General features: G+C 31.3%; 12 protein-coding genes, 2 long non-coding RNA genes and 2 pseudogenes across 15 annotated transcripts; 6 read left to right on the top strand and 10 right to left on the bottom strand.

Annotated features, from left to right (window-relative positions):
- Positions 1-1,567: 1,567 nt before the first annotated feature.
- LOC112776542 (protein LPA3) lies at positions 1,568-5,369 on the top strand. Its single transcript, XM_025820741.2, has 12 exons — positions 1,568-1,998; positions 2,417-2,447; positions 2,917-3,009; positions 3,129-3,191; positions 3,299-3,410; positions 3,557-3,642; positions 4,030-4,088; positions 4,182-4,284; positions 4,368-4,428; positions 4,503-4,585; positions 4,661-4,741; positions 5,059-5,369. The coding sequence occupies exons 1-12, from the start codon at positions 1,640-1,642 to the stop codon at positions 5,116-5,118; spliced, it is 1,191 nt and encodes a 396-aa protein (XP_025676526.1). The 5' UTR covers positions 1,568-1,639; the 3' UTR covers positions 5,119-5,369.
- On the bottom strand, positions 5,157-13,165 carry LOC112776543 (putative cyclic nucleotide-gated ion channel 7). Its single transcript, XM_025820742.2, has 8 exons — positions 11,233-13,165; positions 10,698-10,852; positions 9,299-9,878; positions 8,968-9,180; positions 8,242-8,543; positions 7,716-7,827; positions 6,734-6,970; positions 5,157-6,611 (listed from the first exon to the last, which is right to left on the bottom strand). The coding sequence occupies exons 2-8, from the start codon at positions 10,754-10,756 to the stop codon at positions 5,895-5,897; spliced, it is 2,220 nt and encodes a 739-aa protein (XP_025676527.1). The 5' UTR covers positions 10,757-10,852; positions 11,233-13,165; the 3' UTR covers positions 5,157-5,894.
- LOC112779649 (probable fucosyltransferase 8) lies at positions 12,977-17,310 on the top strand. The gene is made up of 5 exons (XM_025823985.2): positions 12,977-13,294; positions 13,891-14,214; positions 14,764-14,824; positions 15,520-16,427; positions 16,532-17,310. Exons 2-5 carry the CDS (start codon positions 13,912-13,914, stop codon positions 17,144-17,146), a joined length of 1,887 nt encoding a protein of 628 aa, XP_025679770.1. The 5' UTR covers positions 12,977-13,294; positions 13,891-13,911; the 3' UTR covers positions 17,147-17,310.
- A 1,511-nt stretch (positions 17,311-18,821) lies between these two features.
- LOC112777110 (uncharacterized) lies at positions 18,822-19,930 on the top strand (annotated as a pseudogene).
- A 7,514-nt stretch (positions 19,931-27,444) lies between these two features.
- LOC112776624 (uncharacterized) lies at positions 27,445-32,133 on the bottom strand. The gene is made up of 9 exons (XM_025820838.3): positions 31,899-32,133; positions 31,091-31,306; positions 30,695-30,794; positions 30,245-30,315; positions 29,757-29,855; positions 29,411-29,467; positions 28,987-29,055; positions 28,683-28,745; positions 27,445-28,554 (listed from the first exon to the last, which is right to left on the bottom strand). Exons 2-9 carry the CDS (start codon positions 31,301-31,303, stop codon positions 27,841-27,843), a joined length of 1,386 nt encoding a protein of 461 aa, XP_025676623.1. The 5' UTR covers positions 31,304-31,306; positions 31,899-32,133; the 3' UTR covers positions 27,445-27,840.
- Positions 32,134-33,298: 1,165 nt separating this feature from the next.
- On the bottom strand, positions 33,299-34,917 carry LOC112779907 (early nodulin-like protein 19). Its single transcript, XM_025824264.3, has 2 exons — positions 34,580-34,917; positions 33,299-33,821 (listed from the first exon to the last, which is right to left on the bottom strand). The coding sequence occupies exons 1-2, from the start codon at positions 34,758-34,760 to the stop codon at positions 33,469-33,471; spliced, it is 534 nt and encodes a 177-aa protein (XP_025680049.1). The 5' UTR covers positions 34,761-34,917; the 3' UTR covers positions 33,299-33,468.
- A 2,219-nt stretch (positions 34,918-37,136) lies between these two features.
- Positions 37,137-39,084, top strand: LOC112779206 (uncharacterized). The gene is made up of 2 exons (XM_025823451.2): positions 37,137-37,371; positions 38,728-39,084. Exons 1-2 carry the CDS (start codon positions 37,221-37,223, stop codon positions 38,817-38,819), a joined length of 243 nt encoding a protein of 80 aa, XP_025679236.1. The 5' UTR covers positions 37,137-37,220; the 3' UTR covers positions 38,820-39,084.
- Positions 39,085-39,679: 595 nt separating this feature from the next.
- LOC112779112 (magnesium transporter MRS2-1) lies at positions 39,680-42,941 on the bottom strand. Its single transcript, XM_025823365.3, has 6 exons — positions 42,762-42,941; positions 41,352-41,980; positions 40,954-41,082; positions 40,521-40,847; positions 40,396-40,443; positions 39,680-40,137 (listed from the first exon to the last, which is right to left on the bottom strand). The coding sequence occupies exons 2-6, from the start codon at positions 41,952-41,954 to the stop codon at positions 39,907-39,909; spliced, it is 1,338 nt and encodes a 445-aa protein (XP_025679150.1). The 5' UTR covers positions 41,955-41,980; positions 42,762-42,941; the 3' UTR covers positions 39,680-39,906.
- A 4,419-nt stretch (positions 42,942-47,360) lies between these two features.
- Positions 47,361-49,424, bottom strand: LOC112776379 (chaperone protein dnaJ 8, chloroplastic). The gene is made up of 3 exons (XM_025820530.3): positions 48,832-49,424; positions 48,513-48,581; positions 47,361-47,782 (listed from the first exon to the last, which is right to left on the bottom strand). Exons 1-3 carry the CDS (start codon positions 49,045-49,047, stop codon positions 47,594-47,596), a joined length of 474 nt encoding a protein of 157 aa, XP_025676315.1. The 5' UTR covers positions 49,048-49,424; the 3' UTR covers positions 47,361-47,593.
- A 3,013-nt stretch (positions 49,425-52,437) lies between these two features.
- On the bottom strand, positions 52,438-58,639 carry LOC112775742 (probable protein phosphatase 2C 60). 2 transcript variants are annotated; one of them, XM_025819569.3, is made up of 11 exons: positions 58,500-58,639; positions 57,924-58,046; positions 57,066-57,129; positions 55,537-55,645; positions 54,683-54,836; positions 54,277-54,402; positions 53,865-53,988; positions 53,646-53,722; positions 53,370-53,422; positions 53,178-53,232; positions 52,438-53,059 (listed from the first exon to the last, which is right to left on the bottom strand). In XM_025819569.3, exons 2-11 carry the CDS (start codon positions 58,038-58,040, stop codon positions 52,853-52,855), a joined length of 1,086 nt encoding a protein of 361 aa, XP_025675354.1. In that variant the 5' UTR covers positions 58,041-58,046; positions 58,500-58,639; the 3' UTR covers positions 52,438-52,852. The 2 variants fall into 2 exon arrangements, with proteins under 2 accessions (XP_025675354.1, XP_072083174.1); XM_072227073.1 differs by having other exon boundaries at positions 58,193-58,564.
- A 1,820-nt stretch (positions 58,640-60,459) lies between these two features.
- LOC112776578 (protein DELETION OF SUV3 SUPPRESSOR 1(I)) lies at positions 60,460-62,789 on the bottom strand. Its single transcript, XM_025820782.3, has 3 exons — positions 62,615-62,789; positions 62,341-62,468; positions 60,460-60,824 (listed from the first exon to the last, which is right to left on the bottom strand). Exons 2-3 carry the CDS (start codon positions 62,429-62,431, stop codon positions 60,694-60,696), a joined length of 222 nt encoding a protein of 73 aa, XP_025676567.1. The 5' UTR covers positions 62,432-62,468; positions 62,615-62,789; the 3' UTR covers positions 60,460-60,693.
- A 1,708-nt stretch (positions 62,790-64,497) lies between these two features.
- On the bottom strand, positions 64,498-68,487 carry LOC112776491 (ubiquitin-like modifier-activating enzyme 5). The gene is made up of 14 exons (XM_025820679.3): positions 68,138-68,487; positions 67,952-68,020; positions 67,703-67,816; positions 67,234-67,362; positions 66,956-67,024; positions 66,702-66,854; positions 66,579-66,615; positions 66,402-66,484; positions 66,089-66,163; positions 65,776-65,850; positions 65,513-65,599; positions 65,325-65,440; positions 65,160-65,206; positions 64,498-64,775 (listed from the first exon to the last, which is right to left on the bottom strand). The coding sequence occupies exons 1-14, from the start codon at positions 68,225-68,227 to the stop codon at positions 64,636-64,638; spliced, it is 1,284 nt and encodes a 427-aa protein (XP_025676464.1). The 5' UTR covers positions 68,228-68,487; the 3' UTR covers positions 64,498-64,635.
- Positions 68,488-83,011: 14,524 nt separating this feature from the next.
- LOC112780096 (shikimate O-hydroxycinnamoyltransferase-like) lies at positions 83,012-87,311 on the top strand (annotated as a pseudogene).
- Positions 87,312-87,412: 101 nt separating this feature from the next.
- On the bottom strand, positions 87,413-88,500 carry LOC112780097 (uncharacterized). Its single transcript, XR_011878003.1, has 2 exons — positions 87,965-88,500; positions 87,413-87,827 (listed from the first exon to the last, which is right to left on the bottom strand). It is a non-coding gene; the product is annotated as an uncharacterized lncRNA (long non-coding RNA).
- A 3,462-nt stretch (positions 88,501-91,962) lies between these two features.
- Positions 91,963-93,066, bottom strand: LOC112777475 (uncharacterized). Its single transcript, XR_011877611.1, has 2 exons — positions 92,732-93,066; positions 91,963-92,371 (listed from the first exon to the last, which is right to left on the bottom strand). It is a non-coding gene; the product is annotated as an uncharacterized lncRNA (long non-coding RNA).
- Positions 93,067-99,797: 6,731 nt separating this feature from the next.
- LOC112775863 (uncharacterized) lies at positions 99,798-101,129 on the top strand. Its single transcript, XM_025819762.1, has 3 exons — positions 99,798-99,929; positions 100,083-100,603; positions 100,676-101,129. Exons 1-3 carry the CDS (start codon positions 99,798-99,800, stop codon positions 101,127-101,129), a joined length of 1,107 nt encoding a protein of 368 aa, XP_025675547.1.
- The last annotated feature ends 12,685 nt before the right edge of the window (positions 101,130-113,814 follow it).

Below are 113,814 nucleotides of genomic sequence, written 5' to 3'. Positions count from 1 at the left end.
GAGTGAAGAAACACAAAAAATCAAAAGTTTAAGTAAGAAGATATAGATGGTATGTTCATAATTTTTTTTAATTATAATGCATATAATAGTATGATATTATATACAAAATATTTTTAAAACACATTCAAAATCATAAAATTATAGAATTTAAATATAAATGTTAATAATATAATTAATCTTTTGATTTTTGATTCGATAAAATGTAACTAATATTTATTATTTAATTATTAGTTGAAAATATTAACGTTTTTAAATAAAGTAAGTTATACTTAATTAATTTGATTAAAGATGCACAAAAAATTAAAAATTTAAGTAAAAACATGTAAATAGTATATTCATAATTTTTTTTTAATTATAATACATCTAAAAATATGATGTTATATATAAATTATTTTTAAAATATATTTAAAATTTAAAAGTTTAAGTAAGAATACGTAGATGTTATGTTCATAATTTTTTTTTTTCTAAATCTTATATGAGAAGAAGGGGCAAGAGAGAGTTTTTAAATTTACAATCACATTTGGCTTACATTTTATATAAATTTCTAAACCAAATTTTCCTACTAATAAATGGTGGGGAAAAATTGATCCATGTTTGGGACCCTTAACCCTGTGCATGTTTGCCAAGACAAGGACTCAAGGCACCTCAATAGTTAAACTTGATTCCCCTAATAAATTATTTTTTTTTTCTTTTTGGACATACGTAATAAATTATTCCAAACATTGATATTAACGTTTTTTTTTTATAAATTAAGTGAGGGCACAAGGCCCAACAAAAATAGAAACAAGACTAATAAAGGCTCGATCAGGGTTGTGGACATTGGAGATCATAATAGTTTCAAAATAAGCGATTTACCATTAACAGCCATCAGAGTGGCGCAGCGGAAGCGTGGTGGGCCCATAACCCACAGGTCCCTGGATCGAAACCAGGCTCTGATATTGAAAAGAGAAGTTTCTCCTACTTAGCAGAGTTTTTGGGCTCAGGTCCCATTTTTACACCAAATAAAAAGGAGGCAACATATATGGCCCAACAATTTTTATATGACTTTTTAAAAAAACATATTGCGCCATGACAAAAAACATTTAAGATATTACGGAAATAAAATAAAAAATTACAGTATTCCAAAAAAATAATAAAATAATTACAAAATTAAGTCTCTTAAGGAAAACTATGCATACTTATTTAAATAATTATTTTTTAACCTAATAATTTACACATCTAAGTATAGTTATAATTGCATATTCTTACAACTTCAATAATTATGTATAATATAAAGTAATTATATACTATTAATCAACAAAAAATAGAAAATATGAATAAATAAATAAAGTAAACAATTATTATAATGAAGAACTATTTAGCATTAAAAATAAATTTAAATTAATAGAATAATTTATTTATTTAAATAAATATTAAAATTTTAAATCATATATAATAATTTATTAACCAATAATAAATTCTTCAATATAGCTGACAAATTAATCTTTGTTTGACCAAATTGGAAAAACAGTAGAAGAAGGAAAAAAAAAAAAAAACTATTTAGCATAATGGATATTTTTTTTGGCTTGTATTTTTTAATATTTAACATTTAATATTGGTATCCATAATAATCCATACGTAATTGGGGTGTTGTGTGACAATGCTTCTTCTCTGCGCTTCTTCCATCTCTTCTCCACCTCACAAACTCTTCACTCCTCTCTTCTCTTCTTCTTCTTCTTCTTCTTCTTCTTCATCTTCATCTTCTTCTTCTTCTTCAACCTCACATTCTCTCAGAAACCCCTTATTCCCATTCAAGCTCACTACTTCCACCACCACCAGAATCCAAAGCCTTGCTAAGGAAGAAGCTTCATCTTCATCTTCATCAGAATTAGGTTATGATCCAAAGGCAGGTGTTTCCGTTTACAAGCCCAAATCATACGAAGTTCTCGTCACTGATGCAGCCAATTCCCTCGCTTTTGCTCTCCAAGACGCCAAAATTCGCCTCGAGATCGATTTCCCGTACATCTCTTTTTGCATTTCTTTTTTCACAATTTCTAAAAAGCTTCAACTTTGAATAAAAGCTAGAAACTTTGTTGTAATTTGTAACTTATAATAGTCTTCGTCCATGCATAGTGATACTTTGTCTTTAAGATAGTCGTTTTTATTTATTGTTCAAGTAAAGCTTATTATTGATTTTTCAATGGTTAATGCAATGCTTTACATGGTTTCTATGTTCCTGTGTGACAGTTAGCATCATATTGCTATTTTGGAAATGGTTTAGTTTCTTGTTTGGACACTAGATACTATTATTATCTTCTTTTCCTATGTTGTTAACCTATAACTCTTCAGGATTCCAATTAACAATTGAGCTTTTAGGTGTGGCTTTTATTGCTGTAATTCTCTTCCTGACTTTTGTTCCCTTGGGTTGTGTATGCAGGCCCTTGCCCAGCAACATAAGTTCTTATAAGGTACTATTCTTTGCTATCATGAAACAAATGTTATGAAGTGACTAATGTTTGTCAGTTTTGGCCCTTCATTATATGTAGCTGCAACTTTTCCATTGTAGTGCTATTAATGATAGTTGAGAGTGCCTTAACTTGTCAACTTTTACTTCTTCTTCATTAGTACTTAGCTTCAGATTCTTAGATGCACTTGCGGATATTGTCACAATCAATAACATAACATTTTAAGATATGGCGCACGGCTAACTTGAATTCTGATCTAAAATGACATTTATTTCTTATTGGTTGTGAGCACAGTTCATGTGTGTCGACATATAAGTCCGTTTAGTTGATTTTCATGTCTATGCTTTATGTTAGGCTAACATCAATTTCATGCTTCAAGAGACATTGTTCTAATTCACGGTTACTTGACCTTTGTGAGGCATGCGTCTCAAAACATTGCACATAATTGTCTCAAATTCCTAAATATTTCAAGGGATCTTCAGATGAGTTCATTGATGCCAACATTCAACTCGCATTGGCTGTTGTGAAAAAGCTCCAGGAGAAACAGGAGACCCGAGCTTGCTTAGTAAGAAGACGCATTATTTTCGTCCCATCCTTACTTAGAAGAAATATTTATTCTCGTGAATAAATTTTTACCTTCTGTTTTTCTGGAGAAGATCTTATGATATATGTTCCCGATTGTAGGTCTTCCCTGATAAGCCAGAAAAGCGCAGAGCCTCCGAGTTGTTCAAATCAGCTCTGGATTCGGTAATGAAAATACACTTATTATGATTTTTTCCCCATCTTTCTAATGGATTTATCTTATTTTCCTGCATCTTTCTTATTTTGAAGTGTCATTTTTGTTGTGAATTCAGATTGATGGCATTACCATTGGTTCCTTAGATGATGTCCCTGCTGGACCTATGACTTCATTTTTCCGGTCCGTTAGGAACACCCTTGATTTTGATTTTGAAGATGAAAATGAAGGTTTGTTCTTTGGGGAAAATGGCACTAGGATATTGTACTAAGTTAATAACTTTTTCCAAATTATCATGTTCGAAACTTAGGGATGAGAATATATCAAAAATTCAAAATTAATAATAATGCACGATGACTTGATACTTGAATTGCAGATAGATGGAAGTCTAATGAGCCTCCATCACTCTACATATTCCTTAACTGCAGTACGCGTGAACTTGCAAATATAGAGAAGTATGTGGTATGGTGTCTCTGCCATTTGGAATGTTTCTTGAACCTCTTTTCACTTTTAATATTTGATGTGCTTATGAAATTTCGCTATTCTTTATTTGCATTGGGTTGTTGTTGGCTTATCCATTCAGAAAATATTTAGTTTTTTTCTTTGGTGATAATATGCAATGGAATATAAAGCTTGAATCCTTTCATTTGATTTTGGGACAGCATGTATCACTCTTTTTTGTATACTATTTTCTTCCAAATCTAGATTTTGATGGCCTTTGTTGGCTGTATAAGCAATTCTTAAATTCTTAATTATTAGCTATTGATCAGGTTATATTTCTGACTCGTTTCATGTAGGTGGTAGTTACTTTAATGTATTTTATATATTGTTACCTCTTGAATTTTGCAGGAAAAATTTGCCGTGTCTACACCAACACTTCTATTTAATCTTGAACTAGACACACTACGGTATATTCTCTTTATATATACATACATGTTGCTGTGCCTAAATCCATAGTTTTAATATAATTATTTTTGACAGAGTTAGTATTGAATTTACAGTGCCGATTTAGGCCTTTTGGGCTTCCCTCCCAAAGATTTGCATTACCGTTTCCTTTCACAATTTACTCCGGTATTCTACATTAGAATCAGAGAGTATTCAAAGGTGCCTCTTCTTTATTGAATTGTTTTTACCTGATCATTTTCTCAAATAATTGGTATTGATTGTTTTCTTTTTATGTTTTTAAGACAGTTGCAATAGCACCTTATATTGTCAATTACAGTGGAGCAGTGTTCCGCCAGTATCCAGGTATGGCTATATGGTATTTTGATCTTAGTATATAACCAGTGCACTAAATTGTTACTTAATAGTTTGTTGTTCAGGTCCTTGGCAGGTGATGCTTAAGCAAGCAGATGGTTCTTACGCTTGCATAGCAGAAAGCGCAATCCGCTTCACCCTTGGTGAAGTAAATACACCATCTTTAACTCTTTTCACTTTTTAAACTGTAAACACTTTGATATTAACTTTTAAACTGATGTAGGCCAAAGAAGAGTTGTTGAGAGTCTTGGGACTTCAAGAAGAGGAGGGAAGCTCTCTAGAATTTCTTCGAAGAGGCTACAAGGTGTTCTATTTTGTTAGTTTATCAGTCTATGTTTTTGTTTATGCTTGTTGCTTGTTTGTTGGCGCGTCTCTTATTCACATATAAGGGTGCTTTTATTCAACTTATTTTGCCAAAATACTGTATAAGAAAGCCAGGTTTCACATATTTGGATAAATTTTAGAAATAATCAGGATTTTGCGAGTTTTAAGCTTTTTTTTTTTTTGTTGGAGCTGAAGATAGTAGCATATAAGAAAAATCAACTTTTAGTTTTTTCAATTATAAAGAAACTTTTGTCAAACATGCCTGAAATCTTTTACCTGCCTCATTTGATATTGCAGGCAAGCACATGGTGGGAAGAAGATTTTGATTTGGAAGCATCTTCTGCATGGAGGAGCTGATCACTACACTGTAAAACTACTATAAGAGATTCTCTCTGTTTTTTTTTTTTTTTTTTAATTTTAATGTAAGTTTTATGTAATATTCCCAATTTTCTGTTCAGTTTGAAACCAATGTGACCCATTTGTGGCATTTATAGTTGAATTGTTGCAAACAAATATCAGATGGAATTTCCAAACCCAATTGTAACAAATCAAATTGTGGGAATCCACCAAAGTATACCAGCAATTAGATTGATAAAAGGTTAAAGAAACCCATCATATCCCTGAAAAGACCATTAATCTCTCTATCTTGCGGAATTGATTTGGATCCTCTCATACTTAGAATAAAAAAATTTGCTCTAACCAGATATGTTTGCTTCAAACATGAGAGGATTTAACTTCATGGAATCTTGTTGCATTTATTGTCTGTGTAATCCCATAGTTTGATTTGCTAACATGCATAACAAATAGATGACGATTAGAAATGTACTTGTATTTATTCAATCTGCACAAGCAACACTATAGTCTTCATTTCTTGTGACTATTACCATTTAAAGTTTTTATCTTTTGTTTATAATTATGACAAGAGTTTGATATTGCCATATTGGTTGTAAGGTTTCTCCTCTGATATACTAGGAAGCCTAATCATATATTGGTGCAGATTTTTTGCCAAAATTTCACATGCCAGACTTTGTTAAACTAACATGTTTACAGCACTTTACAAATGCAAGAAGTCTTGCACTGAGAGACTGCAATTGGTCCCCATTTTCTACAAACAGAAAAGAAAAAGATAGAGGTCACTTTGGACCATAATGACTGAAGTCAGGTTCAGACGGTTTTTGAATTCTTCCTAGACTAGTGGAACTACCTGCTTCACGAAGCCTATGACCGTGAAGTACATTCGCGGCAAAGCGTGAAGCATACATGGTTGTGGCAAAGCTAGATGAACTTGAGGAACGTTTAACCAAGGCCTTTGCAGAATCACCACCACTGTCATCAGAATCATAATAATACTCTTCCTCCTGCCTTCTTTGCATGGTGTGTTTCCTCCTCATATACCTCCTCCACGCGGCTTGAATGTAGATAGCGGCCCATGTCCTCCATTGCTGTGAGTAGAATCTGAAGGTATGCTGAACCTGCCTACTATGAATGTATCTAAACTGCGAAGCGACAAACTTAAGCTCCTCAGCTTCCAATGCGAATGCCTCGACCTCATTTATGGCCTTCACTGTCCTAGTAGATGATGGCAAGTTTGCTGCAGCTTTTGGATCTAGTGCCCATGTTAGTAGCTCCTCACCACAGAAGTCTCCTTCTTTGAGAAGCCCTCTGTTAAAGAATCCACTCCTTCCACCATCTGTGGTGACACTCTCTAGGCGTCCACGGATGATGAAGAGCATCTCGTTGACAGGGTCTCCTTCCCTAACTATGTCAGTGCCCTCTGTATACAGAGTAGGTTTCAGTCGCTCGCATATAGCATCGAGCAGGCGTTCCTCCATGTTAGCAAAGAGAGGAACCTGAATATACATATTTCCCATGCATAGGAAGACCAATGAGAAAATGAAGATAAATTCTTAGATTCTGAATTATTTATAACATAACATCTCAGAAAGCACAAGTTAGTATTCTTAAGACTCACCCTTTTAACCAGATTCAAACAAAGATGCCGTTTGATGTCTCTCCTTAAATCTTTTGGAAGGCTCTTCATCAAGCTCTCTTCGTCCACGCCTCGGGTATTCAGCCACTTGTATTGATCATAGCGTCTGACTCTTTCCCTTAGTTCTGGAGGAAGCGAGCGATGATGCATCCATAGCTCGGAGTCACGTCTTTGGATCCTCATTTCGTCAAGATGAACCGACATTGAGTCAAGGTATGTCTGTTCATTTCCACGATGACACAAAGATTAGAACTTGGCATGCAAATTTTTTAAAGTACGTTTGGTTTTATGAGATGAACATGAAGTGTTTTAGTGTCCTAAAGCATAAAGATGTTTTGATTCATCTATTGAACATTTCAAAAGATCATCTGCTAACAGTTTAAGTTAAGCAAATAAACACGAACTGCTGCTCCAGTCATTTCACATGGAAGAGAAACATAGAATGATAGAATGAGGTTTGTGGTTATTGTGAGTGATATGGATGAACTAAGATGAAGTACCTGAGTCCAAGGGTGGTTATGATGAAAACCATAGTGAACTATTTTCTAGGGAACAAAAAAAGTGCATGGAATTGAAACTCCTCCAATTTGAATTAGACACCAAGTATATATAGAATCTTAAATCATATAAAAAACTTGAAACTAATACCGAAGTTTGTAGAGACCATGTAACAGTTACTAAACCCAACTCTGCCTATGTTATATAGTCGGTCCCAATCCCAAGCTTGGATAAAAGAGGAGGATTGTGCTAGGCCTTTGACAGCTAACATAAAACTTTGTCGAATTTTCATGACATAATACAAATGTCTTGACATATCAAGTCAAACAAAGGAGTAAAAACAAGAGTAGATCAAACTTAAGCCATGTATCATTTCCAAGGAAAACTAGTTTTATGTCTCACAAATTTGCAGATCAATAAGCATCCTCAATAAATTGAATATCAATAGTGCTTGCTGTTTGTTCACCTGCATGTTTCCAATCAGAAGTGCGAAAAGGATGAGACCCATAACAGCTATTGCTATGGAAAACCACACCTCTTTACTGTAGGTGCTGGTTGAAAGCCCTTGGCCAATTGTACTGTCAAACACAAAACAGAAGGAAGCTCAAGCTTGTTAAAAATTTGCCAATGCATATTTAAATTGCAATGATTTTCTCCAATGTTAAATTATATTACATATGACATTCCCTTGATTTGTTATGCCTATATGGATATCCCTTAGGTTACTTATTTTAACTTTACAGGGGAGTCCCTACTGAGATTTGGAAAATCTTTAAGATAATACAATTGTAAGTGCATATTTATCCACCATTATTTATTACATTTGACCTTACACTAAGATAACAAGATCATAGGTTCAAACCACAGAGTTAGCCACTAATGCAGGACAATTTGTGCCAAGATGGCGCATATATATACTATCTAAATTTTCTGAATTCGTCATTGCCTACTGCTTTTGCTAGTTATATAGTGTAGGCAGTGCAACAATTTACCTCAGATTTTGAAGGCCCCACCATAAACAGTAACAGAACTTAGGAAAGACTTCAACAGAAGCAACAATACCACTCTTGATTGCTTGAGCAAAGATTCCATAATTGAACTCACCATCAACAAAGCACTTCTTTACAAGAACTTCCTCACTGACATTTTTCCAAGCATCAAACCCTGGGATGTGCTTATTGGTACTTCCACAGTACAAGAAATGACTGTTACATCTATTATCTTCAAGACAAACATTGTTCCAACATGTGTCATTGCGTTCTATGGCAAGTAAGTACCAAACGGAGCCAGTTATCTGGAACAAAGTAGAAGAATGTTCTTAGTAAAACTTTTTACACTGTCAGTTTACGACGTATCAGTCATTATGCCTCTGTTTTTAGTTTATAAAATCCTAAACCTTTTTTTTTCTCATAAACAGTTGAAATGTTGCACTTTTGAGTTGAATCCTTGGATTTATGGATGGATTTAGTATGAAAGGACTAATTCGTCACCATTTTTTGAATGGTGAGAGATGAATTCATCATTTTCAAATATTGGACGACTTTGTCCTCTATATGGTGACAAATTCTTGATTTAGTAGGCTAGTAGAGATTAGTGGTGATACTTTTGGTGATTCTTGCTATAAACAAGACATCTCTAATTAATTAAAAGTACATATGATGATTAAATGAGGACCCTAAAGAATAATAAGAAGGTTCAATCATGCAACATGCACTTACATGACTAGCTAGCATAAACCAAATCAAATAGTAAATGGCTCCAAGCAGTGCATTTTCTGCAAAAACACCAGCTGTCTTTTTAACTTCCGATGCTAATGGAAGAAACCTTAGAAATCTTGGAAAATATTGCAGGATCACAGTTCTCAACAGTGCTGTTTTTGTACTCAATACCTCTGAATGTCTTGTTTTGTATAGATATTTCCACACTATAATCTGCATTAGAAACATGTAGAAAATGAACCATATCTAACTAAAATCATCATCAACTTGTATTGAAGTTAGAAGTTTTGTTCAGTAGCCCTTGACAATTCAAAAGGCATGGTTTTCAAACCTGTGGCACAGGAAACACAGACATGAAGTCGATAACGAAATATCGCTGTAAATATCTACTGGCAATCTTTGCAGGATCTATGACAAGTTCACCTCTTCCAAACACACGAGATGAAGGCGCGATATAAGCAGTTCGGAACTGAAAGCTTATGCGCAGGAGATAGATAAAATCCAACACAGTCCTCAGTGCTGCTGTAAAATTCGCCAGCGTGCTATCTATGGCGAGGCAGAATGACTTGACGTTGAAGTAAGGGAGATAGAAGAAGAAAGGGTCAACAGCTACTGAAAAAATGCAGAGGATCTCAAAGAACTTGTTCCAATGGAGAAGGTGCTTGTCTTGAGGATCAAACACTTTCTTCTCTGAAACTTTGAGATCTTCAGGGAACACTGCCCAAGTAGTTACACCAGTTTTCAGTGACCTTCCAAATGTTCTGAGTCCTGCTGATCCTTTCTTCACTCCTAGCCTAAAGGATTGCGACGGATTCTTCCTTGCGCGGCCACCAACATGGAAGATCGATCTTAGCCTATCCATCAAACTCGGTCTGCCTGAGAATGACATGTTAGAATCAAGATCATCCAACCTGCATTATACACTCTATGTTAGCTTCATTATTGGCCTTTGAGTGAATTCGTCACAATGACATAGAGATACTAACAAGAGACACAATTTATTTTTTATTTTTTCTTTCATTATTTCTATCAAATTTTCATAATTATAGGAAAAAATAAAGTAAATTAAACTTTCATAAATTTATTCTAGTTTATCACTAAACAAAATATAAGAACACTAATTTTTGTGTCTTGTTCTTAATGTTCTGTTTTCAAAATCAAACGCATTCTAAGAGACTATTTTGTATCACCTTTTTTAGGACCAAAATGGTAGCCTACTCTTAATATTTACCTTGTTTCATAACCATGATAATCATGAAACTTTTATGTATGTAAGTAATAAGTAACACTTGTGATAGGAATGACTCAGAGATACTAACAAGAGAAACAACATATTTTTTTTTCTTTCATTATTTCTATCAAATTTTCATAATTATAGTTTTCTTCCAAAATTTTTTGTACGGAAAAAATAAAGTAAATTAAACTTTCATAATTTATTTTATTTTATCACCAAATAAGATATAACACTAATTTTTGTATTTTTATCTTTTGTGTCTTGTTCTTAATGTCTTGTTCTCAGAATCAAATGCAGTCTAAGAGACTATTTTGTATCACTTTTTTTAGGACCAAAATGGTAGTCTGTTCTCAATATTTACCTTGTTTCATAACCATGATAATCATGAAACTTTTATGTATGTAAGTTCATGAAACTTTTATGTATGTAAGTAATAAGTAACACTTGTGAACATTTGAAGCAATTGTGTCTTTATTTTGTATAAGAATTTGTGTACCTTACAAACTTCTCCCTCTGGCCTCCAATATACTGTGACTTGTAACCAGTGTCAAACATTTTGAGGAAATTACATAGATACCCCGCCAGGAATTGGTGATCTTCCTAGCAGTTTCCTGTCTTGTTATTATACCAGGAAGTTTAGTATCCCATTTCCTGCAATGGAGAGAGAAAGAGAAAAAAAAAAAAAAGCCAAACCTGTTGGAAAAACTTTTTTATTTAATTCAAAGAAAAATTAATTATGAAAAAAAAAAGGGTGACAAATGATCCTTAGGAAACAATGTAATTGCTTATTCATCCAAGGCTTGAAACCTATCTAATGTTCATTGGTTTGTGTTCTTATTGATTTGATCATCATAATGCTAATTTCTAAGAATGATTGTTTAATTTTATTTTATTTTTTCCCTTCAAAGATCCCTAATTTCTATGTTCATATTAAAGGAGAGGTATATACATAATCATGTAAATGCAATGTTGAAATGCACAATTGAAACAACATTAAATTAGGAAGGTTAAAAAAATAGAGGAAGACTTACTGATGAGAATTTTTAAGGCTTTGATTTGAAGAATAAAGAGAGCAATAACATAAGATGCAGATTGATGAATAAAGAGAGAATGTTTTTGTTTGTGCTGATAAAGAAATTGGAATTAAGGTGGTCTGGTTTGGTTTTTGGAGTAGATCTAGGTAGTTTAGACCGTTATGGTAGTTAGGATTATTGTCCCTGCAATGTATGCATGCCATCACAACCTTCACACGTGCTATACTGTTTATTTATTTTTCAGATATCACTCAAGTCTTCTTGCTATTTTTCTCATGATATCACAATTGTCTTTCTTTAGTTCGCAAACTTTATAAACATGACTCATGTTAGTTCTTGGGACAATTTCCGGCACAAAAACGTTAACAAAACCCTGACATGGACAACCAAATGTCATACTGAAACTTGTAAAACGATATCGCTTTGGTTTTAACGCTTAAATAGTCCAAAAACGGCGTCAGAACACGTATTTTAGGAAAAAAGTTTCAATAAATACTACTTAAGATATTTTTTTTAGACTATTAAAATGTCAAAACAAAAATGACGTCATTTTACAGAATCAACGTGATATTTGGTTGTCCACATCAGCGTTTCGTTAACGTTTTTGTATCGAAAATTAGCTTATAGATTAATGTGAGTCACATTCGCAAAGTTTAAAGACTAAATAGAGGCAATTGAAACTTTAAAGACTAAATTAAGACTCGCATATAAGTTGATGGATTAAATTGAATATTATCTCCTCAATTAATCTATGTGTGTGTAAACCTGTTTGTGCAACTTTATTCGGAATTATAAAAATCTACACATATTATTATTTAAAGAAAATATGTATATAATCATACAGAAATTAAAACCATATCCGATCCTGACTTTTATATAATAAATTACTAGTAAAAAAGATCTCCTTAGATCTAGAGACTTCAAAATGTATAGTATATTGCTCATAATTTTATATAAAAAGGTATATTTTTCATAATCAGTTACTATTATTTGTTTGTTATCAATGTATCACATATATTCATGTTGAAATTAAAAATATATTATGAAATTAAAAAGAATGTATAATATCAAGGATCTCGCAAATTAGGAAAGATACTATCACCACCAAAAATTTTCGATGAGACCAAAAAACACGTTGAAAAATTTATAGCCACTAGAGCCTTATCATTTCTGAATGTAATGTTTTTGTTATTTTCTTATCATTGAAATCTCCTTTTTTTTTTAATTGTGTTGATTGATGGTCGGATCTTTTGTATTCATTCTCACATAATCCTATTATATTTTTCTTGAGTAAAATAACAATTATATTTTAAAAAATTTTAATTTTGGACTAATTAAGTAATTAATTTTTTTTAAATCTTAATTAAATTTTTTCCGATAATAAATTATGGACATGTATGTCTTTCTGTCAATAGATGATACGAAACGAAATAAAATTGCTCATTCATTTTGTTATTTACAGTGATGTGTATTCCTTTACTGTCACATGAATATAGAAACAATGTAATTTTGAACAATGATTAATGAAACCTTCTATATTTTTTTAGTTTTCATATAACTTTTATCAACGACTCCTTATTTATCATAAATCCTACCAAAACAGGTAGAGTTTTACTCCAAAAATGGTTGATTATTTTTGTGACGATTTTTCATAAATAGATATGTTATTTTTTTTAAAGACATTATTAGTCCTCTGTTTATTATAAAATAAATATCAATATATTTGTACTCCTTTCACACTATAGATATCAATTAGATTATTTGTATTGATAATATGATATACTTAATAGTCTTGGCATTTTTAGTGAGGATATGATTCTCAATGAACATTTCAAGAAAGTAATTGATACCTTCTTAAAACACACAATCTGAATTGCTTAGCCTCAAATTATGCTAAGCCTATTCAAAGGGGGAAAAAACAAAGAGAAAAAAGTTGAATCTAGAAACTTATGTATTTTAACAAGGTTGTCTCTTATTATACCCCCCCCCCCCCCCCAAAAAAAAAATACTGTCTTTGTGGAGCCTCTGTACAGAACCCCTGAATATTTTCTCCCACAAGGTATTTTTCTTTTCTTTTTCTTTTTTTTTTTTAATTACGATTACTAGGACTAATCTGGTTTGAGGAGTTGACTTTTTTCCCATCTCTTTATTGTTTATTCTTCTGTTCTGTAAATGTTTTTTTGATGGATAATCTTATTGAGAAGCACACTTATGAGCTAGAATCATATAACATATGTGTTTCACTTAGCTTTATAAATATCCTGTAGATAAATTCCTAAGTTTTGAATAATCATAATCATGTTGATATAGCATAATTCATGATATACCCTTTGTTTATTTTTTGAATAAATTCCTTACATAATTCAGAATTGAAATGATACACTCAGATTAAAGCTTCAAGAGTCTAGATTAATTCTATGATGTTCTGTTTATTGGATGATGATGATGATAATAATAATAATAATAAAAATGGTAAGATTATTTTATTTATTAATGAATAATGACATAATTATGATCATATATCTAAAAAAAATGAACCATGCTAAATGTAGTGATTTTATATGATTTTTTTAATTACAAATAGAATAATAATGCTAAATAAAATATATATATTCTTATTGTTCTCACATCTTGATTGATTATTATTTTTGGCAGTAAATATCTAATTTAAGGGCCATGGAAATACTTGATGATGCAATTGACAACATGGGGTTGAGTAACAAAAAAGTTTCAAAGCTTCTACTTGTGCTTTTCATAGTCATCCCTTTGGTTTTCATCACTACTACCTCAATGTGCAAAATCTCAAACAATTTTCTTCCTTTTGAGGGGTTTCAAAAAGTATTATTAGAAGGAAGATATCAGAATGATAATGATAATAATAATAATCATAGCATGGAATTGGAAGGAAGAGGAATAGTCCAAAATATGACACATGAGAACTCAGGAGGAGGAGAAGAAGAAAAGAATAATACTATTGAGGTAAGCAACATTGTAAAGTTGTAATGTCCTTCTTGTTATTTTTTATATATGATTTTAGTTAAAATAAGTTTTAAATTTCTAGCAAATTTATATATTTTTTTGTTTAGTTCTTTGGAATTTTTGTCATATTATTTTAAAATTTAAGATATTTTATTTTGGTCTCTATTATTTCCTAAATATTTATGTATTTCGTTTTATCTTTTATGGGTTAATATTTGCCGGAACAAGTTAATAGTAGGTCTAAAATAAATTAGACAATAAACTAAAAAAAAAAGGAGTTTTAACTAATAAAAAACCTTAATTTTAACCCAATAATTTCAACCCATATTTCTGATATTGCTTTTATTTTTTGATAAAATTTTAGATAAAAAAAATTACTATTGACAAAAATAATCATCTAAAAAACGAAATTGGTTGAATAAATTGTGTGTGAATCAAAATCAAATTCTCTAAAATTACTAAATTAGGAATTTTGATGATATTTTTTTTATTTTTAACATGTAATTCATTCTAAAGTCTAATCTAAACTTAATTAATGACTAAATTAAGGTATCTCAAGGGAAAGTTCAGAATAATTGCACTGCTTCACAAGGAACAGTAACAGATGGAGGTTAGTTATATGTTTCTTTTTTTTTTTTCTTTTTTTTTTTTAATTTAAGTTTTTTCATTTTTATTAACCTTTAAGTTTTCATTCATTATTATATATTGTTTTCTTATGAGGTATGATTATGAAGTACATAAAATTTTGTTAAAACTATACTACAGATTAGATAAGGCACAAATTTAAAAATTGAGAAATAATTTATGATTTAAGATTTATAATAAGTGTTCTTATTTGATATTCACAGTAAATAAATGGAATAGTAATAACTTAATTATAAAAATTAAAGTACCAAACTAAGTTGTACATGAATTTTAGAATAAACTCTTTTTTTTTTTTTAACTCTAATTTATAGACTTGTAATGGCATTTTATCTCTAAGACAAAACAAATAGATAAAGAAAAAGACAAAAATATTAAAATTTTCTATCTCTATTTATATTTTAACAATTAAATAATTTTTATTTTGCTATATTTATATTTTTGTCTAAAAATTAAGACTCATTCTTAATTTTTTTTATTAAATAAAAAATATTACACTCGTTATTAATTAAACAAATTTTAATTCTTTATTTTAAATTAAAACTCATAATTTATTATTTTATTCATTACTTCTAATAATAAATCATTTTTAAGAAGTGTTACAAATAATGTCTAAATACTTCTTATACTTATACATGATACTATTGTTCTCTAATTTTTCAGGGCCAAAAAATAACACACAAAAACTTTCAACAAATGATTCAAAAAATTCAACCACACATGACAAATTTCTTGATGGACTTTTACCTTCTGGATTTGATGAATCAACATGCCTAAGCAGGTATCAATCCCATTTATACCGCAAACCTTCTAATCACAAGCCATCTCCATATTTGATATCTAAACTCAGAAACTATGAAGAATTTCACAAAAGATGTGGACCAAACTCTAGAGCTTATAAAATAGCCATGCAAAAAATAACAACCCCAAGTTCTAAAACACATCATCATTATCATCATCACAATGATAATGTTGATGCTGCAAAGTGCAAATATCTTGTATGGACACCTGTAAATGGACTGGGAAATCGAATGATTAGCATCGCCGCCGCCTTCCTCTTCGCCGTCCTCACAGACAGAGTTCTGTTAGTAAGATTTGAAGCAGACATGCATGGCCTATTCTGTGAACCATTTCATGGGTCAACTTGGATTTTGCCTATGAATTCACCCTTTTGGAACCATGAGAATGTTGAGACATATCAAAGTATAGTGTTAGCTAAGGTGGACAAAGCTAGAAACTTGACATTGGATCAATTGTTATTGCCTTCTGTTCTGTTTATTAATCTACAACATACAAAAGAAGATCCTGAAATGTTTTTTCATTGTGATCATAATCAAGAAGCTCTCAAGAAAGTTAATGTCTTGATTGTTCAATCAGATCAGTACTTTGTGCCTTCTCTGTTCATGACTCCATCTTTTAGTCATGATATGAACAAGATGTTCCCGGAAAAGGATGCCGTTTTCCACCACGTCGGCCGGTACCTTTTCCACCCTTCGAATGAAGCGTGGGGACAAATTAGTAAATTCTATGATACATACTTGGCGAAAGCAGACGAGAGGATTGGACTGCAGGTAAGCAGTGACGGATTTAAAAAATTTTGTTATTAAAAGTATAAAAAAAAAAAACTTTTTAAGACTATAAAAATATTTACGTGTTGTTGATAAAATATTTGTAGATAAGAGTGTTTAGACCCACTTTCACTCCTCAACAAGCAGTTATGGACTTGCTTTTAAGCTGTGCTACAAGTAATAAGATACTTCCAGAAGTCGATACGCAAAATCCGGCCGGCACGACGGCTTCAAAAGTGGGGAGAAACAACCATACTCTAAAGGCTGTTGTTGTGGCATCTTTGTATCCAGAATATGGTGAAAATTTGAGAAGTATGTACCTTAAAGGACCAACTATTACCGGAGAAGTAATAAGAGTTTATCAACCAAGTCATGAAGAAAAGCAAAAGTTTAAAGATAATGTGCATAACATAAAGGCATTGGTGGATATGTATCTACTAAGTTTATGTGATGTGTTGGTGACTTCTTCATTGTCTACTTTTGGGTATGTGGCTCAAGGTTTTGGGGGTTTGAAGCCTTGGTTACTTTATGGGCTGGTAAGTAATGAAACACATTTTCCACCTTGTCTTAGGGACTTGTCACCTGAGCCTTGTTACCATTTTCCACCTCAACATCAGTGTAATGGGAACTCCAAAGAACATTTTGCTGCTTCTTTCCCACATATGTTTGAATGCAAGGATTATTACCGTGGAGTGAAGTTGGGTGATGGTGTAGTTCATTAATTTTTAATTTCTTATCTAGGTTTTAGTTTCATTTTGTTTTCTTCTTTTGTACTATTGTAGGTGTATATTCATTTACTTTTTTTTTGTTCAATTGAGAATTGTACATTTTATATATTTTAATTTTTAAGTTTGGTTTAAGAATTATAAACCAATAATCTTATGCTGTGTTTGTTTCTGAGAAATGGACAAGACAAGACATTGAAAACAAGACACAAAAGATAGAAATACAAAATTTTGTGTTCTTGTATTTTATTTGGTGATAAACTAGAACAAATTATAAAAATACAATTTATTTTTATTTTTTGTTTCATTTAATAAATTTGAGAAGAAAAATATAATAATAAAAAAATATAATTATAAAAAATTAACAAGAATAATGAAAGAAAAAAAAAAGTTGTGTTCTTTGTTAGTATTTTTGTGTCCTTCCTATCAGAATGGACACAAAATACACTACTTCAGTGTCCTCAGACATAATGTCTCTATCCATGTCTTATCTGTCAAACACAATTTTGTATTTTAATGTTCTGTCCCTAAAAACAAACGCACTCTTAAGTTAAAAGTTAAGTTACGATGTCTAGTTAATTTTGTGATTATTATTTAATCGGTTGACAATTAGAATTTTCTAAAGAGCTCAGGTATTCATTGGCATAGAATAATTAAAGGTGGAAACTTATATATAGAAAATTTTAGTAAAGTTAATAACTAACAGTTTGAAAATTTAGTTAAATCAATCAAATTATTTAGGGAGTCACTCAGATAATAATGTTTAAAATGTATTTTTTTAAAATATTTTTTAATGATTAAAATTTAATACATATAATCAATTAAATCGTATTATTTTTATTAAAATTAGGCCAGTCAAATTAATTTGACCGAAAAATAGTGAATCAAGTCTTGAACTGGTCTAAATTAATATTATTTTTTATAGAAAATGACTAAAATACTCTTATTATTATTATTATTATTATTATTATTATTATTATTATTATTATATATTAAAAATCTTAAATTCTAGTCCTTTACTTCTCTACCGTCATAGGGTTAAGATTTAGAGATTTCAAAATTAATATATATATATATATATATATATATATATATATATATATATATATATATATATTAGTTATTTTTTATAATAAGAGTATTGTAGTAATTTTTATAAAAAATAATATTAATTTTGACCGGTTAAAGATTTGATTTATTATTTTTTCGGTCAAATTAATTTGTCTGGCCTAATTTTGACAAAAATAACATGATTTAATCGATTATATATGTTAAATTTTAATTATTAGAAAACATCTTTAAAAAAAAGACGTTTTAGACGTCTTTATCGACTCTTAATTATTTAATGACTTTTAACTATCAAAAAGTTGATTGCACTTGGATTTTTACTATAATAAAATAAGTCGCAATATGAACCACTAATCATAAAATATATTGTATTTCCATAATTAAAGATATAATTCATAAAAAAACAAATAAATAAATAAAAGAAAAAGTGATCTTGACGCTGATGGAGTATGGATGGTCAAGCAGAAAGAAGGTATTATAATGCACCCCTGATAAGTTGGCACACCATGAACCAAACTTGGTCACGTGCGCCGCAAGCAAAAATAGTTTTGACCTTTGACTGTTACACGATTCAAATGGTGCGTTTCGAAACAAGTTGAAAATCAAATCAGAGATTCACTCACAGATTCACAGGGCGGTGCATAAGTTTTCCGTCACTGTCTTTCTTCCCTTCATCGCGTTTAGGGTTTCGGAATTTCGCCCAAGTTTTCAAATTCAACTCAATATCCTCAGCTATGGTACGGTTTTTTCTTTGTTCCTTGTTTTGTTTTTTCAGTCATTGTATAGTATAATTTTTCTTATTTTTGGGATTGAGTGAAAGTTGAAAAGAAAAAGATGTTCTAGTACAGTCGAATTTCATACTTTTCATGCTTGATAAATCATTTCAATTTATGCAAATGGAAGGGTTATTTGGGAAGATAGGGATTCAAAGAGCATCTCTTCTGTATTCTGTTTTACACAGGGTTAAGATTCTGGACATTATATTTGTGATTTGGTGTATATAGTATAGACATTGCCTAAATACATTTTATTTTTAAAAAAAATAAATATTATTACCTTGGTTTGAAAAGATGATCATGAAATTTTGGGGTAATAGGTGATTATAAGGTGAAAATCTCACCAAGCAACTTCAGGATTTGAACCTTAGGTAAAATTCAGATGGTGTCATGAGTTGCAATCGACGGCTTTATTTTTTTTGTAAAGATTTTGGGATTCTTTTCTGAATTAAATTGTATGCTTTATTAGTGTAAATGTACTTTGGAAAAACAAAAATGAGTCTATTTTGGACATTGTATCTGATATGGCGATGTCTGGCAGTGATTCTTGCAGATATTGGATATTTAAACAGTAGGAAATCGCTCGAGCCGGTACTGATGGGTATAATAAGGAGTTGCTTCTCATTCATAGCAGGGACAGTCTGTGGCATTTATGTGGCTCAAAATTATCAAGTTTCTAACATTACCAAGCTAATTGACACTACCTTGCACAAGGCAAAGTAAATTGAGGAAACATATCGCAAGCCTAAGAAGAAGGGTTCTGATGATGATAACTACGATTAGTTCCCCTATATGGCGCTACTCCAGAATCAGGTTCATATTGCTGTGATGATAATCTCTTCTTTGTTTTGTTTTCCTCAATGATATATAGGGTCAAATAAATTTGTTAACAAAAGTATATGGTATATCGAAATGAATGGAAGAGTGTTAGAGGAAATTTCTTAGCATTTATAAGATCTTTTTTCACCTTTTTAATGGGAAATGTTATCTTTCTTTTGTCTTCCTTGTTTGGAATCTTACATTGAAATTACAAATTAAAGAAATGTATAATATAATCATTCATTAATCTTGAATATATTTTGGGATTGGGCAAGAAATCTGTTTTTAAGGTCGTCAGAATTATGTAATATACCTGGAGTTTTATGCCTATAAATTTTAATGGTACTTTACCTACTCTTGATAATAGTCATCATCTTATTGTGGCTTGTTAATTATACAGTTCCATTGTTGGTGCACAATTTTGACACCAAGATAAAACACTTTTGCGAATAATATTAAACTATATATTTAGTTCTGTTGATGTACCTATAGTTGTAATAATTCACATTATCTCATGGTGTGTCTATCTATGTGATGTTAATAAACATTCTCATTAGATGTGTCGCCTGCCTGTTTCATCTAACAAATGAGCTTAGGTATATATATTTTTTTAAAGCAACTTGGAATTTCCTCTGAAATCATCCCCATGAACTTACAAGACTGCAAGAATTAAGGAAACATGGTGGCTGAATATTTAAGTTACAAACATCTCTCAGTTCATTGATTGATGTGCATTCTTAGTTAAGCTTTAGAGTGTTATTAGGATATTTCCTTTTTACCTGTGGTGGCATGTAAAAATACCTCAAGCATTTAGAGGCTCTATTCTAAGGACAGAACATAAAGTAATATCAGAATTTAATATGTCATTTTTCTTTTCATTTTGAACTTAATTTTGATGAGTTCAGTGTACGAGTCTTACATTGCCATTCAACCACATATTTCTATTGGTAAGATTTTTAAGGTATTGGGTGATTCACTCAAAACACTTCAAATGATTTGGCAAGACAAACTTGAACACCTGTTCAAACTTTTTATTTTTGATAGTGCATCAAAATTAAACTATACGAGTGTGTGTGATAATTTTGGCCAAAATCTGTTGGCGAACACTAGTTAGGTTGCAGGTTTAAATAGGTTGCAGGTTTAATCTTATGTTACGGGTTACGGAATTTCCTTCGAGATTGCCGGCATGACGTCTCAAGACGGCGTGAACTCGATTGTGGGGATCACTTGCATGAAGTTTCAAGAAGGCACGAATTAAGGAAACTTGAGAACAAAAATTGTCTAGTTTCATAACCATCTCTCAACATTTACCAGCCTCTCTATTGTATAATTTTAGATGGTTCTTGAATGCCATTCATATGCTGCTTGTCATTCGTGGTGACGTGTGAAGATATTTCTCTAAAGTGCCAAGGACAAAAATATCTTAAATATGTCTTCATTTGTATCTAGTAGTTTTTAGCCTTTATCTTTCTGCAAGTACTAATCTCATGCCGCAGTATTCCCCGAGATCACTCGCATAAAGTTACAAGGTGATGAAAGTCAAGGAAATGAAGGGGTGAAGCATTTATGCCTCATAGTCATAGGGTCATAGTTTAAGCTTTCAAAGTGTCTTTTGGTATACTATGTATTTTAAAATAAGAATAACTCAATTTTTGTCTCTAGTATTTTCTGCTGTCTATCCCATGTTTACCCCTTTGTGGAAACATGATAGTTCAAGGTAAATCTGGAATCACAAGTTGGATGAAATAGAGCACATGGGACCTTGGACATGGGCCAAAACCTGGAACTGAAATTACCATGAAACGTAGCACTTGCAATTTTTTTTTTGTCAGATGAATTGAACAACCCTCTATCCTAAGTACCACACAACAAACTCACACACTCTTCACATTTAATCTCACGGTACGGGTTTTCTTTCGATATCACTCTCATAAAGTTAAGGCGGCGACTGGTGATACTTCCGAGATTACTCGCATAAAGTTAAGGTGGCGACGACCGATAATCAACTTGTCCAATAGGAAAAAAGGTTTAGAGCCTCAGAATCATTCCGAGATCACTCGCATAAAGTTAAGGTGGCGACGGTCGATAATCAATTTGTCCAATAGAAAAAAAGGTGACATATGGGCACAAAAACATTAGAGCCTCGGAATTATTCCTCAACTGTTAGTGACTTGCCTCACTCTTCACTTGGACTAGGGGTCTGGAATACCTTCCCTTTGGTATTTTGGTTTCTAGAAGACCACATTTAAGAGACCTCATCTTATTATCTCCGAAATAAATATCGATGACAAAATCAAGTTTTCTTTTTAATGTATGATTCCAAAAGCACTTATTAAAAAAAATCACTTGTGATCTATTCCTTCAATTTCTTTTCATTTTTAGTTTTGTTACAAATAAAGTATCATTTTCTAACTTCAAGAAGTCATCAATTAATCTTTATATATTATATCTTCTATTATTAAATAGAAAGGAAAATTTAGAAGATAGAATTTAGGATAATTTTGTCTTTCTCTTTTGATTGTTTATATTTTCAATTAAATACAATGATTGTCTTGATACTTGTGTAAAATTAAAATGAGACACTTAATATGAAATGGAAATATCTAATAATTATTTATCATTTGTCCCTCAATAAATCTTAATTAAGTAGTCACCTAATCTTATGTTTAATGTACTCTTCTCTACAAAAAAAAAATAAGTAGACCGAATACAACTCAATAAGATTTGGTCCTTTCTCATCATTTGTTTACTCCATTGTATCATATAATAATACATATAAATCTACAGTAAAATACAATCAAATTATTCAAGACATAAAATCTACCAAGTAACAAACTATGACTAAAAGAGAACTACTGATGCTGATCTGGGTCTGATAGACCTAGTATATGTTCTATTTCTTTGATGGAAGGTCTAAATCAATTCCATAGTAGAGTCGTATGCAATCCGCAAAAGATGCCTGTACGGTTGTTCGATTCTATCTTTTTCCTCTCTCTCGCCTTATCGTGCGGCAGAGAGGAAACCAGTATTTTGTTATATCATTAGGGTAATGATCCATCAACCCGCTAGTTCTTTTTATGAAGCAGGAAGAATTTATCCTGGAAGCAGAAGAACTACTAAAACTGCGCGAAACTATCACAAGATATAAATCTACAGTAAAGTACAATCAAATTATTCAAGACATAAAATCTACCAAGTAACAAACTATGACTAAAAGAAAAAGTTCTGAAATCTGAATCACTCCTCCGGTGATGATGACCACAATGGCAACTCCAAATGAAATGGACTCAAATCACATTTCTGATATCCAGGGATATAGGTAAATTTCTTTGTCTGAAGATTTGCAACATAAATCCCTTCATTAAAAGAATACAAGTACACAGTCTCCCATTCATGTGGGTGAAAACCCCCCACACGCTTATAGTAATCAGCACAAAACTCATTTGGCAAATGTCCTGAGAAATCAACATGGTGTACTAATTCCCAATCATTCGAAACCAACTCCCAAACCTTAATATCATTGTGTCCAATATCAGCAATCCTCAAGTCTCCACAAGAAGATCCAAGAAAACCAAAGCTCATAATGTTCATTGGGTCAGAATCAATAGGGTAATCAAGTGTCTCACCACTGAGATGATAAGGATCGTAAACAAATATACTAGTCCTACCCATGAAATACAATCCTCCTTCATATGCAAAACTCATTGACCAATGAGGAGCAAAAGCAAAACCATCGTCTAATATCACAGTCTTTTGTCTCCAGTTTCCTGTCTCTGAGGACCAAACATCAACCTCGAATTCATAGTGTCTTACAATGAAGGACTTGATTCTTACCACCCTGAAACACTTCTTAGGATCAAGATAGTTTCTCCTTGAATCCTCGTTGCAATAAAATGGATCACATGTAAAGCCAATAGCATGAAGACACTCCTTCTTCACCTCGAGCGAAGGGAGCTTGAATGATTCCTTGTTAATGGGGTCATGGAGGAAATAACCATAGCCACTTGTGTACCTGTTGTCACTACACAAGAAAACATTCATGGAACAACCACACACTGTCCCTTTGATGAAAACCTCAGGGGAAATTACAATCCTTTTGTTCTGATGATCATGTTCTAAATCATCATCATCGTAAGGGTCTGGAGGGAAAGTTAGCATGAGTTGATGTGGTGATAGAAAAACCAAGCTAGCACCATAGAACTTATGTTGTGTCCCCATGAACTGGCAAATGAAGTGAGAAGTTGAAATCAATTCGAGCCAGCTCTTTGAGACGCATTTGCATATCGTTGTTGATCGAAAAGGGAGCCTTGTGAAGATCTCTGAGAGCAAATCGTTGCATAAATAGGAGATGCTGCTGCTGCTAACAAGTGTTGTTGTGAAACAACTCTTCTTATTAGTATGATTGTTGTTGTTGTTGTTGCTGACAAAAAATGATAATGATGATGATGATGATGATGATGATGATGATGATGTTGTGATCTGAGACATATTGGTGATAGTGTTCTACATAGAGATAACAACGATGTTTTACCTGTTCAAATTCAACAGTGGGTTTCCTTAAAGAACGCAGAACCATGGAGTTTGATGGAGCAACACTGAAAACAAGGAGTATGTGAATTCTTTGGATCCTCTCAAACCGACAATTATATATATGAATCATTTTATTATGATTATGTTACGGTCATTATGGTAACAATGATGTTTTTATAAAGTATAGTTTTTTAAGGTACCATATAAGTTAAATAACTCTAAATTTTAATTCGTATATTATTTTGGAGGACTATATTTTATAATAATTTTTTTAACATTAAAAATTTTGATAATGATTTTTTAAATGCTAATGAATTAAAGAAAGATTTTTAATAAATTTTTAGAAATAATTTTTTGTTTCATTTTAAATTTATAAGTTTGTAAAAATATAAAATTTTTAAAATTTGAACTAAAATACAAAAGTTAGATTTTATGTAATAATAAATTTAGAATTAGTTTAAAAAGTAGTAAAAGCTATTTTCTTATATTATTCGTGTTTAGTACCATTTTTGAGAAATACTTTTAGTTTTATGAGAAATTAATTTAGAGCTTTTAAAGTAGTAAAAAAAATATGACTTCTCTTCTTCTCAAAAGTTATTTTATCACTCCCATTCAAAAAATTTTGACTTCAAAATAAAAAAGACCATTGTACTATTTTCACGCAATATTTCATCTGGTAGAAGTACTGACTTCTACTATCATTTTCGGTTTTATCCGCAGTAAGTAATGGTCTTCCATCACTATTTTTATGCAATGTTTCATCTACTGGAAGTACTAACCCTCCATCATAATTTTTACACAATATTTTATCTGATCCATATGTTGCATATGTCACTTCCATGCATTTTTTTATTATTCTACCACTATATTTTTATTATTAAATTTGTATTTAACATTTCAGTTTTAATTTTTTTTACGTGTGATTTTATTTTTATATAACTTGCTATTTTTTTTTATAATTGTTATAAAAAACATACATGAGACATATTTCACATTTATTTTTTATTTTTACCTACCGTATCATACTTAATAAAACATCAAACACTAACTACACAATAATTTTGTTGGCATTGCCATCAAGATTACTATGAATTAGAATGCTGAAAGTGTTAGAAAAATAGAACTAATAAAAGAGTAAATAAAAGAACCAATTGTCTAATCGATAGTAATCTTAGTGATTAGATTATATAAAATCAACATCCAATATTAAAAAGTATTTGTTATCATTGTTATTTTAATACTCATTCTTTTGTGTAAAAAAATTATATTTTTTGAGTCATTTATCCCAATGCTATAACTTTAAAATAAGTATTTCTAGAACTAAAAATTCAAACAGTAAAATAATTTATTTATAAGATGTTATTAATAAAAGTTCTTATATTTTAAACTCTTTTTAAAAAAAATTTATTTAAATTATTTATTCAAACTGGGTCTTATTATCAATATGTGTTGTACAATAATAAATCCAATCAAGTTAATTCAATTTACTACTCTTATAACATATATACATTACTTGATTCGATTTAATATTTTTATAACATATATATGTTGATTCAATTTACATTGAAAAAGTGTAAATTAAATTTATTTGATTCGATTTATATGAAATGTCAAATAAGATATGCACGTAATTAAATTCAATTTAAAATATTTGTATAATTTTTTATTTAATTTATTTATGTAAATTACTTTAATAATTAATACCAAGGAATTAATATTTTATGATTTAATATAAAGGGAAGAATGAGTAGGACATGAAAAAGGGCAGGAAGGACCGAAGGAGAGGAACAGAATTGACTATTGATAGTTATTATTACCATTTGTTTCCTTCTATTGATTTTGTTTTAATTATTTGTCTATTTAAACTATATTTTTTTAATTAATTATTATTTAGATATTGTAACAAGTATTGGCACTTTTGGAAACTTTGTAATAAGCAGACGGTGTAAAATTTAATATAGTCTTCTAATCACATTTAATATTTTTGCGGTTAATATAAAATATAATTATCTTTATTAATATAACATTATATACGTATATATAAAATTATTTTTTATTAATAATATATTAAAATTATTTTTTAATTATTGTTTATCTTAATTTATATTTTTAAATTATAAATATTAAATTAAACAATATCATTTTAGATTATTGGTTTACTAACATCAGGAGGAGCATAAAAGGTTGAAAATTTTCCTTCAATCTAATTAATATTATAGCAATCAATGATAATTATCCGTTGGCTTAATCTAAGTATGATTGTAAAAATATTATTTTACTAGGAAATAAATCTTTGCAATCTATTCAGAATTTCAAAATCAACCATTATTTAGTTTGCTTTTAAATTACATTATTAAATTTAATAGGTAGGATCTCTTTTTAAGCAACATTCATTGAATATATATGTTATTTATTAAAACTAATTTGTGGTTAACATAATAATAAAAGTAAAACAGATTCTTCTGATATGCCTTTTGTCCATAATAGTCAAATTATCTGAATTGAAATTAATAAATATACGTAAATAAAAAAAAAAGGAAAAGGCCGCTGGAAAAAAAAAAGGTTTTGGTAATGAGAATAACTAAATTCGGTCCAAAAGAATAAAAGTGAAATGGATTGTGGTGATGTGATACGTGTTTTTCTCATGAATCATAATAGTTAAAATATTTGTATTCAAATTAAGAAAGAATATAATTAAAAAAAGAAAAAGGTCACGGTAATTAATAAAAGAGGATTTTCTTCTTTCTTTCATTTTATAATTACGTTAAAAAACTACATTTTTTATTTAGTAGAATATTATCTATCTAAATCAAGGCATGATTTAGTACACTTATTCTTGATTTGAATTCTTTTATAATTTAAGCTACTTGTATTAGTCACTTTAGGAGCAACCTTTCTCCAAACCTTACATTAACAGAAAATGCTTATGCACTGGAATCTGGATTATCCTTCTTTAAGTTTTATCTCCATAATAAATTCTCCTACCCAATTCAATGCTTTGCTTACACTCACTCAAAAGTCAAAACTCTGCCTCATCCTTCATACAAAAGGTAATAAATTTAGGAGTTACTCTTTAAGAGATTAACCCAATCAAAGCATCCATTAAACTAAAGAACTGAGATGACATTATTAGTATATAGTATCTCAAAGTTGAACTTATTGGTAGGCTCTGAAATGAAAAATGACAAAGCCACATCAAACAATAGCCTGTTCTTAGTGGGTGAAAAACAGGATACATGTATCAAAATTTCCACTGGGGTAGTAGTAACACCCCATCTCTATAGTTAAGCATAAATTAAAAAATGTGCTCCTCCAAGCAAAAATTACTAATCTAGATGTTGTAAAAGCCTCAGCTTAATTCAGCTGAGTATGGGGAAGGACACCCATTGCTTCATTCTTGTTTCTAAATAGGTGAGTGACATTGGGTTTGGAACACATTTGCCCATAACTTTGATACAACACTCCTCTGTTTGACGCATAAGATGAGATGCCAACACCTTACCAGGAGTCACGACCGAACGAATTCTGAGTAGAATCCTGAGGGTTCCCTTCTATGTTTCTACGCATCCCTGCTTGTCCACCTTGTTCTCCAGGGCCTCTTTGAGCATTAGAAAAGCCAAAACCGGGTCTTTGATTGGTGTTAGGAGGCCTTGAGTATCTTGATCCTGCAGGAGGAATATATTGATTGTTTGGCCTTGCTGCATCCCTTGTTCCAGGACCTCTATTGTTGAAACCTGTATTATTCGACGATGTTTGTTGGTATCGGTTTCTTGGCTCGGCTCTTTGGTATCTATTCTCAGTTGCAGCAGGAGGTGCTTGTGCATGAGATTGAACCTTGTTACGGTCAGCTCTCTTATACCTATTTTCTGGCTCAGGCGGAGACACTGAATCACTTGTGGTAATGTTTTGGTAATCAGAAGGACAAGCATTATTCCGGTCTCTGCTATTTTTCTCTGATCCTCCTACCTCCTCTGCAGCTTCAAACCCATATTTAGTAGAACTGTGCTTCCCATGTTCGATAGAATCACTAGAACTAGTTGTTAATGATTCCGCATTATCTTCCTGAGCCTTAAGAGCCATCTCCAAAGCATCTTGAAATTTTCGTGGAGCACCACCACCTTTTTTAGGCCCATATTTGGCATGTCTAACAATCATAAATACATCTTTTTTTGCCACACTTGGTCCACTTTCCACAACAGTGACATCTTCTATCTGCAAAGATCGTTATGATTTATGAATATAGAATGGAAGGACAAAAAAATAGGAGAGAAATATACATAGTATCTTGTAAAAAAATAATTCAGATTGGAAGTCCCAGAATAAAGCCTGCACCATCATACCAGAGCATTTAGACGGGATAACGCTCCTGTTGTTTCCTGCGTATCACTGCCTGTTGCCCTGCACTGTTTTAAATGGACAAATAAAAAGGTATCATAAATTTATTTTGTCACATCATCTTTAACTAGCAATACATAATGCAACTGACTAATGTGATATTTGATGTGATAAAGAGCAAGATCTTATTAGATTATCTCTTTTTTGTTCTTTTATTATTTCTCAAACCTAGAACCTAAACATAAGCCTTAAGCAGTAACCTAATCCAAAACCAGAGTGCATATTCCATATATGAAAAAAAGAGAGTACCTTCACACGATATCCCTTTTCCATCAACTTTTTAACCATATCTGCTTTCATCTTCAGGTCTTTCATTTCCTGAAAATGTCAACAGAAAATTCAATATCAAACTTCTTTAATCCTTTTCAAGGCTCTGTACTTCCGGATACAACAAGAACACAGTCAGAATACAAAAAGCTTACACCCAATAATTGAAACCCCCTCCCCCCCCCCCCCCCCCCCAAAAAAAAAAAAAACTATATGTATCCATCTAGATTATTTGCATGCCTTAAAGCCGATTGCAGCAAGCCTATAAGAACATAAGCAAAATACATGTTTAACAGATTTGACCTACAGCAAATAATTTTGATTTGAAAGAAATAAGCTTGCTTAAATATGTAAAGGATAAATAAAAAATAAAAGGAAGGATGAAGTGGAGAAAAAAAACACTTACAGTTTTTCCAGAAAACCGCACTTCCTTACATTCTCCTTTTCGCAATGTCAGTTCAGACTGCATTTGTTAGAAAACTGATTAACAATAGTGCATATCATAAAGATTTGTCTTTGGCAACTCATTAAGCACGCCTTAAAAGCAGAATGAGCATATTGCTGACATTTTCACGGTACAGTGTAGCTCAAGCACCAGTAATTTGCTAATTAAAGATTCATATGTTTTAGTGTATGACTGAAAATTCAAAAGACCAAAAGAAAATAAAAAATCTCATATCCAATTTCAACCAAAAGCAATTTACAGAAACTACACAAGCAAATTGAAAACATAAATCCATTGCATAATGCACCTTGCTTTTAGCACGCTCCTTTTCCTTTTCTTGTTTCTTGTATGTTTCCTTGTGGTAGTCCATTATTTTTACAACAGGTGGATTACCATTCCTCTGAACCTGTAATACATGCACTCATATAATAAATGTCATACCTCATGTAATTCATGTAACTTTCTTAATTCATATTTCTATAAAAATGTTAGTGCGTCAAAGTTGACAGATATGACACATGGGTATATAAATTATTACTGGTCACAACATGCCCCAAATATCAAGGATATGCTGTTGGTGGGGGGTGAAAATGATCACACTCTACCAAAATCCAGATTATGACATAATCACTGGAAAGACCCCAGGATAGCAGAAAAACAATAAATCCTTCAGTAAACATTTTCATTCAAATTATGTAACCTACTTCAACTCAACACCTATACTATGCAAGTATATCGAAATATCAGTTAAATGGAAAAGACTCTAAAAGAAAATAATAAACTAAAAATAATCACCTCAACCAAATCAAGTTTGAGCTTCCTGGCACGATCAAGTGCTTCAAACCTTGATATTATTGAATGATTCCCTGTGAATTTCATATTGTCATAAATAGAAAATAAAGATGATCTTTCAAGCAGACATATATCTAATTGGTATGTTTCCATCCACAGCAGATCCATGGATATCTATCATCTAAGCATGGGTGCATGACTCCAAAACATATACCATTCATAAAAGATAAAACAAAACGGCTAAACTGCAAGCCCCATAGTAATGAGCTAGTGCAGCATAACCATTATGAAAAATAAATCAACATTCCTCAATTTAAGCAATTAAGAATAAGAAAAGATGAATGATGGCAAGACTTGAAAGTCAACATACATATGCAATGCTGTCCAATATGATAATAACAAAGCAAAATAAAACAACCAAATCCCCATTCATTAGCATGAGAAAATTTGTACCATCGTCAAATACAAGCCTAACATATTGAGCTTTGATTTGGTCATTCAATCGTCGCCCTTCAATGGAGTCCTCTTCTTCCTTCTTCCACTTACTCTGAAACTGAAATCCCAAAATGTATCAACTGACATCATCAAATCCAAGACCACTACCATTTAACCATTAATGCCCACTCCACCGGCTATGCTACCAAAATTCAAAACCCTCCACAAGTACAACGCAGAAAAATGACATCCCCCCACATTGATCAGCCATGAAACAAGTCAATAATCAACCTAAAAACGCCCCACCATGGATAGCAAAACTAATAAAAGCAACCCAATTCCAATCACAGTTAAGATTCAAGACAAACAGCTTCGACAATAACCTCCAGCATAGACAAATGCTTGAAAATTTACCTGAATGGGAGCAGCAAAAAACCTCACGCTACTAGAAACGAGAGGAGGTGTGTCATGGAATGCCCAATAGGGCTGCGGAATCCGAAGAGTGCCTGGTTTTGGAATGGAATTGATGGATGAAGAATGAGGAAGCCGCATGTAACATCTATGGTTCTTTAATTGGGTGAAAGCTGTTTTGAGCTTGTTGTTTCGGATTCGTTGCAAAAACGCCATTACCTTAACAAAATCAGAAGTGTTAGAGTAACTGTAGCTGTAACTGAGGTCACTTTATTGTTCAGTAATGGCAGAAATAGAAAATAGAGTTTGAGCTTCTAATAGATATGGTGACAAACAAAGATATGCTGACACTTAACCAGAAAGAGTTTTGTTGAAAACCTACTTTTCTGTATATTTAGGAGAAGATTTACCAACAACAGCACATTCGATCATCAATAAAAATTACCAGCAACAACAAATTAGATAAAATTAAGTAACAATTACAGAGCAAGCAAGCAACACCACAATGCAAAACGAGGGAATTGCACATCAGCCAACAATACTACTCATCTTATAGCAATAACAACAACATCACCGCATTCAGCATCAATAAAAACTAAAAAGTCATGAACTTTTTCGAATAATTTGTTTTTTCAGCTTGCGTCAACATATAAACACCAAAATATGAAGTAAAAAGAAAGAACTACATGAACGAATTCGAAAACTGCAGAAATTAGAAACATTAAAACATAAATAAATTCAATGTAAAAAAGAATGAAAAATATAGCTATGAATCTCGGAAAAGAGAGAGATTGGAAGAGTAATATAATACCTAGCGAGAGGGAAGAAGAAGAAGAAGAAGCTGAAGACGAATCTGTGACGCTGAAGAGAGAAGCAGTTATAAGTAGGATTTTGTGTTTTCAGGGGTTTAAGGGCACTTTCGTAATTGTGCTTCTCTCCGGCTGGTTTCTTCTGCTTCAGTTTTGAAGATCCATGGTGGTTACTGGTTAGTGTTGCCTTTGCTTTTTAAAAATTTTTTAAAATTTTCTTTTTGTTTTTCTAAAATTATTTTTTAAAATTATAACACTTAAATTTTAAAACTAAAATGAAATTTATTTTTATAAATATATAATAGTATACAATGTAATTGTTTTCAAATTTTGAAATAATAGTATTTAATTTGAAACAATAGAATATAAATAAAAAATAAGTATTTTATGGTTGTTATTCTAAAATGGTTTAATTATTCTGTTGATCCCTATAGTTTCGTAAAATTTTCAATTAGGTCCCTATACTTTTTTTTTTTAATTGGGTCCCTGTATTAAATTTTTTTTTTCATTAAGTCTCTCTTAGTAGTAATTGACTTAATTTTATAACGACCCAACTAAAAAAAAAGATAATTGGTACATGGACCTAAATAAAAGGAAAAAAAGTATAGGGACCAAATTTAAAAAAAATTGGTGCAAGGACTCAATTAAAAGAAAAAAAAAAGTATAGAGACCTAATTGAAAATTTTAAAAAATTATAGGGACCAACAGAATAATTAAACCTTCTAAAATCGAATAAATAATAGCTCATTATATTGATATATAAAATCAAATTTAGTTGATTGAGTAATTAGTTTATTTATTCGTTAAAACAAATATTGAATATTCAGATATTGTCTTATAAGTATTTATTAAATTGTATTTTTAATTAATTATTTTTTATATAAAACAAATAAATATAAAAATTTATTATAATTAAGTGATTAAAAATTTTGTAAAGAGTGTATCTCCAATTTCTTCATATATAAACATTAATAATAATTAGCTTGGCTTCTGATGTACTGAGTCAACTATATATATTTTTTTTTTACCAAATATATATATTGATAAAATGGGTCATTTTTATCACAATATATATTCTACACCAAATTAGAAATATTTTGAATTTCTACACTAGTTCAATTGAATTGAATTGACCTATATAACTAAGCAATAGTCATTAGTCAAGACAAACAGTTATATAGCATTGGAAAAGTTAAAAAGGTTAACCAATTGAAATCAAAGGTTTAAGTAGAACAAAAAAAATTAAAAAAAAAATTGTATTATATGAGCTCACAATTGCAAGATTAAATGGAGTTTAGATTTGCGAGAGATTAGTCTTTCGTCCGAATTAAGAAATACTGTAAAAAAGAAACTAAATGAAATTAAAAAGTATATATAATTAATGTCTTAAAATCCTAAAAACTAATCAACTCTTACTTCATATAAATGGAGAATAAATAATTTCTCAAACTAACAAAAGTCATGATATCCATTGAGTGAATATCATTGTAATTACAACATCATAAAGTTCTGATTTGATAGGAAATTAAGGACAAACCGAACTAACAATAATGTTTATGCTTGACAAATTAATTAACTAAATCCAATCCAATCTAAACCGAAATAAAAGTGTAAAACAATAGACACTATTAAAGAGTAGAGTCCCCAATCCAAGAGCACAGGAGGAGGAGAAGCTGACTTTGTCGAATGTTCGGCGGCCACAGCGGCCGAAGGAGGAGGCGGAAGAGGATGAACAAGAACAGAGACCTTCATCCCATTGAAACATTGTCCATTGCCACAAATAAAGTAGTATCTCTTGGCCTTATTTAAGGGTATGAAATCCTTGCCACTGCTCCAATTCCCAACAGCACTATCTGTAGTGCAGTTATCATAGCCAGTTTGGTTCACTTCAAACACATTGTACTGTGTCTTCTGGTACCTAAATGCTGTTAACAACACAATCCAAATTATGAAACTCAAAAGTCTAATTCATTAAAAAAATGAAAAAATAAACTAATGGTGGATAATACTATTCTAATAAAAGTAAGAAGAAAATGTAAAATTTGATTGAGAATTATCTATTAAACCATAAACACTAAAACTAGTAATGTAGATAAAAAAAACATGTCATGTGTAACTTAAAATAAGCTACTATGTATTTGTCTATAAATATATGTATTTGTCCCTATATTTTCAGTAAAATTGTAAATTAGTCCCTACACTTTAAAAGTTTGTAATTAGATTCCTAAAGAGAATTAAAATTTGCAATTTAGTCCCCGTTGGTCAAAAAATGTTGATTTAACATAATATTCTCAGAATATGCTGAAAATATTCTGTTAAAATAGAGAATACACTGAGAATATTCTGTTAAATCAAACAATTTTTGAACGACGGGAACTAAATTACAAATTTTAATTATTTTTAGGGATCCAATTACAAACTTTTAAAGTATAGGGACCAATTTGCAATTTCACTGAAAGTGTAGGACCAACTGCGTAATTTAACCTATTTTAATGTGTAATTTAATACATCATTTTCATTCCTTGAACAAAACAAAACAAACCATAGACCAAAATAGAATGTTTTAGATCTATGATATATAGATCTATGGCAATAACAATAGTCACATTTACAAGAAAGATAGAATTCAGAAATGGGAAAGAGAAGGGTAACTAAGAAGGAGGAGAGAAATGAGTATACTAACAAATGAGGTCACCAACATAGAAAGTGTGGTTATTGGCCCAAAGAGTGTAGTTCATGCCAGGGTTCCAGCCACGGTTTGCACCAACAATGTGGTCTGTGGCTGTAACCACAGTGGTGCCTGAAATCACAAGAAGCAACATTGCACACAATGAGTAGTAATAATGGGGCATCTTCATCTTCATAATCACTGGAAGAAGAGAAGAAGGAGTTGAAGAAGATTGAAGATGAATAGTCACTAGATAGATAGAAATATGGAGTAATAATTGTGGTAGGGTCCAAGAAAGTTGGACACTTATTATGTAGACAGTGGTGCATTTGCTGTATCATAATTCATAATGTGCTTGACACTGACCCACCTTCTAAGTTTAAACATAACTTTTTCCCTCTCCCCTTAATTCTTTGTTTTTGTGGAGTAAAATTAATTTTGCCATCAATTTTTTTTTTCTTGCAGTATCTTCTAGCTCAAAAGTTTAAGAGCTGATTCGCCGTGAATTTGAGCTTTATTTAAGAGTTTATAACTAATTAATGAATTGATGCATATACAAGACGAAATATAGTTACGGAGGATAAAAATATTAATTTTTTGAATCAATTATATAAAGTTATGAACATTTAAAGGTATTTTTGTTCATTAGTCATAAAAAGTTTTCATATTTGTTCACTTTGGAGTTTTTGGACAATTCAATTTTTTTTTATTAACATTTTATTTAGTGAATCAATAGTTATAGTAATTTTTTTCTGTTGTGGTCAAATAGTAAGAGGCCCAAGGCATCTCAAGTCATCACTAGATGTCTACACTATCTTTTGAGAGAGCCCTGATGAAGGGTGGTCCAATGAGAGCACAAAAAGTGCCAAATCAGATTGAGGCCCAAATTAAACAAAAAACATTTAAGCCCAAATTTGGACAAAATCTCACATACTATACGAAAAAGTTAGAAAAAGACAAATAGGTCCCTGATCTTTTATCCCGCGGATATTTTTGTCCCTGACCATTGAAAAATATTTTTAAGTCCCTGACCTTCACAAAACTTGGACGGATCAGTCCCTGACGGAAGCATTTGGACGGATTAGTCCCTGACGGAGGCATTTAGACGGAGGGACTGATACGTCCAAATTTTGTGAAGGTGAGGGACTTAAAAGTATTTTTCAATGGTTAGAGACAAAAATGTCCGCGAGACAAAAGGTCAGGAACCTATTTGTCCTTTTCTCAAAGTTCATTTAGCATTCGTTTTTTGGTGATTTCTTCAAATATCATATTTTAAAAAATAAAAATGCTATTATCAAATAGGAGTAACATTATTATTTTCTTAAAAAATTACCTCCAAAACTCATATTTTAGCATATCACAAAATTGTCTACCAAATAAAACTTTTTTAGCGAGTCATCATAACTATTTTTTTATTATTAATAAAGCTAATTAAGAATAGCAGGAGGCGAACTTTATACCAATGGGAGTTGGAATTAGTGGATATGTTGCATGAGACCTTAAGGCCCATAAAGCTAACACATGATAAGTCGGACAGAATTTTTTGAAAGTTTTACAAGGAAGGTATATTTTCAACTAACTCTTTTGTGCAGGTAGTACAGTCAGAATCCCTTCCAGAGGATATAACCAGCTACAGTTTCACAAGAACACTATGGAAAGGTTTGGTGCCGCCACGAGTAGAGTTATTTACTTGGTTTACTCTGATAGGAAGAGTAAATACTAAAGAAAGACTCCTTAGATTGGGAATTATTAGCCAAGGTGATAACATATGCGTCCTATGTAACAAAGAAGTTGAACATATTCACCATTTATTCTTGGGGTGTGAGTTTACTTGGCAAGTGTGGTGTCAATGGCTAACTGAATTTGGGAGATCGTGGACTGTCCCGGGCTCACTGAAAGAACATTTTGAGGGTTTGACAGGTGCTGCTAACAGGAAGGTAGAGCGCAACAAGTTGCTCATTTGCTTTTTCTCGGTTATTTGGAACGTTTTGCTCGAGAGAAACGGACAAATCTTTAATAACAAGGAGGCAACTGCAGAGGTGGTATTTCAGAAATCTTTAAACAGTTATAGAGAATGAAGTAGTCTAGATCCTTTCTGTTGTTGATGGCAATGCCGGAGATGACATTAAGGAGATTTTTATCTTTATTTTCTTATTCTTGTTGAATTGTTGGCCTATTTGTTGCTCCACTTTATTGTGTTGTGCTCTCTTATTAAAAAAAAAAGCATAGCTTGCTAATATAAATCTGTTGCATATATTTTTGAAGGTGGCAGCTAACTTTTTTAGTTTCTACGATATTTTTAGGTTTATTATTAATTTATCGCGAAATTGAGCATTATTTAAAAATTTATTATTGGCCAATAAATTAATGCATACATAAAATAAAATTCGAATTTTTAACACTTATTTAAGCGGACTAATGACCTAACTACTAATTTAATTAGTCTATGTTTTACTCACTTAGAAAGTAGTGAAATTTTTTGCAATTAAACAAAAAACTTTATAATACTTCTTTAGTTTTTTAATATTTTTAATTAATACGTTAAAACGAAAATGAATTTATTGAATTACACTAAAAAAAGATGACATGCTGAAATATTGAACAATCACCCTCTTCCTTTTATTCAAGGCTCTGAAGTGAGAAGAAGAATAAGAAAATGAAGAGCGAAACAAAAGCGAAGGTAGGAAGTGGTGGATTTAGGGCAAAATTGGATCACTATCTATATAGCGGTTCTCCAAAACATGTCTTCGTTGGCATAGTTCTCATCACTGCCGTTTTCTCCGTTCCTTGGTTCCTTAGAAACAGAGGTGACTTCCCTTTATTCTTATTTTATACATAATTCAGATCCTTCAAACCATTGTTGCGTTGTAAAGCTCGAATCTTTTATAAATGTGTTTATTTGATTATTTGTTTGTTTGTGTGATTTAGGGAAAAGATCATTTTGAGGAGCTATTTAGTGTGTGCTTGGTTCTATTTTTGCAAATTTGATTCTTTGTGACTTTAATTTTGTTAAAATTAGGTTAGAACTTAGAAGTAGTTTTAGGGTAATGAAATTTGTCTGAGTAGTGATTTTGACCTAGTTAGTTGTTGTTGAGCTGAAGGATAAATCAATTAGAGAGTTACAATCCTGTTTTAGGGTTTATTTGCAATAAATAGTGAAAGATAGCAATTGTCCCATTTGGATCATGGGTTTTGGAGGTTGCTGGTGAGAGCCTAAGTCTATGAATGATTTTTCATTCTAAAACGAAAAGGGGAGTAAATCTATCTGTCAATGGAGTTTCATTTGATATTTTCCTTTTGCTTATTAGAACTTGCATCTAAGCTCTTAACTTTGAGTTAAGCTATGGCATTGGAAGTAGAAGGCTATAATTTTCATAGGGTTAAACTTGAGTTAAATCTCAATTTGACCCCTGAAATTTGGCCTGATACTCAGAATGACCCCCATAATTTCGTTGGCTCCAATTAGAACCCCCAAATTTACAATTGTGGCTTCAACTTGCCCCTGCGATCATCTCCGTCACCGGAATGCTGATCTAGCGCAATTGCATGACATGGTAGACACTACTTAAACAACGACGCATTGGTTTCGTGTGCAAACCCTTTAGAAACCACGTAGTGTAAGGGTTTTCTTGATGTTTGGCAACTTATAATCGTCGTAGTGGAAAGAAAGAGAGTTTTAACTCAAAAAAACTGAAACGACGTGGTTTCCAAAGGGTTTAGGCGTGAAACCAATGCGCCGTCGTTTAAGTAGTGTCCACTGTGTCATGCAATTGCATCAAATCAGCATTCTAGTGACGGAGATGATCGCAGGGGCAAGTTGGAGCCACAATTGCAAATTTGGGGGTTCTAATTGAGGCCAACAAAATTGTGGGGGTCATTCTGAGCATCGGGCTAAATTTCAGGGGTACAATTGAGATTTAACTCGGTTAAACTTGTTTGATTTTCACATATTTGTTGTATTAGTATTTCATTCCATTGCATGACTTAAAAATTGTTGAAGCCAAAATGCATTTATTCTTTGACATTTAGAATCTGATTTAGACTTATTATTATACGATCACTCGATCGGTTTCTTTTGATCATGATTAGACCTTGAAAACGGATTATATTTACGTAGTTCGCGATTTAATTACTTAATCCTTTGAGCTTCTCTTTCCCTGTAGGAACCACACATCAATCTCATCAAGATTACTTGGAAAGAGCTGATAAAGCAAGGAGCCAAAGACTCTCAGCTAGTTCTGCTGCTACCAAGTGATGTTTTACAGCATTATGTTCAAGAGAATAACTTTCAAGTTACACCAAAATTATAAAGGAGTTAGAAATGTTTGTTGATTACCCTTTTAGTGTCTTTTAGATTTTCCTGTGCAATGGAGGTCCATTTTTTCCCTCATGTCCTGTTTCCATTGTACCGAACTTAAATTTATCATGTTATTAAAATAATGATGTACTATAACTTGATGTAGGCAATTTTCATTGGTAAGATATGATTATGCTGTTTGAAGCATGGCGATTGAGTTTAAGAGATTTATGTGTTGCAACGTTTGTTAATCTCTAATGATCAATTAAAGAACCCACTAGTGAGCACTAACCTAATTTTGATTGATGATTGATTAAGAGGAGGTAATACTCATTTAGTGTTTAAAGATGATGTAATTGAAACGAACTAAAAAGGCTTTCTTAATTTTTTAGTTCTTGTGAAATTAACACGTGATTAAAGACAAAGCTCTACCAACACAAGTTGGCACAGATGGATGAGAGTTTATGCCCCTTAACCATCTCTTCCGGGTTTGATTATTCTTGGAGGATGGGAATGAAGTTTGTTTGTTTGGGAGGATCGCCCACTTTGTGTCTTTACGTGTAAATTTTTGTGTCATAGTGGTTTTAACATACTTTTTTCATCATTGAATGTGGTGTAAACTTTAGATGAAATGAGTTTTGCAACTTATATGATGGTGAATGAATTGTATTGATCTAGAGCATGAAACAAATAGTAACACAAATTAGGGTCACAAAACCCCAACATTTCAAACATGTATAACTTAAACTTGAATAAGAACACAAACACTTGCATACTTTTAAAGTGTATTTCACATTATAAGAAACAAGATTAAAGGATAGATGCAACCAATAACACTGTAAATTTAACTACTTTGTTTTAGTATACAATTTTGTCTAAATCATAAATCATAAAGAAAAGAACCACTTACAATTGATGCATAAATGAATTGAAAGAATTGCTTTTAATATTGTCTAACTTTTCAGTTGAAATTCACAATTGCGTGTACCAAAATACTACCTATCCATCTTAATGGTGTGATAACTAAAGCTAAAATATCTCTATTCTAAAGGGGCATGAGTCTTCTGTACTTGAAGAAGCACACAAATGCACTAAATATGAGGATTCCACAAATTCCTGTGATTATAAGAACCCACTGAAATGCTTTAGGAACCCTAAATAATGAGATATCAAAATTCATCCCAAATACTCCTGCTACAACACTAAAGATGGCAACTACAAATGTTGCTGTTGTGAGCAACAGCTCGAATTGGATGAGCTGATTCCGAACGTTATCCTGCCGGAGGAAAAAAAGAGGTTTCAGTCAGTGTTTCGAAATTCACAAAGTTTGCGAAACCAAATAATCATCAATGACAAATGAGGCCAATGTGCACAACCATTTTGTGCTTTGACATATAGAACTAGAACATGTCAGATGATTAGTAATACAAAAGAGTAAAGACTAAAAAAACATGGACAATGATATGATGCATCCAATAATGAGCATGGACTTTTTGTCGGACTAAACACGAAGAGGAAATGACAGAAAACAAACCAGTTGAATGTTGATGAAATCTTCTGTGTCGTCGATGTACTCTTTCAACTGAAACAAGAAACGATGATCAATAAATTGCTGTGGCCAGACAGAGAGAAGTTTTACAAAGATAAGACTGTGTTTACCGATGTCAACTTGTTTAGAGTGCTATCAATTACTACAAAGTATGCTTCTAGTAACATCTCAAGCTCTTCTATGCTTTCTGTAGCACTATCAGAACTTCTCGTGCTCTCATGTCGGCTCCTAGCGCTGCTCATGCTCTTTTCAAGTTTCCGATAAGCCTGAGGCGACGAAACAGGAGAAACCGGAGCAGATATGGATACGGCATCAATTGATTTAAACAAAGACTGATCTCCACAGAATGATGACTCCATTCGCCTTTTCTTCTCAGTAAGATACATCTCAGCCATATCACCATCATCATCCATAAGCTGCTCTATTTCATCTCTAACCTGAATTCATACTCATTCAATAAGAGGAAAGGTTAAAAAAAAGTGAGAAAAACTATGAACTTCATCAATTGCAGGTAAGAAGAAAAAATATATCCATGAAGACTACCTTCTGAACCCTACGAGTCAGGGCAAGGAGTCTGCTTTTCAGCCGACGAGCACGCTCCAAATTCAGAGTACTGATTTTAGATGTTAGTTCATCCAACAACGGATAAGCCTCAATTTCTAACTCAGACACCTGTTGGAAATGGCCACAACAGATTAGAGTGTTACTAACTAATCTTCCAAAATCAAATGAGTAAGAATTTGAGGAAAGGAAATACAACATGCAACCGTATTGATTAAGGATCCTGCTTAGGGATAAATTAACACAACTTTTGTGCTTTCAAACTGTTTTCTAAGTGCAGAACCAGATAAAATAATTCAAGCCATGTGCATAGTCATCCTAAGAATCAAGCTGTAAATTATTCTGATTATTCACAACCATGAACTCTTCAATGTACAAACCTGAGAGTCAAGAAATGTGCATGCTGACTCTAATGCAACTTCCAGTGCCCTGAACTCAAATGGCAAGTCATCCGGGGACGAGTTATTCCTAAAGTCATTATCGAAATTCCTACTTCCTCTGCTCCGGTTCACATCAAAATTGTCTGACTGCCACACATCTCCTGGCTCGCCAACACTGGTCGATGCTAATCGTCGTTGTAGCTCCATCACATAGTTCCATGAATAACTGTCCAAGGAATGCAGGAGAAAAACCTCCTCGGCCGTAATAATACACCTTATCTGTTCTAAGTTGATAACAATAGCTTTTTCCCTTCCAAGGATTGTTGATGGATAGACAAAAAGTGGATCCAATAGGCGAAGATCGCGCGCTGGAAGATCACAACGCCTCATCATAGTAAACTTGTCTACCTCAATTATCTGTGAGTCTCCTGACATATCAACTCGTATCCACGACCGAAGACTCTGCCCTCTCTTCTTCAGCTCAAGAACATCCACTCCTTGATACAGCTGCCGTCCGGCACCCATAGGCCGATTCACAGCCTCTCTTATGTTGATGGTCGTTGCCAGTTTTGGAGGGAGAAGTGGATCTTTCAGGTCTGCCATTATCAAACTTTCCTAATTGCTAATTGCTGAAAGGTAACAACATCAGACAACTTAATCAATGTTGGTAACATTATCAAACATACAATGAACATTCCTCTTTATCAACACTGATGCATGAATCAATTAATAGAATAATCACCAACTTATCACATTATCAAGGCACAAACAATGATACAAGAATAAATTAGCATTTGTATCCATGAAAGATACAAACGCTAACAAATGTATCCATATAAGAATAAAACGACAATTGTACCCACGGAAGATAGCTTCCGTATGCCAAGAATACCCTGACGGACCAATTGTGTAACCAACGTCTGGGTACTTTTGGCACACGAAAGCCATCTTCCGTAGTTATAATTGTCATTTTATTCTTATATGGATACATTTGTCATATCTTTTATGGGTACAAATGGTAATTTATTCATGATACAAAAAGAACTTTCAAAGAATCAGTTTCAATTTGACTAATCAGTTTAATATACCCTACTATTCAACCAAACCGATGTTGATTCCATACTAATTTATTAATAATTCAATATAGATATGTATGCTTCCAAAACCAGAATTTTGGCAGAAAATTAATGATGTATTGGTGAGCATGGTGAATTCATTAAATATGCAAATAAATAAAGACAAAGACAGAGACATGCACCTGATGAATAATTTATAGTGGGGTTTATGTCGCAAAAAGAAACTAGTGGGGTTATGGTGACATAATTGAAGGTTGAAAAGTGAGAAAAGTGGTGGGAAAAGAACAAGTTACAATTTTGATAGGCATAACTAACCATTAACTAACTAACTAACCTGTAATCTCTGTTATAAGTTATAACTGAACAGGACTCTGGGTGAAGAACTCAACCTGAATCTGAAACTCGATACAGAATCTCATGCCAGAGAGAGAGAGAGAGAGAGAGAGAGAGAGAGATCGGAAAACAGTAACAGAATCCTAATTTAACACATGATAATCACTTCTAACTCTGGTATTTTTTAATTAATTTAAATTAAATTTGATCTTAATAAATTAGATTAGATTTAAATTTTAAATTTTTAAAGATATTATTAAATAAATCAAAATTAAATGAAGTTTTTTGACAAATTCTAATCAAATTTAAATATGAACTATCTTATTTAAAATTTAAATAAAAGATAAGAAATCTAATCCTTAAATAATTTTTAAATTTATACTAAATTCAATCAATTTAGTTATAGACAATTTGGGTTTAGAAAATTTTTCATGATTACTTGCACTTTAAGTAACATAGGAGAATTTATATTTTTTATTTTTTAAATCGATGTAATTGCATTAAAAATAAACTTTTTCTCTTCTTAATCTTTAAGGCTGGTATATTATAATTCTTTCGGTCTTTAGTATGATACGATTATTGTTTTGCCTTTTAATTTTAGAATGACAAAAATATTATTTTAAATTCAAATCACTCTTAATTTTAGAATAATAAAATTATCCTCTTAAATTCGTATTATTTTATTATAAATTATGTATTTTAATTATATAATATCACTTAGAACCAAATTACTATTCAAATTCGATAATAAAAAAATAATACCAAATAAAAATGACAAATGTGAATCAAACAAAATACTTTAGACATTAACCGAATTTCGAACTGAATCTTGATAATGTAAAAAAAAATCCTCTTGGTAGAATCATAATATAAAGTGCAAATTATAGTAATATCTTTTTAGTTTTGATAAAATTGTCACAATTTCTCATGTTTTTAAAAACTACATTGATTTTTCATTTAAGTTTTTTTGGAAGGAAAGAGTCTTAATGTTATTTTATATTAGTATTTAGTGTCACGTTTTAATTATATATATATATATATATTCGTCGATTAATTATATATTCTATATATTATTTTTACATTCAAAAAATAATAAATTGGCATTAAAATTTAATTACTATTATCAAAATTTTTAAATAAATATGCCATGTTGTTAGTTTAAATTATCAAAAATGCTATTAGTACACTAAAATTAGCCACCAATGTATTTGTGTATAAACATATATGTGACTAAATTTATTTTCAATATGTATTCATATTTTAACATGTATTTTATATGATAGTTGATTTTTGTGGCTGATTTTAATATATACATAACATAGTCATTAAATTATAAGAGAATTTTTAAATATACCGATATACCAGTATTTCAGTGATTTATAACTGTTGATCTTAATTATATATATTTTTTATAATTAAAATCAACCGTTAAAAATCACTAATATACTGATACCCTTGAACATTTTCCTAAATTATATATGTCAAAACTGATACAATATCTTTTAAACCCTTCATTCCTTCACGAAATGCACCATTTCAATATTTAGCTTATTCCTTTTCGTACCTCTCAAGAGACATTTCTTTGTGGTTAAGTGTTCTTAGACATCATATCTTTTATTCTTTACTGTCTTGAGAAATTTATCACATCAAATAGATTAGATGAAATGAAATAAATTGTAGTATATGATAGTACATTCTATACATTATTTTTTGCTTTGCTTTCAAGCAAAAGTGGAACTTATACTCTTACTTAGTTAATTAGCTTCCTTGCTTTTTCTTACATTTACCCACCTTTTCCATCTTTCTTTCTTTTCGAAATGATACAAAAATTTAGAAGAGGAATATTAAACTACTCTTCTACTTTAGACCATGACAACAATAAAGAAGTATCGTGGCCCACAAATTCAGCCTAACAGAATACAAAAATTCAATTTTAATTTTAGTCTTTATTATTTTATCTTTATCTTATCTTTAATTGTTATTATCTTATCTTTATTTGCTTTTATCTTTCATAGGACAATGCTCTATATATATTTAGTTTTACCCTCATAGTTTACAACAACACTTCAGTACAATTCAATCAATCAATAATCAATAAAAGTTCGCATTCTTTTCTTTTCTTATTCTTTCACAATTTTATCAAGGAAAAAGAAAAAGAAACTAAAATCCGTGAACACGAACAATTTTAGAAGAGAACAAATAATAATTGAGGAAAGTTAAGTTTGAGGATGGAAAGAGAAAATGACAAACAAAATCATATTGATTATTTCTAAGGAGTAGATGTGTTTCGAGTAAAGAGGACGAAAATGGTGGTAAAAACGTTAAAGGTAGCTTCACATCAGTTTCGAATCAGCAGGTGACAATACTTGCAACAAATTTCAATACTTAAATTAGCAATAAATATATAATAGATTGAAAAATACTTAAAATGTTGAAAGTATTTATAAATTACTGAGCTCTTATCTAAAGTTAATGAGTGATTTTTATTTTTTATTGCATGAAAAATTAGTTCCCATTAAGAGTTTGTTTGGACACTATTTTAAAAAAGATTTTTTTTTAAATGATAATTTTTTAAAAGATTTTTTATAAAAATAAAAATAATTTTATATTTAGATATCATATGTAAAAAGATTTTTTTTATCTATCAATTATATTTAGATAAAATAAAATAAAAATATTTTTTTATTTTTATTATTAACAATTTACCAAAAAAATGGTATTGAGGCCCAAACCAACACTAAGCTAGTTAATCCATTTAGAATAATAATCCAAGTAGTAGGACATGAACTCTTTTTCTTGTTCCCAAGTCGGGTGGAATTTCAGGGCACAGACTATGGTATTTCTAGGGAATAGATTCTCTTAATTATAGGGCTGGACATGGATCGGATAATATCCGCATATCTGTGGTAATTATTCGCATTCGATCCAAATTTTGCAGATATTATCCGATCCGCATAGCTATCGGATCGGATCGGATCCAATCCGCACTATGGTCGAATCGGATTGCGGATTTGACAGTGATATCTGCGGATCCGATCCGCAAATCCACATATCCGCACATCACATATAAATAGCATAGTTTAAAAAAGTAAACCCTAATGTGATATGAATTTTAGTGTGTTATTTTATGAATTTTATGATATTTTATTTTTAATTTTTTATGTTGTACTTCAATTTAGAATAATTAAACTTAAATCTTGTGTTATTATTTTGTTTTTGTTATTCAAGAGAACTATTATTGATAATATTTTAGAAGTAAATAGGCTTAATCAGATAAAAAATGAATTTTTTAGATATTTTTTTGTAAAAACAGCCAAACAAAATCTTAAAATAGTTTTTTTTGAATTATGCGGATATATCTGATATCCGATCCGATGAATGCAGTGCGGATCGGATAGAATTTTAGACTATATCCAATCCGATCCGATCCGTGTGCGGCTACTTAATTGTTAAAAAAAAAATTGAGTGTAATTTTTAACTCTTTATTACTTTCTTTTGTATTTATTTTTTATTTCACTTATAAAATTAATGATAAGAGATCACATTTTATTCTCTCAATTATAAAAAAAAAATGAGAAGATCCATTCCCGTAGTTCTACTGAGTAGGTCGAATAGGATAACTTGTGTATCTTTGAAAGCGCTCTTCTCCAATTTTTGACTGAACTCATTAGATCTCATCCAATAATAATGAGCAGTTCATTTTGAACCTTGGCTTTGATCAATTTAGACTATCTATGAACACCAAAATTGAAATGATCTTATGACTTGATAAAATGTGATAAGACTAAATAGCAAAAAGTTGTCAAACACAAAATTGATTAGTATTAATTCAAATAATTTATCAAAGAAGGAAATAGTTAAATATTATTGTGATGGATGGATTGCATTGTATTGTCTAACTTCAAAATATTTCTCACTCCACCAGAAACAAGTATTACTTGAGAAACCTTATTTATGTGTTTAGTGAAATGTATCCAAAAGATGCAATACAAGAAGTAAATTATTATGCTAATGATTTGTAGCTCAAGTGACATAGTCTCTTCATACTCAATTAAGAGGTTGCGGGTTTAAATCTTCTATCTTTGGTAAAAAAAAAAAAAAAGTAAACTACTATAAACATTAAAAATTGAATCTGAGATAGAAGTCTACTCCAATTTCATACGTAACTCTAGATGCCAAATGAGACCAAGTAAAATCGCTTGAAGAAAACATGACAAAATTTGGAATTTGAATATGAGCAATGCTAGGGACAGCAACTTTTGTAATTGTTAACCATCAACTAGCCATCAATGATAATTTGATGGTGTGAGATTTCATCCAATGACTCACCTTTTTCTGCTGGTTACATGCTGGCCAAAATTCATTAAAATTGCTGACCCCCTAGACTTTTTCTTTGAATATATGACACGTGTCTTAAATAATATTAGCCGCTCTTCGATTTCCCTATGCTTTGAGTTGAGGATAAATATAAAATTAAAAGGATGCTATCATGATTAGCCTTTAATAATGCAGAAGACTTAAATCAAATTGTATATAATCTAATGTTTCATGTTTGTTCCTTAAACAATGTCAAGAGTTAGATAAGATACATAAACATATATTTGAAAAAAAAAAACAATAATTCTCTTCTCAAATTTAATTAATTTTGAAGGGACATTGAAATTGGACTATGTACATTGAACACCAACAATTGTTGGTAGGTACAAGTTGAAGTGGCTCTACGGCGCACTTTAGCTATTACTTATTAATTACATAACATTAACATAGCAATTGATGATAAATTCAAAGACTAGAATTAAAATTAATAATAATTTACATAAATTATTATTATTTTTAAATATAAGGATTAATGTGAGAAGAGTAATCACGGATTCCTGCACCTTCCCAACCCATCCATTCCTCCCACATGTCCCAATCTGGATCGTTCATTCCCCTAAGAGGCTCATCAATGCCCTTATCTTCATAATAAACATTGTACACTTCTGTCTCATTTGATTCTCCTCTCAAATTAGCCATCACAATCTGCATTCAAAACACCCAAACATTAATAATGATATCCAAATTAAGAAAACAAATTATGGACCCCATAATGTTGCTTTTGTTCTCATTTTTTTATTTTTTTGAAGGATATGTGTTAGTAGTTGGGATGATCATATCATTGCAACCACTGCCCTTTGCTAACATACACACCAACATTTACAATTCCTTTTTTTGGTTGCCACCGTATCTCCAACCCGACAGACCAAGAACTAATGTGTCGTAGATCAGAGCTCCATTTAAGAGTCTGCTGCTGGCCAAGGCGAAATTCGAACCCCGACACTTACTTAAGTGGACGAGTGAGCTGACCACTCGACCAACCCAAGTTGGTTAACATTTACAATTCTTTATAGTTGCATTATTTCATAATTATAATATTAAACTAAAAGAAGGTCAATTATGCAAGTATTATACAAACCACCCCAAAATTTTTATATAAAATAATTAAGATTTTTCTTTTGGCATAAAGAATCTGAACTTTTTTAAAATGAAATCAAAGAGACCCCATTCTTATTCTCTTGCATTATTGTTGGTCCACCAAAATATTTCTCACTTTATAGAAATAACAAATGACCAATTGATTGTCCCAAAACCACAAGCAGCATTTGTTCATGCCTCAATTAATAACAATTCAATTTTCAATATTCAATGATGCATTATTTTTATGTAACCAAAATTTAGGAGGAAATTTTGTTTGCATATGATTGTTACATACATCATAAGCCTCATTGATTTGATGAAACTGCACCCCACAATTGTTCCCTCTGCATACATCTGGATGATACTGCAAGAAAAACACAAAACAGATTATCAACTAATCAATATTTTAATTAAAAAAAAGGGGGGGGGGGGAAATGTCTCACTTGAACTTAATCAAATAATAACATGAGAAATTATCATCAGATGACATGTAAAGACTTAATTTGCATCATAACAAAAACACACAAAATATTTCTCTCATTTAGTTAAAAAATTGATGAAAAATGAAAAGAACAAAAGATAAGAATTGAAGGAAGAAAGAGAAGCAAACTAACCTTCAAAGCAAGTTGTCTGAAAGCCTTTCTAACTTCAGATTCAGATGCATCAGGTTGAATCCTTAAGGTCTTATAAGGATCTGCTACAGAAGAAGAAGAGCATGAAATCCTAAACTTGTTCATCTTCTTTCCTTTGTTTCCTTTGAATTGTTTCATCCATGAAGAAGATGATGACCCTTTTCCACCAACAACCCCAGCAACTGAAGCAGCAGCCATTGAAACTCTTAAAAGAAACCTCAACAGATGTCCAAAAACCACAAATATGAAACACCCCAACAGAAAACTATGACGACCCACAAAAACTTTGGGTATAAATAACACAACTTTGGTCTAAAGTTCTTTTTTTTTTAAAAGGGCAAGTAGAGTTGAAATAGTAGCTTCACTCTTGTTGAATTATTTAAGGCTCAATAATTGTGGAATTGATCAAATGGATGCTTTGAAACACTATTAAGTAAGAATAGAAAAATGGAAGGGAGTGGATTTGTTTATATAGTATAGTGTGAAATAAAATAAATAATAAATAATGATGAAGAAAGAAAAGGAATCTGAGGTGGAATTGGGAATGCAAGCACGGTTCTTATCCATTGAGTCTTATTGTGGAGTGACGTGTAACTTCGTATTTTGTGGAGAAGACAGAAATTATAGGCACTTATCTCTTGTGTTATGACTCTGTCTATTTTATTTTTATTTTTATTTTTTCTTCTGAAATTAAGTGAGAGTTAAGTGGCAAAATTTACTATAGATATACGGAGCCACTTAAATAAAAATGTCAAAAAGTCTTTTTTTAAATATATTTTTTAAAAATTAAAATTTAACATATATAATCAATTAAATTGTATTATTTTTATTAAAATTAACCTAAACAAATCAGTTTAACAAAAAAATTAATAAATTAAATTTTTAAATCGATATAAATTAATATTTTTTATAAAAAATTACTACAATATCCCTATTATAAAACACAACTAAAATATCCCTATATATATATATATATTGAAAACTTTAAATTCTAACCCTATAACGATAGAGAAGAAAATGACTAGAATTTAGAATTCTCAAAATTAATATATATAATAAGAGTATTTTAATCATTTTATATAATAGAGATATTGTAATCATTTTTTATAAAAAATAATATTAATTTAGACAGATTCAAAATTTGATTCACTATTTTTAGGTCAAATTAATTTGTCTGACCTAATTTTGACAAAAATAACATAATTTAAGTGATTATATGTGTTAAATTTTAATTATTAAATAAGACGTTTTCTGTGTCTTTATAGGAGCATCCCATAGAAATAAGTACGGTTTTAAGTTATTAAAAAACGGGAAAAACATTATTAACTAAATTTTTATAATTTATAAGGTGAAAAAATTTTAGAATTAGGACTAGGTAAAAAATTTAGATACGAGAAAAATGGGAAAGGATCAAAGGAGAGAGAGAAAAACAGCACATGAAAAAGGCAAAAGAAAAGAACAAAAGATGATAAAAAAAGGTGAGAGATTCTTGGATTATCCTTTATCTTTACTCTCTATTTTTTTGAAGGATATGATGTTATTTACTTGGTCTGAATTGGAAGACTGTTGTTTTGGATTATTTGTTTATTATTCACTGAATGAAGCATATAATATTGGATATCCCTTCCACCTCTATTGCCATTAATTCACTATTTATTATCCCTTTTACTTCTCTCAATTTATCTTTTTGGTGCAACAAATTTATAGTAGTTGGCAATTTGGTCATATTAGGCTATGCCATTTCTTCAAAATATCTAACTAAATGCCATTATTCTTGAAGAGAAATCTAATTAAATGTCAATGAAAATAAAATAACAAAAAAAATGAAGGAGCTGAAAATAAAAAAAAAACAGATACACACACATCCATATATGAGACAAATATGATGATTTAAATTATCTTTTTTTTCAGATAAAATAAACGTTTTATTTATGATCATGACTACTTCGAATGAGTGAAACACATTTTATAACGTGAACGATATTTAATATTTTAGTGAAAATTGCAACTATTTTGTGAAGACTACTAGCCACTCTCATGTTTCGTTAAATAGATATTTCTTATAAGTCCATATCAAATCGCCATTTCAATATCATTGTATATTCAAATTTTCATTTGCGGTGGATTTATGGTTTTGTGAAAATTAGAATCTTAATTTCTTTACAAATCATAAGGCCATTATTATTTTATTATGACAGTCACTATTAAGGTTGTGTTTGTTTACAGAGACAGATAGGAACACATAATCATATTTGACAAAAGAGATGTGAACAAAAATAATGTGTCTAGAGACATTGAATTAGTGTATTTTGTATCAATTCTGATAGGAAAGACACAAAAACATTAACAAAAGACATAACTTATTTTTTATTTTTTATTTTTTTTTATTATTTTTATTAATTTTTCATAATTATATTTTATATTTTATATTTTTTATCTTAAATTTTTTAAATAAAAAAAATAATGCGAATAAGTTGAATTTTCATAATTTATTCTAATTTTTTATCAAACAAAATACAAAAACACAAAAATTTGTGTCTCTATCTTTCAAGATCTTATCTTATCCTATTCTGAATATTTTATCCTGTTCTGAGAAACAAACACGATCTAAAAGCATCGTCTTAGATAAAGGTTAAAAATAAATAAATTAAAAAAAAAAGCCAAAAAGAGAGTTTACAAGCTAAAAATGTTGCGAGAAATGAAAGGTTTCAGAATTGAGATGATTGCAAAAAGAGGGAGGTGGCAGTAGCACTTTACACGTGTTGAATATTAACGCGACAATAGAGAGAGAATCAGTTGTAAGTTAATGCGCGTTCAGAACTAAGAAGATCCGATGCGATACGATAAGACCAGAAACACTAGCGGATAAGGGGTTCCTTCAGATTGGACACGTGGCAACCATGCAACCATCATCGCATCTATATATATCTCCCTTCTCTGCTTATCTCTTCCGTTTTATTCGGCACAGGCTTATCAGTTAATTTGCAACTTCTTTAAATGTAATTCTATCGACTCTGAAAACATTTTTCATTTATTAAATATGGAAATGAATTCTCTCGATTGTTAAAAAATAATTGAGAATGTAAAATATAATTTCTAATTTTTTAACTTTTTATATTTATTTATAGTCTCACTTATAAAATTAATAGTATAAAATTATATTTGCTCCCTTAATTATTAAAAAAAATTGAATAAAATTATATTTACTCTCTCAATTATTAAAATTGTAACGTAACAAATGGTATTCGTTTGATTATAAATTAACACTATACACCAATTATTAAGTTACTAGCCGTGGATAGATTAAAATGTACTCGTGGGGAGATCCTTCGACATTTCATACCTTGCTTCATCCATAATCTTTCACCATTATTTCTTTCTCTTATATTTCATTATGCAATCTCCACATGGTCTAGTAGAAGAGATACAAGCAGAACTTGAAATACACTTGTTTCATAACATTGTAGCTAGGGTATATAAATGATGAGGCTCAAGTAAAACAAAACGAAATATCATCTCTCCCAGAAAGAAAAATTAACAATAGTAACAATACTATATATCAGGGTTACGGGGGTCATTTCATCGCACTGAATCCTTAAAAGGCACAAGCTTGTATAGATGATGGGTATTGAAACATCAAACATGGTTCCATAATTTTAGAGATGTTCTTTCACGTATTGTTCTAGTCATCGATCACTGGTATTGCTAAGAAATAAAATTGACAAAAGAAAATGGCCAGAGGGGTGGTTTTAGCCATCCATTTAGGTGTCTGCCGTGCTTGCTGAGCCATTTGTTTTTTACCTTTCACATGTAGAGACCCGAATTTAATGTACAAAGTCAATAGCCCCCATGAGCAGCAGTAGTATCGAATTTTTTTCCCCCCAACAAATTTACAATCCCCTATTGAGAATCAACATCCTGCAAATATGGATATTAAAATATTACCCATGATCATCTCTGTGCTCGCGCCAATCGCTGTCTAGTCAGGTCTGAAACTCTTCCCTCACTTTTGTTCTGTTTGCTCTGAACTTTTATCAGCTTCGGATGGTTCCGCAGACGACTGAGGCGGGTCTGCATCAGAAGCACTTGGATTCGAAGGAGTTTTGAACTGAATCAAGATCATGGTCATGTTATCACATCCCTCGCCACCAGCTGTTGGTGCTAAGCACCTGTCGAAAACCATCTCGCACACCGCAGATAGTTTATTCTCCTACATATTCATGATTTTATATCGGTGTCATAACAGATTGCAATTATGACAATCCGCATGCTGTGGCCAAATTAATGTTCTCCATAACATAAACAAAAGTAAAAGCCACAGAACTTACCTCCTTTAACTTGGCATGTATGAAGTCCACAAGTTGTTGGCTTGACATGCAATCCCTACACATATAACAGGTTATATAATAGTTTGTTGATGATCAATAAAAATTAAAACAAAAAAAGGGGAAGATTTTCTAGGAACTTGGTAATATCAATGGAGTTCGTACACAGAAAATTTAAATAGCCAAGTAGCGTACCATATCCCATCACAAGCTATTACAAGGAACTCATCATCGTCACAAAGCTCAATCTGTTACAAAGAACACGGAAAAGAAAATTCAAAAGAGCAAACAAAATGGCAAATAACACAATGAGGGGATGTCAGACGAAAAAGAAACTCAAGTCATAGAATTCCTTTTTCAAATAAATATATTTCTTTCACCCATCAAACACGAGGAAACCAGAGAGGCATGCAAGAAAAGGTGCTAATCGTGCCATAAATATTAACATATAATGTGCTGAGCAATACTTACGGAAGTTATGTCAGGCTCAGCACTCACAATCTGTTTCTCAGCAGGCAAACGTTTGTTCTGCTTGAATTCTATGTCTCCTGTAATTGAGGGAATTTTTTATTACAAATTTTTGGGACTAATGAAAGGAAAACATTTGTAGAAAGCAACAAGTAAATTTTACAATAGTAATGAACTCTCACATTTTTCCTTACAAACTTTATAAAAACAAATTCCTATTACCGATCGCTCTAGCCAAGTTTAAACTTCCATTGACACGTCCAACTTGGATGAAACCACCAGCATTTAAAATCCTGTCTCTCTCAGCCTCAAGCTCAGGCTTGTGATCCTTAGACAAATTGTGTGCCTGGAAATACAACTTCATTAAAAAATCAAGAATATAGATCATGCTGAGTAGCAAGCTATGCTGGTTCAACCTCAATCACGAACCCTTCAAAGCAAAAGGAAATAAAATGTGCTACATTATATATGTCCAAGCTTATCCATACTGAAATATCTATCTCAGAATACAAAAGGTGTACTCTGAATTAGCAATCTTTACCACCAGAACTCTCATCAACCATATTCAATACCCTATATTGCATGCCTAGTAAATTCGAGACAATTAAAAAACCACAAAATGAGGTGGAAGTACCTGGCCCTTCCTTGATAATACACATCTAGAATCACCAGCATTGGCGACGACAAGTTTGTTTCCTCGAATGACAGCCACACAAGCTGTACTTCCAGAGTTTGGTCCAGTGAAATCAGAATGTGGTCCCTATTTGCAGCATAACATCCTCAGTTTAAAATAACACATTTTATACAGTAAGGATTCAAAGTTTGTATGCCCAACATCAGACCTAATGATTTTTATATGTAACTTGCAGTCATTTATTGAGAAAGGACCTTCGGTTAAATTCACAAGCTTATATTCCACATATCAAAAGATTCCAACATACATGCAGCATAGCTTTTATTTTATTTATAAAGAAAGGAGCAAAGAAAGAGTAACAAGCAGAGGTGGAACAAGAAAGCAAAATGGGTTCATAATCCATTACCTCCTCAAAAGCCCAATCATCAGAATGGTCATTTGGTTCACCACTCCTGGGAGACCATATAAACCCCTCTAGCATTCCAGACAACTTTTCTATTTTATCTCCCAAGACTGCCAATTCTCTCCACCCTCTTTGTCCACGCATCATCTCATCCATTCTGCCTCAATATGAAGGAAGAAAAAAATGGGCACAACTTTAACAAAACTATTTGTCTCAACTCCATATCCCACTTTTGTTTATTGGGCAGAAAAACCATCACATGTTTAAAAACTTAGATAAGAAAATCATTTTGATCATGAAGAGGAAAAGTATACGTAAGAACTTAACACTCATTCCCAAAAAATGACTGGCGGTTCAGGTGGTCACGGTTCCAATAATTTTACAAGCATAAATGTCTACACAAACATTCACATGCATGGCACTTTAAAACACTTTGTTTTGTTAATGCTTTTAAGATATAAAGTACGTGAGTAAAAATAAGAAACAAATAAATGAAGATTAAAGGGGTTTTGAAACTTCCAATAACTCACAGGAGAAGTAGAAAACAGAGGGAAGTAGAAAAGTGTTTTTAAAATTATTTGTAACTGCACATAACTTCTAGGGATCCAGCTATATTTGTATCTTGAAGAGACCGGGATGCCAAACCTCCCCTGGGCATGTAAATTAGATAAAGTAAATTATCTAGAGCAACAGTTGAACATCAAGTATTGCAAGCTTGAGCATAGTCCTACTTAGTATTTTGTTATCTATACTCCTACCTGACAATCTCATCGCCATGCTTTTATCCGCATGCAGTAAGTATAATGAAAATTCTAAATAAACAAAACAACAAACAAAATAAAGAATAAAAAAAGCACCTAAGGAAAGTTTTCTGTAAGGATGTGCCTATATCTCCAGCTAAGTAAGCTTCATGCTTAAGCATTTGTTGATGTAGATACTTGGCACAGAATTTGGAAACTGCTTTGCCTGCAAATAGGAAAAACCATATGGAAAGATATTAGAACCAGAAGTGAGCTAATTAATATGCTATATATGTTGGTTCCATCACAATAATTTTGAAATCTTTAACACCTAAAGATCTCCAAGTTATTAAGGAAGCTTTACAACAACAACAACAACAAAGCCTTATGATCAACACTAATTTAAACTGGAATGGGTCAATACTGAGAAAGTACACCCAAAAACATGGATAATATGTTCCCTCCTTTTTTTGTTGCCTTTTTTTTAACATGGATATCAAAACAAAATCCTGAAGTTGAAAATAAATGAAATGCATGAAAAAGACATTAGAGTGTGCTTGAATGAGGTAATTAAGGGAGGGAAAGTAATTTTAGAGAGTATTTAAAATTCTCAATGGCAAATTCAAGGGATTTTTTTAATGATGGATTTTAACTATTAAAAGGAAGAATTTTAATTCCCCAACAGAGAAGGAATTTTAATTTCCCCCTCTCTCTACATCACTTCAAAATGCATTCATATGCATTAATTAACACTTATAAATAATATCAACTGCATATTTTATTAATGGAGATAAGCTAATTACCTCAACCAAAAAAAGACCAGAATTGAAGGGAATTTAATTACGGCATTTAGATTCCCTTATATTTGAAATAAACTGAAATTAAAGAATACCCCATCCAACAGACCCTTAAGGTGTTCATAAGTGGATTGGAAAAGCATTTTTTTCAAACACGAGCTCTGGTTATAACAAGCATCTAACAAGAATGTACCAAAAATGTTAAGTATACAGCCTACAGGGATCTTTGTTTGTAGAAAATGGAAATATGTTGGAATTCTGAATCACATATATAACAAGGAAATTATTAAAAGAAAAAAAGAACAAGAAGAAAGAAAGAACAAGAGAGGAAAATCAATCTTAAAGCAATGTTTTACAACCCTGAGAAGTTTACAAGTGTTGTAAACTGTAATTGTAATCAATACCTATATATATGATGATTGGGGGAGAATGAGAGACCGTAACAACTTTTGGTTTCTCTTGGTCTCTTTATAATAACTACTCATTATAATAACTGCCTACTAACACTAAACCAGAAATATATTTTTATTTCTCTTATATTAAATTTAAGTTAACTATAAATAAGTGATATTAGGACAAGGTGGAACATGAAGCATATAAGGTCATGTAAAGTAAATGAAACTTGATCAGTACATGACAGAGAAGACAACAGCTACAGCATGTGTAAATGAAAAGGCCAGCCATGTTTAGGTGGATTCCAATGGAGACATCAAAATGGAGAACCTATATTACAATAATATTGAATGTCTCAGGACCTTCGGTGCACTCAGCGTTCTAATTAATGAGCATGGATCCAAGTTGGCATTAAAAAGATATATGTTACTGAATAACTCAAGAGTTAATACCCACCTCCATGGCCATCATAAACACCAAAGAAAGATGTAGAATCATCCAAATCTGGATAAGCTGCATGCTGGCAAGTAATAATAAGAATTAAATTCTATACTCTTCACATTAAAAAAGATTGTAATACTAACATTACGCTAATTAGGTAAAAAAGAACCAAGGTAAAGTGGTAAACCATCCACACCATATATGCAACTATTACTTCCAAAGAGAGGCAAACTCTCATGAGTCTTCTAGGTATACAGAAGGAGGGCAATTTTATCTCTCTGAATTTTTAGGTAGTATACGGGTTATTTGTTACTTAAATCTGATTCACATCAATAGCTGACTAACAAAACTTTTATAGAAGAACTACAAATAAGTGATACCTTTGCACTCTTCATCATAACAGACCAATGATCAAATAAGGTAATCTGTAAAAAACGTAAGACACTAATCCTTTCACAACCTTCTCACAGTATCAGAAACTTAATATCACTATTTTATCAGTCACTAATATGCCAAACACTTGACATAGTGCATGATTTTGATTTCCTTTACACTTGACTATCTGATATTACGGCTGAAAACCCACCCTACTTTTGTGTACAATGTTTTGAATCGCAGTGATTCTCTGATGTCAAGAGGCTTAAATGTGCAAGGCTGATACATAGACATACACTAATCAAATTATCAACTGAAAACTAACTTTTAACTAACTTCAACTACCTAATTGATGAAAGAAATTCCACCAAATGAAATATTCAAAATAAAAATGGAAATGAGATTCTACGATATAAAATTATTGTATTTACAAATTATCAATTAACAAATAAAATAAAATAAAATAAGAGACTGAAAGAGAAAAGAGTAGTTAGTTACAGCATCTTCCATGGAAGCACGCCAGCCCTGCATGGAAGACAGACCATACCGAAGCTTGTCGTTCTCACCATCTTCAGATGCCTTCTCTGTTTTCGGCGTACTCAGATATATCCCCATCACAAACTGCAACAACCAAAAAAATTATAATTTAGCAATTTTTCTCTTTAAATTTGTGGTTATAAAAAATAAGAAACAATAAATCACAAGAATACGCATCATTTCAGAAGAAAAAAAAAAGAAAAAAAAGTCAAATCTAGTTCTAGCCATACTCTTCTTACAAGATGCGGTTCCGCAGACAACGGCGATATTCTAAAACGTGATTCAAACAGAGAAGAACCAATGCAATTTGCAATGTAATTCAGTAAAAGAAAATCTAAAATAAAATCCAATGCGTAACACGAGCAGTAATTTGAACGAATGAAGAAGCATGGAAGATATGAATCAAAGTTCGAACCAAACGCTAAAGTGGTGTCAAAAATGAGGATCTAAAAAGCACGAGAAAGAATTGAAATCAGAATAGGAGAATAAGCAAAAATAGAAGGGAAATCAGGAGTTAGGGTTCGTTGAAACACTCACTTGCGTTAGAGAGAGAGAGAGATTTGAAAGTGTGTGAGGAATGGAAGAGGAAGAAATAGCAGAACAGAAGAAAATTGAAACGCTTCTTTTCTTAAACCAGCGGCTGCCACGTGTTTCTTTTCATTCTCCCATTTTTCCTCTATTGAAAATATAAAATATAAAATTATCAACATGAGGAATTTTTTTGCATGGACCGATTGAAATTAAAAATTAAAAATAATTACAGCTTTATTCTATCACTATATTGAAACATCTTTTCAAATCTATAAACACATATATTATAATATTTATTAGAATTATACCATGAAAAACTAATTACCTCCTCTCTTTTTTTAAAAAAGACACTCTACTGTGCAGATTGGAATGGTACAGAGAGAGAATATAATTTCTTTTATATTTATTTTTTATTATTTTATTTTTATTCAAAATATGGATCCTACCTTTATTAATCTTTCTTTCATCCTATTAAAAGAAAAATCTATAAACTTACATCTTTACTATATAATTCACCTAAAAAAAATTATCCCTATCTTCGAGTGTATGAACAAAATAATATTTTGGTGTCTTTTATAGGGGCTATTGTACATTGAAATGCTATGATAGAGAAATAAAATTAAGATTACATTTATATTTTAAATTATTTTCATCTTCGTTGTTAAATTTACTATTGTTTTCTTCTATAATTCAAATAGTAGGTACACTTCATTCATCTCAATATCATTATTGATGTTATGATTGTTATCTTCAACGCCTATAAAAAATGATAGGTTCATCATTAAACATAGGTAAAATTATTCGCCACACCGTCAAAAACTCAAAATAACAGAATTGTAGCCAACATATAATTTAGTTTCTCAAGAAAAATTACTCTATTATTCTATTAATAAAATATTGGATAAACTGAATTTTACTATACTGCAACCATAAAATTACCAATTTACTTCTAGTGTTGGTATATGATTAATCAATAATATAAATTTTACTAGAAAATAATCCAGATTTATTTTATTTATTGTTATTACTTATTAGATTAGATTCCCTTGATCCTTATCCCGAGTGAAGTTGTTCTTGGAATCAATAATGGACCTGAGTTTATTATTATAATAAAAGAAACTTTCAAAGGCGCGTTTGGTTTTTGTTTTTCTTTAAAGTTAAGGGTACATAATTATTATGAGCTTGATGTTGTTTAGCAGACAGATCTAAATCATCAAATGGGAGACATCTCATCGCTAAGTATATTTAAAATGTTAGATTAGTGATTATTGGAAGTTGATAATATAAGAATTGGTCCACTCCCAAGTGAATGATAATAACTATCTTGGCTTAGTTGCTCTACCTTTCATTAGTTGTGGCTTTCATTGGTATTCCATCAATTTTGAACGGTGTCTCACCCCACCATATCAACTTGAACGAAATCAAAACTAGCAACCGAATTTTACATTGAGAACATAGGTTTCTACTTATATGATCCAAGTTCAACATGATAAAATGTAAACTCAAAACGTAATAATATAATAATATAGAAGAATTCTTCTATCTTATTCTTTTTTTTTCGCTTTAGCTTTAATGGTGAAGAACTCAAAACTATCATGATCCACAAGACCATAACTCGAGAGATTTATATCCTCTAAATTTTAAATTTTACTTTAAAGAGTAAAATGTAATCTTTCATCCTTAGATAGATTTTCTCTCATACTTTTTCTTGATCCCACCACCTATGAAATAAATAGTGAGAGATCATAAATTTAGAGGATCCAAATTCTAACTCAAGTGTTTCCGAATTCCGATGTAGAAAGTTCTTCCAAAGCATACGAGTATGTAGTCACTTTTTGACTTCTTAGTAAAACTAACTTGGGACATTGGCATTCAAATTCCTAGGGTTGTTGAATTCAGATACCCACAAGCCAGTTTCTGCAGACTCCACTTTCACCAGTTATTAATGGGAAAGCACACCAAGGGATTGTGACCCAGTTTAAAACTTATGAGATAAAATACAATTAAAGTACAAGCAATACTTCTATCTAGATGTTCTTCAGAAATAACAACTTAAGTCCTTATGTTCTGCCTTACTGTCTTACATCTACTAAATGAAAAGGCATATAGCTTTCATTTCTTTTCCACAAAAGGAAACACCAACAGACTCAAGTACCTAACTCATGACACTTTTATCAACCGATCGTAGCAAGCAGAATGTTTAATTCTTTTCAGTATTGCTCTCCAGCTCTCTCCTCAGCTGAAGAGAGAAATCATCACTGACATCATCATCATCCCAATCATCCTCCCACTGTTGGGTCACTTCCTTGCCTTCCTCTATAGCATCCCACTCTGTAAGTAGTATAAAAGACAAAAGTGAAATATAAGCATTAGAATATGAGCATATGGAGCAGAATTGCTGAAGCTCCAAGTCCCCAAACCAATAAGTGGTAAAAGCAGACGTAACTACCAAAGACCTTTGAAATATCATTATTACCGGATGAACGAGAAGTAGCAAAGTTATTAAATGAATACTGATATTTTTAAGAATAACGAGAAAGACGATGAATGAGGAACAAAGTATTTGGCATTGTAATTACAGCAAAATGGTGAGTTTATACACACAAACCTTTGAGTACAGTCAAGGTCGGTTAGTTTAGCAGATTTTAGCCAGATTAGTTTCCCAAGGTAGCTGGTTAGTTATTACAAAACGGCTAGTCTAGGCACACTAACCTTTGAATATAGTCATGGTCAGTTAGCTTAGTAGAATTTAGCTAGATTAGTTTGCCAAGGCATCTGATTAGTTATTACTTGGTTACTTCCATTTATTTTTGGTCTAGGCCGCAGTATACAGACTCTATACATCGAATAATCTAGTTCAAACTAGGTCAATGCACTATGAGGGTATCATTATCCCAAACCTAGATTCTTTTATTCATAACACTCTAACCTTAAAATAAGTGTCAAATCACCTTTACCAATCTGCATTGTTTGAATTTTATTATTCTAAAAGGTTGTATTACTTTATATTACTCATAAAGTCACAGAATTATCTAAGAAGCACACACTACATTGAGTTGTCGTTTCTACATGACGGGCACATTGCTAACGGCAAACCTCAATGATATTCATCCGACACACATGCCCATCCTCTGTACAGCAGTGTTTTGATCAAGACGCAAAAAACCTCATTGAACACACACCAACTAACAGACCATTGCATCTAATAGTATCTTGACCAAATTATCAAAAACCTCTTTAAATCTCCAAACATGCCCTGGCATGCTTGGACACCAGGATAAAACCCAGCCAAGCCTCAGTTATTAGAATAAACCTTTGTTTTTATTAGTAGACTTATCAAGAACATTTCGTCGGAAGCATCCTGTCTTCTTGCTTTCGAATAGCCCACGATAGACGTAAAGGCATGATTAGTTCCACTTCACACGAGGGTCAAGGGGTAGCAACACCTCAAAGCTGTTCATAACTAACCCTACACCTCTCTTAGAAGGACCAAGAGTCATATCACTAAATCTCATTTTAATTCTTTTCATACCTTCAACTCTCTCTATTACTCTAACTTGTGCGGTCGTGCCCTGTTTCTCAAACACTAGGCAAAACCTCGCATGGATTTGCAGCAATATACTAAGAATCATTCCACTGTCATGGTTTAACGCTTATTGGATTAAAGAAAGCCTCTCCACAATTATGGATTATTATCATAATAACAAAATCCTCAAGCCACAACCATAAATTCAAAATAATGCTTCAACGAATTTGATAAAAAGGAAACACTAAAACACAATCATTGGCTAAAATTGAAAAGAGAAACAAACAGATCGAAAGAATGAGGAATATGGATTTCACTAACCTTCATTGATTTCAAACTCTTCGAATTCGTCATCGTCTTCGAAGAGATCGATCTTGACGTCCTCCGTGGCTGCCTTTGTTTCCGTCGCCATGGTAAAATCTCAACGTGCGCTCAATTCGAAGCCGAAACTGCAATTGTTTGATGAACACAAAAAGGGAAAAACAATTTTTTAATAAAAAAAAAAGGACCGAAAGCTCAATTAATAGTAATAAGGTTTTAAATAAAAAGAATTTGCGATTAGAAGTGAGGAATTAAGGTTTGTTGGAACACTCACTTGAGTCGTAAAGAGGAACCAGGAAGTGAGAAAGAGAGGGATTTGAGTATGTTTTGTGTGAGGAATTAGGGTTTGCTGGAACACTTGTTCTTGTGAGGAATTAGTTTTGGAATTGCTTATTTGAAGGGTAGCTTTGCTCGTTGGAGAAAGTATCTAGATGAACTTAGGTTAATGGGTAATTTTTTTTATCTTTAGTTTAAAAAAAGCTTAATTACTCTATTGGTCTGTATAGTTTTGCGAAATTTTTAATTAGGTCTTTATACTTTTTTTTTCTTTTTAATTGAGTCCTTACACCAAATTTTTTTTAATTGGGTTCCTATATTTTTTTTCCTTTTATTTAGGTCCCTATGCCAATTTTTTTTTAGTTGGGTTCCTATAAAATTAAGTCAATTACTACTAAGAAATACTTAATTAAAAAAAAAATTAGTGCAGGACCCAATTAAAAAAAAAGTATAGGGACCTAATTGAAAATTTCACGAAACTATAAGAATCAACAGAGTAATTAAATATTTTGAAAATACTGTATCAAATAAGTATTTCACTATTTTGACTTTTGAGCTTGCTAAACTAAAAATTATTTTGTGTTAGCATGTTGATTTTTAAGAAAGATGTTTTAGAAACACACACAGATATTTCAAAACTACTATCACTCCTAATATTTGAATAAAAATATGATAATTATTATTTAATTATACATTATACATTTATATTATTTTTAATCAACAAAATAATAAACAAAAAGCCAATAAGTAATAGCTCAAATGGCATAGTCTCCACATATTCAATTAAGAGGTTGCGGATTCGAGTTTCATATATTTGGTAAAAAATAATAATAATAATAAACAAAAAGACCTGGGCTAATTGTTGATAAAATACAAATGTCAAAATAGTTATTAAATATAAAACTAATTTAATTATATTATTTATAAAATTTAATTAAAAATGTAAATGAAATTTGATTATATTAATTATAACTTCGATCCTATATCTTTTAAACTAGAAAAATCATTTTAATTGTGAAACATAATTTCGTCATATTCACATTTATTAATTTTGTTTTTAGGTGTCCACCACATTCGTTAATATTGTATAGTATATGTTGACATTGTTTTTTTGGTGTCTATGAATTTTTTTGGTGTCTATGTTTGACATTGTTTGTTTACAAAGAAACCGATTTCTTATTCACTATTTAAATAAACAAAGTGAAATTAGGTGTGAATTTCTAAGTTATTCTCCCGAGACAAATCATCATATGCTCCTTGTTACAATGATCTTTGATTTATGTCGACTATCACTCACTCACTTCTCAAAAGCTATTAAGACCTATGATGCATGAACACTGACACAAGACACAATACGATATGGGACACACCAACACACAAATTTTAAAATCTTACATGATACAAGAACACGCATATATATAAAATATAAAATATCTTTTTAAATAAATTATAATGATATTTTGATATTTTATTGATATTAAAATATAAATTAAAATTTTTTATTATTTTTAATGTCTTATTTTAATTATATCAAGTATTTAAAATATTTTTTGTTTTAATAAATAATAATATATACTATATCTAAATTTATTTTAAGAATATATGTTAAGAATAAGACTGAACACGCGGACACGTTATGATATTTAGGTGTGTCCAGACGTGTTCGGAGAAGAATTTTTTATTTTTTATTAAGACACGGTTGGACACAACAGACACGCGCGTGTCGGACGAGTGTCGATGAGTATCGTGTCCAAAATGTGTCCGACACGGAGACACAATAACTCAGCGAAGTGTCCGTGCTTCATAGATTAAGACCTATTATTGAAACAGCATCCCATTCCCACATGATACCAACATATAAATTTCAAAGAACAAAAAGGATGAACACCAAATTTTATCTTGAAACTGCTTGCCTGAACAATTATACCCCCTCAAAGGGGTTTCTGCTTTCTGTTTCTGTAAGGAAAAAATAAACAAAATCTTTTCCTTCTTTAAAATAAGTCCCTATGAAAACACTGACTACTTAGAATTAATAGCTTCAAGCTGCCTTCGGAGTTCCTCAAGGTCCTCGTTGTCAGTGGTTGGAGCTTCAGAAGTCACTATGTTCCGAAAATCATCCGCGACAGGAAGTTCATGAGTGAGACCTTCAGGCAATATATCTACAGCATATATTGAGGGAAGTTGTTACCAGATTTGATAATAATTGGAATTGAATAGTGGAATTAAAACAAATGTTGAAACCATGGTGAATAGAGAGACACATCGACTAAAAAGATGTATATAACCTTGAAAATTTACTTTTGCAAGATGAAACATATTGCGAGAAAGCGTTTTTATGAAGGATATAGATGATAAGACGAAAGTAAAACTCCTCTAGCCATGAGATTGAAAAGATTTCTCATGTAGCTGATTTAATAAGGAAACCAACATCAACATCTATAAAGCCAGTACCACAAACTAAAAAAACGGTTGCACAGTTTTATCTTTACTTCAATCTTCATTCAGCACATGAATATAAACTTTAGAAAAGTATCAAGTAATACCTGAATTTTTGGCACTAGAAACATCTGGTTCACAATCATCAACAACACTGAAAATTCAACCACAAGAATATGATCACTACATGATAACGCTAACATTTTTCAAGAAGGAATCAGATTAACACATAATAATGTGAAGAAGAGGAACATAAAAAGAGTATTAAGCACCTTATATTCCATTCATTGTCAATGTGAAGCGGACCCTCCTCGGTGAACGGTGCTTCAGCTTCTAGCTTTGCTTTTGCTGCAGCATCTCTTGCGGGCTTTGCAAGAATGTACTCTTTCTGCATTAACATTTATAGTTCAATAATTCGACTATAATATTTGCAACAATGGCCTGACTAAAAACATCTTACCTGTCTTTCTAAGCATGCAAAATTTGAACATTGAGGATTCGGCTTCATTTGCATGGTAGGGAAAAAGTCCTTAAGAGAATTATATCCCTATATATAAGAAAACAATAATGGGGATGTCAAAATAACCAAATTTCTTTTTGAAGACTATAAAGTTTTTTACCCCTCTATACGTTAAGAAGAAAAAAAAAAGGAATAATCAGCTCTATAAGACAACTCAACGAGGAGGAGAATAGAGGGAACATTGTTGTAGGTGTGATACTTACCAAATATGGAGAGACTTGACCAAAACCTAACAAGAATTTGAGTGTGTTTTGCACTAGAAGCCCGGCAACAACCCCCTGGAAAATGAAAACAAAATTTAGAATGCCAAACAAATAAAGTGAAAAACATGTTTTAAACAATACTCTAAGGTTAGTAGAAAATGCCATATAAGTGTTTACTTAGAACAGTTCAGTCTTTTCACGCACGATAAAGGCACCAGATTCAATTATAATAAGATGGATTTCCATAAAAACTTGTTGATGTTTAACTATACACAATAAAAGCAAACATGAGGGCTGGAGGATTATATTATACCATAGTTGTTGGTAAAGATGCAGCACAAACCCCTTCACGCTTGAGTGTACGTTCATCTACTCCAGATGCAACAACCTAAGAGGAAAAACATAAATGTATGCTTTCATATTTTTGGTACATACTGCATAAAAGTTTCACATTTGAAGTAAGCCACATGTAGTTGTATATGATAACAATTTAGTTGCATAGTCCATGATAATTTAAGAAAACATTGTGGTATAATAGACTAAAAATGTTTGAGCTCCTGAAACTTTGCATATTATGAGGTTAATTAAACTTGACCCTGTCAAGGTGAAATAAAGAATAGACATACCAAAGGAGGTGCACATGCAAAACATGCAGTTTCACCAGGAATAAGTAGCTGAATATGACCAGAGACAGCATCCTCAGAAACACCTGTTCAATTTTTATACTTCAATTGAGTTTCCACATGAAAAGTGTAATGATCATACACCTATACAAGCAAACTTTGAAGATAAGAATTGCATACCTGACTCCAACCAGGTCTGGCTCAATTCATTACAAGCCTGCAATTCAAGTAGAAATCTGTTAGACATGACAATTCGCCCACCCAAAAATAAAGGACAGATTTAATCATCTAAGATTATAATACCTGGTTTACAGCCATTCTTGCTTCATAATTATCTACACAACTTAACACAAGATCCACACCACTGTCTTGTTTGGAAGCGCAGAATGACTTATTTTTCAAAGATGACATGAAGGTTTCAAAGCCCTCCACTGTTGTGATATTCAATGTATAGCTCTAAATGACAAGGAAAATAAACTGTCAGCAAGCAACTTGTCTTAGCAACATTGAAACATGGAGTGAACCAAGAAAGGCTATAAACAGTACAAAATACTTACCTCAAGCAGAACATCAGGGTTAATATCTGAAAGAGTTTGTACGGCTGCATCTGTCTTTGTCATACCAACCTGGAAAGCCAGAACGGATTAGTTAATGTATGGGTTATGTAAACTACCAGAAGCCTTTATATGTAAACTACATAAATTTTGCATGTACATATATCTGGCACTCTGGCAGTTATTGCAATCATCAAAATTTATGGTTTGCTCCTAGAAATTAAAACACAGATCAAATACACAATTCTGTAACACAAGAAAATGAGGTCTTATATACTCACCTGATCTGGACGAAAGAATAGCCTATTCATGTTTGCAAGCTCTACTTTGTCATAATCATACAGCAATAGTCGACCTATACCGCATCTAGTTAGCATCTCAGCAGCAACACTTCCTACCCCACCTATTCCCTGTGATTGTATAATAACGAAAAACAATATGAATTCATAAGCTAAACGTAGTAGGAAAACACACCCAAAGAATAAGATAGGGGACTTTTACAGAAGAGTCAGATTCACATCTCTGTCCTATCTTTCAAAATATAATTGTCCATAGAAACTCTTTGCAAATTATCCTACTAATTTAGTGTATCATGGGAAAGTAATGTTTCTTCCTGTTGATGTTCAAAAATCATGTATTTTCAACTTTAATAATGCAAAATATTAGACTATTCTATATTAGATACACCATGCTCAATAAGGGGTATACAAGTGCAAATAAAGTACAGTGAAAGAGGAGATTGATACAGACAACAATGGCAACGGAGAATTCCCGTATCCTCTCATAGTTCTCCACAATACCCATTCTCTGAAGTGCCATAAGCCTACTGTACGGATTGCTGTCTACAACCTCAGCACTCATATCCTGCAACCAACAACACAAACTTTTAAATGCTATTATGGTTTTCTAGCTAATTAACTAACTAAGTAATTAAATTATATGAGATGATAAATTTAATTTATTTAAGCAATATCTGCTGAGATACCACAGAGAAATTACCTTAACTTTGGAGCGCCGAACAGGTTCAGACTTGGCAAGGGTTGCAAGATGCTCAACACGCGATTGAATCTTCGAAAACGGAAAAAAACAAACATGAAAACCAAGCTAATTAGAATGCAGGGCAAAAATAATATTGAATAATTGAAAGAAGAAAAAATGCCGCAGAGATTGGGGATTATATAATACTTTAAGGAGGGAAGCATGGAGAGATGGATCTGGAAGGGATTGGTTGAGAGATTGAAGATCGGCCATCAACTGTTTCAGCTCCACCTCCATTGTTTCTCGTTGTCGTCTTCTTCTTGTTTCTGGATTTCGGATCTGAATTCAAATTGAGATTGAAATGTGAATCCCAAACGCAGAATTGAAATATCTTGAGCTGAACCCCCACGCACCGCTCAGTGCCGCAGCTCCGTTAACTGCAGTGTTGGTGTAACTCGCAAGACCAATGACTCAACGCGACCACGCTCACCGTTTTTGTTATGGGTTGTTATAGGAGCACTTAGATAAAGATATCAAAAATATCTTTTTTTTTTAATATTTTTTAAAAATTAAAATTTAACATATATAATCAATAAAATTGTATTATTTTTATTAAAATTAGATTGAATAAATTAGTTTATTAAAAAAATTAATATTTTTTATAAAAAATTACTATAATATTCTTATTATACAATACAACTAAAATATTTCTATCATATATATATATTTTGAAAATTTTAAATTCTAATCCTATAAAAAAAAGTTAAAATTTATAATTTTTAAAATTAATATATATTATAAGAACATTTTAGTCATTTTATATAAAATAGGAGTATTATAGTTATTTTTTATAAAAAATAATATTAATTTAGACAAATTCAAAATTTGATTCACTATTTTTCGGTCAAATTAATTTGTCTGACTTAATTTTAACAAAAATAACACAATTTAAGTGATTATATGTGTTAAATTTTAATTATTAAAAAATATCTTCAAAAAAAGACGTTCTTTGCGTCTTTATGGGAGCATCCCTTTTTGTTATTAGTTGATCAAAATTTTTGGGATTATAACTTAAGAAAAACAAAAATATTATTTATTTAAGTAAAAGATTGCGAGAAAATTTTTTAGTGAAAAGATTACAAAAGGTTTTGAAGAAAACGATAAATTCGTAGGTCTTTTATAGAAAATTATTATGTTAAAAATTAATTAAGAGATTTAGGTGTGTGTAAAGATGGTAATAAAATAGATAAAGACAAATTTTTGCACTTAATATAACTAATATAAAATTTTTAAAGTGCTAATTTAATTAAAATAATTTGAAAAACAATTTAAAGGATATGTGATTTTTTAGAGATAAATTTGATTATTTATTTATTATTATCTTTTTATAAAATCATATATTAAGTATTATAATTTTTTACAAAATTATATGCAATTGACAAATTTTTTTGGACTCTTTGGAGAGCCGAATGGTTCACTTCTACTATTTTTTTTTCTTGGGCCATGCTTCCTTTGTTCTTTTTTTTGCTATTTTTGTAATAAAACAAACGCAGGCCTATATTTACCAAATAAAAATAATAAGGCAGGCCTACGAAAGAGAGAGAAAAAACTAACTTCACAATTTACTAATCCAAAAATACATGCGACATTTTAATTAAAAAATAACAAACCTATGATGTTACAAAATCCCTAACTCTCGCTCTGACAAAAAAAAAATCAAAAGTAACAAAATAATCCTTGTGAGATTAGTTTCAAATAGTAAATTAGGGTAGTCTGATTTTTCACTTAAGAAAATTTTTATTTTACAACTTGATGTTTTTATATAATTGAAAAGGTTAGACATTAATTCTAATGTAATTATTTTATTGATCATTTCAAAAAATATATATATTTTTAAAAAAATATATTTTATACAATTTATACAAAATCTGAAAAAAAAAATACAAACGCATCATAATATTTGAAAAGTATACACAACTGAAATCACTTTAATCTCTTTGTGCGTTGAAATGAGCTCATCGTTCCATCCAATTCAATTTATATTGCCAGCAAAAAAGGGTTAAAGTGCTATTCCACATTTATTAAAGCTGTAATTAGCGTTGAAACTAACACCTTGTTTGACTTAATCAAATCTAATATAGTTAATTTTGAGCATATTTGTGCCAATTAATTGAAAATGAGTTTTACTCTACTTTCAAACTAACTTATCGGTGGCTAAAACCCATATACATCTAGATGCTGTCGTAGTGGCTAAGACTAGCTTGTTGCAACTTCCAATTGAATGATTTAGAAAATTACCCATTTACCCATTTGTCGGTTCTCAACTTTTATTTCTTTAACTTCAAGTCTGAGTCAACGAAATTGAAATGGCTTCATTGTTTAGGGTAGAGTATTTTTTTTAAGACAATAATGATATTTTATTCAATAAAAAATAAATACAATATTTTGTTGGAATAAATTATTTTATTAATTTAGATCATGCATATTGAATCACCAAAAAATATATCATAATGCAGAAGCGTACCTTTATTCGTAGAAATTAGAAATTGATAGAAGGATTTAGATCTTGTGATTCTTTCAATCTTTCTCAACCAAAGCCTTCTGTATTTTTAGACGGCTGAATTGTGACTCTTTTGATGGGAAAAGAACAACAAAGGCAGCTTTGGTATCTTGGAGACCGAAACCCTAAAGGCACTATTTATATTTGAGCATGACACCCATTAAACCCTTAAGTCCAAATAAAATAGTATTTAAAATCCAAAAGATAATATATCTAAAATCCAAAAGATAATATATGGTTTTATTCTCATTCAATTCCAAATCAAAAGTAATAATGACTTATTCAATTTAGCATTTATAACAATAAATGAGATCACTATTATATAAGTCATTTAATTTGAAATAGCATAATTTGTGATTATAATTAATATATGTATTGTACACAAATAAGTTAGGAAATTAAAATAATTTCCTAACAATCTCCCACTTGAACTATACATATATTCTTTATTGACATAATCACATCTTATAAACTTTATGCGCGCATCTGAATGCTATTTCTCTCATTACTTTAACAATTTGGTCCGTCTCATACATTAGATATGGAACTACCGCAACTTTTATCACATTAATGTCGTGATTAAACCACGACAATCACCATCCTAATATACTTAACGACATAGATCAAATTTGGATGAGTAATATAAAAATTACATGCCAAGTGATCTCATGCATGTCTATTTTCAGTTGGTCCAACTTTAAAACTTTATTGAGATCAAACACAATACAAATATTGCAAAATGAACATTTCACATAACATGAAATAAACCATCAACTTAATTCTGCAGAAAAATAACTCAATATCTGTCATAGGACATATAGCATAAAATAAACTCCCACTAAACCAAGGCATCACAAATATTGACACCCATCCGAGCAGTGTGCTCATGAAAGACTTTAGGGATCAATTCCTTGGTTATTGAGTCTGCTAGCATATACTCTGTTCCTATATATCCTATGAAAATCTGTTTTTCTTAAACTTTTTCCTTGACAACTAAGAACTTGATGTCTGTATGCTTCGATCTTGTCAAGCTCTTATTATTATTGGAGTATAGTACTGCTGACTTATTGTCACAAAATATCTTTAATGACCTTTCAATGTCATCTACTGTACGAAACTCAGTGATAAAATTTCGCAACCATATGCCATGAAATCGGTATCCGAGTACCCAATGATCTCCAAATTTTCTTATATCCGATAAGTAAGCATGTAATCCTTTATTATCCTTAGATAACGCGTTACGCGTTTAACAACTATCCAATGATTCATGCCCAAATTGCTCAAGTATTTACCCAACACTCCCACTAAAAATGATATATCGGGACGTATGTAGACTTGAGCATACATTAAGCTCCCTAATGCTGATGCATAAGGTTTAACTGCTTTGCTTGGCACCCTATTAAGGATGTACACTGCGGTCTTTAAAACTTCTCCTCAGAGTGATTCAGACAAGGAAGAATGACTAATCATACTTCTCACCATATTCTTAAGAGTTCGGTTCCTTTGCTCTGCAACACCATTCATGCTAGGTTTGCCTGGCATGGTGTATTGCGGAACAATACCACACTCCTCTAGAAAAAGAACAAAAGGCCCGGGACGTTGCTCACCTGAACCATCATATCTTCCGTAATATTCACCACCACGATCAGACTCGACAGCTTTAATTTTCTTTCCGAGTTGAAGTTCAACTTCAGTTTTGAAAGACTTTAAAACATCAAAGATTTGGGACCTTTCATGAATTAAATATAGATACCCGTAACGAGAGTAGTCATCTATGAACGTGATAAAGTATCGTTGTCCATTCCAAGAGACAGTAGAAAATGAGCCACATATATCGGTATGTATCAGTTCTAAGATATCTTTAGCTCTATCGACACCCATTTTCCTTTCATTTGTTCTTTTCCCCTTTATGCACTCAATGCAGACTTCAAAGTCCGCCAAATTTAGGGGTCCAAGAATTCCATCCGACACAAGTCTCTGAATTCTTTGTTTAGAGATGTGACCTAGGCGTTTGTGCCATAATGATGCCGAATTCTTATTTAGTTTTTGTTTTGTACCTGTTTGCAGTATTTCATTATTATAGGAATTTAAGTCAAGTCTATATAGATTATCCACCAAATGACCAGAGCAAATATTATTCGAATTATAGAAGAGACTGAGTTTATTGTCTCCGAACGAACAAACATAACCTGATTTGTCCAAACGAAAAATAGAAACCAAATCCCGTCTAAATGACGGTACATAAAATGTCTCTAATAAATCCAAGTAAAATCCACTCGTGGAACATAATCTAAAAGTTCCTATAGCTTCGACTGCAACTATATTGTCGTCTGCCACATAGATGTATCTTTCAGCATCACTTAACGGTCGGCTCCACAGGCAACCCTGCATAGTAACGCTTACATGAGTAGTAGCAGCAGAATCTACCCACCAAGTATCAACAGGTGCATAACTTAAACTAGTCTCAGAACAAACGAAAGTAAGTATTATACCTTTCTTTTCACGTCAGGTGGCATATTTGATACAATCTTTCTTCATGTGTCCCACCTTCTTACAGAAGAAACAGGTTGAAACCTGATCCTGTTTCTTAGCCTTTTTCTGCTGAGAACGCACATCTGCAGTAGTATCACACTTTTTTTTATATACTGAGAAGATGAAGCCATGTGAGCACTTTCAGTCTTATCTTGCTGTAGCTTCTCTTCTTCTTGCACACAGTGAGATATAAGCTCATTTAAGGACCAAGTGTCCTTCAGAGTGTTATAACTCACATTGAATTGCCCAAAGTTTACAGGAAGGGAAATCAAAATGAGATGCACGAGTAAATCTTCAGACAACTCTAACTTTACTGCTTTCAATTTTGAAGCAAGATGAGACATTTCCATAATGTACTCCCTTATGTTCCCTTACCTTTATACCTCATGGAGACAAGTTTGCTCAAACGACTACTTGCCTCCGCTTTTTCATTCTTAGTAAAGAATTTTTTAACATCCTTTAGGAACTGTTTGGCATCTTTATCCTCAGTAATTGAGCCCCGAAACGCCTCAGGAATTGAGCATTTCATGATCATGATACTCATTCGCTTGGATCTCTCCCACTTCTCTATTTTAACCTCATTGAGGTTTTCCGGAGTAGAAGTGGGTTTCTCCTCTCGAAGAGCTATATCTAGATCCATACAACCAAGGACAATCTCCACGGTATCCTTCCAAACTTTAAAGTTTGAAGCATTCAGCATAGGAATACTGCTAATTTGTGCAGAAGCATTGGTAGCTGAAGGCATAGTTTATGGATTAGAACAAAAAGAACATGCAGTAAACATTAGTTAAATAATAGAAAAAAATTCATATTGAGATATCTAGAACAACATTAATTTTCAATCTTTAGATAGAAAATTAACTATAAGTGATACTCTCATTGCAGTAATCAAATATTGTCAAAATTCCTGTCACACATTAAGCTTTTCTTTGGATCGACTTAATACACACATAGAAATTTAAACTTTGCAACCTATTTATTACCGCATATATTTTCTATTAATTGGTCAAACAATAACCTTTCTTTGGGCCGATCATTGACCGCATAATTAATAGAAAATAAACAAAAGTGTGCAATGCTTATTATTTGGCCAAACAATAAACTTCTTTTGGGCCGATTATTGTCCGCATAAATAATAAACATTACTTTATTCTTAATTAGTTACTCAAACATGTATTTACCATCAATATGTGTATATAATTCGGCCAAATATAGATCTTCCTTTAGACTGACCAATATTCGCATGTATTATATATAACCAGATTCCTTCTTATGTTTTAAATAAATCAATTTTCACAAAAGAGAGTACTTTGACAGCATAATGTTCAATCAATTTATTTCAAAACTAAAATTTTATAAAATTGGTGGGTATAATAATCCAAATTGTTACTAGTTTTCTTATGTAACAATAAAAAAAAATCCTTAAATCGCACAAAGAATTAAATCTTAATAGTGTCTTTTCAAACCTTAAAGAAAAACATGGTTATAACTGTGAAATAAATTTATGTGCAAAAAAATTCATGATCAATTAAGATTAAAACCAATCATTATAATTCTATCACTCACATATTATTAATGTGTATACATAACTTGGTCAAATATAAATCTTCTTTTGGATCGATTAATATTCGCATAAGTTACATACACAATAATTTTTATATTCCAAAAGAAATTATTAATTAGTTTTACACCAAATTAATGACACCTATAATTAAATCTGAAACAATCATAATAATACCCTATACTAATGTTTCAGAATAAATCAATTATTATATCAAATTAAAAAAAATGGATACAGTAAAATATATATCTGTCGATCGAAAGAATAATAAAAAAATTGATATTTTTTATGACTAAATTATGGATGACTCTGATACCACTTATTAGAATAAATTATTTCATTAATCCAGATCATCTACATTGAATCACCAAAAAATATATCATAATGCGGAAGCGTACCTTTACTCGTAGAAATCAGAAATTAATGGAATGATTTGGATCTTGTGGTTCTTTCGATCTTCCTCAACCAAAGTCTTCTGTATCCCTAGTCGGCTGAATTGTGACTCTTCTGACGGGGAAAGAACAACAAAGGCGGCTTTGGTATCTTGGAGACCGAAACCCTAAAGACACTATTTATATTTAAGTATGGCACCCATTAAACCCTTGAACCCAAATAAAATAATATCTAAAGTCCAAAAAATAATATATTTAAAATCCAAAAGATAATTAGCTAAATAACAAAAGATAATATATGATTTTATTCTCATTTAATTCCAAATCAAAAGTAATAATGACTTATTCAATTTAGCATTTATAACAATAAATGAGATCACCATTATATAAGTTATTTAATTTGAAATAACATAATTTGTGATTATAATTAATATATGTATTGTCCACAAATAAGTTAGGAAATTAAACATATTTAGAGAAGAGTGATTCTTAATTAATAATATCGTATATTTTTAATTATACATCATTTTTAAATTATTTTTAATGAAAATTTTATGGAAAATAAGATATTGAAGATACAGAGTAATTTAAAAAAATATACAAAAAATATAATATCATTAATTTTAAGAACAAAATCACATACATTTCTTTTTAAAAGTGCCTACTATTATTATGGATAAACCTATACCAACTCATAGTTTTATTAATATAATCTAACATTAGAAACAAAACACGCTTTTTTGACTTAGAAATAATATAAAATATTTAACTTAAAAATAAATTTTAAATTTCTAAAAATATTTATTTTTTCAGACCACATAAAAAAATTGGTTTTAATCTTTTAAAATTTAAAGGACGTGTATTTTAATTTATATTATTAATTTATTCTATCAAGTACTAACATAACATGTTAAATATTAATATGATAAGTTGAAATATGCCATATTACTTTAATATGTTAATCAGTATTTAATAGAACAAACTGGAAAAAATGAAAGGACTAAAATAGATAAATTATAAATTTTATTTGACTAAAATAAAAGAAAAAAAATTATAAAGACCAAAACTAAAAAAAACAAGTATTTTATAGAAGTAAAAAAATTAATTAAGCCTAAAATATTTTTGGAATATTGAATCTACAAGTTAAATGAATGGATTTGGATGATATGTGTGTGTATATATATTATTGAAGCTCACCTAACAAATCAACAAGTACCCCTAATTACATTACTTTACAACATGCACTTCAATAATACATTGATTATGGGATTAAGCATATAAAGCTTATAGTAGCTAAAGTACATGAATTAAACACACTGATTAAGGCATTAAGCATATAAAGCATATAGTAGCTAAAGTACATGAATTAAACACACATGGCTAGTGAATAATAGTCAAAATTTGTCATTGACACATGGAAGTTGAAAGTTGAAACCAACATTATTGAAATATATTTTTTGTTATGCTAAAAAATTTTTGTGCATTTTTAATTAACTTGATTTAAGTATTTAACTCAATTGGAGTCATATAAAGAAAATAAGAGTCTCTGAATAATATACTAATATTTTGGGCTTCAATTTTAGATCATTTTTAATTAAAGTACACACGTAGTTATCATAATAACCAATATCATATTGAGCATTAAATAATGTCTTATTATTTATAATTTTTAGATAAACGAAAAAGATAAAAAGAGATATCTTTTTTTTTCCTTTATTAATAAATTAGAAAAAGTATAATTAAAATAGTATTTAATTTTTATGTATTACTTGTATAAAATATTTTTATGCAAACAACTAATTATATATTAGTATAATAATTAATTTTTAAGTTTATTATTTAAAAATTATCTAAATACATGAATACAATTGAATAATCATATGAATTTTTTTACATTATCAATACGTTAAAAATAAATTTATTCAAATATTTTGTGACATATTTTAAAACATGCACAATTTAAAAATAAAAATAATTATATTATTATTTTGAAAATTCTATTTAATAAAATTGTCCATAAAAAATATGTAGAATATTACTATTTTATTAGAAAGGGATGGGCCATAATACCCACTTAACATGCACCTATCATTCTCACTCTCAAGTCTCACCTAACCACATTCACAATCACCATTCTTTTGGTCACTTCCTAAGGATAAGAGTTGGTCATTACCAAAAAAAAAGATAAGAGTTGGTGAGCCATTATCACCCGGCTATCATGATAAATAATTAGAAAAAATAACATAAAAGTACATCTAAATTATGTTTACAAGGCAAAACTTTCTTTTTTTTTTTTACTTATTTTTTATGATAATTTAATAATATCACCCTGATTTAAGTAGTCATAGTTTTTTCTTGTATTGTAAATCACATATAAAAGCTAAGTCTCATTTACTATTTTGCATGGGTTAGTTGTTGGGCACCTTTCAATTTTTAACATGTGAATATGTGATTGAAAACTGAAAAGATTTATATAGCACTAAATTAGTTTGAATTATTAAAAAGAATAAGTGTTCAATAAAGTTACTTGTAATAAAAATAAGTTAATACTTTTTATATGTGATTTATATAATAGATATTTAAAAAAAATTAGAGAAAAATTCAAAATAGTCCCTGACAATTATTTCGAAAGACAACGAGGCCCTTGACAAAAAAAAAATTCAATCCGACTCCTAACAATTATTTCGAAAGGACAACGAGGCCCCTTGCCAAAAAAAGTTCAATGTTTTTTTTTGTCACAGAGACAAATTAGTCCCAAAAAAAATATCGAGACCTGATCAGGTGTTTTTTTTTGCTTCGTTGTCTTTTTGAGGTAATTATTAGAGGGTCGGGTAGGATATTCACTCTAAAAGTTAATATTTTTAATTTTGCAACATTATTTTTTCATTTAATATCTAACAAGTACTTATTTATTTAAAAATTATAATTATGGTGAGAAAATAAGAAGTCATCCTTAATTTTTTTTATTAAGATACACGCTGGTTAAAGTGGATAAAAAAATGTTAAATGAATTGTAAATAAGTTATTTTTATAACTGTTGGGTAGGTCGGGTATCGGACGGGTCGGATGAGTATCCTGGTCAACGAAAGGGAAGTCGTCTAGTCGTACGTCTCTGGGTTGGGGTAGGCGAGGTCCCGAGTTCTTCAGATGCGGAAGGGGGGTGTCACCTGCAAAGACACTCCGACGCCCTAGTCAGTGAAGTGTGCAGACGAGTAGAGAGTATGTGGTATGTGACGTATCTTGGGAGAATGATAGGTCCTTCCCCATATATACCGTATTAGAGGTGGGCCTTGCAGGTACATGCCCACCTTCTTCGAGGCCTCCCTTGCACAGCTGTGGCAAAGCTGTCAGGAACGCGTGTCCGAGTTGAAATCTGAGCATCTTCTCCCGACCGTTCGAGTCGGGTGCTGCTCGGATCGGGCCGGCCCGTAAACTGCTTGGTCCAAGCCGTAACAATAACTAAATTCAACTGGATTTTTATGCAACTCTTTTTTTAATTAATTTTTTATTATGTTAATATATTATTAGATCAATTTAATTAAATTTAATTATTAAAATAACTTTATCATATAAGTAGAAGAACTATTGGGGAAAAAAAGTGGAAAAGAATCCCTTAAATTGTACTTTCCTTATTTTTATTATTCCTTTTCAATTCCTTCTGCATGTGTGGGGTCTGTCATGGATGAATGTGCTTCATAATCAATGAATATATCAAATGAAACTATGAGGTAGCGTTTGTTTTGAGGTACTGAGACAGAGACTGAGAGACTGAGATTCAGTATCGTGTTTGTTAGTTCAGAGACTGGTACTAAAATTTCTGTCTCTGTCTCTAAAATTTCAGTATTTCAGTACCTCCAAAAAGTAGGGACACAGGGGACTGAAATTTTTAGAGATGGAGACCGAAACTTTAATAATATTTTATACCTAAAATACTTTCATTTCAATTAATTAATTTTAATTTTATCTTTTGTGCAAATTAAATTAGAGTTTCATTCTTGTTTCAATTTCTGTCTCTCATTTTGCACCAAACAGAATACTGAGATTTATTTCAATTCCTGTCTCTTAGTCTCTGTCTCTCAGTCTCAGTCTTTCCGTCTCTGTCTCTCCACCAAACGCTACCTGAAAGCATGAGAATGCAGGTCACCATCTTACCAACTTAAATCTCGATGACGTGGACTACCCCCAACAAAAACAATGGATTACCTTTCCATTAATAGTGTTGATTTTCTTTTTCTTTTAAATAATATTCTTTTCTTCTACTGATCGAATTATATTTTTTTAAATAAGAATGAACCAGCATTTTTTATATTACTAAATAAAAAAAACATTATTGGTTCTTAAAAATTATGAAACTTAAAAAAATTTCATCACTATTAGTTTTAAAAATTAATTTTAATATATTGTCAGTATAAATTAATTTTATATATAATTAATTATATAATCTCATATTAATAAAAATAATTATTTTTTATATTAACGGTATAAATAATCATCGAAAAGAATTAATATAATTAAATAACTATATAAGACACTTTATACTATTAATATATTAAAAATTTTTATTTAGGGGATGGAGCCATGATTCTCCAATTTTTTTTAATTTATAATTAAAAAATTATTATTAAATATGACTTATTTCAGTGTATTTATATATTTTTTAGAGACGATAACAATAGTTGTTATTGTTAAATATAACTTTTTTATTTATAATTAAAAAAATTCTTGAAAAAGTCATGTTTATTGATTGTGCATTTTTGTATATTTCTATATATTGTTTGTGGATATAATATACTATTTTCTAGATAATAATATGAATTAAAAGTGCGTTTTTCAAAAAACTTAAGTGGAGTTCACTGGGGTTAGGCGAACTTGCTAATTTTTATAGAGTTCGTTGGTCCGGCGAACTTACTTAAATACAAAAAAAAAATCGTATTTTAAGAATTAAAGTCCAAAAATCATGTTTAAGAAAATATATTTTTTTATTTTTTTATTAAAAAAATCCAATTTTCATCCTCTAAAAATTATATTCAAGCTCCGCCATTGATCAAAATTAATTACGAAATCAAATTTCTATACATTTTTGTATTTTTGTGATTTGTCTTGTATTAGTTTGTTTTCCAACCAAACACACCGTTACCAAATGAACCTCCACAGCTTAGAGTGAAAAGTAACAAAGTTTGACTTAAACAAATTTGGGCTGTATTACATAAAAATAGCCAAACACTAAGCTTATTAGTATAATAGTATTATCTATTTTAAGTCATGATTTTGATAAGCATTAAAATCTACTTGGCCCACAAACCTAATCTACAAGCCATAACTATAACTAGACGAAAGCTTCAACGTTACATACAAATAACAATCAAGGAAAAGAATCTAGACTTTTCCAAAAAAAAAAAAGAAGGACAAATTTTTCTTACTATTTATATAAAAGAACAATAATATTTTTTATTTTTATTTTTTTTGGTGAACATATTATTTATTTTTTGGTATTGTATAAGAATAATAATATATTATACATATACCTTAAAATGGTATATGTATAATATACCATTTTGGGTAAGAATGATAAGCTTTGGGTAAGAATTATGTTGGCAAAATATTTATCTGGGAGGTCTTGCTTTTCATCCAGTTTTTCTAATAATGTTTCAAGCACTTGGCGAGCGATTTATAAGACAATAGAAAAGCTTCGTGATGGTTTTGATTGGTGTACAGATAGGATGTCTCAATCCTTTTGGTATCATGCTTGGCGACCATGTGGAACACTAGCTCCTTTGGTTCCTTTTGTGCACATCTCTGATTCTCACTTGAAGCTAGAAGATGTCTGGTACCATGGACATTGGCGGTGGGATATTCTTTGCACAATGATTCCGGAAGAAGTTAAACTTGATTTGATGCTCTTTGATCCTATCAAGCAGACAGGAGATAAAACAGGTTGGTTTTGGACAAACTCAAATACTCTCACCTACTCGACTAAAAGCGGGTATGAATGGCTATTGAAGAAGAAATTTGGCTGGAACGATAATGAAAATTGGCTTTGGCTTTGGCGCTTGAGAATACCGGAGAAGATAAAGTGTCTGCTCTGACTTTGTCTCAACAACGGAGTTCCCACAGCTAGTTACCGGTTTCAAAGAGGTCTTGCTACTTCTGATTTTTGTCAGCGATGTTATCTTGCTCTAGAGGATATTAACCACTGCTTTAGGACTTGCCAAAAGGCTCGTCAGATTTGGATTAGCTTAAATTTGGGAATGACCGCTGAGGACTCTAGTTTGGATTTTGTGTCTTGGATTCGTTCTAACCTCAACAAAAATGAGTTTCTCTTTGCAGCGGCCTTTTGGTGGATTTGGAGGGATAGGAACAATGACATCTTCCATCAAGATGATCCATGGAGTAAGGAGAAAATTGTTCACTTAGTTCAACATGCTGCTGGCGATTTCTCTAAGGTTGTTACCAACCAAAAACATATTATTCCTTCCTCTTTGCAATATAACTGGGAACCACCTCCAATGAATGTCTGTAAAGTGAACTGCGATGCAAGCGTTTTTGAAAATGGGCAATTAGCGGGCTTTGGATGTATTATTAGAGACAGCATGGGAATTTGGATGAAAGGTTGTTCTGCCAGTATACCTCTTTCTAGTGTTCTCTCTTGTGAGCTTCATGCTATTTTGGAGAGGGCTTGTTATGGCTTGGGATTGTGAGTGTAAAGAGGTCATATGTGAAACTGATAATCTTGATGCATTTCTTCTTGTTTCGCGAGGCACAACCAGCATGATTACGAATGACTCTGATCTGCTTGGCAAAATCAAAGAGATGCTTCAGCGCAATTGGACAGCTACTTTAGTGCTCATCCAGCGTACAGCAAACAGAGCGGCTGATTTAATGGCTAAGACTGCTGCTTTAAACAAGCAGGTGTACCTAGAGTGGTTACAACCCCCTAATAATTTAGACATTATTATTAGAGAGGAGTGTTACTCTTTCTCTTAGGTATTTTTTCTTTGTGTTATGTTCAGTCAAAAAAAAAATACATATACCTTAAAATGGGTTGCCACATTGGGTTTTACTTTTATAGGCTTTTTTAGTTTTTAGAAAGGCCCGCAGTTCAAGTTATTTTGCTAAATTACCTTTTCAATCTCTATCTAATAATATTTTTCATTTTCACTCAGGTTCACAATGACAAAAAAAAAGTGAAAAACTCAAGTCTACCTCCTATAATAGAAATGTTAAAATTATTTCATCATTTTCCTGTTTAATTTTTTATTCTAATTTATAATTTATTAATTTAATAATATATTTTATCTCATATTTTTAAATATTAATAATTAATTAATTATTAAAAATAATAAATTATAATAATAATCTAACCTTTTTTTTGAATTTAGAAATTTTACAGATAAAAAGGTAATTAATAAAAAAATAAGAGAGTGGTAGTCGTAGTAAGTGAATTCTACTGTAGAGTTAATAGAGTATTTATACAATGTATATAATGAGTTATTTATTTGGTCTAATATGAGTTAAAAAATGAATTTTTAAAATAAAATACTACTAATTTTTCAAACACAATACATTTATACTATTTAGAATAAGTATCTAGATACCAAGAATAATAAACATATAATATTCTACTAAATCAAACATCTCTAAACCCCATTAAATCGAACATCTCTAAATCTCATTTTACACATTATACAGATATTACATTGGCTTCCTATACTTTCTCGTAGTAATAAGTAGAGAAAGTATGAAGAGCCAATGAAATATTTGTAGGGAGTATTAAAGATGTAACTATTAGTGTTATCTTTTTCTATCAACTAAAATTTTTGGGATGAGTGGTATCATAACATAATATTAAAACGTTAGATCTAAAAGGTCAAAAGTTTAATCTCCAAATTAAGTTTAAACTTTTAGAAAGATATATGCAAATAGAGAGAGGTGAATTGGCTAATTGAGTGATGAATGAGGTGGGGTGCGAAATGGGTGGTGGGACCCACGTAGTTGGCGGGGGTTGGTGAGTGCAGGTTTTTCCCTTATAAGTCACCCCATCATCCTCCCCATTTTCTCAGAGTCAGAGACTCTATCACACTCGTCACTAATTCATTCACCTTTTTTGTTTTTTCCACCAAAACACACTCATTCACCAACTCCCAACCACTCAACTCCGATCTTCTCCGGTAATGCTTCTTCCTCTTCTCTCATCTATTCTTCATATTTATCAATTAATATTATTAATAATAATAATAATTCTGGAAATTTCATGCGAGTTTATTACAAAAGTCACTCATGCATGTCAATATATCAATATATATAATAAAAAAGTAATAATAATATTAACTCATCCATGCAAAAATAATATTTAATTAATATTGATATTCTGGTAACTATCCAGTAATTATTAATTATAATGCGCTTGATTTGTTGTTAATTATAGTGATTAACGTTGCGTTGTGTTGTGGTGTGACAGAGTGAGGGTTTGGAAAATTGAAGATGATCATAAAGGTGAGAGAATCGACAATGGTGCGTCCGGCGGAGGAAGGACCGAGAAGGACGCTGTGGAATTCGAACGTGGATTTGGTGGTACCGAACTTCCACACGCCTAGCGTGTACTTCTACCGTCCGAACGGCGCGTCGAACTTCTTCGACGCTAAGATCATGAAGGAAGCGCTGAGCAAGGTTCTGGTGCCGTTTTATCCGATGGCTGGGAGGCTCCGACGCGACGAGGACGGCCGCGTGGAGATCGATTGCGACGGTCAAGGGGTTCTGTTCGTGGAGGCGGAGACCGGCGGCGTCATCGACGATTTTGGGGATTTCGCGCCAACGCTTGAGCTTCGGCAACTAATCCCAGCCGTTGATTACTCACAAGGGATTGAATCCTATCCACTCTTGGTACTCCAGGTGCGTTTCTCTTTTTATTTTTTTCAGTATATACTTTGTTGGTAAAATATAGCTATGATTTAATTCTTTAAATTAAATTTATGAAGAATAATCCACTTTTGATTGAATGATTGATTGAGTAGGTAGATGATTTTTTAATTAAATAGAGAAAAATTATAGCACCTTTTATTAAATAATTAGATTAATCAGATTTTTTGTTTTTTTTTTTTTTGTTTTTTTTACTAAAGATAGGACACTCGAACCCGCAATCTCATAATTGAGTATATGGAGACTATGCCATTTGAGCTATTACTCATTGGCTAATAAGATTTTTCGTTGATATGGTCAATATCAAGACAAATCATGAATTAGTGCATTTGGTGAAAATATGCAATTTGTCAAATCAAATTTCTTGATATTTTTTCAGTGGAATCCGAATATTACTGTCTATTCAAGAAGAATTATATTTGGTTGTCTAATTTGTATTATTTATTGTTTTGAAATTTCAACACGTTAATTTTATTATTTTATCCTTATATTTATCAAAATCAGACAATTTAATTTGTGTCATTTTGAAAAGTAAACTCAGTATTTTATGTAATTTAAAATTTTAGGTATCTTTTTTGGTGCCACACGTTTCCTACAATCACGTATAGTATGATTTCGAGAATTATCCTTTCATAGTAGTTTTTTTAGGTCTAGAATGGTTGAACAATGCAAATGATGCTCCCACCAAATTTTGGTTTGATTTGAATGTTTAAGCGTTATTCTTCTGTGGAATTTTCGAATGATGCCAACTTCATATTATTAGGGTATACCTAACAAACACCAAACATAAACAAATATTGATTACCAAACAAAATGAAATCTACTATATGCAGACATGTGTATAATAACTTGTTCATTCAAACAAGTGCTATGATGATAAGTGTTGCGAATAAAATATTATGCAAATGATTAATATTAGAAAGTTTTGATATATCTCCACTTTGAAGCTAGCATTATAGACTCAGGTGTACTGGATTTCTTACATGCCAAACAAAGTATCGCTTAAGGGTTTGAAAAAAATGACCTTACTATCTTAAGGGTTAAATAAATGAACTGTATGTTTTCTTGTACGCAATTAATTGCCCATCATGCCGGCAAATATATGAAATAATATTTCATACTTCCCCACTAATGTTTTTTGTAGCCACCAAGAGTATTCTATAATATAATCTCATCCAATATTTGTCGGAGAAAAAAAATTAATTTAGTGATTTGCAGTTCTTTTTGGTGGTTCAGTTTTTTAGATATGGGATAAAAATTGGTGTAATTTTTGAATATTGGAAATTAGGGTATTTTGTAAAATTATGGGGGCTGTAGAATTTTCAGAAGAGAGATTGTTAGATTAGATTTTTTTTAATTTATAAAGACAATACGCAGATTGGGTATTGTAAATACACAGATTGTGTATTGTTAGTGTAATACATGTTCTGGGTATTGTGCTTGTACAGTACAGCTCCCCCAAAACACTTTAAAACTCTATTTTTTGTAACATAAAACTCTATTCATTCTTCTATATTAAAATAAAAAATCCCCTTTTGGTATGAGTTTTAACTTTTAAATATTCAAAAGGGGTTACACTTCATATTCATTCACCTACTTTTGACGCTGCCACCTTCCAAAACTCATACCTATAATGGTGTTGAAGCATGACATAGCCCACTAAGTTGACTCTGACATGCTCAAAATTTAAATATCATATTATTTGTTTTCTTGTGGTGGGTGAAGCATTCCAATCCCTGTCACAAATAAAATAGAGTCAATATAGTGCGACTCAATTTAATATTATGTGCTATGTATACAACCACTATCGTGACGTGAACTGAACTTCACCATGACGACGTGTAGTTTCTTCTCTTTTTCGGTTTACTCCAAGCGACTCTCTTTTTTTATTTTTCTTTTCTTTAAGGACAAGTAATTGTTTATTTACTTGCAATACAGCAAGTACCTGTCATTGGTTAATGGTTACCTACTATCCTATGTTATTGTTATGTTAGTGTCGGTACAATCTTTGTATTAAGATATTAACTAAATATGATTAAATAGAATAATATATTTAACTAAACCTTTTGATATAATATATCTTCATATTTTAATATTTGAACTTTATGCAATAAGTGAGTTTCTGTAACTCAATTCTTTTGTGGTTAGAGACGTCATAAAGTATGTAAAAACTATTAGTTGAATATTCCTAGTTTGCCCTCTCCTATCACCTTAATGGTAATGATTAAGTATACGTTTATATTAGTAACAAAATCATTGTATAAATTAAGCTGCTAACTTTGGAGTCTGTTATATAATATTTTCAGGTAACATATTTTAAATGTGGAGGGGTGTCATTAGGAGTTGGCATGCAGCACCATGCAGCGGATGGAGCTTCTGGTCTTCACTTCATCAACACATGGTCCGATGTAGCTCGCGGCCTTGAGGTGTCAATCCCACCATTCATCGACCGGACACTGCTCCGAGCAAGAGATCCGCCTCGGCCAGTCTTTGATCACATTGAATACAAGCTCCCACCATCCATGAAAACACAAGCAGTATCACAGCAACAACCTCAAAAACCAGGATCAGATGCTGCAGAGGTTTCTATTTTCAAGCTGACACGTGATCAACTGAACAAGTTGAAAGCAAAGTCTAAGGAAGATGGTAACACTGTGAGTTACAGCTCTTATGAGATGTTGGCTGGTCATGTTTGGAGGAGTGTGTGCAAAGCAAGGGGACTTCCAATGGATCAAGAAACAAAGTTGTATATTGCGACAGATGGAAGGTCTAGGCTGCAGCCTCCGCTTCCTCCGGGCTACTTTGGCAATGTGATATTCACAACAACACCGATCGCTGTGGCCGGAGATCTCATGTCAAAGCCTATTTGGTACTCTGCAAGCAGAATCCACAATGCTCTGTTGAGGATGGACAATGACTATTTGAGGTCTGCTCTTGATTACTTGGAGCTGCAGCCGGATCTCAAGGCGCTCACACTTTCAAGTGTCCGAATCTCGGCATCACTAGCTGGGTTAGGCTTCCAATCCATGATGCTGATTTTGGTTGGGGGAGGCCTATTTTCATGGGGCCTGGAGGGATTGCCTATGAAGGATTGTCTTTCATAATTCCGAGTTCAACGAATTGTGGGAGCTTGTCTGTGGCAATTGCTCTTCAGCCTGATCACATGAAGGTGTTCAAGGAATTGATCTATGACATTTGAGGAATGTGAATGGCCACATATGTTTCTAATATGGCTTTGCATTCTTAGTTCTTCTTTTTTGGGTTTTCCTTAGATACATTTGATGAAAGGTGTGCAAAATCTTAAGGGGCTTATATATGCCTTCATTATTGCCCTTTTCAAGTTTTATACTCTGTAAACATAAATTGGACTCTTAGAGACAAGTGTATTAATTATTAGTTCAATATTGTTTCTTGCACAAACTCCTTTCATAATTGACAGCAAAAACAAATGCCCACTTGATTTGGCTAATACTGTGCCATAATCCATGGGAGGCCAATTCAGAGAGGTGAAACAAATGAGGTTTGGTAAGTACAATGAAGTATATAACACATTGATTCAACTCACATCACTCAACTCATGTGACTAAATTTGTTCATCATAGTTTGAATCATAACTGAAGTACAAAAATGTGCTCCTCATAAGGCAACCAAAGCATTAAACATAATCTGGAGTTTTGAATAGTTACACTCAGAGCAGCTTAACATGGAAGAAGGACATCAATATCAAGGTCATGCTTACACAAAATCTAGAGCTCCAAGGTAACAATGATGCTGTGGAGCTTGCAGAGCTGCGATGGTGGCGATCAACATCTGATGAACCCCCAGTAGTTCCTCTACCACTATGTGCTGCTCTCTTTACTGAGGCATGAGATAGTTCTTGCTTTTCTTCATCTTTACTGTGAAACAACATTGTCTCTTTTATGCTCCCATAGTTTTCTGCAGTTTTGAACAGAATAAGCAATTCAGAATTAACAAAAACAGATGTGGGGTATCCACAATTTCAGGAATCCTTCACTTTCATGATGCACTTATTTGATATAATATTCAAAACAGAACAGAACAGAACAACTTACCAAAAGGTTGCTGTGTTTGCACTATGGTGGTTGAAGAGTTTAGACCTTTCTTTTCTGCAGTAGAACTTGTATGCAAACCTGAGTTTGATATGGCTTGGCTGTATGAGACAAAAAGGAACCATGTAATAAGAAATTGTATCCTCATCTTTGGGGTTATAGAGGGAAAAAACTTCTTTGTATAGATTTAGAACTTGTTAGTTGTTTCTAACTTCCTATATATGGCGGATGGTATGGAATATAGTGGATTTGGGTGATTGTTTATAGATTCTTTGAGCTAAGAGACTTGAAATGTGTTTGAGGGTAGAGTTTTTATATAGTATAAGATCTACACTCTTTGTTTTCCTTTTGACGAAAAAAAGAAGGTATGTTTAACACTAGTGAGTCTATCAAACATAAAGCATATTCTTATTTCTTAGGCTCAATTAAGTGTTTAGAACTAATGTCCTTATGTGATTAGTATCAAGCTCAATCCTCATTGCCATAAAATATATAATCTCTAGTTTCATGAAAAAGCAGAGAATAAAAGAATGATAAGCACAAGGTTGTCAACTCGCGAGTATAGGTAAACTCGTGGAGCTGACCTAGACTCGACTCGTAGACTCGTATGAGTTTACCTGTTATAATTTTTTTGTAAAAAATATATATATCGTGTATAATATATATGTTTACTCAAATATAGGCATTTAAACTCAACAATTTTAACATCAAAAAGCATAATAAATTAACATAATACTACAATTACAACAAATACTCTAGAACACACATTTAAATCTTTCACAAGTATGCATCTAGTTCAACATAAAACGCAAAAAGGGCTTAGAGAAGAGAGTGATTGAATGAGTGCGGCGAGCAAAGTGAGGGATTTAGCTATTTAGGGTTACGTTCATACGTTGCTCCCTTTTTTCTCGTTTTTTGGCCCAAAACGGCTCCGTTTTTGCAAAAAAGGCCAAACAAAGCAAATTCGTTGACTCGCCCGTAAACTCGTGAGTTTGACCGAGTTTATGCAAGTTTACTCGAGTCTACCTGAGTCCACCCAGAAATGAGTTTGTGTTCGAATTAACTCAATTTCACTACCTAAACTCGTAAACTCATATGATTTCACGAGTTAACTCGAGAGTTTGACAACAATGGATAAGCACTATAAAAAAAAAGGATAATGTGTGTGGATGGTGCAGATTTTGGATTTTGCTTGGAGGAGAAGCTGAATGAGGCATCGATGCAACATGGAGCTTCTGACCCTGTCCCTGTCTGCATCAGATTCTTGTTCTACCTTGCTTGTACATAAATCTAAGGTGGGGTAAACACATGAGAATGCATTTTATTTTACTTGGTGCTTTCTGAGTGAGAAATTTTCCTCAAACCAACCAACAAATGGAATATGCAAAAAACAATCAGGAGTTGCAAGCTATGTTCATTTTTTCACTCACTTTAAGCTATGTTGTAAATGTTTCAAGCACGAATACGGTTCATAATAAAGTGTTATAGCGTCGTTTGAGCCATATAGTCGACCAGACCTAGTGATACTACTTATGACTTGAACATAATCGATTGAAAACACGAAAAATCCTTTCGAATTGTAGAAGCAAATTAAATAAATTTACCCTCCTTAGGCTCTATTAGGTGGAAGCCTCCTTTTCAGTTTCCAAATTTGAAGGTACTTAACATGTGACATGTTATTCTTTCACAACAATTGGAAGACAGCATAAAAGTGATAGAAATACTCTTAGTGGATGGAAAAATATAGAATAAAGTCATGCTCATATTGAGGCTTGTTGATTAAGTTTGCTTTATCTTTCTCTAATTTTTTTCTGGTTTGATTTAGGAAGCAAGATTCTGATCATAACTTAAAACAGGATCAACTTCATAAAAGCTAATATCTGCTGCAAAAGCCAATAGAAAGTATGCACATAGAACTAGATTATGATGACATAATCTTTAGAACTAGTCTTTTTCTCTACTCAAATTAAAATATAATAAAGAAAAAGCAAATTATCTTAAATGCTTGGCTTGATTTATTATTCTGATGCAAACCATGTGGAATACTGACAAAGAAAATGTAACTGTGTGTAAGCATGCTTTTCAATTTTCCATTACTGATCAGTTTATGCAATTTCCTTTTAATAGTTTACACCAGAGACCATACATCTTTCTACCTTAAGAAAGTTTTGCAATTATCAATTCAATTTTAATAATGATTAATATTCTTCATTCTTTCTAATATAATTATCATTGATTTATATTCTACAATTGACTCTTAAATGAAGCTAACTGCATATCGAATTATGTAAATGTATCACACTTGTTGAGAGTTGTAATGTAATTATTAGAGAATAAATAGAGTCAATGGGAAAACAAAAGTATATATATCTATATATATATATAAAGGAATTTTTTTGGTGAAGAGTAAAATTTGGTAAATAGTGAAGATTGCAATTAAATTTTTAAGAAGAATGTGCATTGTATATGATGTTTTTTATTTTTTTAATATTTTTTCTATTGTGAAACAATAATTCGCACTTTTCGTGCAACTTCACTTTTTATCGTAGTATTATCCAAGTTAAAATCACTAAATTTCGATTTATAACCAACTAGTCACTAGATTCTAACTATTGAAGTAGCACTAATTATCTCATGATCACAGTTTAACGTTTTCCAAGTAATAATATAATATGTAAAGGTAGGGGTAAAGTAAACAATAGTAATAAATATATTTTTATTTTTCTCCAGAGAATACTTGATAATTAAGACTTAATTAGTTGGTTTAATATTCTATTAATCTTAATATTTTCACTAAATAATCAATTAATTCTTATAATTTAAAGAGTAATTATCCAAGTTAGTCTCTGAGATTTTTAATATTAAACACTTTAGATCTTAAGCTTTAAACTACACAAAATAATTCTTAACATTTACTTCCGTTAAACAATATATTCCCTACTAATTTGATGTGTAACTGGAATGATTGGTTTAGAATTTTTAAAATTTTTAAGAATTATTTTTAGATTTGTTTTAAACTCTTTGAGAATTGTTCTATATTTTATTTTTCTAATCAAATTAAATAAGATTATATTGTCTAATAGAAATAAACATTGAAAATTGTTATGTTAAAATATAAAAAATTAAAATGTCTATTTTTAAAAATCTTAAAAATTAATTTGGATGATTACTCTAATTTAAAAATTTATAATTGAATTCAATTATAAATTTTTAAATTAAAGTATTCTCAATTTTCTTTTTGTTAAAAATATAAAATATTTTTAAAGTATTTATTTGGATGAATTATGAATATAAATACAAATATTGAAGGATTATCGTGTGTATGTTTTTTCTGAAAAATAATAAATTATATAAAGATTTAAAACTCTAGAGACTTAATAATTAAAAATGTGGTAAAATTATAAAATTAACATTTAGCATAAGGGAAACAACGTCACTAAATTCAAAATTACATATATAATTAGTATTAAGATCCACAATACGATACGGGACATATCGACGTATGAATTTTAAAATCTTATAAGACACGGGGACATGCATACATATAAAATATAAAATACTTTTTAGATAAATCATAATGATATTTTGATATTTTATTGATATTAAAATATAAATTAATTTTTTATTATTTTTAATGTCTTATTTTAATTATATCAAGTATTTAAAATATTTTTTGTTTTAATAAATAATAATATATACTATATCTAAATCCATTTCAAGAATATATGTTAATAATAAGATTAGACACGCTGACACATAATGGTATTTAGGTATGTCTAAGCGTGTCCGAAGAAAATTTTTTTATTTTTTATTAAGACACGGCGGACGAGTGTCGATGATTGTCGTGTCCAAAATGTGTTCGACATGCGGACACAGTGAAGTATCCGTGCTTCGTAGATAAACACAAATATTATAAGATTAACGTGTCTATAATTTTTTGAAAAATAATAAATTATATAAAAATTTAATTATAAACTTTTAAAATTCTAAAAAGGTAATAATTAAAAAATTAATAAAATTATAGAATTAACAAGAATAACTAATAGAAGGGAAACAACGTTGTTATATCCAAGCTTACAAATATAATTAGTAGTAAGATCCAAAATTTAGAGGCTGATAATAATGATGATGATGGAGTAGCTGAATTTTTACAATCTCTTTCATGATGATGGGAACCTAATAATGATGACGATGGAGTAGCTGATTTTTTACAATCTCTTTCATGATGATGATGGGAACCTACGATTATCCATGCACGTCCGCCGCCGCCTCCTCCTGCTCGTTTTCCGCCGCCGCCTTTCCCTCCTCCTCCTTTCTTTGAAACAATGTGTAGCTTACTCACATTTTTCTCATTCAATTTTTCATTCAAACTTCTTTCGCCTTCATCATCTATGCTTCTTTTTAGTTTCCCTAGTATATCATATCATATCGTATCATATTAATAAAATCGAAAATGTTTGGTAACCAAAGAAAATCAGACAAAAACAGCCATAATTTGCCTTATTTAGTATTCATTAATTGTTGTAATAATTAATTAATGCTAAATAAGACAAGTTCTTTCTTTTTTTTTGTCTATCTAGCATTACCCGTGTCTATATACTCTATAACAAATTATCAAGTTACAATGAGCAATGTATATGAAATTATCAAATTATCAACATGCCAATTTATTTCAAGTTTATTTTGAACAATATTTTAGTGGATTTAAATAATAATAACAATAACAATAATAATAATTAAAAAAAAAAGATGCTAAAGAAATTTGTATACCAAGTTGTTGTGCTTGTTGCCCATTGGTATAGGTTAGGGGTGTGTTCGTAGAAGCAGATGAGATTGAAATAATGATGAATAGGAATGTTGATATTGCTAATGGAAGAAATAACGTGACATTCATATCTTTTATGGTTTGAATGATGAGAAATTGAAGAAACCGTTATTGCTCTCTCTTTCTCCTCTCTTCTCTCTTCTATTATTTGCTTTGACAATAATATCCCAACTCCAAAACCTTGCAATTCGCAAAGCCTTGGAGTTGGATAGGCTTTTGGTATTGCTCTCTTTTTTTTTTTTCATTTGAATAGAAAAACTTATATATATTTGTAGATGTGATTTTTTTAGAAACAAGAATAGAGAATTAAGGGGGAAAAAAAGATACACCTGAATTGTGTAAAAATGATACAATCTACAAGATCTTTATAGGTAATAAACAAATAAAAATAATAAATAATTAGTATCCTATAATTTATAATAATATCATGATAATAAATATACAAATACGCTAATTGATATGCTAATGATTCATATTAATAAATATATACATATGTTACTGATTCTAGTATTTGTAAACAATTTATTTTAGTGTTAATTTATTATATTATTGGTCGAATTCTATAAATTTATGTTAGATTGGCAATTTTTTCTTAATTGATAATTTTGTTTTAAGTTTTTTTAGTAATTAATTAGACTTAAATAAATATTTATTAATTTGTTATGAATTTAAATTTCATTTAAAAATTTATTGCTAACAAAAAAATAAAAGGACTTGACTTTGCATATATGTTTAAACTAATGAATTAATCACCAATCTAACTCAAATTGCGATTAGCATTTTTTTTTTTTTCAATACAAGAAAAGTCCTAGGACTAGGACTAAGGATCGGAAGACAAAATAAATTAAGCTAAACGGAAAAATAAACTCCACTCAAGACCCAAAAAAAAAAAAACCGTAGCTGAGACATGTGATGTAGTGGAAAAAGTATTTGCCTCAAATTAAAGCCACACAGGTTCGAATTTTAGCTGTGGTGGCTAGGGGTATGTACTCGGGTACGTGAGTGTATTTGTATGACCAACAAAAAAAACCATAAGCTATTTATTTAGTATTTTATGTTTTTTTTTTTATAGTATTTTTTAGTCTAGTAGATAAAAAAATTAATTTACCACAGTACTAAACTTTATTTAAGTATTTATCGTTGACCAATAAATTGTTGTATTTTATATTGTTAATCAATAAGTTTGTGATAAAAAAAACCATTGAGTCGGAAAAGGGTAATCACTCGTTCTTAAAACTAGCATTCTTAAGATCAAAGAGTCGGGCAGAAAGGGGGGCTCTCCGTTCCTATTTTCCTGTAGCTGGATCCTCCGAAACCACAATCGAATCGCTTTTTCGAGAAATACGAGACATCTAAGTCATACAAGTAAAGCGATCTATTCCTTGATAAGAAAAAGAAAAAACCTTCTTCTTGTTGCTGGATATCTCGTTTGTACACATCTTCTTTTTGTTTTTCGAGCTTACAGAGAGTTACAGACAGAGTTCGAAACTGTTAGAGAAAAAAGAACGATTGGTTCTTGTAGGATTCCCAAAAAATTTTTTGATTTTGCCCGCTAGACAAGAGGATAGCAAGTTACAAATTCTGTCTTTTTCTTGGTAGGACATGTATTTTACTATAAAATTGAAGTAATTAACGGTGGGTTATATTTTGGTATTTAACGGACTTAGGCCCAATAAAAATATTATATAGAAGGCCTAGACTATTTTGGGAACAAATATGACTTTGTCTTTTTGGTATTTAATATTAATAAATTGTAGAAAAGACTTAGACTAAGTGGCATATAAGATTGTCTCTTAAACAAGCTACACCAGTTTAAATTACAGAGAGTAAAGTATGATTTCTCATTATTAATTTTATAAGTAGAACTAAGAAAAAATATTAAAAAAAATAATAAAAGATTAAAAATTATATATTTTACTTCTTTAATTTTTTTTAACAATTGAGAGGATCATCTTCGAATTAAGCAGAGTTAGGATTCTTGAACTACACCCCTAAAAACAAATTTCTAGCTAAGATTAAAATGAGATTTAAAAAAATTTTAAAGTAAAAATTTAAATATGAGACAAGTTAATCGTATTATAGAATACTATAAACAGCCAAAAAATTATGTGATCCAATATTTAAGGAGAGAATTTCTCTGGTCCGAAAGAAAAAAAAAAGGAAAAATAGAAGACAAGAGTGCATTGAAAAAAAAAATTTAAATAAAAAGAGTAAGACGAACACATATCTTATTAATTATTTAACGTATCTTATTTATTATAAAAACGTAAAAACTCTTCTCATTTATTTATTATTTTATTAATTTATACCCAAATATCCTTTTATTATTAATGTAGAGAGAAAAAAATAATCTTATATTATTTTTTAAAAATTACTTTCTATAAAAATTATGGGACTAACAAAAATAATTAATAGAAAAAAAACAACGTCGTTATATCCAAGATTACAAATATAATTAGTAATAAGATCCAAAATCTAGAAGCTGAATTTCTACAATTTCTTCCACCGGAATTTGCGAATATCCATGTCCATCCTCCGCCGCCCCTACCTCCTCCTGCTCGTCCTCGGCTGCCCCAACCTCCTCCTGCTCGTCTTCCGCCGCCCCCTCTTCCTCCCCCTCCTTTCTTTGAAACAATATGTAGATTACTCGCATTTTTCTCATTCACTTTTTCATCTAAACTTCTTTTGCCTTCATCATCTATGCTTCCATTTAGTTTTCCTATTATATCATATCATATCAATAACATAAGTAATAACTAACTATTCATTATTGGAAAGTGTTCTGTAATTGCAATGTTCAAAATAAACTTGTACATGTTTGTATTTATACTCTAACAAATTATCAAGTTACAATGAGAAATGTATATGAAATTATCAATTATCAACATGCTAATTTCAAGTTTATTTTGAACAATATTTTAGTGGATTTAAATAATAATAATAATAATAATTAAAAAAAAAAGATGCTAAAGAAATTTGTATACCAAGTTGTTGTGGTTGTTGCCCATTGGTATAGGTTAGGGGTGTGTCCCTGGAAGCAGATGAGATTGAAATAATGATGAATAGGAATGTTGATATTGCTAATGGAAGAAATAATGTGACATTCATATCTTTTATAGTTTGATAGATGAGAAATTGAAGGAACAGTTATTGCTCTCTCTTTCTCCTCTCTTCTATGCTTTTGGTATTGCTCCTTTTTTTTTCATTTAAATAAAAAATATATATATATATATATATATATATATATATATATATATATTTGTAGATGTAATTTTTTTAGAAACAAGAACAGAGAATTAAGGGGAAAAAAGATACATCTGAATTATGTAAAAATGATACAATCTACAAGATCTTTATATATATATATATATATATATACATATATATGCTACTGATTCTAGTACTTGTAAACAATTTATTTTAGCCAATGAGTTATAGATCAAATAGCATAGTCTCCCCATACTCAATTAAGAAGTTGCGGGTTCGAGTTTTCTATCATTGGTTAAAAAAAAAACAATTTATTTTAGTGTTAATTTATTATATTGTTGATCGAATTTCATAAATTTATCTTAGACGGACAATTTTTTCTTAATTGATAATTTTAAGTCTTTTAGTAATTAATTAGACTTAAATAAATATATATTAATTTACTGTAAATTTAAACTTCATTTGAAAATTTATTGGTGACCAACCTGACACTTGCTTATATGCTTAAACTAATGAATTAATCACCAATCTAACTCAAATTCCGATTAGTCTTTCTTTTTTTTTTTTTCAATACAAATGATCCAATACTTAAGAAGAGATAATTTCTTTGGTCCAAAAGGGAAAAAAAAAGGAAAAATAGAAGAGAAGAGTGCATTTACTGATTTACCCATTGAAATTTTTAAGTTGATTATATATTGAGAAAAATAATTTAAAATAAAAAGAGTAAAACGACATATATCTTCTTAATTATTCAACGTATATTATTTTTTATGAAAACTTTAAAACTCTTCTCATTACTTTAAATTAATTAGAGGGGAGAAAATCATCTTACATTATTTCTTAAAAATTACTTTCTATAATTTTTAAAGGTGTTTGAATTATTTTTTTTTTAATTCTGATAAAGGAAATGAACATACCACTTTTTTTATTAAGCTAATAACAATAATAATAATAATAAAATTTTAAATACAAACATACACACAAAAATAATTGAAATTAATTATTAAATTATTGATTACTAAACAAATCAAATAGAGTATTAGTCACCAAAAAAATCAAATAGAGTATTCATAACAATGCATGTCCACAAAATCAAAAAATTCAAAAACATTTTCAACTCACCTTGTTCAATGGAGTATGGAATCTATTGTCGTGACTACTTCCGTCACAACCACTTTTACGATCAAGTAGAGTAATGAGTATGGATAATGTTAATGGAGATGTAGAATGATTTTTTTTTTTTTTTGTAAAATCTAACGGTGCTAATGGAGTATGGAGTAATTTCACCACACCATTGAATATGAGGAGATTTATGCATCGAATTGGTCCTCCATTTAAAACGGTGCCATTTTGTAATTCTGCCTTTTATGATGAGAACGAATTTATCTTCCACGAAACGATATCATCCGCCTCATAATCCAATACGACGTCATTTGATTAATACTCCTACTTACAAATTATGAAATTACAATGATTAATATTCCTACTTACAAATATAATTTCACATAAATATTCCTACTTACAAATATAAATAATTAATAATTATAAGATATTTTTTATGTTTAAAATAAATTCGAATGTTAGGAATAAGGTGATAAAAAAACAGACAAAATTTAGTATATTATATGAATATTAAGTGTTTTTTTCTACAATATATAGAACATGTTTATTCTCTATTCACTAAAAATAATTTATGGAACACGCTATCCTTATTATTAGACTACTACTTGGTCCAATTGGTTACTTAATAAATAAGATAAAAGAAATTCAAACTCTTGTTTTGAATGAAGTTTTTTAAACACTAATTAAAATTCAAACTCTTGTTTTTAAAAGAATTTCAGAGAATAAATTAAATTTTTAATAAAGTTTTTAAATGTAAGTTAGGCCAAGCCTTTTAAATCTAGAGAAAAACCCAAATCAGCCCCTGACAATTACCTCGAAAGACAACGAGGCCCCTGACAAAAAAAAAACCCCAACTCGGCCCCTAACAAAAAAAATAAACCCAACTCGATCCCTGACAATTACTTCGAAAGGACAACGAGACCCCTGTGCCAAAAAAAAATCAATGTTATTTTTTTTGGCACAGGGGCTAATCTGTCCCAAAAAAATTTATCAGGGGCTGGATTGGGTGTTTTTTTTTTCTTGGGGGCCTCGTTGTCCTTTCGAGATAATTGTCAGGGGCCGGATGGGGTATTCACTCTTTAATCTATATATGTTGGTTACATTTCACAACCAGTCAAACAATACATTCAAATATTCAATTTATATTTGTAATGTTTTTTAAAAAACCTTAAAATATATATTAATAAGACTCTAAAATAAAATAACCCGCCTTAGTAAGTTAATTTCCTCTTCTTTTTGACAAATTGGACATAATGTCCCATTACTTCTTCAAGGCTTCGATCCACTTACTTATGGGTTATTTTTTTTAAGCATTGTCTGAATATGTAGTCCAGGAATGCATGGATATAAAAGGCCCAAAGTTCACGTATCTAAGGCTCGCTTGCTTGCTTTATTTGTTGATTTTTTTTTTTTTTTTAAATTTTCTAATCCTAGCTAACTAGTTTGATAAAATTTTTACTTTTAAAATATAGTTTATAAAAATTAATTTTTAAAAATTATAGAAAAAAAGAAAGTCAGCGGAAAGTATTGAGATAAATTTAGAGGATCTAAATTTCATGAAATACATTGATTAACATTCACATCATGAAAAGGTGATAGTTAAAAGTTATTAGATAATAATTTAGTTAAATATGTTAAATTATCTGATAATTTTTAGTTAATAATTTCGTATAAAGACAATTACATATAAACTTTTACTTAAAACTTTTGAAAATTTTAATTTGAGGAGAAATTGAATCTAAAGAGATTATAAATGAATGGAGTTGGGTAAAAAAAAATAAAAATGAGAGAGATTAATTTTAAAATAATTATTAATTAATAATATCACATCATTTTATAATTTATCATGTCTTCTTTTTCGTTTGCCACCTTATCATTTTCTGTTAATAGAAATAGGAGAAATTGACGTTTAGTTATTTTGCCAAAATTTAAAATTTTTTAAATCTTGTTTGTTTTAGGGACCATTTTAAAATTTCAATATTTAACAATAATAAAATTGCAAATCAAATTATCAAACCTATTTAATTTGATTTAGTTTAAACATTAACGTGAGAATTAGAATTCTATTAAGAATTGAAAATTATATTTTTATTGTATTATAAACAAAAAAAAAAAGAATTATTTTCTTGTGGAAATTCTATTCTCAAAGTGTTTCGAACACTCCTTTAGAGCTTATTTGAAATGTTAAGAATTAAAATTTACTGAAGAGTTGAAATTTTTTTTTACTTTAAAATAACTAAAAATAAATGATTTGAACTTTTTTGAGAATTCTAATTTTTATTTTTGCTTTATTTATAAATCAGATAAAAAAATGTCTGATTTTTAAATCAACTGTCACACTCTCTAAACTTAAATTTTATTCTATTAATATATGATAACCATTTCAAATAAAAATATTTTTTTAAAGAAAATAAAATTCTTTTTTTTAAGACAATTTACATAAATAAAATGATTGAAGGAAATCTTTATGCAAACACAACATTGGCAAACTTCAGACGCAAATGCAACAAACGCAATTGTATGTAATTTACGACACCCTCTAGCGGAACCTAAGTACACGTAATCCGCTACACCTTATCGCGGATTACGTTGAGAACTTAAATACTCATAAACCGCTATACCCTGTAGCGGTTTATGATCATATGGGCCCGAAGCCTATTCCGCTACACCCTCCAGCGGATTATGAGGGGGGAATCGGATCGGGTTGAAAATGCGATGCTAGAGGATGATTCCGACGAAGAGCCTGCTAACATTGGAGGGGACAGCGATGATGAAATTCCAACAAACCCAGCAACATGTCAACCACCGTCAAGTGTCGGCACACATGAGCAACCTGCACATTATTCTACCCTGGACCTGGAAGCCATCGGCTAACCGCCGGAGTCAGCACCAACCTTTTTGGGTCAAGGGTTGCACGAGAGAAATTCTGTAGTTGAATTTCAAGTTGGTCAATCTTTCCACACTAAGGAGGAAGTTGTTCTTACTGTAAAGGATTACAGCATTCGGCGCGGTGTTGAGTACAGAGTGATGGAGTCGGATCATCTTAAGTACCATGGGAGATGCAAGGAGTTCGGGAAGGGTTGCACGTGGATGATTCGCATCAGCCTTCGAGCGCGGAGTCGAACCTGGGAGGTTCGACGGTACGACAGACCACACAAATGCTTGGCTACATCGATATCAAGCGACCACCGACAACTTGATTATCATGTGATCTGTGTGAAAATCTTTTCTCTGGTTCGAGCCACTGCGGCGGTATCGATAAAGATGTTGCAAGAAGCTACCGAAGGAACGTACGGGTTCAGGCCAACTTATAGGAAGACGTGGTTGGCAAAACAGAAGGCGGTAGCACAAATATACGAGGACTGGAAAGAGTCCTATGCCGAGCTACCTCATTGGATCCTTGGTGTGCAGTCTACCATGGAGGGGACGGTTGCCTTGTTGAAGATGTCTCCGGTTCGAGTCGGTGATGACGTTGATGACTCAACCATGTACTTTCATCGTCTTTTCTGGACGTTTCCTCCTTGTGTTGAAGCTTTCTGACATTGCAAGTCATTGGTCAGCATAGACGGTACTCATCTGTATAGCAAGTATGGAGGGACTTTGCTCCTGGCCATCGCTCAAGATGGGAACTCCAACATCTTGCCTATTGCTTTCAGTCTCGTGGAGGGAAAAAATGCCAAGTCGTGGTCTTTCTTCCTGACCAACCTGCGCCAACATATGACTCCACAACAGGGGATACTGGTAATCTCAGATAGGCACAACGGCATCAAGGCTGCACTAGAGAACCCTAACAGTGGGTGGTTACCCCCTCATGCGTACCGAGCATTTTGTATTCGTCATGTTGCAGCTAACTTCACACTCAGTTTCAAGGGCACGGATGCAAAGTGTTTGCTTGTGAACGCTGCTTATGCGAAGACTGAGGCAGAGTTTCACTATTGGTTTGATATAATACATACCGAGAATCCGGCAATGTGTGATTGGGCGAACAGAATAGAATACGATAAGTGGACTTAGCACCAAGATGGTGGCAGACGATTCGGTCACATGACGACCAATATATCTGAGTGTGTTAATTCTGTTCTGAAGGGTACACAGAATCTTCTGGTTACCGCCCTTGTGAAGTCCACATATGGTCGGCTATCGGAGTTGTTTGTGATTCGTGGTCAGACGGCAGAGGCTCAGTTGGCCAGCGGTGCCAAGTTTTGCCAGTCTTTTATGCAGGCGATGGAGCGCAACTTGAGAGACTCCAGGTGCTTCACTGTCACCCTATTCGATAGACACCAGTCTGAGTACACTGTTGCCGAGACGACACCGACCGTGAGCTTTTCACTTGGGACGTACCGAGTTTTTCTTCAGGATCGTACATGCGACTGTGGATACTTTCAAGCTCTCCATTATCCATGTTGCCATGCGATTGCATGTTGTGCCCAGTCAGTCAGTCACGACTTGACTGGTATATCTATGTCGACGAAGTCTACACCATGCAGAAGGTGTTCAGGGTGTACCAGATAGGTTTTATGCCGCCAATACCAGAGGGACTTTGGCCACCTTATGACGGTCTGACCGTTATTCCGGATCCTAGCTTGAGGCGTTGTCGTGATGGGCGACCTAAGTCTACCGGAATCCGGAACAATATGGATGAGGCCGACCCTAACCGACCGAAGCGATGCAGGCTCTGCAGACAGCCTGGGCACACGCGTGGATCTTGCCCCCCAGAGAGACTCCACCGTTGCTGGTAGTTCGTAGGACTTGTAGTCTTTGTGCTTCTAGTTTTTTGAATTTTATTTTCTCATGTAGCAATTTACGTTTTTTTTGTGTTAGTGTTAGTGCCTTTGGTGTGTTAGTGTTAGTGTTAGTTCCGACCTATTTGTATGACTTATGACATTTTTATTTTCTTTACCGGTTAATCGTTGTATGACTATTACATTTGTATGACTTATGTAGTAATTTATTCTATGTTAGTGTTAATGCCTGGTAGCTATTATATTTCTACGGCTTATTGCTTATGAAGAGTATATTTGTATAACTTCATACATTTTGCATCACGGGTTGTTACTATTAGACTGGTATTCATGAATATGTTCCCAAGGTTCCACTCTCTTCATAATCCGCTAGAGGGTGTAGCGGAATAGGCTTCGGGCCCATATGATCATAAACCACTACAGAGTGTAGCAGTTTATGAGTATTTAAGTTCTCAACGTAATCCGTGACAGGGCTGTAATGAATTACGTGTACTTAGGTTCCGCTAGAGAGTGTCGCGGATTACATACAATTGCGTTTGTTGCATTTGCGTCTGAAGTTTGCCAATGTTTTTTTTGGTTTCTCACGGTATCCCCCAACCCGGCAGGTCAAGAACTAATCCGTCGCGGTACTGAGCTCCATTTAAGGGTTTGCCGCTGGCCAATGGGTTGCTGCATGCACAAGGCAGGATTCGAACCCCCGACACTTGCTTAAGCGGACTAGTGAGCTAACCACTAGACCAACCCAACTTGGTTGAAGTTTGCCAATGTTGTATTTACGTAAATGTTTCCTTCAATTATTTTATTTATGTAAATTGTCCTTTTTTATATTAAATAGTTTTTAAACAAACTCTTAAAATTTTACTTCGTCTATTTTTATATCACAAAACTAATTAAAACAGATAAATTTTAACATAAGAATTTATAAACTAAAACACTAAATAATACAAATTCCATAAATTCTGAAAACAGTGTTCATCAATTGTCAGTTATGTCTATCATTATGCTAATACACAATGAACTATTTAATGAGTATTAAAATTATCGTGTATTATTTATTGTGAAAATTTAAAAATTCTTCTCAATATTGACTCTTAAAAAAAGTTAACTTCATATCAAATTATGTATATAAAAAATGTATTACATTTGTTGTGAGAGTTATAATGTAATAATTAGAATAGAGTTAAGGGATATATATATATATATATATTGAAAAATAAAATTTCGTAAATAGTGATGATTGCAATTAAATTTTGAAAAAAAATGTGTATTATATATAATTTTTTTAATATTTTTTATTGTAAAACAAATCATCTTTAGTCTTTACTCAACTTCATTTGAGAAAGTTTAGGGTCAGCAGATTTTGTGGTTTTTATCTATCAATTAGCCATCAATGATATTTTTAATGGTGTGAAATTGCATCTAATGGTGTAAAATCATTCAATTTCCTATTGATGGTTAAGTGCTGGCCAAAATTTAATAAAAGTGCTGGCCCTCTAGCACTCCTCACTTCATTTTTTATCGTGGTATTAAATTAAAATTTTTAAATAGTGGCAAAATATAAATAATACATTATCGGTTTGTGGTATAACCAAGGTTCTGAAAACCGGACCTGACTGGCCGGTTCGACCGGTTTAACCGCGAACCGACGATGCAAACGGTCCGATCCTCTTTCAATAACCGCCTGTGAGAGAACCGCTGGAAAACCGGTGAACCAGTCGAAAGCCGGCCGGTTCTTCTAAACGACGCCGTTTTTAACTGTTTTAAAAAGTGAAACCCGATTACCCGACCCGACCCAGTCGTGAAACCCCCTGGCCCCTTCTTCCCCCGACCCCCAATCGTTCATCTTAGTCTCACAGTGAACCCTAGCACTCTGAAGTCTGAAGCATTCCCAGCCCAGTAGCCCTCCATCCGTCGTCGCCGCGGTTCTCAGGTCATGAGCGCCACCGTCGTCGCCTGGTCCTCAGCACCAGTAGCCCTCCATCGTCACCTGGTTCCCAGCTTAGTAGCACTCCATCGTCTTCGCTGGCCTCTCGAAACCAGGTGAGTGACTCGTCGTTCTTCATCTTCTCTGAACTTCGACTTCCTCTTCAATTTTTGTTCCATAATATTAATTCTTCAATTCATCCTGGGTCTTAGGTCTTCAATAATTCAGTCTTCTTCGGTCTTCAATAATTCATCTTGGGTCTTCGTCTTCAATAATTCTTAAAATTAAATTAATTCCAATTTCTATTTTATTGTATTCTTCTTTCACCCTAGGAGTTTTTTTTCCTCAGTTGATAGTTTGATACAGAAACATGAAGACGTTTTTAGTTTACCCGTTACGCGATTTTTGTTCAATTGCTGTTTTAGTGTTTTGCACTTTTGTTGCTTTGTAATTGTTAATTTGTTACTCTGTTTTAATTTGTTACTTTGTAATTGACTAATTGTTAATTTGTTCCTCTGTTTTGTTAATGCTAGAAAGTAGAAACTTACTCTGTTTTGCACTTTTGCAATATTATTGAATGGCTGAATGCTGTAGACACTAGGCAGAATTGCTGTAGACAGAATTACTGATATGATCTTGTGTTGTGGTTAAGAACATGGTTATGAATTGCTGTAGGCAGAATTGTTGAATGGCTGAATGTTGTGTTGTCTTGTGTTTGGCTCCTGCTTTAGGTTAAGAACATGGTTAATTTTCATGCTGTTAATTTTCATTGTTAATGTTCATTGTGTTGTGGGCTTGTGGCTGTTTTTAATTTCATATATGTTTTATTAATTTCAGTTATGGAAAATAGTATTAATCAAGAAGCAACTGCTGATAACAATGCTTCTGTGAATAATAACATGCCTGTCGATACTCCTATTTTGAATGATGCTGATAATCCTAATTCTCGTAGTGCTAACGATACTCCTAACAAAGCAGATTTGTAACAAGTTCTTGCAGATTTTGATGATTGATAAACCATGATGTTGGGATTTAATATTTAGATATGCTTTTATTACTATTTAACTTTTGAGTTTGGATTTTGATAAGATCATATGTATTTGGTTGATGATATTTTATGTAGTGTTTTAAATTTCGAAGATATTTTAAGATTTATATTAGACTATAATTATATTTTAGGATGTTTATCTATAATTTATTTATTATTCTATTCTAAAACGGTTTTTTTGGTTGAATCACTGATTAAACCAATTAAACCAATAAACTAATAAACCAGTAACTAGAGCAGTTTAATTACCGGTCCGATTTTCTGAACCTTGGGTATAACCAATTAGTCATTGAATTCTAACGGTTGAAGTAACACTAGATATCTCTAGACCACAATTTAACATTTTACATTTTCCAAGCAATAATGTAGTATCCTAAATTAGGTGTAAAAATCAACAAACAATTGTAATAAATATATCTTTATTTTTCCTCCATAGAAGACTTGATAATTGAGACTTAATTAGGGGCTTAACATTCTATTAATCCTAATATTTTTTTCAAATAATAAATTAAATCTTAAAATATAATTATCCAAATCAGTGAGTTTTTTAATTTTGAACACTTTAGATTTTAGATTTTAAAATACATAAAATAGTTTTTAACGTTTACCACAGTTAAATAATATAGTTTTCATCAATTTAATGTCTTTAATCAAAATAATTATTTTAGAATTTTTAAGAATTATTTTAAATTTTTTAAAAACTTTTTGGGAGACTATTTTATGGATTTTGTATATTTTAAAATTTAAAAAATTAAAGTGTTTGATACTAAAAATTTCAAAGATTCATTTGAATTATTATTCTAGTTTAAAAATTTATAATCGAATTCTTATAATATATAAACATTTTAGTTATGTTAGGTCTTCTGAATTTTTTTTGTTAAAAATATAAAATATTTTTAAGATATTTACTTTTGTATAGTATTTGATATTAGATGAATTATGAATATAAACACAAATATTATAATATTAATGTGTATAATTTTTTGAAAAATAATAAATTATATAAAAATTAATAAAATTATAGGATTAACAAGAACAATTAATAGAAGAATATATCCAAGCTTACAAATATAATTAGTAGTAAGATCCAAAATCTAGAAGCTGATAATAATAATGATGATGGAGCTGAATTTCTATCATCTTCACCGGAACCTGCGATCATCCATGCCCGTCCTCTCCGCTTCCTCCTCCTGTTCGTCCTCCGCCGCCCCCACCTCCTCCTGCTCGTCCTCCGCCGCCCCCACTGCTGCCCCCACCTCCTCCTCCTCGTCCTCTGCCGCCTCCACTGTCGCCCCCATTTCCTCCTCCTCGTCCTCCGCCGCCCCCACTGCCGCCCCCACCTCCTCCTCCTCGTCCTCCGCCGCCTCCACCTCCTCCTCCTCGTCCTCCGCCGCCCCCACTTCCTCCCCCTCCTATCTTCGAAACACTATGCAGCTTACTCACATTTTTCTCAGTCACTTTTTCATTCAAACTTCTTTTGCCTTCATCATCTATGCTTCCATTTAGTTTTCCTATCATATCATATCATATCAATAACATAAGTAATAACTAACTATCCATTATTGAAAAGTGTTCTGTAAGATAGGGTTTGGTAGAGACAGAAAGACTGAGACTGAGAGACAAAGATTAAAAGATAGAAATTGAAATAAATCTTAGTATTCTGTTTGGTGCAGAGTGGGAGACAGAAATTAAAACAAGAATGAAATTCTAATTTAATTTGTACAAAGGGTAAAATTGGAATTAATTAATTAAAATGAAGGTATTTTATGTATAAAATGTTATTAAAGTTTCAGTCTTCATCTCTAAAAATTTTAGTTTCCTGTGTCCCCGATTTTGGAGGTACTGAAATACTAAAATTTTGGGGATAGAGACAAAAGTTTTAATACCAGTCTCTGAACTAACAAACATGATAGTGAGTTTCAGTCTCCCAGTCTCTGTCTCAATACCTCAAAACAAACGCTACCTAATTGTAATGTTCAAAATAAACTTATACATGTTTGTAACTATATTCTAACAAATTATCAAGTTACAATGAGCAATGTATATGAAATTATCAAATTATCAACATGCCAATTAATTTCAAGTTTATTTTGAACAATATTTTAGTGGATTTAAATAATAATAACAATAACAATAATAATAATAATAATTAAAAAAAAAAAAAAGCTAAAGAAATTTGTATACCAAGTTCTTGTGCTTGTTGTCCATTGGTATAGGTTAGGGGTGTGTCCGTAGAAGCAGATGAGATTGAAATAATGATGAATAGGAATGTTGATATTCCTAATGGAAGAAATAACGTGACCTTCATATCTTTTATGGTTTGATAGATGAGAAATTGAAGAAACAGTTAACTTTCTCTCTTTCTTCTCTCCTCTATGCTTTTGGTATTGCTCCCTTTTTTTTTTCATTTAAATAGAATAAAATATATATATATATATATATATATATATATATATATATATATATATATATATATATATTTGTAGATGTGATTTTTTTAGAAACGAGAACAGGGAATTAAGGGGAAAAAAAAAAGATACATCTGAATTATGTAAAAATGATACAATCTACAAGATCTTTATAGGTAATAAACAAATAAAATGATAAATAATTAGTATCCTATAATTTATAATAGTATCGTGATAATATATATACAGACACGCTAATTGATATGCTAATGATTCATACTAATAAATATATACATATGCTACTGATTTTAATACTTGTAAACAATTTATTTTAGTGTTAATTTATTGGTCGAATTCCATAAATTGATCTTAGACCGGCAATTTTTCCTTAATTGATAATTCTGTTTTAAATTTTTTTAGTAATTAACTAGACTTAAATAAATATTTATTAATTTGCTGTGAATTTAAAATTCATTTAAAAATTTATTGTTGACTAATATATGCTTTTTTTTTTTTTTAGACTTGACACTTGCTTATATGCTTAAATTAATAATTTTTTTTTTCGATTGCCCACGGTATCTCCCAGCCCGACAGGCCAAGGACTAATCCGTCGCGGATGGAGCTCCATTTAAGGGTCTGTCGCTGGCCAATGGGTTGCTGCATGCACAAGGCGAGATTCTGCTTAAACTAATAAATTAATCACCAATCTAACTCAAATTGCGATTAACATTTTTTTTTTCAATACAAGGAAAGCCCTACGACCTTAAGACCAAAATAAACTAAGCTAAACGGGAAAATAAATCTCACTCAAGACAAAGAAAAAAATAAAACCATCAACTACTTACTTAGTATTTTATGTTGTTAATCAATAAGTTTGTGATAAAAAATTATTTTTTATTTTGGTATTTAACGGGCTTAGGCCCAATAAAAACATTATACAGAATGTCTAGACTAATTTGGGGACAAATATGATTTTTCCTTTTTAGTATTTAACATTAGTGAATTGCAGAAAAAGCGTAGATTAAGTGGCATATAAGATTGTCTCATCTACTTAATATACTAAAACTGGATTTTTTCCCAATTAATAAAAGTGAGGTGTCGATTCCTCATGAATCCTTTTTTCGCCAAAATGAATGTACATTTTCTCTTCTAAGTTTATTTTATAAAAATATCTTTATTATACTTATACTATAATTAGCATTTAAGTATTAATGCATAATTATACTAATTTAGAAAAATATCTTTATTATAGTTATATAAAATCAATATTTAATACATTATTAAACTACTTATCAATTATCAATCGAAATAATAATAATAATAATAATAATAATAATAATAATAATAATAATAATAATAATAATAATAATAATAATAATATAACATTTCATTATAATATCTAAATTAAATTACTACACTAAATAAATTAATATTAATTTTTTTATTAGCAATAACATAATCCTAACTACTAAAAAATAATAATAATAATAATAATAATAATAATAATAATAATAATAATAATATTATTATTATTATTATTATTATTATGATAACTATAGGGATAAGTATTGTTTTGTTCCTAACGTTGAAGGTCAAAATCGAAACCGTCCACAACGTAATTTTTGATTTAGAATCTTCCTTAACGTTTTTTTTCGTATTAAAATCATCCAATGTAACAATAACTTTTTGTTTTGGGGTTTGATCTCATTCGTTGAATAGATTATAATATATCAGACATAGATGCAAATAAACATCATCACCACAATAGCATACCACACTGGCAAATCACCGGGGTTTCCATCAATTTCGAACTTGGCTCCAATAGCTGCGGCTACTACGGCCTGACATATGATCATTTGGGCTCCGCCTTCTAGAAAAAAGGCTCTCCTACCCCACTTGTCAACCCCATATATAGACACAACAGTGGCAGCCACATTTACAACGCCGGTGATGATGACTAACATGAGAGCAGAGTTGTCTTTGAAGCCAATGGAACCGAACAACACAGGCGCATAAAACATGATGACAATAATGCCCGTGAATTGCTGGAAGAATGGAATCATGATTGCCATGGTGAGGTGAGGCCTGTACTTGCGCTGCAGCAGGTTCCTCCAAGGGTGTTCCACCTCCTTCGATTCCTCACTTGCGGCAATAAGATCGTTGAACTCTTCATCAATGTCTTCCACGCCGGGAACCTTCCTCAGTTGCCTTTTCGTGCTCTCCACGCTCGATCATGGAGTTGGGTGTGTCTGAAAGGACCAATGATCCGATTGTGATGATGAGTGCAGAGACCATTACACCACCAAAGCTAAGCCTCCATCCCCATCCACCTTTGATATTTGCGAAGAAGTAGTTGAGCACATTCGCCACTAGTATCCCAACTGTGATGGACAATTGGAACCCAATGTTCAAAGCTCCTCTGATTCCAATTTTTTAATTTGTTTATAATTTAATTTTTAATGAAAATTTTATTAGAGGCTTTCTTTATTTATTATTGTTTTTTGTAAATTTTGTAATACTATTTTTCTGTTTTTATTTAATTATCAGTTTGATATTTTATTCGATCTTATCACGTGCATGGTGCATGGCACGGGTAATTACACTTGTAAAATTTATATAATTTGGTTTGAATTTTTTTTGTTTAAAATTAATTTTTTTAAATTGTTTGATTTGAAGCCTAAGATCACCTTGATTTTTGTCATCTTAAATTACACTAACCTGTTCTGAGATTAAGTAATATCATGCTTACACCAGGCGTTTTATAACTTAAATAAAGAAATATCAGTGTAATTTAATCTTTTTATTATGAATTGACAAGTATAGTATCACTTGATTTATGTCATAGTTCTTCTTGAAAGGTTGCAGAAGGGCTCACAGTTGAGGGTATATTGGAGACATGGATCAAATTGAAGCCTATTGTGATGGAAGAATGGGATGAGAATAGAGATAAACTGATAGATCTTTTTGGAAAGGTCAGAGATGATTGGTTGCAGAATGATTTCTCTGGTTGGATGGGAGCAAACAGGTAGTTCAATTAAGGGAATGTCTTAAATGTGCCGAGTTAAACTTAGCATTCAATTCACCAAGATGATCTAATAGTATAGATTTAATAGAAGTTATCTGTCAGTACTGTCCAGAATTATGTTAAGATCTTAAGGTATGATGTATGTATATTTGTACTATTCGATACACCATACAAAAACAACTGAGATTTGATTTTCGGGTTTTAGAAAAAGGGTTTGCGTGATTGTGTTTTTGACTTTTGAACTCTTGCTTATTGGTGATTGTGTTTTATACCTATATATTCTATCCTGGTACCGCTGATGCACTAAGATTTGCAAGCTCAAAAGTTTACATTGTCACCACAAAACAGGTAATAATCCTTAAGAATACATAATTCTAGTCCTATATGAAATTTCACATTGCTATGATCTCTTCTTACTTTTCATTTTTTCCTTCTTCGATTTCTCACTTGCGGCAATAAGATCGTTGAACTCTTCATCAATGTCTTCCACGTCGCGAACCTTCCTCAGTTGTTGCGTAGCCTTTTCGTGCTCTCCACGCTCGATCATGGAGTTGGGTGTGTCTGGAAGGACCAATGATCCGATTGTGATGATGAGTGCAGAGACCATTGCGCCACCAAAGCTAAGCCTCCATCCCCATCCACCTTTGATATTTGCGAAGAAGTAGTTGAGCACATTCGCCACTAGGATCTCAACTGTGATGGACAATTGGAACCCATTGTTCAAAGCTCCGGTGATTTCAATTTTTTAATTTGTTTATAATTTAATTTTTAATAAAAATTTTATTAGAGATTTATTATTGTTTTTTATAAATTTTGTAATACTATTTTTCTGTTTTTATTTAATTATCAGTTTGATATTTTATTCGATCTTATCACGTGCATGACACGGGTAATTATACTTGTTTTGTTAATAATAATAATAATAATAATAATAATAATAATAATAATATAACATTTCATTATAATATCTAAATTAAATTACTACTTTAAATAAATTAAATTAATATTATGTATAATTTGTGATTCGAAGAATTGATGAGATCCATCAGAAGTCAAAAAAAGAAATTCATATTTCTAAATTTATCTATTGATATAGCGGAGAGATTACTAAAGTGTGTACCTATATTTGGTGGATTACCTATATAATCACAATCACGTGAATAATTATTTTATAGTCAATTAGATGTATTACCGTTTTAGTTAAAAATTACACTAGTCAAATATCTTAATAAATGTCAAAATTTTCCAATTATGATAAACTAATTGAATATATCACGCGTTTTAATTATAATGTATTTAGCAGGTAATCTGAAGTGTCGAAATTTTCCAACTATATGATCAGTTAATTGAATCACCCCACTTTAATTATAATGGCACTATTCAAGGATTCATACAATGTGTCAAAATTACTAGTCAAGATTCCTACAATGTGCAAAATTTTCCAATTGTCAATTGTGGATGTAATTTCTCTGCAACTACAAAATTCAATGAAAAGATTTTATCAGTTCGATTCAATCTAAGACCGGTTAAAGATTAGAATTGATGAGAACTAATTAAAACCGGTAAAATCCAATCTAACCGAATCATTTGAGAAAAAATTTTAAAATTAATAAAGATATAGTTTAAATTTGGATCCTCTTTAAATCTTTGTATTACATATTTTTCTTGCCACCAAATTATATTATTTTTTATTATTTTATATGCTACTTAATAATTATATAATAAAATTGTACAATAATTTTTTTAAATATTATTTTAATTCTATACTCACTTATATTTAAATTGATTATATTTTTATTATTTATAATTATTAATATAAATATTATCAAACTATAGGGATAAGTATTGATTTGTTCCTAATGTTGAGGGTCAAAATCGAAACCGTCTCCAACGTAATTTTTTATTTAGAATATTCCTTAACTTTTTTTTCGTATTAAAATCATCCAATGTAACAATAATTTTTTGTTTTGGTATTTTTGCCAGAGATAAATGCTTACGCAAAAACGTTTAAAATGTGCAATTTGATCTCATTCGTTGAATAGATTATAATATACCAGATATAGATGCAAATAAACATCATCACCACAATAGCATACCACACTGGCAAATCACCGGGGTTTCCATCAATTCCGAACTTGGCTCCAATAGCAGCGGCTACTACGGCCTGACATATGATCATTTGGGCTCCGCCTTCTAGAAAAAAGGCTCTCCTACCCCACTTGTCAACCCCATATATAGACACAACAGTGGCAGCCACATTTACGACACCGGTGATGACGGCTGACATGAGAGCAGAGTTGTCCTTGAAGCCAATGGAACCGAACAACACAGGCGCATAAAACATGATGACAATAATGCCCGTGAATTGCTGGAAGAATGGAATCATGATTGCCATGGTGAGGTGAGGCCTGTACTTGCGCTGCAGCAGGTTCCTCCAAGGGTGTTCCACCTTCTTCGATTCCTCACTTGCGGCAATAAGATCGTTGAACTCTTCATCAATGTCTTCTTCCTCAGTTGTTGCCTAGCCTTTTCGTGCTCTCCACACTCGATATAGAGTTGGGTGTGTCTGGAAGGACCAATGATCCGATTGTGATGATGAGTGCAGAGACCATTGCACTACCAAAGATAAGCCTCCATCCCCATCTACCTTTGATATTTGCAAAGAAATAGTTGAGTACATTCGCCACTAGGATCCCAACTGTGATGGACAATTGGAACCCAATGTTCAAAGCTCCTCTGATTCCAATTTTTTAATTTGTTTATAATTTAATTTTTAATGAAAATGTTATTAGAGGCTTTCTTTATTTATTATTGTTTTTTGTAAATTTTGTAATACTATTTTTCTGTTTTTATTTAATTATCAGTTTGATATTTTATTCGATTTTATCACGTGCATGACACATGCATCGCACGGATAATTACACTTGTTTTTAGCTAAGACAGAGTTAGGGTTAAAGAGAGTTAGGGTTATTGAACCAAACTACCAAAAGAAAAATTTCTAACTAAGATTGAAATGAGACTTAAAAACATTTTCAAAGTGAGAGTTTAAATCTGGACGAATTAGTTGTTCAACCAAAAAATTATTAATGAATTAATTGACATTATTTAATGATTTTTTTTGTCATGATATTATTTAATGTTTAACAGTTAATACCTTTTTATATAAATTTGGATTTTTTAAATTTTGAGTTTTTACTTTAGAGGATAAAATGTAATCTTTTACTCTTAAATAATTTTTTTTTCATATTTTTTCTTGGTACTCTTACCTATACATAAATATTAAATAGTGAAAGATCACACTTTACTTTTTAAAATTTATATTTTAGAGGATGAAAATTTCTTTTATATACTGGTGTAATTTAGTGGGAACAAGGCTAGGGGTGGCAAACAGACCTAAACCCACCGGGTCGGTCCGCGTAACCCGCCAAAAAAGGTGGTCTGAGCTGGAAAATTAGGACCGCCAAATAGCAAAAGTCCGTCTAACCCGCACCGCTTAAACCGCGGGTTTTGGCGGGTGGGGCGGGCTTCCCCGCCGGGTTTAGTATTTTTTTG

This window comes from Arachis hypogaea, chromosome 19 (genome assembly GCF_003086295.3).
Source record: "Arachis hypogaea cultivar Tifrunner chromosome 19, arahy.Tifrunner.gnm2.J5K5, whole genome shotgun sequence".
In the NCBI taxonomy this organism is placed as follows: domain Eukaryota; kingdom Viridiplantae; phylum Streptophyta; class Magnoliopsida; order Fabales; family Fabaceae; genus Arachis; species Arachis hypogaea.
This window is presented reverse-complemented; position numbering and strand designations above follow the sequence as displayed.

What these genes read in the sequence shown, in the direction of transcription:
- LOC112779112 (XM_025823365.3), bottom strand. Translation starts at nt 41,954, where the DNA reads ATGGCAGACCTGAAAGATCCACTTCTCCCTCCAAAACTGGCAACGACC. An exon ending in GCACATTTCTTGACTCTCAG is followed by an intron (nt 41,083 to 41,351) that starts GTTTGTACATTG and finishes CATTTCCAACAG; the next exon opens with GTGTCTGAGTTAGAAATTGA. An exon ending in ATTTCATCAACATTCAACTG is followed by an intron (nt 40,138 to 40,395) that starts GTTTGTTTTCTG and finishes TTCCTCCGGCAG; the next exon opens with GATAACGTTCGGAATCAGCT.
- LOC112779206 (XM_025823451.2), top strand. Translation starts at nt 37,221, where the DNA reads ATGAAGAGCGAAACAAAAGCGAAGGTAGGAAGTGGTGGATTTAGGGCA. An exon ending in TTGGTTCCTTAGAAACAGAG is followed by an intron (nt 37,372 to 38,727) that starts GTGACTTCCCTT and finishes CTTTCCCTGTAG; the next exon opens with GAACCACACATCAATCTCAT.
- LOC112779649 (XM_025823985.2), top strand. Translation starts at nt 13,912, where the DNA reads ATGGAAATACTTGATGATGCAATTGACAACATGGGGTTGAGTAACAAA. An exon ending in AAAAGAATAATACTATTGAG is followed by an intron (nt 14,215 to 14,763) that starts GTAAGCAACATT and finishes GACTAAATTAAG; the next exon opens with GTATCTCAAGGGAAAGTTCA. An exon ending in AGGAACAGTAACAGATGGAG is followed by an intron (nt 14,825 to 15,519) that starts GTTAGTTATATG and finishes CTAATTTTTCAG; the next exon opens with GGCCAAAAAATAACACACAA.
- LOC112776578 (XM_025820782.3), bottom strand. Translation starts at nt 62,431, where the DNA reads ATGGCGACGGAAACAAAGGCAGCCACGGAGGACGTCAAGATCGATCTC. An exon ending in AGAGTTTGAAATCAATGAAG is followed by an intron (nt 60,825 to 62,340) that starts GTTAGTGAAATC and finishes TACTACTTACAG; the next exon opens with AGTGGGATGCTATAGAGGAA.
- LOC112775742 (XM_025819569.3), bottom strand. Translation starts at nt 58,040, where the DNA reads ATGGGGATATATCTGAGTACGCCGAAAACAGAGAAGGCATCTGAAGAT. An exon ending in GTGCTTCCATGGAAGATGCT is followed by an intron (nt 57,130 to 57,923) that starts GTAACTAACTAC and finishes ATTACTTGCCAG; the next exon opens with CATGCAGCTTATCCAGATTT. An exon ending in TATTATCAAGGAAGGGCCAG is followed by an intron (nt 53,989 to 54,276) that starts GTACTTCCACCT and finishes TTGTATTTCCAG; the next exon opens with GCACACAATTTGTCTAAGGA.
- LOC112779907 (XM_025824264.3), bottom strand. Translation starts at nt 34,760, where the DNA reads ATGAAGATGAAGATGCCCCATTATTACTACTCATTGTGTGCAATGTTG. An exon ending in CTATGTTGGTGACCTCATTT is followed by an intron (nt 33,822 to 34,579) that starts GTTAGTATACTC and finishes TGTTGTTAACAG; the next exon opens with CATTTAGGTACCAGAAGACA.
- LOC112776543 (XM_025820742.2), bottom strand. Translation starts at nt 10,756, where the DNA reads ATGTTTGACACTGGTTACAAGTCACAGTATATTGGAGGCCAGAGGGAG. An exon ending in CAGAGGGAGAAGTTTGTAAG is followed by an intron (nt 9,879 to 10,697) that starts GTACACAAATTC and finishes TGTATAATGCAG; the next exon opens with GTTGGATGATCTTGATTCTA. An exon ending in GGTTTATGCTAGCTAGTCAT is followed by an intron (nt 8,544 to 8,967) that starts GTAAGTGCATGT and finishes ACTTTGTTCCAG; the next exon opens with ATAACTGGCTCCGTTTGGTA.
- LOC112775863 (XM_025819762.1), top strand. Translation starts at nt 99,798, where the DNA reads ATGAGGGGGGAATCGGATCGGGTTGAAAATGCGATGCTAGAGGATGAT. An exon ending in CATGTCAACCACCGTCAAGT is followed by an intron (nt 99,930 to 100,082) that starts GTCGGCACACAT and finishes TTCCACACTAAG; the next exon opens with GAGGAAGTTGTTCTTACTGT. An exon ending in GACGTTGATGACTCAACCAT is followed by an intron (nt 100,604 to 100,675) that starts GTACTTTCATCG and finishes GTCATTGGTCAG; the next exon opens with CATAGACGGTACTCATCTGT.
- LOC112776542 (XM_025820741.2), top strand. Translation starts at nt 1,640, where the DNA reads ATGCTTCTTCTCTGCGCTTCTTCCATCTCTTCTCCACCTCACAAACTC. An exon ending in CAAATATAGAGAAGTATGTG is followed by an intron (nt 3,643 to 4,029) that starts GTATGGTGTCTC and finishes TGAATTTTGCAG; the next exon opens with GAAAAATTTGCCGTGTCTAC. An exon ending in TTCTTCGAAGAGGCTACAAG is followed by an intron (nt 4,742 to 5,058) that starts GTGTTCTATTTT and finishes TTGATATTGCAG; the next exon opens with GCAAGCACATGGTGGGAAGA.
- LOC112776491 (XM_025820679.3), bottom strand. Translation starts at nt 68,227, where the DNA reads ATGGAGGTGGAGCTGAAACAGTTGATGGCCGATCTTCAATCTCTCAAC. An exon ending in TCCATGCTTCCCTCCTTAAA is followed by an intron (nt 68,021 to 68,137) that starts GTATTATATAAT and finishes CCGTTTTCGAAG; the next exon opens with ATTCAATCGCGTGTTGAGCA. An exon ending in TTCGGCGCTCCAAAGTTAAG is followed by an intron (nt 67,817 to 67,951) that starts GTAATTTCTCTG and finishes TGTTGGTTGCAG; the next exon opens with GATATGAGTGCTGAGGTTGT.
- LOC112776624 (XM_025820838.3), bottom strand. Translation starts at nt 31,303, where the DNA reads ATGGCGTTTTTGCAACGAATCCGAAACAACAAGCTCAAAACAGCTTTC. An exon ending in TTTTTGCTGCTCCCATTCAG is followed by an intron (nt 30,795 to 31,090) that starts GTAAATTTTCAA and finishes TTGGGATTTCAG; the next exon opens with TTTCAGAGTAAGTGGAAGAA. An exon ending in AAAAGGGATATCGTGTGAAG is followed by an intron (nt 28,746 to 28,986) that starts GTACTCTCTTTT and finishes CATTTAAAACAG; the next exon opens with TGCAGGGCAACAGGCAGTGA.
- LOC112776379 (XM_025820530.3), bottom strand. Translation starts at nt 49,047, where the DNA reads ATGGCTGCTGCTTCAGTTGCTGGGGTTGTTGGTGGAAAAGGGTCATCA. An exon ending in TCAGACAACTTGCTTTGAAG is followed by an intron (nt 48,582 to 48,831) that starts GTTAGTTTGCTT and finishes TTTTTCTTGCAG; the next exon opens with TATCATCCAGATGTATGCAG. An exon ending in AAATCAATGAGGCTTATGAT is followed by an intron (nt 47,783 to 48,512) that starts GTATGTAACAAT and finishes TTTTGAATGCAG; the next exon opens with ATTGTGATGGCTAATTTGAG.